The following is a 144,179-nucleotide window of genomic DNA, read 5'->3' as shown; positions in this document are numbered from 1 at the left end:
TACGGCCTACTTTTAAAGCTTCTTGGTTTAATATAAAGGCGTAGAAGATCTTAAGGGTAAGGTTAATAAGGTTAAATAGCTCCTTATAGATATAGAAATTGAGAACTACTCCCCTAACTAATACTTCACTAAGTATAGTAAGGTAGATAGTATATAAACTATTACTATTCTTAATAACCAATCTACGCTCTATTCTATTACGAAATTAAATATCTTTAATAAGCTAAAAGAGAGTTTTATATTCTCCTTTAATAACAAATACTTAGCGAATGTCTTTTATAGTACATCGGGAAAATATTCGCAGGATGAGATTTAAGTAGACTTTGATTTTCGCGTTTCGCGTAATTGATATACAATTTGACCAACTCGACACGCAATTGACTAACTCGACACGCAATTGACCAACTTGACACGTAATTGACCAATTTGACACATTTAAAAGTTAAATAACACGTAGTTGACCTACTTGACAACTTTAAAAGCTAACTGTATATTTCTTAACACGCAGTTAACCTACTTAACAACTTTAAAAGCTAACTGCATATTTCTTAATATGCAGTTAACCTATTTAATAACTTTAAAAGCTAACTGCATGTTCCTTGACACGCAGTTAACCTACTTAGCAACTTTAAAAGGTAACTGTATATTTCTTAATATGTAATTAAGGTAAAGTTATATGCTATATATTTAACTATTATATATTATCTAATATAATCTTATACAATCTTATATAGTCTTATTACTTAAAGGCTCTATATAAGGCTCTATACAAAGCTTTATATAAGGCTCTACACAAAGCTCTATACGAAGCTCTATATAAAGCTCTATATAAAGCTCTATATAAAGCTCTATACAAAGCTCTACGTACAGAGGCTCTGCATAAAGCTCTATATAAAGCTCTATATATAGAAGCTTTGTATAAAGCTCTGCATAAAGCTCTGCATAAAGCTCTGCATAAAGCTCTATATAAAGCTCTATATAAAGCTTTGTATAAGGCTCTACACAAGGCTCTACACAAAGCCCTACGTATAGAGGCTCTGCATAAAGCTCTATACGAAGCTCTACGTATAGAGGCTCTACACGAAGCTCTATATCGGGTCCCCGCTATATTCCCAATAGCCTCTACACGTGCCTTTACCCTATATAGCTACCTTATCTTTTACCCTTCCTTCCTTCCTTACATCCTCCCTACCTAGGGAGGTACTAGAACGGCAGCCAGCAGAGAACCGTCGCTAGAACTAGACGACCATTACTAGAACCAGACGACGACCGTTTAAATAACCAGCCAGTAAACACCACGAATGATTTAATTAATCGATCGATTGAATTGAACTAGAGCTTTAATATTGGCCTATTACCAAATCAAATTAAGGCCTCCTAGGGAGGCACCCTAGACGACCACCGTTTAAATATAATCAGGGCCTTTAATCGGGCCGACTCCTCCCCTAAATTGAATTATATACTAATATAGGCAGGCAGGTAGGTAGGTAGGCAGGTAGGTAGGTAGGCAGGCAGGTAGGCAAGTAGGTAGGTAGGTAGGTAGGTAGGTAGGTAGGTAGGTAGGTAGGTAGGTAGGTAGGTAGGTAGGTAGGTAGGTAGGTAGGTAGGTAGGTAGGTAGGTAGGTAGGTAGGTAGGTAGAAGAGGACCGTCGCTAAAACCAGACCACCGTCGCCAGAACTAGACCACCGTTACCAGAACCAGACTACCGTCGCTAAAGCTAGACCACTGTCGCCAGAGCTAGACAACTGTCGCTAGAACTAGACGACCATTACTAAAACTAGACCACCGTCGCTAGAGCTAGACGATAACAACTAGCCAGCGAATACTATAAACGATTTAATTGATCAATTAAATCAAGTCAGTATAGACAGGTAGGTACAAACAGGGAGATGCTAATAGGTAGGCAGATATAGACAGGTAGGTAGATATAGATAGGTAAGCAGATATAGATAGGCAAGTAGATATAAATAGGTAGGCAGATGCTAACGGGTAGGTAGATATAGATAGGTAGGCAGATGTAAATAGGTAGGCGATGCAGATAGGTAGGCGATGTAGACAGGTAGGCAATGCAGATAGGTAGGCAATGTAGATAGGTAGGCGATATAGGCAGGTAGGTAGATAAGTAGGTAGGTAAGTTAATAGGTAGATAGGTAGAAGAGAACCATCGCTATATTATATTAAATTATCTAAAATAATAATATTTATTTTGCTAGCCTTATAAATAGCNTTAAAGTAGCTTTTATTTATTTAAAATATACTATTAGTATAAAAGAGGTAAATATAATTGTGGTTGCCAAATGCGCAGATTGCTAGCAGGTTGCGCGTAGGCTGCGTGTTAAAAAAACACGACATAGGCTAGTCGGTCGAGTTGCCAAATGCCCTTAACTGCGCGCCAATTGCGTCAACCACTAACTATTGAGGCCATTGGTAGGGTACTATATTTTGCCAATATATTATACCAGACACTAGAGCCGTAGGAGTATCTATAGTAGGAGAACCTTAAGTTTAAGCCCTTTAGCAGCTTAATAGCTCTGTTTAATTTAACTATTTAACAGCAGGCTAATACACGATTTGTTTTAGTAAGGGTACTACAATCTCTTTTAGCACAATTAGGGTTTAAACCCCCTTAGGGTATATTATTTTTTATATTATTCCTATAAACACCCCGTTTCTATTTTATATTAAAGATATAAATTAATTAGGCATTAAGCTTAATAACCTTAAGAATATACTTATTTAAGGAGATAATTAAGTGCCTATTATACGTAAGTAGGGTTACCCCTAGTTACTCCTTTACTAACTAGAAAAGAGTGTTACTTAAAGCCACTTAACTAAGTTAGAGTTACGCTAATTATACTATCATTTTAGTCACCTATCCGTTTATTAATTGCTTAGGGTTCTTTAGCAAGTAGGCTATAAAGTTAAGGTTAAGGCAATTAAGCATTTTATAAAATACTATTATTACTACCAAATAAACTAGAAGTCCCCTAGCCGATTTAAGTTTACCCTTAAAGATAACTATAACTTTAACTTCTATATTATTATTAATGTTATATATCTTAGCGGTAAGCTAGTACTCCAAGTTATTAACTTTTTAATTTCCTTTTAAGCCGCACGTTTTTAAAGGATATATTAGCTAAAAACGTATAGAATATCCTTTAATTATACTAGATTAATGTTTACCTAGGACCCCCTAATTAAATTGTCTATAATATAAGAAAGAACTTCTTATCTATAGAGTTTTAATAATAGATAAAGGCAATAGTAATTAAGGTTAAGGAAGTCCCTATTAAGGTATATAATAGTATTAGAAAAGTAGAATAATATCACGCGCTATTACGCCGCGTATATAAGATTATTTTTTTAAAACTAGAGGGCGCTAGTAAAGAGCTTATTTTATAAATAGCTAAGGCTATTTATAAGGCAATAAAGGAGGTATAACATCTTTACGCTATACGCTAGGTTAATAACGTACTAGGAATAAGAAATGGCCTAAATACCTTAACTACGCTTAATCTATTACTCTAGTTTAAGGTACGCGTATAGCGTAAAAAGGGAGGGTAGTTAGGCCTATATTAACTTATTACAATTAATAGTTAAACTTATACTATTTAGATGCCTTATAAACCTACTTAATTCCGTTTAACTGTTATTAAGCCTTACTATAAAGATAACAGTTTTAAGCCTTTATAAGATACCCTAAAGGAAAACCACAATTAACGTACTTTAAAAGGCGACTATAATTCTAATATAATTATAGTAGAGGTTCCGCAACTATAACGCAGTAAAGGTCGCCTAAAGGGATTACAAAATTACCAATATCTTATTAATTTTAAAGAGTAATTTATTGCCGCTATTAAGAATGGAGTTAAGTTATTAATAGCCTTTATAATAGCTAAGGAGAAGGCTAACTTTAAGCTCGCAAAACAGCTCTAAAAGGAAGGTTATATTATAACCCCTAAAGCTTCTTTCTAAGCATCTAATAAGTAGGAGATTGATAGTCTTATTATAAGAGGAGTTTTTAAATTTAAGAAGTATAACCTTACTAAGTTTAATGGAGTTCGTATCTTTAAGTTAAGAATAGTTAACAAGATTAAGGGTAAAGCTACTAATACCTTATTTAAGAAATTAAGGCTTATTATCTAAGGCTACAATAATAATAGTAAGGAGGTAATTCTTATATAATCTTTTATAATTTAACAAGCTAGTTAGTAAGTTATTATTATACTAGCTTTCTCCTTAATAAAGAACGGAATAGCGGTTTATTTATAAGATATTACTTAGGCCTACACCTAATTAAAGACGTACCTTTAGCGCTTAATACTAGCATACCTTTTAGAGTAAATTCGCTACTAATATCCCAAAAATATAATTATAGTTATACTTAAGCCATTATATGGAATTGCAGAGGTAGAAATTTATTAGTAGGCTACCTATAACAAGCACTATAAAGAGAAGCTTTTAATAACTACTTCTATATTTAATCTATACTTCCTTATTATAACTATACATCGGCAAAATATTATCCCTTGTAAATGACCTCAGCTGCTAAAAGTTGGTGTCGTTGGCGGGCCATTAAGGGCATTAACTAACTTGACAAACCAGTCTATATTGAGTTCATTTGACACGCAGCCTGCGCGCAGCCTATATATAGCCTACGTAACCTACGCAACCTACGTAACCTGCGCAACCTATATAACTTATAATTTTAGATAATAAAGGCTACTTTAAAGCCGTTTATAAAGCTATTAAGATAAATTATATATACTTCTTTATATAATCTATTATATCTATATCTACTACCTATCTACATTATCTACCTATCTATATTACCTACCTATCTATATTACCTACTTATCTACATTACCTACCTATCTACATCGCCTACCTATTTACATTGTCTACTTATCTATATTGTCTACCTATCTATATTACCTACCTATTTACATTACCTACCTATCTGCATTACCTACTTATTTACATTATCTACCTATCTATATTGCCTACCTATCTGCATCGTCTATTGGTCTATATCGTCTACCTATCTATATTACCTACCTGTCTATATTACCTACCTATCTATATCGCCTACCTATCTATATCGCCTACCTATCTATATCGCCTACCTATCTATATTGTCTACCTATCTACATTATTTACCTATTTATATCTGCCTATAGTGTCTAATTTAATTCGGGGGAGAGGTCGGCCCAATTAAAGGCTCTAATTAATTCGAATCGTTCTCTATAGCCGTTTACTGGCTATATATTCGAATAGTGGTTATCTAAGGTGCCTCCCTAGGAGGCCTTAATTCGATTTAATTCGGTAATAGGCTCTAAATTAATTCAATTAATCGATTAAATCGTTTGTGGTGTTCGCTGGCTAGTTATTTAAACGGTTGTCGTCTGGTTCTAGTAATAGTCGTCTACTAGTTCTAGCGATGGTTATCTAGTTTTAGCGACGGTTATCTAGTTCTGGCGACGGTTATCTAGTTCTGGCGACGGTCGTCTAGTTTTAGTAACGGTCGTCTAGTTCTGGCGACAGTTATCTGGTTCTAACGACGGTTATCTAGTTCTGGCGACATTCGTCTAGTTCTAGCGACGGTTATGGTTCTAGCGACAGTCGTCTAGTTCTAGCGACGGTCGTCTAGTTCTGGCGACGGTTGTCTAGTTTTGGCGACGGTTGTCTAGTTCTGGTGACGGTTGTAGTTCTAGCGACAGTTATCTAGTTTTGGCGACGGTTGTCTAGTTCTAGCGACAGTCGTCTAGTTCTAGTAACGGTCCTTTCCTACCTACCTACCTGCCTGCTTATCTACTTGTCTGCCTACCTACTTATTTATTTACCTACCTACCTACCTACCTACCTACCTACCTATCTACCTGCCTACGTTAGTGTCTGGTTTAATTTAGGGGAGGAGTTGGCCTAATTAAAGGCTCTTATTAATTCGAATCGTTCTCTATAGCTGTTTGCTAGCTATATATTTAAACAGTAATCGTTTAGGGTGCCTCCCTAGGAAGTCTTAATTCGATTTAGTAACGGGCCAATATTAAAGCTTTAGTTTAATTCGATCGATTAATTAATTAAATCGTTTGTGGTGTTTGCTAGCTAGTTATTTAAACGGTCGTCGTTTGGTTTTAGCGACAGTTATCTAGTCTTAGTGACGGTTGTCTAGTTCTGGCGACGGTTATCTAGTTTTAGTAACGGTTGTCTAGTTCTGGCAACGGTTATCTAGTTCTAATAATGGTCCTCTACTAGCTGCCGTTCTAGTACCTCTTAAGGTAGGGAGGATATAAGGAAGGGTAAAAAATAAGGTGGCTATAAAGGGGGTAACTTGGTAGAGGTATGTGCGGGGACCCAATATAGAGCTTTATATAGAGCCTTATATAGAGCCTTATATAGAGCTTTATATAGAGCCTTTATCGTAAAGCTTTATATAGAGCTTTATGTAGAGCCTCTTAAATATATAACTTAAAAATAATCTATTATATTACCTTAATTGTATATTACAGAATATATAAGTTAGTTAACTATATATTATTTAACTTTTAAATATATTAAGTTGGTTAATTATAGGTTAATTACAGGTCAATTACGTGTTATTTAACTTTTAAATATGTCAAGTTGGTTAACTGCGTGTTATTTGACTTTTAAATATATTAAGTTGGTTAACTGCATATTAATTACGCGAAACGCGCTTAACAAAGTCGACTTAAAACCCAGCCTACGAATATTTTCCCGATATAGAAACCCTATTCGGAATTATCGGTATATAAACTAATAATATAATTATCTTAGGAGACGCCTAATTCTTAGCTCTTAAAGAAGATAAGCTAGTAAAGGCAAATCTTATAGCAAAGCTAAAGGAAAAGCTTAATTTAATAACACTATTACTTTTTAATGGATGTATCATCTCCCTAAATAAGGATTTTATTACTTTACGCTAGAAGGGCCAAGGTAAGTGTTACGGACGCTTTAAGTACGATATTACGACTACTTAGAGAGGAGTTAGAAGAAGCTAGTTAGTTAATATAAGTACGGTCTAGGATAGAACCCATAGAACCATGTGACGAGGAATCGTAGCTAAGGTCACATAAGGTGCTATATAAGGAACGCGAGGAATAAAGGGAACTTACGTACCTTATATATAACACGTATATTATATATAAGGAGGATTTTATAGGAGTACGGTTATATATTTAAGGACCTTTAGTCCCTACCTAGATAGTTTCTTCCTTATAGTAATTCTCAGAATACAATTAGAGTTAATCTATTAGGCAACTACTCTACTAGTTATTATTACGTTATTAACTTACTTGCAATACCTATATACCTAGCCTATTAACAAGTCTACCGTAGTTTCTACTACAAAGCTCCGTTACACAATTACTACCACAGTTACGGTTTTAATAAGTTAAATAATATACTACCAAAAGCAGCCACTATAACGCCGTTAACGGCAGTAACCACTTTAAGGTTAAGTAGAGATACAAGTATATAAGATACTAACTCGTAACTAGTTACGGTTAGGCAGTTATAGGAAATTATTAATAAGTTAAACGAGAACAACCAAATACTTAAAGAAAGACTTAATAGAATTAGAGTAGTAAAGGTTAAGTTACCTTTAATTAAATAATTCTTAGGAGAGAGATCGAAGCTTAAAGGATTCTTAATGTAAATATATTTTAAAGTCATGCAAGAAGGGGCTAAGTTAGCCATAATAATGGATCAAATAGCCTACGCAGGACTATTCTTATTAGGAAGGGCACTTAAATAATTTAAACCCTACTTAACGGAAATATAGACTAATAAAATAACTACTACTAATTAAGAGGTACGATTTGTATTTTTTAGCTAGGTAGGATTCGCGGAATGATTAATATAGATATTTAGGGACCTAGAAGCAACAACTATAGTAAAGAGAAAGCTTTAGGACCTAACACAGCGAACTTTAGTAATTAAGTACACGATATAGTTTTAAACACTTGCTATATAGGTCGAATGGAATAATAGGGCGCTTATGGCACAGTATAAATAGGGATTTAAGGCTAAAGTCTAGGACGTAATTATTCTAATAGAAAATGCGGATACCCTAAAGGAATTAATAGATTAAGCAATTAAGATTAATAATAGGATCTTCTAAAGGGAACAGGCTAAGAGAGGCTAGGATAGAGTTCTATAGTTATATAAGATATAGAGCACGCAATAACTAAAGCTAAGTTAGAAACTATAGTATAGCGCAGAGCTAATAGACCTAAGTAGTACTAAAGAAACCTATAAGAGATAGAGTAAAAAACTATAGAAACCTAGAGGTTAAGGATTAAGTAATTATAGGACTAAGGAGCATAGGCTAAACTAAGGATTTTAGCAGTAGAAGATGTTTAAGCGGACTCTATAGCAAAAGCAATAGTTTAAAGATAGAGCTTATATAAATTGCGGAAAATAGGGTTATTTCGCTAGAGACTATAGAAGTGGTTAGAGTTATTACGTAGTAAAGGGAATTAGACTAATAGTATATAACACATATATATAGAGGGACAATAGTATACTACAAGGAACAAAGGAATATTTAATTAGAAGTTTTACGTTTTATTATAATAATATATACCAAATTTATAAAGACGCTAAGTATAGTGTAAGCTATTAGCCACAGGAGCTAAAGTTAAGAGGACTTAAAGGAACTAAAGAGTTAGATAAAGAATAAGATTAACTCTATAAGCTAAATTAAGATATTACAGTAACGTGCGGATAATAATTAATAATAATAACAATAGAGTTAGAGTACTTATTAATTAACAGCGATAAGAATAGTAAAGGAATTAACTAGGGGTATCTAAACCTTAATAATGTAATAAAAGCAGAGACTGAGACTGCTATAGAGTAAGGTTTAGTAACGGGTATTATAATACCGTTGGATACGGTATTTATTGCTTTATAAGACGGAAGGAGTAATATCTAGAGACAATTAAGCAAGTAAACGACTGCTAGTGCTAGCTTACTACTTGATAAAGGTAAAAGGCCAAAGGCTTAAGATTCTTAAGACGAGATAAGAGACGACTAAGATTCTTAAGACGAGATAAGGTAAGCTTAAGGACCTATAATAGACGCAAACCAATAGAGTAGAGTAATAGCTTAGTTTAGTAATATATAAATAAGCTTAGGACGAAGTTTCCTAATAGCATAAGATTCTTAAGATAAGATAAGAATACTAGTAAAGCCTAGTTAGACTAAGGCTAAAGCGCAGCTTAAGAAAGAAGCAAGCTTAGGATTAAAGAATTTAAGGGGTTAAGAATTTAGAGTATAAATAAAGACACCTATAAGTAAGAAGTAAGGAGCTTCTTTATAGATTAGAGAATCTATAATATAAACAGCAGTTAGATTAGGAGACAAGTATATAGACCTAGAAGACTTACTAGGCAAATATAGTGTTTAATCTAAAGATTAAAAAGTTAATACAGTGATTAAGAAGTAAGAAAACTTTAAGGATCTAGTTGCAAGACGTAAACTAAAAAAAACTATAGAAGAATTTAGAGCAAGAATTATCGCATAGTAAGAAAAGAAATTAGATATAAGATCTAGCACATTAGGATATATAAAGGACAGAGCACTAGTATAAAGAATTACTAATAGGCTAAGAACGGGTATACTAAGAGCCAAGTAGCTTACTAAATTGGAATACGAAGAGGATCTAGGGATTTCTACCAGATTTGAAGAACGACATATAAAGGGCTGTTATAATGTAGTAATAAGAAGATACTTCCTTATAGATAAGCTGTATACACTCCAGCAGCTGTACTAAAAGTGGTATAAGCAACGACATAATAATAAGTAGGAAGATTTCTATATATAGTTAGACGAAAAAGTTATTTAAAACTACCTAATTATAGAGAAAGTAATAAATTATATTAAGGGAGCCTTAATTATAATATTAAAGGATCTAGAGAAACGATTAGAGGACTAGAGAAGTAAGAGACGTATCTTAGTACCTACGAATAAAATCGTAACGTTTAGATTAGTATAATAAAGGTTTAAACTTAAAGATAAAAATAAGCTAAGAGTTAACCTAAAGCACCTAGTATACTATACGCTATTATAGATCGCATGCGTAGATAATATATATAAGTGTTAGTACCAATTTAATAGTATAAGTGAGTCGTGTCTAGGGGCACGAAATACGTATAGTATCGTATGCTGATTTAGACGGTGGTGACTAACTCTTATATTGAAGCAGACTACGGGGTCTATATACTAATACGCCTCCCCTAATTAGTCAGTGCCTTATAAGCAGATGGTTGGTGCATCAACGCATAAGCAGTTGGTACACCGAACGCGTAAACGCGTACTTGGTGTACCAAGCGCGTAAGCACGTGGCTTATATAACAGGTGCTATAATCAGACACTGGCGATACTTAAAAAATAGAACCACCTATATACAGCCTCCGTAATTGCTTTAATAAAACTATAAAACGCAAAAGAAAATACATAGGAAATCTCCCCCAAGGTACCGTCTAGGCTACTTTCCAAACGGTGCTTTAAGCTGGTCGTAGGTCCACCAAGTTCCACCGTAGCTTTCCACCGTTTTCCACCTATACCGTATAACGAGCCGTACAGCCCTCCAACGGGCCGTAGACATACCATAGGTGCGTCGTTAGTCCCATTCCACCCATTCTGTGACTTCTAGGTTAAGCTTATTCGTATTAATTAGGGTTTTAAGGGCTTAACACGGCTTTGCCTTAGTCATAGCGTCTACTAGGTTATTTCCGCCGCTAATCCATTTAACCTCTATAATCTCACGTCGTTTATAGGCCTAATATAAGCACATTAGGTCGACCATAAGCCTCTTCTCTTATGTCGTACCTAGCTTGACTAAGCAGTCGTAAAGGGACTTTAAATCGGTATATAAGACCAGGGGTAACTGCTCCAGTTATAGGATCTTCTAGACTATTAATTTAATTGCGGCTGCTATATTAAAGCTATAAGCTAGTATATATAGTTCGGAAGCTAGAACGCTACGGGTTACTTATTTATACTTAATTAAAGACTAATACAGTATATTTACGTCCTAGTTACGGTCCGTAAGTACAAGTACAAAACCGATTTATAATAATAGGTCCCTATTATTAGCGAAGGAGGCGTCCATAAATACCAGTAGGCTAAGGGAGTTTAGGTCTAGTGGTACAAAAGTAAGTCCCCTTGTTGCATTTTCAATTTGCCACTAAATGCGCTTATTAAGCTGCTTAACATTTTCCTCTTACGGATTTACTGCCTGGGCCGCAAAGGACAAATCGTAGGCAGATTCAGGTTAACAGACCGTGGCAATATAGGCGCCTCTTGCGCGCTATACAACGTATTAGTCCTTTATATTTACGGTCTTACGGGTCTCTCCACGGAAGCTGGTAAGGTCTATAGGCCTTACTATAATAGGCCTTAAGTTTTAAGCTTGGCGTTCCTAAGTTAGCTTAATTAGGTTGCCCTTTTAGGTAATTAAGCCTCCATTAAACTTAATTAGATTTTGCTTAGTTAGCTACTCTTACGGCTTTACTAAGAACTTTACCTTTTATAGTTTAGTCTCTTCAGCATCCATAAAGGTTTGGTCTGCTAGAAAAAGGGTATTATCTATTTAGAGTCTAACAATACCAAGGCCATTTAATTGGGTGTATAGGAGGCAGGGGTTGTAGGTCGACTGTTCCATTTTAAGTCTACTAACATAGTGCTAGTAGTACGTCTTAAACCAGTAGTTCCCGGCTTCCGGTACTCCATAAAGAGGTTTTATAACCCATAAAATTGTTCCTAGTTGTAGGTTAAGCTCACAGGGTAGTCATATAAAGATGTCTCTGCTTAGGTAGGTACTAGACTACACATAGGCTTATAAAATGTCCCGTAAGTACAAAGCTACAGGTTTAATTTGCTGTAGGCTAGGTATAAGTACAAGTATAATCCGTTGGCTGACTCATTAAATCATAGGCGATTGCATAAGGACTAAGTCCTTTCCTTAGTCGTTATAAGCTTATATAACGAGCCTTAACTTTTTAAAGGCTTTGTCAGTACCAGGGTGCTTAATTTTATTAATAAAGCGTAAGTTAAATATACGGACGCCTTACGGAATATCCTTTTCTACTATAACTATAAAGACGCCTTTCTCAAGTAGTCCGTTAATCTCTTTACGTCATAAGGCCGTGAACGGGGCTTCCTATACTAGAACTAATATATCCGTATACGGAGATTACCTTACAGGTATACCTACGGAGCTTACGGATATGCCTGCGGAGCTTACGGATATGCCTACGGAGGTTATATAGTTCTCCGTTACAGGGTTCTTATTTACGGGGTACTTCTAGAGGCGTCCTTAACCGCGCTTTATAGTCGGCTTAATAGGTTTAGTAAGTTCCTTAGGGACTTCTAGGGTAGACAGGGGTGCTTCTAATTCGTTTGGTTCGGCGGTTGCTTCTAGTTCGTCTAGCTCAACGTTATAGGTATTTTCGGGCCGAAAGTAGGGTTTTACGGACGTGCTTCTAAACCTAGTTAGCCCACTAGGGAGCTATACGCAGCATATCTCGTTTTCCACAGCCAGTAAACAGTAGGGTTCGGTCCACTTACCACTTTTACGCCATATAAGGACTTCAGAGTTAAGCGGGAGGTCGTGTACTAAGGTCGTGTTAAGTCCGTTGCGGTAGTATAGGGCGTTATTAATAGCTTATTTAGCCCGTAGTTTAACTATCTCGGCTATTACCTTCCGTATTGTAGCTGCTTATTCCGTAATAGACGGGGCAGGGGGGTCTAGGTTACTTATCCTTAAGTAGGCTCCGTAGACCAAGAGGGTAGGTACCAGTCCGTTAAGGCTAGTAGTGTTATTAACGGCTTTTACGGCCATCTATAAAGCCAGTTCCTTTTAGATATTCTTATACTCGTTTGTAATAATCTAGTAAGCTCTCCATAAAGCTAAGTAAGCTTACTTAATAAGCCCAATAAACTAGTGCGCCTTAACTAAAACGGCTTTTGTTAATATAGCTATAGCTATAGCATATTACTGGAATTCCTTACTAATAAAGTTCCTACCAGCATCGTGGGTGATATACTTAGGAGGCCTAAGGTATATATTAATCCAGCAGGTCTATAAAATGTCCCAAGTATATTTTGCGGATATATTTTATAACTAACAGGCGGCTTAATAGCGGGTTGCCTCGTCAATTATATATAATACTAGACTGCCGTTAATATACATAATATCCACGTATACTAAGTGGTTAAAATTAAGGTCCTTATAAAGGGTAAACTTAAATCTGCCTAGGGAACGTCCGTATTTCTAGCAGAAAGAGCAGTATTTAGTTAGGTAGTCGATTGCCTTCCTATTAACGTTGTCGTGTCTAAAACGTTTAAGGACTCTATATAGCTTTTCAGCTAACAGGTGGCCGAAGCGGCGGTGCAGGCAGTGGATCTCAGTACTAGTAAGGTAATACGGGTTATAGTTAAAAGACTCTTAAATATACGTCCGTAAGGTCTCTCCCTATATAAGGAACGGGTGTCCAAATCATTGTATAATTAGCAGGGTAACGTATTTACTTCCTAGGGCAGTTGCTAGGCCAATTAGGGTGTCCGTAACGTTATTATAGTACACTTATAACCTATCCATATCTATAAGACAGAGTAGGAAGGGGGTATCCACTTTTACTACGTGGAATTTAACTAGGCTAATTAGAGTCTTAACTACAATTAATCCAATTAATACGGTTAAGCCGATACCAAACTAGACGTTTACGGCCCCAGTCTGCGTAGTGTTAATATCCGCATTATTATTTATAGTGGCCTTATATACAAGGTATTGCCCATAGCCTGCGGTAGACTTCTTAAAGGCACCTATATCAATCATAACGCCGTAGAATTCCTTAGGGGTATAGCGTTCTATAGTGATATATGCAAATAGGTCCTATTTATAGTCCGTAACGTCCATAACGGGGGTACTTACGGAATAGTTTTTAGGCGCAACTAAGTGTATAAAGGAACGGTTGGCTAATATGGTTATAATATTAAAGGCTTGGCTGTCCGTAAAAGGTCCAAAAGTGGTTAGGAATATCTCTAAGGTCTCTCGTTCCTAAGCGTCTAATTCAAAGTTAATTATAAGGGCTTTTATTAACTTATTAGGGGGCTCTTCTGCTTCCTCTCCTTTATATTCCAAAATAAACTAGTTAATACGGTTATTAAGTCTCTTCCTAGACTTATTACGTTCTTCCTAGGTATACCTTATAGACTAATATCCTTCCTTACCGCACATAAAGCACTTCTAGCTGGTTTGTCTGCGGGGGTATGTTTTTATACGGGGGTTACTACGGGGGTTACAGGTAGGACTTGGTCGGTACAGGTGCTGCTAGCGGTAGCGGCGGTCCATAAAGTAGATGTCTAAGTCTGTTTATGGATATTAAATATCCGTAGTAAAGGCTTAAGTATTGCCTAGTGGGTTTAAGACTTTGTATATTATAATAGAGGAGCATAAATCATTAATAAGGCCAGCTAAGGTATCTGCAGGCTTATAATAGGCGTACTTATAGGGCTCTACTTCCTAGTAGGCCGTAATGAGTTTATTATACAGGAAGTCGTCTGTTCGAAGCTTGGCGTTAAGGCCGTGCTGTAGATACCAGAGGTCCTTAATAAGTATTTGCAGACACTCTATAATCGATTTTTCGGTATTCTTGTCAATTACGGTCCGTAGCTTAGTTGCATTCCATTAGGTAAGGATATCACACTTATATTCTAGTCCTTTAAAGTAGTTGTATATAGCTTCGCATAGCTTATTAAAGGGAACACTAAGGGGTTTGCTCTTAAGGTTAGTGTAGTAGTAGTTAAGGGCTAGGCCGCGCAGTATAGTTAAGTAGGCTTAGCTAAGTGCCTATTTAGGAATATCAGCCTTCTAACAGAGGTCCGTAAAGATGGTCAGTTTAAAGTCAAAATTATCATTTTCACCGCTATATTTAGACTCGTCGGTATAGAGCTTAGCTAGGTTAGCTAGCTCCTTACTATAGGTCTTTACTTAGGTGGGTTACGGATCTGTGACTTACGGATTTATAGCTTACGGATATATAGCTTGCGGATTTATAGCCTGCGGATATATAGCTTGCAAATCTATAGCTTGCGGATATGTAGCTTACGGATCTGTAGCTTGCGGATATATAGCTTGCGGATCTGTGGCTTAAATAACAAAAGTAATCTAGTCCGTATTTTGGGTTACGGGGGTATTATAGTCCATAGCTTAGGTATTAGGTGTATTTTAGCCAGTAAGGTTAGTTCTAAAGCCGCTTATATTTATAGGACAAATTTGGTTAAGTGGGTCAGGTATAAGGCCAGCAATTACATTAAGTTTAGGACAAGTAAAGAGTTCCTTAGTAGTGTTGTACTTGTCTAGGAGTTCTTCCTTAGTCCATTCTATTTGGTCCTCCTTATATATTATGTTATATAGGGACTGTATAATAGTGACTCGTTTATTCCTTTTAACCCATACGCCTTAGTCACGTAGGAGGGTCCATAGGTTGCGGATGGTGGTAGGGTTGCATACTTTAAAGATAGCCTCCGTAAAGTCCGCGAAGTCCTCCTAGTATTGCTCCTATAGGTTAACGTTCATAAACTTAAAGTATCCGTACTCAAGGGTTTTGAATTTAATGTAGTTGTTAACATCAGGTATAGACGTAAGGTCGACTCCCTGCCTCTACTTGTCCTAACCTTTATTAACTTGCTTTCTAATATCTACTATACTTATATAGGGTAGTACGTAGCAGGTAGAAGGGTCTTATAGTTATCCGTAAAGGTAGTTAATAGGTCCGTAACGGTTTATAAAAGGGTAAAAGGTCTCCATAAGGGGTCAGAGAGGAGGCCGGGGTATTAAGGTAGGGTATAGTAAGGGTCAGGGTTCAAGGTGGTCGCGTTAACTACTAGTACAGTAGTTAATATATCTGATTAAGGTGGAGCGTAAATGTCTTCCAAAATCAGGGTAGATTCAGGGTAGTTCTAGATAAGGTAGAGCGTCAGACGTCTTCCAAATCTAGAGTACTTTAATTCTCTTTAACTAAAATAGGGGCTTGCAAGGTGAAGCGTAAACATCTTCTAAGCGAGTGCGTATTTCCTAATCTGTGCGCGCTCACTAATCAGTATTAGTACCAATTTAATGGTATAAGTAAGTCGTGTCTAGGGGCACGAAATACGTATAGTATCGTATGCTAATTTAGACGGTGGTAACTAACTCTTATATTGAAGCAGACTACGGGGTCTATATACTAATACGCCTCCCCTAATTAGTCAGTGCCTTATAAGCAGATAGTTGGTGCACCGACGCGTAAGCAGTTAGTACACCGAACGCGTAAACGCGTACTTGGTGTACCAAGCGCGTAAGCACGCGGCTTGTACAACAGGTGCTGTAATTAGACAATAAGATATATAAGAATCCAAAGGAAAAGAATTGGAAATACCCTATAAGGATATACTGGATAATAGATAAATAATAGTATAGAAATGCTAAGTATATATACGGCTGGCATCCAGCAGAAGTCTAAAAGGAAGGAGATTTAATACTTTAACTAGGAAGATTCCTTATAGAAGAATGCTTAGATAGATAATAATAATAGAAATATTTAGAGAATACCTGTCTATAGTATATTAAAGATAAAAAGCAAACTAGGTATTAGCTAAAGAGTAAGCTAAGTATAATAGGATTAAGTAGCTAATAGTTAGGAAAAGTAGAGGCCTATAAAACTAGAGGAAGCTAGTAGTAGAGCCTTAGACCCTTAAAGGAATTTAAGAATAATACCTAAACCTAAAAGTTAAATAGCAAGATTAATAGTTTGAAGTATTAGTAGATAGTAGAGCAATAAAGAACTATATCTTACTAGTAGTAGTTAAAAGGATAGGGCTACCACACAGGTAAAAAGAGTACCCTTATCTATTAGTAACAATTTTAGGAGATCTAATAGCCTATAGAGGAGGCATTATTAACCTTAAAATAGGACTAATTTAGATAACCATTAAAGGGAGACAAGTTAAGATGTCTTTTGATATATTACCATTAGAAAATAATAAGGTAGTATTAGAAATGCCTTAATTACAGGAATATAATTTAAAGATTAATTAGGTTATAGGTTAGGTCGATATTAGAGATATATAATAATATAAAATGCGATAATAAGCCAAGTTAATATAGTATTAAGTTAGAGCGATATATAAGGAGACTAATTAAGGATTAAGTTATATACCAAAAAGATACTATAAGTATAGTAAGAAGCTATGGTCACTAGAAAGTAAAAAGCTATTAGATTATATAGTATAGGACTATAAGATAGAGCTAGAACTAAAAATAAGTCTAAGGTTCTACCTAACCTATAAATTAATAGAAAAAGAGTTATAAGCACTTAAAGAGTTTGTCTAGAAAAATCTTTAAAAGGGATATATTAGACCATTATAGTTATTAGCAGGATATCTAGTACTATTCGTACTAAAGAAGAATAGAAAACTTAGGCTATATATTAACTATAAATAGTTAAACAGCATCACCAGAAAGGATAAGTATCCTTTACCCTTAATTAGCGAAATCTAAGATAGGATCGGTAACGCGTAAATCTTTATAAAAATAGATCTAAGATAGGCGTACTATTAGATTAGGATTAAGGAAGGCGACAAATAGAAGGCAGCCTTTAGGTTAAAGGAAGGACTATATAAACCACTAGTTATACAATTCGGGCTTATAAATATACTAGCAACGTTTTAAAAGCGTATTAATAATATATTAAGAGAATACTTAAATGAATTTATTATGGCATATCTTAATTATATTATTATCTACTTAATAAGCGAGAAAGAATATGGAGAATACGTTGAATGGGTTTTAAAGAGACTATAAGAAGAATAAATGCTAGTAGCAATTAAGAAATGCGAATTCTTCACTAAAAAGACAGATTTTATTAGATTTATTATTAAACTAGGCCAACTTAGTATAGATCTAAAGAAGATTAAGGCTATAGTGAATTAGTAAGAACTAGAAAATGTAACGTAGTTAAGGTTATTTTTAGGGTTCTGCAATTACTATAAAAGGTTTATAGCTTAATAGTTAAAGGATATTAAGCCACTTATAAGATTAATAAAGAAAGAAGAACTATAGGCGTAGGGAGAGGAATAAAAGGAACTGTTTAAGAAAATTAAGCAGTTATTTACCTAGGAGCCAGTTCTTAAGATCTATTAACTATAGCTAGAGATAGTAGTTAAAACGGATACATTAGACTATACACTAGGAGCGTACTTTCTATAAAAATATAAAGATAGATAGCACCTAGTAGTATACTATAGTTAAAAGATAACACTACTAGAACTAAACTATAACATCTATAATAAGGAGTTATTAGGTATAGTTACAGCACTAAGGGAATAGAGATTATTTTTATAAGGCATAAAAAAACTATTTATAGTTAAGACGGATTATAAGAACCTAACAGGGTTCCTAATAACAAAAGAATTTAATTGTAGATAGGTTAGATAGGCGGAAATGCTTGCAGAATACTATTTTAAGATTTAGTATACTAAGGGTATAAAGAATACACGAGTAGACGCTCTAAGTAGAAAGGCTAAACTATAAAATAATAAAAAGCCATTAGGGGCTTTGTTGCGAAAGGATATAGATAGATTAATTAGGTATAATTATCTAAAGATCGCAGTAATATAAGAAGAAAAGATCTACGAATTACTAGAAAGTAATTAGATATAAAAGATCCTAGACGTATAAATAGAGGATCCAGACTTAGAGTAGTATAAAAATTAAGAAGCGATATATATACTAAGAGCTATTGTAAAGGAGTTTATTAAGTTATTTTATAAGGGATTAACTTAAGGACATAACGGAGCTATAGGCTTAGTGTTAAGACTTTAAGAGGAGTATATTATTAATAGAATCTAGGGACTAGCTAGGCAAGTTATAAAAGAATATCTAGATTATTAAAGAAATAAACTAACAAGGTATTAGCTATATAGAGAGCTATAACCTATTAAAATACTAGAGAGACTATAGGAGGTTATATTATAGGACTTTATTATTAAGTTGCTAAAATTAAGAGATCCTATTACCGGGCAAGATTATAACGTAATCTTAGTAATAGTAGACAAGCTTATAAAGTGGGGATACTTTATAGCATGTTTAAAAGAAATATTAGCGGAAGATATCGCTAGAATCTACGTTAAAGAAGTATTTATAAGATATAGAGCACTAAGCAAAATTATATTAGATAGAGATCTAAGATTTATAGTAGTATTTTAGGAAGTATTCTTAGCAAAGCAAGGAGTTTAAGTAGTAACTTCTACCGTATATTATCTACAGACAGACGGTTAAATAGAAAGATTAAATTAGACACTAAAATAATATCTAAGGTATTATATTAATTATGCATAGAATAATTAGGTATTACTATTACTAGTTACATAGTTTGTATATAATATAATACTATAAGAAGGAATAGGTATATTACTATTTAAGGCGAATTACGGATATAAGCTAAGGACCTTATTATTGCTACGTTAAGTAAAGAAGATAAGTAGTATAGCTAAGTAAAGAATAAAGAGTTTAATAAATCTTTATGTAGACCTTACGGAAACAGCTAAGGTGGTACAGCAAAGGATGAAAAAGTACTACGATGCTAAGAGATCTGAGGGACTAGATCTTAAGGAGGGAGATAAAGTATAGCTACTACACAAAATTTTTAAGAGTTAACGACTAAGTAAAAAGTTAAACTATATTAGACTAGGACCTTTTAAAATTACGCAGAAAATTTTATTAGTTATATTTAAGTTAAACCTACTAGCCAAAATAAAGATCTACCTTATATAGTATATTATAATATTAGAGCTAGTATACGGAAATATTAAGCTATTGGTCTATAAAGTAGATATATATAAAGGGCAAGAAGAAGACAAATAGTAAGTTTTAAAGATTATTAGTTATAAGGATATAGATAATAAAATATGGTATAAAGTAAAGTGGATAGGCTATAACGAGACTACCTAGGAGCTACTAGAGAACCTAAAGAATGCTATAGGAAAGGTATAGGAGTATTGGAAGAAAAAAGGTTAGGTAATATTAATAAAGAGGAATTACTAAAGAATAAGTTACCTAAAGGGGACCTAGGAAGAGCAACTGCCGAACTACTTAGAGTTATTTCCTTCTCTATTAGAAGAGAATCCATTTTTTTATTACTAAGTTTCTATAAACCTTATTCTATAAGTTTCTACTTCTTAAAACAAACCTTTTTACGCACTTTCTTAAGATAAAATAGACGGGTAGATGCCATAATGCGAGTATCTAGGGCCTTCTATTCTGTATCCTAAGAATACTTAAGCTTTATAAGGGCCTACGCTAGGTTACTATTAAGCTTTATAGCAGCAGATTAAATATAAGACCCTATAATAAATTACTTAGGGAACTTAGAGACTATTAAGAGTTATAGGACGCGTATATTTAGCGTTAGAAGTAGAGTAAATATTATAAGACGATTAAATATTTGCTTTAGTGCACTCTAAATAAAAAGAGGGTTATTAAGATAAAGGACTTGCTAATATAATATAAACTAACCCCTCTTTTAAGTAACAAGAATATAGAGACGGTATTATCTCACTAAGAGATAATATCGCGGTAACGGTACGAGCATAACGTTACGTGTGTAAAGAAGAAGAGGCTTTAGGCATTATAAGTAATAATATTAACTAAATTAATTAGATGGATATTACACCTCTAGTAAACAACTTAAAGATGCTAGGTATCTTTAAGGACAAAGATAAAGAGGAGGGAGATAGTATTACGGACGCTTTAAGTATAATATTATAACTACTTAGAGAGAAGTTAGAAGAAGCTAGTTAGTTAATATAAGTATGGTCTAGGATGGAACCCGTAGAACTATATAATAAGGAATAGTAGCTAAGGTTATATAAGGTGCTATATAAGGAATATAAGGAATAAAGGGAACTTACGTACCTTATATATAATACGTATATTACATATAAGGAGGATTTTATAGGAGTACGGTTGTGTATTTAAGGACCTTTAGTCCCTACCTAGATAGTTCCTTTCTTATAGTAATTCTTAGAATATAATTAGAGTTAATCTGTTAGGCAACTACTCCACTAGTTATTATTACGTTGTTGACTTACTTATAATACCTATATACCTAGCCTATTAACGAGTCCACTGTAGTTTCTACTACAAGGCTCCGTTACAGTAAGAAGATTAATATTATTAATACTAATTCTCTAAAGTAAGGATATATGGAGTAATGCGCTTACGAAGCGTATATTACTTCTATCTATTAACCTAAGGCTTTATTTAATCTCTTTATTACCACCTAATACTAAGAACCAATTAAGGATAACGTTCTTGCCCTAAATAAACGTCTTTTCTAGTAAATAAACCATCTTAATTAGGGACTACTCTATATACCTATTAATTTTCCCACCGCTAAGCTCTTTATATTTATTAATAGATTATTTATAAATAATAAAGATTTTAGCTCCTAGCTAGGATATAAGATTATTATTATAAATAAATCTACTAGAGAGAATAACTTTATAATTTATAATAATCTTATCTACTAGAGCTTAACTAAAAGTAAGCGCGTTACTTAAAGCATTTTAGCGTTAGAGATATATAGAATGGTTAGTAGAGTTAATATAGTAATTATAATTGGAACTACCCTAAAGATAATTATAGATTAACTTAAACTTCCTATTATCTATATAATTATATACACTAATTTATATTCCCTTTATAAGTGCTTAGTTAAGCTTAGTACTATAAAGGAGAAGCGCCTTATAATTGATATTATAGCACTTTAGCAATTTTATAAACGGCAAGAACTTTTTAAGATTTAATAGATTAACGGCTAAGACAACCTAGCAGATATAATAATAAAGGTAAATCTAAGCAAAGCTTTAAAAATATTTATTAATATAAATACTCTATATATATAATAATAATTCATTACTTAACGTCCGATTTGGATCCCTATTGGGCCTATATAGACTACTCCTTATTTATATATAGGGAGAAAACTCTATTTAAGAAAAATAAGAAAACCCCATAATCTATCTCCCCGCCTTTTGGGACTCGCCTACTTAGCGCCTATAAGTCGCCTATAGTACTCTACTACCTTACTATTTGACCTCCTTAGGAACTACTGCTGCCGTAATAAGCCTANNGACGCGCTAGTATTACAAANTNTTACTCTACTACTATAGAGTTACTAGGGGGCACCTACTGCTCGCCCCCTTGCCTTTTATTACTATTTCCCTTATAACCCAGAACTAATTTAGCACATTTTAATTAATAAGCCACTGGGTGACCGCCTTAAGGCCTTTTTATATTAAGAGTAGTGTATTATAGTTCTCTATGCTAGCTACTAAGAGTATTATTTCTTAATTAGTGCGTAAGGGGCATAGCAGTATTATATATTTTGGTATCTATCTTAGCCAGCTATATTTATATCTTAGGCTACCTACTAGGACACCTACCCAGTAAAGCTAATCTTTTAGTCCTATTATTCCTATTCTTAAAAGTATTACTATTGTGTTTTTTGCCTTTATTAGGCCTTCTCGGAGCCCTTAGGTATTTACCCCCTATAGCGTTAACTATACTATAGCTTAGGTTTATCTTACCTAAGTCAGCCTCTATATCTTTAACTCCTATTCGCCTCTCTAGCGTTAGTCCAACTAGTATTATATTATAGTAGATGGTTTCCTAGCATTCTTATATGTTTTACTTTAGCTCCTTTCTCTATCTTACTATTGTCTTTACTAACCTCTTATATGTCTCCCTTCCTTCTCTATATAGGCCTGGGTCCTAAAGCAGCACTATTCTTCTTCTACTTTCTTTACCTGTTTCTCTAATATCTCTTCCCTACTTTAGGGTTATTAGTTTATTCTCCTATAAGGCACCCTAGGGTTCCTCTATAGTTTACTTAGGTATATCTTAATGTACTTTATAATATTAGAGTTATATTTATTTTATATCCTTTATATTGCAGCGGCTTTAATATATAACTATAGGGGGGGAATATTGGATTCTGTGACGGCCAAACCACCAGCCAAAAGGATAGTGCACGAAGAAGATCAAGATCGACTTCGTAGCTTGTGGTTCAACATATATGTACCTGAATGGGCGTCCAAGGTCACGTGACGTCACAACCGTCACATCACCCCCGCCTCAAGACAGGCTTACGTCCTCGTAAGCTACCCCGCCTAGGGCCCTCACGACCGACGTGCAGCACAGCCCCCTATCCACTAAGGGCTCACCTTAGTCTGCCATATATGCCGATCCTCCGACGCGCAGGGCCACCCCACGTGTGCATTCGTGTGGTAGTTGATACACTGCTCGGTCCTAGGACCATGAGGTGGGGTATTGTAAGCGCCCCGGGAATCGAACCCAAAGCTACCCCCACAACCAACGTGGTACACGATTGATCTTGATCTTATGTGACGGGCCAAACCACCAGCTAAAAGGATAGTGCACGAAGAAGATCAAGATCGACTTCGTAGCTTGTGGTTTAACATATATGTACCTGAATGGGCGTCCAAGGTCACGTGACGTCACAACCGTTACAGATTCCTTCTTAAGCAGTACTATGGCCGTTCGCTTATACCTACCTGTGATACTCTAAAGGTAGGCTGTTTAGACCTTTTAAAGTAGTTTAAGGAGTGATTTAGGGAGGCCCTTCTTAGTTTCTCTAATGGCCTAAATACTAGATCTATATATTATGGTTAGCTAGACGACTGCTATATATAATAGGCGTGACCTTTAGAAGCATAGACCCTATATATAATTAACAATCCTAAATAAAGCGATAAACTATACTTAGCCTTTACAGGCCGCTTATGCCGTATATACGCTCTACTAAAGCTTGCTGTCTACCTATACTCTTAATACCCTTAGGCCCTAAACTAGTTAACCCTTAAAGCCTTAAATATAAATTATATACTAAAGATCTGCAGATTAATTGCGTTTTCTTATAAAATGGATTAGCTGGTATTTCTCTGGTGAGAATTAAACTCTATAACGTTTTGCCTATTCTATATAAGTATTATAGGCTTTCTCTAGTATTCTGCAATTCTCTATAGCTATTAGCCCGTATATAATTAGGTTTATATCATTAACGAAGCCTATCCCCTAGGTCGCCCCTTTCTTAAAAGAGTTAAGTAGGTTGCTTATAAAGAAAAGGAAGAGTATAGGTAAGAGGGGTAATTCTTATAGTATTCCTGTTACAACTATAATAGGGGGGCTTTAGTATCTGCTAAAGACTAGTAATATTTCTTTCTGGCCTATAAACCCTTAAATAAATTATATAATCTATTTTAGGAAGCCCTTTACCCTAAGGATATATAGGAGACGCTCGTAGGGTATATTATTGTAGGCACTATTAATGTCTAGGCTAAGTATTAATACTATAAAGTCCTTTTGTATCGCCTATATAGATTTAATAGTGGCAGCGAGTAGCGTAAGTGCTAATAGTATTAAGCGGTTCTTTTTTGCCCCTATTTGGCTTTATAGTAGTAGGGCGTATTCCTCTACCGTATCTGCTATGCGTTCCGCTATTACCCTTTCTAAGATCTTGCTAAGGGTGTTTTTTAAGGCAATAGGGCGGTAGCTTCCTAGAATTAAGTAATCTACTTTGCTTTCTTTTTATAGGATAACCGTTGTTATAGATCTTCTAAGTTGCGGGTAGTAGCCTATAGTAAAGCATGCTTTAGCTACATCTGTAAGCTAAGGTGCTATAAGTAGCCTATAGGTTTTTAGGGCCTTATTTGGAATCCTATCTAGTCCTAGTGCTATATTGTTTAAAAGGCGGCTAATAGTTCTAGCTATTTCCTCTGTTATTATATCGCTGTTAACCCGTAGGCGAGTTACTAGTATTTCGCCTATAATATTACTAAGGTCTACTAGAGCCGGTTAGGGGAAGAACCTTTCTATAAGGATCTTTACCTTCTTATTATTGTCATTTATAGCCTATAATTCTCCTACTCTTTATAGGGGTAATAGGTATAGGTCTTCTACTAGGCGCCCTGCCTTTTTCTTTACCTATTTTACTATAGCCTAAAGGCCCTTATTATAGAGGAGGCTTGGGTTAAAAGTATACTTATTTATAAACCGTCTCTAGTTATTCCTTACTTCTTTTTTTAGGGTATTCTTTAGCTGGTTTCTTATGTCTTTATATTATCTCTTATCTTTAGGGTTGTAGCTACTTATATATTTCCTTCTTGCTTATTATTAGCTGGTAACTAGAACTGCGCATTATATAGACTATGCGTATCGTATATAGGGGCCCGGTTTTGAGATCGGGTAGTGCTCTTTTAGCCTATTTTTAACCGCTGCCTAAATCCTTTCTAGTCTTTAATTGATTTCCTCGGGGGTGGCTAATAAGCCTTACTTGTTTAGTATTAGGTGGATTTCTTCTAGGTCTTAGAGTTGTTGTTTAACTATATTAAGGAAACTATTTATCTTAAGCTTTCTTATTGCGTATCTTTTTCTATTTAGTTACGCTTTAGTATCTAGGTCTAGCTATATCTAGATAGGGATATAGTCTAGGGTAAGTGCCTATTCTTCTTTAGGGTTATACCTTTTAAATCTCTGGTATAGGCCTTTGTCTATAAATATGAGGTTAATTATACTTCTAGCAGTGCCTCGTTACTATATAATTGCTTTTAAGGGGGTGGCTAGCTTAAGGCCCTAGATATTTATAGCTCTTAGTAGGCACTCTAACTATTAATCTATAGCAATATAGATGCCCCTCTACCGTAGGTAGTAGAGGTTTATGTCTCCTAGTAGGATAAACTCTATACCTTTAGTTTCTAGTAAGCTTATTATTAATATAATATTCTCTATTTATAGGACCCCTTTAACCCTAGGGTTATATATATTAATAATTTATACCGGTCCCCTATATATTTAGATTGTTATAACTATAATATCTAGGTTAACTGCCTGCTATAACTATAAGGATAGGCTAATAGCCTTACTAATTATAAAGCACACGTATATAGCTGCTTTTAGTTTATATAGGAGCTGGAATCCTTAGGGACAGTATGTTAATTATATAAAGGTATTATAATACGGTTCTTATATAGCAAGGATATAATATTTCTCTAGGTCTAGACTATCTAGTAGGGGCCTTATAAGGCGGTGGTTTATATTGCCGCAGTTATATTATATAATAGATAGGTGGCGGACCCCCGGCGAGGGTTCTTTAACTCTCCTTTATTTCTTACTTCTTTTATTTCTACTTTCTCTAAAATATTCGGAGCTTCTATCTCTTATATCTACACCCTAGTTACTACTTATTTTATATAAAGCTTTCTATTTCTATATCTTATATTCCTATTAGCGCTTCTATATCTAAATCTGTTATTATTACTAGTTTTTCCTATATTCTTACTAGTTAGCTATATACCCTTTATAGGTTGGCTGCGAATGTTATATTTGCTGTATTAAGTCTAATTCTTAATTGTCCTAGTCTTAAGCCTACTATTGCTGTCTATAGGGGTCTTTCTACGGGGCGTCCTCTCCCTTATATCCTCTATAACCTTTATATCCCTAATTAGTCTAGTAATATCACGCGGCGTCGCTTCTGGCCCGTTAAGGCTTGGGATGGCTGGCCTAGCCCTCTAGTATTAAAGGTAGGAAACGCTAGAAAGGCGCCTATATCCCCCTAGCTTATCGCCTATTATTTCTATTTATATAACCTAGCGTATAGTTATTCCCGCAGCTATTAAGCCCTTACCTTTCGTCTCTTGTATTTAATACAGTCTTCTCTTTCCCACGCCTTATATATGCTTTAGTAGCAGTTTGCGCATTTTATTTGGTCTTAATTTAAGCAATATCTTGTATCATAAGGGCCTATACAGTGGCCGTAGTATACCTATGCTGCGTATATAGATTAGGTGTGTCCCTATTATATATAGTAATAGTATTATTTTAGGCGTAGTCTATAGTTATAGAGCCTTATGTTATATATAAGGCCATTTATAATTATTTCTTTTTAGATAAGGAGTTTTTGTATTCCTAGTGTATATATGCTGACGATAAGGGAGCTATATATTTGTCCGGCGTCTCCCTAGCAAGTCTCTAGCAACCCTTATATCCTCTTATTATTCTTATTATATACTTGGTTTATATTTTCCTATTAAAGCTATTAGATTTAGGTGATTTCAAGTCCTAGTATAAGGCGTTCCGTTTATCTTACTATCTTCTATATAATTGCTATATTGTCTACCTAGCGTTCCTTTTTTACCCTAAGGCTTATAGGAACCGCTAGGACTTCGACTAGGTAATCCTCGCGGAGTACTTTTATGCTAATACGTTCTCCTAGCCTATCCTCTACCCTTATGGCTCGTTCCTTTGCCTATTAGTCCTTTAGGGTAACTTAGAATATATATACATTATAGAACTACTATATATAGTAAGTTTACCTAAACTGCTTGCCTAGTTCCTTGTCATGGTTAACGTAGCAGCTAGTAGACAAAGCTAGCTCCTATCTATGTGCACCTAATTTGCTCTATAAGCCTATCTTTACAGCCTACCCTTGCCTAAATAGACCAATACGCATATCCGTCCTTTTGGGCTATATAAACAGTGTCGTTAATAAGGTATTAATCCTTCCTCTAAGATAGGTCCACTAGGAGTTAGAGCCTAGTAAAGGGGTAAGGTTCCTAAAGTCGTCCGTCACTGCTATTGTATACTACGCCCCATAGCTATTAGCTACTTCGCGTTACCTATGACACTCTTACAAAAATAGGCCGACCGTGTCTTGCAGGCGTGGGCCTATAATAACTCAACGCCGCGTAGCTACTGTCCCTTAGCCGCCTACTAACTAAACTTGTTGTCCTCTTATCTTAACTAATACCTGTATCTAAGTCCGTTCTAGCCTACCTATATAGGTTCGTCCTAACTCTTTCTTAGTCCGTTTTGGATTAATGTCGCCGCCTAGAGAAGGGTGCCCCTAGCTCTTTCTTGGTCCGTTTTAGATTAACGTCGCCGCCTAGAGAAAGGTTAACACCGCTGCGTAGAAAGGGAGGATTAACGTCGCTAAATATGGTTAACGGTGTTAAGATTCTTCCTATGCCCTCGCTGTAGGTATAGTCTTAGAGCGGAACAAGTACAGAGGTGCCCTATTGTCTCCTTAGATTCCTATCGCTTCTACTAGCAAATGCAAGCGCTGGCTTGTGGCCCTAGGTCGGCGCCTAGGTAAAGAGACGTTGGGTAGTTTTTAAGACCATTCCTCTGTTCTTAATAAGTTGCCTTATGTTGTTAACGAGCGCCAAGACCCGCGAAAACTCTGCTATTCTAACGGCGTTAAGGATAACGCATTTGAAAGCGCCCTCTAGCCACAACGTAACGCCGCTACATTAGTAACAGACGAGATCCTTACTCTTAGCTTAACTATATAGATAAGATAAGACGGAAAGGAACCCCCATAGGACAGTATAGGTCGGATCTCGCTTTTAGTGTTCCTTACTCTATATATATAAGTTAAAGGTTAGGTTAAAAGGGAGTAGGAGAAAGAGACTTTGTAATAGTGCGGGGGTATACTACCTACGGCGTCCTATAAACCCTAATTCTAACTAGCTAATTAGGATTTTCTATCCCCGGGATAGAAAATTGCTATTAGCTCGCTTATAACTAGTGTGGCGAAGAGCCTTAAGCTCCTCGCCCTTTCTTAAGGAAGAAATAGAACAATTATTATACTACCTACAACTTTTAGATACGTGATATCACCTTATATTACCAACACTTACTATAAAGGCAGTCCTTTAGCTTTTTTCCTTTAAAGCCTACTAAGAAGGCTCTTTAGCTTAATTGCGAAGATACGCTCTAGTAGTTACGATATTGTCGTACGATCTCGTAGAGGTTAATTTGGCTATTGCTGTTAATAAGTTTATTTTGCTAATGGCTTAAGAAGCCGGGCTTAATTATATTTACTACTTATAAGAAGTTATAAACCGCTCGTTCTCCTTAGGTATTTAGTAGACGTAGCTTTCTATACTTCTTATACGTTTGCTGCCACTTGTAAAGCCACTTATCTGCATTCTATATTATTAGTAGAGCTTAAAGCTTTTAGTATTAGCGTATAAGCTCTTACTAGCGGGTTTCGTTAGGGAGTACTTGGTTGCAATCTAGAGCTTTTTTAGTCTGACGTTGATCCGTGCTTCCACCGGCATTAGTTAGTAGATAATTAGTGGCGCTTAATCTGGTAGTCGTACTTAATCTAAAATAAAGCCGACTATTTGGTAAACCGTTCTAAAAAGGCCTTAGATAAGGCTTAAAATTAGCAATATCTTCTACCTATATTAATTAATCCTCTACTAAAACGTACCTACTATTAATCCTTTATTACCATCGTATAGAGCCTGCAGTTATAGCAGTAATATCGTCGTTGGTAAGGGCGATGGCGGTAGGGGTATGGTGGGTAATCGGACGGGTGTATGAGCAGAGCTCCAGATTAATCTAACGCTAAGAGCTTAAGTTTAACTACTATATACGGTAAAGCGTGCGAATTTGATGTGGTTGCCGATCTGGAGGAGCTTCAGATTAGAAAGTCGCCAGATTGACCGAACAGACACCTCTAAATCAGATTAACGCTCCAGATCAACTTAGTTCTGCAGCCCCTAGATTTAATCTAGAGCTGCAACCAAACGCTCCCTTAATCAGGCTTGCAAATCATTTAACGAGGCTTCGATATTGAATTGAATGCTAAGACTTAATTAATTCAATTAATTGAGAGCTCGCGGGCTTGCCAATGCATTCAATCTAGAGGTCCTAATTGAATTGAGTTGATTGAAAAATGTTAAAGCCTTTAATATTACATAGAAATATACTAAAGTTTATATATAGTAATACCCTAAACCTTATTCTTATTAGTGTTCCTTACTAAATAAAGTTTATTCGAGTATTACCCGTTATTTATACTATATTGGCGGCGGCTTTGCCTAGATGACCTCAGGGTGACTTCGGCGTATTTTGAGAAGCACCAGTAATATTACCACATCACGATGAGTTCAGTTTCAGAAAGCGAAATTCTTTACGTGCTGGACAAGACCTCTACGGGCGAATCCCTGAGGTGTCGCTCTCAGCGTTTGAAAGCTTTCTTTTTTGAAATCTTTTTAGCCTTGCTCTGTATAATCTTTTTGTCGTTTTGGGAGCCAATTGATTGGTGTCGATTTTTACTTTATTTCACCTCCAGGTACCTTAATATAGATGCGTGCATGTCCATCAATGTCTACGCGGCGCAGGCCGACTTCTCTTTTCTTAGAGTACGATTAGACCAGAATCTCCATAGTATATGTAAAAGGAGTTGATTCGACCTATGAGTAACATGGCGTGAAGTGTAGCTGATTGAGAATCTTTAAATCTTTCCTTTCAAACTTCAAAAACGCCTCCAATACCTGCTCTAATATCCACAATATCAATTCTCCAATTCTCCCACGATTTCAGTCCCCTCTTAACCTCCCTCACCCTCTCAACCCTCTTTCTCGCTTCTTCCTCTTGCGCAGCACGGAACGTCTCCTCATCAAATTCAAAATCGTCATCATCGTTCAACAGGCCCAGACTTTGCTTCCTAGGCGCACTGCGTGCTCCGACAGACCCACGATGCGGCTGGCCTGTAAAGGCGCTGATACCACTGCTAATGACGTCCTGGAAGCTGCTTCCGCGCGCAGTGCCGCGGCGAGGCGACTGGCCGCCGGACAGGTCGACCTCGTCGAAACCGGAATTGCTAGGTCCAGCCAAGGCCTCCTCGATGGCAGGTTGAATCTCGCGCCTCCGATCACGCCAGACGCCGCGCCGCAGCTCGAACACCTCCTCTTCCAGCTCCCGGACGCGGGAGGCCAGCCTCTCGCGCTCCTCGTCCACAAGCTCCTGCACGCCGCCGTCATCGATGCCCTGCGCCTCCGCCTTCCGCCTCCGCTGCTCCGCCTCCCTGAGTCGCGCGTTCTCGTTGCCCAGGCCCGTCACGCGTGTCCGCAGCTCCGCGACCTCGCGCTCCGTCTTCTGCGTCTCCCGCTGCCGCGTGTGCGACCGCGCGTCCGACTCGCGGTGCAGCGTCGTCAGCGTCTCGACCTTCTTCTCCAGCAGCTCCGCCCGCTGCGCCGCGTCGTCCGCCTTGCGCACTGCGGCCGCGAGCTCGGCGTCCAGCTGCGCGATGCGCGTTTCCGCCGAGCTGCGCGAGCTGCCTTCCTTCACTGCGCGCTCGCTTGCGCGCTCGAGGTTCTTTTTCAGGTCGGAGAGCTCGCGCGCGGATGCTGCGGCGGATTGTTCGGCTTTTGCGAGGGCGGATTCGAGCGCGCTGGTTTGGGTGAGCTGGGTGGAGTTTACGGTTGCGGATTGCGTAAGTTGGGCGTGGAGGTTGGAGATTTCGAGTTCGAGGGACTCGATGGTGGCGGATTTCGAGGCGAGTTGTACGGCGAGGTCTTCTGGTGTGGGGTGGGAGGGGGAGGAAGCCGAGATGCGGCGTGATTTTGTGGTTTGGGTCTGGAGGTGCGCGTTCTGGCGTTGGAGGGATTGGACTTCGGATTTCTAGATACAAACGTCAAGTTAGCATTTCATAGTGATAGAGTGCAATCCTAGACAGGTGTGGGAAAGGACGATAGAAAAGCAAGGAACCATACCAACTTTTCCACTTCCTCTCCCTTCGTAGCAACTTGATCAGCCTTCGACTTCAGCTCTGCGACCTCCCCACTAGCTTCCCTAAGCTCTTCCAACTCCTCTTCAGTTTTCTTCCATCGTGCCTCTGCTTCGGAGGACTCCGTGTGTAGCCGCTTGTTCTCCTTTTCCAGCTCCTCAATCCGCAGCGCCTGCTTCCTGTAAATATCACCCACAGCATCACCACCCGGACTCAGAGGAGGAAGCGTCGGAGATTTCAGTGTAGGAGATAGTGGTGACCGGAGCCTGGATTCAAGGGTGATAGAGGGCTGGCGAGCATGCGGTGGTTTCGTGGCTTCGGGAGCCTCCTCTACCTCTTTTTCCTCACCAGGAGCTTCAGCGTCTTCACCCGCTTCCTCGGCTTTATCGGTGGATGCTGAGGCTTCAGCTTCAGCTTCGGCCTTGTCGTCTTTCTTCTTTGCTGCGCCGCCAGCCTTTTTAGCCTTTTGCTTCTTCAATTGCTCGTACTAAATAATGTTCCTATATTAGCCATATCGATTCTATGTAAGTGACCGCATTTTTACATCTAAATCGACTAAAAGGTCCATGGGCATCCATAAACCAAGCGGAGAGCGCGAGAGAGTTGCAGCGTTGAGCTGCGCCAGGGGAGATATATGTCCAGTATGGGGCTCACGTACACGTTTCTTGGCTGCAGCAACCTTTTCAGCCTTCTCTTTGTCTTCTGCTTCCGTCATATTGGTAGTTGAAGATGGTGCTTACCTCGAGGAATGGAGCTTCGAGACGGACCAATGATGCCAAGTGTTCGAGTATTGGGACATCACGTGAAGGGAATGTAGCTTTTGGATGTTAAGCCTCAGGCGACACAGATTTGTCTTGCCAATAGTCCTGCACTTATTTCTGTGCTCTGATATTATTTTAAATCTATTATAAGTACGATTTAGGGTATATTACAGATCATAGCGAAGCACATGTTCATTTCAGGTCGGAGAAGCACAAATATCAAAGAGTGTTATATATTGCATTGCTGCCAACCATCTCCCAAACCTACTTAGTGTGTTCCTCTAGATGCAAAGATGCTAGAAGATGAGTTCCTCCAACTAAATCGCTCAGGAAACAAAGCCGCCAACGTGCGAAGACAATCAAAAAGTAGTTATTGAATCAAGATCGCCGCCATATCGAGCAAAAAAGTAAAGTTTTCATACGATAGCAATCGCTGAGTGTGCGCTGAAGAAGCGCGAAGGCTTTCTGCCTTCCCAGGAAATGACAGACGCCGTGAGAATGTGTGGAAAAAGGAAAAGGTTAATGTAGTCTGCCATGTGTTTCAAATGTTCCCATACTCCCCTCCATATCCCAAATACCCTACCAGAACCTCCAAAGCCAAAGGGCTAGGTAAGTATCTAGATACAGAAAGAAGTTTGTTTGAGAGAAAGAATCTCGTACTCTGATGCGTATCACGCCGTTTGTGACATGGAAGGTAAACCGTGCGCCATTACAAAATTCGTAGTCTCGCTGAGTGTTCCACGTCGTACGAGTAAAACCAAAGAAAATATCCGTCATATCATGCCATCAACATAGGTTAGCGAAGAAGCCAACCTCGAATCCTGGTAGACTAAAGTTTCGCGTAGGTGTAGAACCAATCAGAGAGTGGTTATTCGGAGAGTAGAGTAATCACATCAACTACGAGATGATGAATCTTTCGACTTCCAGAACTGCATCATCCTGCTTAGTCGCTTGTGCTTCTTCGTCTTGGGGTCCTTGACCGGCTCAAGATGCTCCGAATGAGGCCTCTGCTCAATCGAAAGCTTACTCTTTTCACCAAACGAGGAGCCATTGATAAGCCTCGAAAGACTGGCAATACTTGAGCGTTTCCTGCGACGCTGATCGGAGATGTCACTAGGAACAGAGCATAGCGAGGAGGACCTCTCCCCTGGATTACGTGGGCTTATCATTGGGAAGGTGTTGTGCAGAGCACTAGTCATGGTCGATCTACTGCTCGTCAAAGATGGCACATCATCGACAGAGACCCGAAGCTCAGGTCCTGGCTCGCCGAAATGGACAGAATTGATAGTGCGATAATCGGTGACAGAAGATGCAGCAGTACCAAGGCGCGGATTATCGAAAGAGGTTTGACTGGATCGGAAGTCCGGCGACGAAAATGACGAGTTCGTGAAGGTGTCAGGAGTCATGAGATTATGTTGCGGAAGAGGAAGCGTCAGGTTCATTACATGCTGTGGCTCTTTCGTGTCGTCTCCAGATACTGTTGGCGTAATAGTCGAATCAGAAGATCGGGTAAGGGAAGAAGTACGTGGTTCTTCAAAATCCTCTACAACCTCTACTGGACTAATGTCCATAGATTGCCTAGACATCCTACGGTCTGATGACACAGGAGTTGCCTCTCGTACCTTGGGAACTTCCAGAGGGACAGGCTCTTCAATAGAAGCGCGCTTCTGTACTTTTTCACCCTGCCTGATTCCAAGTCCGTCGTCAAAATTCCAGTTAATTGCTGATCCATTGTGTACATCATCTGCATCAACAACCTGGATCCCAATACTGGGCTCCTCTACCTCCTCTTCAGTTTCAGTCACAGTATCCGTGGGCACTGCGGCCTTCTCCTCAGTCATCGCAGAATCTTCCTCTTCCTCTTCCTCCTCTTCAAATACATCAGCCATTGTTATAGTATTGGCAATAGTTGCAGCTCTCAACTCGAATGGCACGAGTTCAGGCGCACTCTCTGTTCGGCGGTGATTCTGAATTATGCCTCCCGCGCTGTGCATCGTCCGCCTAGCTACTGAGTATCCGCGACCATGTCCTCGCGCATTGGGACCGAGAGGAGTATTGAAAGGGCCAAGAGCTGCATCCAAGTCAATTACAGGACTCATGGCATCTGAATCGTGACGCGTAAATTCTCTCGGTTTCCATGAGGCGATGTCGGTCCCGAGTCTGGGTCTCTGATTTTCATCGGCTGGCGGGGAGACGATCGTGACAGTGTTATCAACATCGAAGTCAGCTTCAAATTCAAGGTCTTCAGAGTCTTCCTCTGCGGCAGGCGAAACTTGAGGAGGCGGTGTTGCAGTTCGGCTTTTCACCTTATGGCTCTGACGGCGCCCTTTCCGAGAGATAATTGAATTAGCCCAGGATTTGACTTTACGTGGTTTTCTAGGCGCCTTTCGCTGAGTTGACTTCGGCTTCTCTGTGGCAGTTTCCGACGCCTCTACTTCGTCTGGGACTTTAGCTGGAGACGCAGGTGGAGTCTCGCCTGTAGATAACAGGGAAGGTTCGGAGGCGCTGGATTGAAGGGGAGATGGTAGGGGGATTGAAGGGTCGGCGCGACGTTGGTCTAAACGGAAGAAGCTCCGCCGCTTTGCTGGGATGCGTGGTGTGACGGGGCTGCCAGCCGATACCGGTGAGTTCGGTGCCACGGCTGACATTGGCCGCTTACGACTGAATAATTCCCCGCCAAACCCGCCGCTTCTGTCTTTCATATCCAGTACCGCGCCAGCTGTGCTCGGCCTACTTTCGTCCTCAAAAGTGGTGTTGAGTGATGGGCGAGCCATTCGCGCTGAAGGGGGACTTGCCGCCCCCGAGCTGATTACCGAAGAGAGACTACCAGAAACCGAATGACCGCGAATGGTGGAAAGTGAACTCTCGGTTTCAGATGAGATTGTGGAAAGCGGGCGAATATATTCCACTCTATCAGAGAACCCAACTCGTGTTCTTGATGGTGGTCTTCTGGGTGACGAATCGTCTTGAAATAGTCCACTGTCTTTCATGGATGCTGAATGTAAGGATGGCTGAGACACCGATTTATTCATAGAATGCGCAAAGAAGGGTTTAATGTCATTCTCCATGGGAGTAGCTGGAGCACTGCCAGACCGAGTTGAAGCATTCCCATCAGTTGGTTGAAGGATTGAGGACAGATCGTGAGAGGAAATGGCACCGGAACGACGATGGGCATGGCCACGCCTGCCAGCTGGAGGACCGGACCGGAGTCCAGCACTGGGCGGAGGTAGAACGCTTTCGCCTTTTGTTGGACTCGAGCTCAAAAGACCAATGCCACCTGACCTGGCATCGCCACCGATGAGCTCGCTTCCACCTCGTCGATGACCAATGTTTCTCGAAGGCGTAGTAGGTGTGGTAGCTATGGGTGAATGCGGAGGCGTTGTTGCTGTTGCTGTTACTGTCAAAGGTCTGCCAGTTCCTGAAGGATTAAAACTGAAATCTGGTAAAGCACTGATGGATTTCTGTTGCCGCATTCCTCCGGAAGAGCCACGTTTCGAAGTTGGCAGTGCCTGGAGAGACATTGGGCGCCTGCTTGAATTGGTGTTGGAGTCCGAGGAGTTTGGTGTTGGCTGAGGAAAGACGAAATCGGGATTTGGGATGAGCTCGACCGGGCCGGACGTGGAAGGGTTTCTTCGCTGGTAGAGAGGTGTGCCCATGCCCACAGCCTCCGGCGCCTGAGTAACCTGTTGTCGTGGCAGAGCTATTTCGGCCATGATGAAGCAAATTGCTGGTCAACTGATACTGCTGCGACGCGGTCGGGAAGCCGTGTCGAGATTGCGGATTGTACAGCCAGACGTCGCAGCGATCTGCTGGCCCCGGATGGTGAGATTTGTGCCGACGATCCAGGTACCGTCAATTAGGATATAATGGATATTGCGTGGTTGGACGGGACGGGAGGGTGCAGCGGTGGTACGAAGGTGAGCGCAGAGGGCTCCCCGGAAAAGACGAAACAAGCGCTAAACGAGTACAAAGTGCTGATGCGATTACTTTGTGTACGAGAAGATAGTTAGCATGTATGGCGGGAGGCAGGGCCGACCTGGCGGTGGGGCGAAGTATCTGGGAGTCTCTTACAATATGGTGAAGTAGTAGTGGAAGCAAGTAACTCGTCTTCTGGGAACGAGGGCTCACAAGAAGGAATGACAGGGGGGGAAATGAGCGGACGGCTTCACACGATCGACGGACAGCAGGAGGAAGCCAGGCTGTCCAGCGCGATCAATGGGCCTTGGAGGGGTGAGAGCAGAAGATGAGGAGGAAGAGGAGGGCGGAGCTGGGCGCGCTTTGAGAGGGTTGCTAGAGTGAAGAGTAGCGACAGCAGTAGCGACAGTATCGAGTCAAATTCACTAGCGACCGGGGCACTTGGGGCGGTCACGCGGCAGGGATCATGCCACTCATCTACGCTCAAAGAAGCATAACGCCCTGCATGCACTTCTCTTGCAGCAAAATCCGCCGAAGACCACTCATCTCTGGGGAAGACGCCTCCTAACAAAACTGCCTCTTGCCAGCTCCGTCACAGGGTGCGGTGGGTGCCTGGTGCTCTGGGTGTGCTTTGGGGGAATGTGCTCGGGAGGGCACACTCAGGCAGATCCCATGTGCAGGTCAAGATAATCTCTCTTCTCCAGCCACTGCACCCAATTTCTGGTGTGCAAGTCGTCTCTCGCTCACTTCGGAGATCTCGGCCGTCATTTCGCCTTGCACCTACGCTCGAGCCAGCGTTGCAATTCATCATTTTGTGGGCGAGCCTCCAGCCACCAATCAATCCAGGCTCTCTGCCAGCACTGCCTGCAGACTCTTAAATTTCGAGTCGTGGATGATGCCATGCCATCTTTACGGCCACCTAGGTAATTCTCTGCTGCTAGTGCTGGTGATTCTGCTGCTGCTTCTGCTGCTGCACATTCCAGGATGGCGAGGATAAGGCCGTCTTTCGCATTGTCGCATTGTCGCATTGTCGCATTGTCCACTTGCCTCCTTCTCGACTTCGGCCAGTCCGCCAGTGGGCTAAGTTACTACCAAGACTGCGAACACGATAATCTTCGCATCCTCACAAACACAGCAAGCGAGATGCCGAACAGGCTAGCGGCACTCTCTTTTGCATCTCAGATCTGTGCCAACAGCTTGGCATGCATGCTGGAAGCCGTCAAACCCCTTGACCATCTTGCCTACATGACCCCCATACCAGGGCAACATAACAGGGTCCGGGGCGTCAGGAGTGCAGACTTGGAAATATTCTCGATGCCTCCCCGGTCACCCTCTCACTTCCCAAAACGTTGCAGATGAAAGACAGGTCTCAAGCCAAGGGCTCCCGTCAGCTTCACCCGCTTCGCCTGTGCTTCCAGGGCCATGATAAGTCGTGTGTAAAGTCTAGGGCAACCCACCAGTGCTCCCTGATCAGCGACTCTCAATTTGCTCTGATTGTGACCTCGCTATCTATTGGCGCAAAGAGCGGGTGTTGGCAAAGTGCTAAGATCATCGCAACCCCCTGCATATGCCTTGCCCATTTGACGTCTAAAGGGTTCGCCAAACGCCATGTTCAGCCTCCAGATGACGGCGGGCACCGTTTCAAACTGCTTGCCGGGAGCCCTTCGCGATCCTTTCATCAGGCCCTTCCCCGAGCATCCACGAGTAAAAATATCAGATCGATGCTCGAATATACGTTCTGGCCAGATCGTATCTCCATCTATGTTTGTTTACACGGTTCATTCGGCATTTCGTGTGTCTACCCCCACACCATCCCAATGCTCGCGATGTCGCCTAATGCCCCACCCACAAAGCGCCGCGCACAAAAAATTTCGACAACACCCAAGCCCTATCTGCGTGCCCGCACCCGCCCATCGAAAGACACACATGCACGACACCGCACCAGCACAACCTGCTAACGCTCTAGTTGCGCGACCTGCTTCACCAAATCTTCCGCGTTAAGCTTTCAGGTCAAGATGAAGCCACCACGCTGCACCGCATGACCACTTGCAGCGCGTTTGTCATGCATTGCGGCCGTCAGCATCTACACTGTCTCGAGCTCCACGCAGGGAAGCTTCCAGCAGTCACATGCATGCAATTGAGATCCAGAGCCCTCAACGTATGTGAGATGGCCTGCGTTGGCATGATCTAGAGGATGACCCACTAAAGGGACCCTCTTCCAGGGGCTCCCCATCGACCATGATTGGTATTGGGGTTGGCCACGATCCTCACCAGCATATCTTACTTAACACCACGTTTTGCCCCTTCACTTCCTGCGACGACGAATGCCTTTTGCGGGGTTTCTTTTCCGCTAGGAAAACAGGTCAAAAAGCAAAATCGTACAGCGCGTGAACGCCACAAATCATATGAGATATCCGGACCGCTAGAGCGGTCTGTGGAGAAAACGAGGCACGGGAGTCGATCCTCATTGCGCTTGTTGTTCCTTTTGGCGGGTGGTTCATGTCAGAGTACCTAATGAAAACCAACGGCAAATTGCGCTCGTTCCCTCTTTTAGCTGCCACACAGATGCCGACATGTATCTCCCCCACCACACTCAAACTGTGCTTTCCCAATCGCTGCATTATTTCGGCGGCCCGTCACTCCACTCCCGTCGTCTGGATACGGTCTTCCTGTCACTTCAAGCCTTGCGGATTTTGTCGTGACTCCCTATCTGACTTACTCTATTGATCACCTCCCTGACGCCTGTGGCTGGCTTACTCACGTCCGTTAATTGTCAACCAGCCCGCTCATCACCTGCCAGCCCGTGACATGCCCTCCCCTAAATTAAGCCTTGTGTCGATCTCTGGGATTTGCTGTTCCTAAAGAATTTGCCTTTGGTGCCAACCTATGGCTTGTATTTCCGATTAATTGCCAATTTGACACCAAACAGACTATTACAACTTTTGAGACGAGAAAGAACGGCTTGTATACTGTGGCTGATCCCCATATATTGGTGCTCGTTCCTGGTACCTGAACTCCTTCCAATAGAATTCAGAGTTGTTTTCTTGGGTGCGCCGAGGTACCGATGCCCACTATTTCGCAACAACATTCTCTTTCCAGAAGCACTCAGCCAGCCCTGTGACGACCTTTTATTTTGGCCTGCTCGTCCACTCATCCCAGGGCAGCCAAAGATGACCGAGAAGCTGGCTGCTAGTACTCGGCCTTGAAACGCGTCAGCAGCGGCCGCGTCTTTCCGCCCGGCGCTCCCGCTGGGTGTTCTCACGGAAGCTGAAACGTCCTTCCGCAAGAACAACACACCACCACGGGGAAAAAGTTCCACAGCTAAATGCTACGTTAGAAAAGCCATAAGCGCTATTTCTCTTAGCTTCTAGGTGGAACGCAAGGAAAAAACAATGCCATCAATCCGATTACGATTATCGCTGGAGCAACTTACAAAAGTAGGCATAGCAGGCATTGTTATGTGTAAGCAAAGCGAGGGTTTTGTCGGAGGTTGGACCTACAATGGCAATAGGCAATTAGGTACAGCTTGTACGGCTTCCAATGCCCCCCCTCTGTGTGTGCGCGCGCAACACAGCGTTCTTGATTCGCCATTTTCCCCCAGGGTAGGACTCTACGTGTACTGTAGCGTTCTTCGTAACCCTCGGAATGAAAGCTAGAGATTCTATGTGCTGCGAAACTAGAGATAATGAGACGTCATTGTCCACAGCTGATGTGGCAGCGTTGAAATCGGGAAGCGTTGGGTAAGCTCTAAGCCAGATGAGCCTATTCCGGTGAACACAGCGGAGCGATCTCTCTATTTGAATTAGAATATGGTGCGATGCACGCACTGGGACTAGGAGTTTCGCTGGCTTATGGAAGGACACGGGCTCCTGAACTGCGACCTTGCAGAAGTGGCTGTGCAATACTGTCGGACTGAAAGTTCAGGTCAGGAAGACTCGTGTAAAGATTGATCTATGAAGAAAAGGGACTATATATACATGAGGTATGAGTCACAGGTAGGGGGGGGACCCCCCTCCCCGTATGACTCATAACTAAGCCACACTTGGCGTCTGACAAATACAACGTCTACCGGAGATTGTATTCTCTGCACCGAGGAAACTTTCAACTATAAATTTTTTTTAACAGAGTCTACATTAGTGATTAATAATCAAGCAACGAAGCTCAGATGGTGTAGTTGGTACGTCAGTCGTGAGTGGATCCTCATTTCAATATTGAAAAATTTCAACATTACTAACCAATCTCGCAGTAACACACTGAAGATCCTGAGTTTCTCGGTCTGAGTACTTAATTTTTGGCCTTTTAGGGCCTTGATTCCTTTTTTTTTTTGGACCTATCAATGGGTGGTAAAATGGTGTTGGAGCTGCTAGTTCTTCACCGCTCAAGATCGCACGAGCAATGCCTCTTGAGTCGCACTCTTTTCTGGTATCTGATTCCTACCAAGTTAGGTTGCCATATTAGCTACTCTTCTTCTTTAATTTTTCCGCCCATTATCACTTGCTCTTGCTGTTATGAATTAGCCACCGTCTGTGCGGTAATACTACTCTTTGGGTGTTCAAGTTAGAATCGGCGCGTAGAATTGGTTTTCAAGTATCTCTTCAGAAAAATCTCTCCATTTTATGGGGAAATCGGAAGAGAAGCTAATTATTACAACTTACGGTCTTGTCTTGAGGCGGGCATACTCGAAATCCCTACCCAATAGTGCCAAGCTCATGCGGGGAAGCCATACATGCAGCAGGATTCTAGGCATCTATCAACAATCATTCCGTCGTAAGACCTCTGGATAACCACATCAGCTGTGCACAAAGCGGTACGTAAGCCCAATAAGAGAGTTGAATTATCTGGTCGTACGATACCTTAATATTACTTGCTCGGCCAGATCATTTTTGGTGTTTTTCTTTAGAACACTATCTCCGACTCATATGGATACTGCAATAACTAAGTCAAAACGGAACGGCGGACTTTCCACAAGGCTTTGCAGGATAGAGGGAAAAAGAGAAAACAAAGACAAATGGATGGTTATAAAGAAAATAGCTCATTGTTGAAATGTAATTGTTGACTTAATTCGTCTATCTAGGGAAGCTAGTATAATATTAAGGGGGTTGGCTTGCCAGCCTCCTTACGCCACCAGGGGATCGATTCTTAACGCTCCTACTCGAACTAATAGTGTAGGTCGATAGCTCCCACTTAAACTAACGATGTAAGAAAACTAGCGTTAGGTAAAACCTAAGTTATATAGCCGCAAGGTATGGGCGACCCAGGGGTAACCTAAGAGTAACTCGCCTGTAAGGCACGTGCGCTACATGTACCTAGTAAGCAGACTTGTCAAGGATAAATTATCCTATCTAGTTAGGCGGATAATAATCCTATCCGAGGATAGCCCGGATATCGGATAATATCCAAATAAGGCTTAGCATCCGCAGAATTTTAACTACAAAACTAAATCTTTTATTTCTATTATATAACGCTATAAATATAGCTAATACTAGTAAAACTTACTCTAAAAACTTTAATAATAATAATTCCTCTAAAGTTGGTATACTTTCCACCCCTTTAAGCGGCGTTAAGACTAAAGCTAATACCGGTTTAATCCCAACTACTTATATAACACAGACCTTAAGATAAATCTCCTTAATTTATAAACATACTTATACGGCAATAAAGGAAGAAAAAGCTTATACGAAGAAACGCTATTTTTATAAATACTATCCTCCTTAAGACCCAAAAGGACACCATTCCTTAACCGTTAGATTATAAGGCTATCTTAGAAAATATAATATTAAATAGAATCTAGTAGAGAATTAGGAGCGTATAACAGCAAAAGATTAGGGGGAGAGATCTCTTTTAGAACTATATTAGAAGCTTCTAGCAAAAGGAGAAGTTTAAGGTCTTAAGGGCGAGGTTTTGAAGCGTACGGTATATTAAAATACCGTAGAGCAAGTACTTCTAGATCTGATTATCGTATAACGGCTTCCCTTCTTATATATAGAATGGCTAGAATTTTATACTTTTATAAAAGCATTAAATTAAGAAGCACCCTTAATTATCCCTATATCCCACGCAACGATTATAGGCTAGATTCTTAAATACTTTATTAAAAGTTAAGATGTTGTATAAAAAGTACTTTAATCTATAAAGATAAATATTTACCTTGCCGTGGACATCTGGACCTCTCTAAGTTATACCCTTCTTCTTAGAATCTGTGCTAGCTTTATTAATATCTAAGATAAATACCGGAACCCCTTAATTACCCTTTATATAGTATTTAGTTAAAGTAATACAGATTAATAGGAGGCGCTTTATCCGGTTCTTATTAAGTATAGCATTAAAATAAAGATTAGAGCTCTTATTGGCGATAATGCCGGATTAAACAATGTTCTTTATTATACAATTGGCTAATAGCTTAGCCTTAAGTATAAAATTAACTAGATCGCAATATATTAAAGAATTCGCTATTAGGGGCACGTTATTAATCTTATTATTTAGGCCTTTTTATTTAGTTTAAAGAAGGATAAAAAGCTTATAAACTTATTGTCGGTATCACCCGGGGGGGTACTGCAATTGCAATATAAGGTAACAGGTTCTTTGATTCATTCGTGTCTTTCGCAGAGGATCGTAAGGATCGCGGTGCCTAAATAGGGGGCTGATGAGTCACCGTAAGGATGACTAATCAGAGACATAACCACGTAACCTCTACTCGTATAGACACTGGCGACATTTACAAAAAGGAAAGAAGGTAAGAAAGTATAAAGGAGAAGTATATAGCAGTACGGTGCCAGCTTAGACGGACTGTAGGCGTAACGGTACAATTGTTTAGTCGGTAGAACTCTATCTATATATTCCAACACTGGCAGTTCTTTCTTTGTGCGTAAAACCACCAATATATAAGACTTTATTAACGTAGTATTCGTAGCTTGCAAAGGCCGTAGGGGGGGGAGGAGCACGCTGGCATTTAGGGCGCCGCTATTAACGTAATTTTCGACGTGGCAGATCTGCAGGGGAGGCAGCAGACAGTGACGTTCGTAGGTAAGGGGAGCTCGGCCGTAGGAAGGTCATTTGAGACAGCTGGAGCTGAGTTGCGCTGTTGCCGGGCAGGTTGCGGAGGTTCGTACGAGCTTGGCTGCCGTAGGTCCTTGGCTTTAGTTAAGGGGGAAGAGTGAAGCTAGCGGAGCTTGCGCGGGCGGAGCTTGTGCGGACGGAGCTTGCGCAGGCGGACGCTTCTGTAGACGGAGCTTGCGTAGGCGGAGCTTGCGCGGACGGGAACTTGTGCGGACCGAGGCTTTGTGTAGGCGGAGCTTGCGCGGACGGACAGTTGTGTAGGCGGAGCTTGTGTAGACGGAGCTTGCGTGGACGGGGCTTTGTGCAGATGGGGCTTGCGTGGGCGGAGCTTGCCGCAGAACGGAGATTGCGGCGGACGAAGCTTGTGTGGGACGGAGCTTGCTGGGGTATAGACGCCAGCAGGTGTTGAGGTGTCCTAGGGGTGGTGGCAAGTGGCGTAATTTGAGACGATAGTTGATAGCATACGAATTGAAGGGTCCTTCGCTGTTGATATATAGCTGAATTTCTGCATCTGACCATTCCGTACGGTCGTCCTCGTGAAGCGACGTCGTACAGTGCTGTTGTGGTACTGACTTGCTCTTTTTGTTAAAAGACCCATACTCCATTACGTTGGAGTAGTTGTTTAAGTCTTTTAATTGCAGACCTATTAGCGTCCTTAAATGTTGTACCTCAAAATTATCCGAAGTCCTCTTGGTATGAATCCCATAGGGTTTTATCCTTAAAGTTGTAGGCTAGTATACTCATTGATTTTGAAGTAAATGTAATTGGTGAATATCCTCTGCAGTAGTCTCGTTGGTTAAGGGTGATTCCATTGGCCCAGTTTGGACGTTTGGGTTCGTGTATCGGACATAATTGACTGGCGGAGTAGTTGTGGTTTAGGTCGTAGTGTAGGTAGGGGTGTAGGAGGGGTGCTGCTGACGCTGCTGGGTGTACTGGCGCTCAGTAAAGAGGTCGTACTGGGTATTGATTTGCGTGGTGGACGCGAACCGAACGAGCCCTTGGTAGGAGTCGGTTCTTCTTAGCAAACGCGACGTAATCGACCGGGCCTTGGTAGGAGCGATTCGCGTGTTGTCTCTCGTGGTAGATTTTGCGTGATGGACGCGAACCGAACGAAGCCTTGAGGAGTCGGTTCTTTGAGTTCCCAGGGCCTATACAGGAAGGGTTCTCCTTAGCAAACACAACGTGGTCGACGGGCCTTGGTAGAGCGATCGCGTGGTGCCTCTCTTCGTAATAACACCTGGCTGATCTGTGATATTTAACTGATTAGTGTCGGTATCACCCGGGGGGGTACTGTAATTGCAATATAAGGTAATAGGTTCTTTGATTCATTCGTGTCTTTCGCAGAGGATCGTAAGGATCGCGGTGCCTAAATAGGGGGCTGATGAGTCACCGTAAGGATGACTAATCAGAGACATAACTACGTAACCTCTACTCGTATAGACACTTATATAATAAAGAGGATAAAGAATAGGATAAAGAAGAAGAAGAGGAAGGAGAAGAAGTTGTATAATAAGTACTACCGCTAGTTAAAAGGAAAGATAAGAGGAAAAAAAAGGATAAAGAATTAGAAACAGTATTAGACAAAAAGTGTAAAAGATATTTAAATATTTAAAATATTATAGGGCTAATAGAAAAGCTTTATAACTATATTATTTATATCTATAGATTAGCTAACCATATAATATAGTTTATTAAACATACTAATAAAATTATTCCTTTTAATGATTATACGAGATGGAATAGCTAGTTTTTTATATTATATATAGCTTTAGAGAATAAGGTAAAGGCTAGGCTTTAACTCTATATAAAGTACTATAAGAACAATTTCCTAAAAGATAACATCCTCTTAATAAGCAAATAGATACACCTTCGTACGATTTATAATTTCTTTTAGTCTTTTTATAAAGCAACTCTATTTCTTTAAGAAGATTATATAATACTAAAGAGGGTTCTAGAATTAGTTAATATTCTTAAGAATATAATATAAACCGCATTAGTATATTATATAATACTTTTAATATTTCTTTAGCTAATTCTTTCCTTCTAGGTAATAGCTACTAAGGCTAAGGATAAGTTTATAGCTGCTTAACTCTAACGTGCTAAGGAAAAGCTTATAAAATACGTTAAAAAGCTAGATAATTCTCCCTACTATTTAGCGGCATAAGTTCTTAACCTAGAGTGTTATACGGCTTTCTTAAAAGATTAGAACGATTATATTACCATTAAAGGAGAAAAAAAGCTCTTTAGCGTATAAAAGCTCTAGGAGAGGTTCTATAAGAAAGTAATACTTTTAGGTTTAACTATATTATACGCAACTAAGAAAACTTAAAAGTCGCCTTTAAAGTTTAAAGAAAACCTCTCTACCTTCTAAAAGGCTCGTCTTTAGCATTATTTAACATCGGGAAAATATGGTACCCTTTCAATGGCCTTAATGGCTGGTGGTTGACGCAATTGGCGCGCAGTTAAGGTCATTTAGTAACTCGACCGACTAGCCTATATCGTGTTTTTTTGACACGCAGCCTGCGCGCAGCCTGCGCGCAACCTACGCGCAACCTGCTAGCAATCTACGCATTTGGTAACTATAATTATATTTACCTCTTTTATACTAATAGTATATTTTAAATAAATAAAAGCTACTTTAAAGCTATTTATAAGGCTAGCAAAATAAATATTATTATTTTAGATAATTTAATATAATATAGCGATGGTTCTCTTCTATCTATCTACTTATTAACTTACCTACCTGCCTATATTACCTACCTGTCTATATTACCTACCTATCTATATCGCCTACCTATCTGCATCTACTTGCCTATCTATATCTACTTACCTATATATATTTACTTACCTATTTATATCTACCTACCTATCTATATTACCTACCTATCTATATCGCCTACCTATCTGCATCTACTTGCCTATCTATATCTACTTACCTATTTATATCTACCTACTATCTATATCTACTTACCTATCTATATCTACTACCTATCTATTATATCTACCTACCTATCTACATTTACTTGCCTATCTACATCTACTTACTTATCTATATCTACCTACCTACCTACCTATCTGCATCTACCTACCCGTTAGTATCTCCCTATTTATGCCTACCTGTCTATACTACCTTAATTTAATCAATCGATAAATTATTTATAGTATTCGCTGCTAGTTATTATCGTCTAGCTCTGGCAATAGTCGTCTAGTTCTGGCGATGGTTGTCTAACCTGGAGACAGTTGTTTAGTTCTAGCGACGGTTGTCTAGTCTAGCGACGGTTGTCTGGCTCTGGCGACAGTCCGTCTAGTTTTAGTAACAGTTGTCTAACTCTTAAGACGGTCGTCTAGTTCTAGCGCGGTTATCTAGTCTGGTAACGGTTGTTTAGTTCTAGCGACGGTCGTCTAGTTCTAGGCGACAGTTATCTGGCTCTAGCCGGATAGTCCCGTCTAGGTTCTGCGCGGACAGCGTCATTTCTGCGTTTCTGGCCGACGGTCGTCTAGTTCTGGCGACGGTTGGTCTAGTTCTGGCGACGGTCGTCCTATGGTTCTAGCCGACGCCAGTTATCTAGCTCTTGGCGATAGTCGTCTAGCTCTAACGATGGTTGTTCTAGCTTCTGGCGATAGGTTCGTAACCCTAGCTCTGGCGACGGTCCGTGTGGTTCTTAGTAAACGATTGTCTAGTTCTGGTAACAGTCATCTAGTTCTGGGCGACGGGTCGTCTAGTTTTCTAAGCGATAGTTATCTAGTTCTAGCCAACTAGTCCTCTGCCTTAGCTGTGCCGTTTCTAGTACCTTCCCTAAGCTAGGGAGGGATATTAGAGGAAAGGAAGAAAGGGTAAAAAAGTAAGGCGGCTACATAGGCAGAGAACGTGTTAGACGCTATTAGGAATTAGGCGGGACCCAATGCAGAGCTTCGTTTAGTAGACCCTCCATACGCAGAGCTTTACGCAAAGCTTCGCGCAGAGCTTGGTGTAGAGCCTCTATACGTAGAGCTTCGGTATAGAGCTTTATATAGAGCTTTGTATAGAGCCTCCGTATACAGAGCTTTCGCGTAGAGCCCTTCGTGCAGAGCTTTCATATAGAGGCCTCCGTACGCAGAGCTTCGCGCAAAGCCTTCGTACAGAGCTTCGTGCAGAGCTTCGTGCAGAGCCTCCCGTATGTGAGCCTTGCACAGAGCCTCGTGCAGAGCCTCTAACATAGAGCTTCGTGCAAAAGCTTCGTGCAGAGCTTCGTGCAGAGCTTCATGCAGAGCCTCTATACGTAGAGCTTCTGCAGAGCCTTCTATACGCAGAGCTTCGTGCAGAGCCTCTATGCGCCAGAGCTTCGTGCAGAGCCTCTATGCGCAGAGCTTCGTGCAGAGCCTCTTATGCGCAGAGCTTCGTGCAGAGCCTTTATGCGCAGAGCTTCGTGTAAGAGCCTCTATGCGCAGAGCTTCGTGGCAACGCCTCTATACGCAGAGCTTCGTGCAGAGCCTCTATGCGCAGAGCTTCGTGCAGAGCCTCTATATCGCAGAGCTTCGTGTAAAGCTTCGTGTAGAGCCTCGGTGCAGAGCCTTATACAGAGCCTCTAAGTAATAAGACATATATAAGATTGTATAAGTTATATTAGATAATATATAAATAGTTAAATATATGTATTATAAACTTACCTTAATTACATATTAAGAAATATACAGTTACCTTTTAAGTTGCTAAGTTAGGTTAACTGCGTATTATTTAACTTTTAAATATATTAAGTTAGTTAATTACGTATTAATTACGTATTAAGTTAGTTAAATTGCGTGTTAAGTTAGTTAATTACGTATTAAGTTGGTCAAATTGCGTGTTTAAGTTAGTTAATTGCGTATTAAGTTAGTTAAATTGCGTATTAAGTTAGTTAATGCGTATTTAAGTTAGTTTAAATACGTGTCAAGTTGGTTAATTGCGTATCAAGGTTAGTTAAATTGCATGTTAATTTACGCGAACGCGAAAATCAAAGTCTACTTAAACTTCATCCTGCGAATATTTTCCCGATAAAAGTATACTCGTCCACAGAGTCTAATAAGTTTAATAACTATATTAACGAGGAATCCAATTCCGTTAATAGCCGTACAATAGGCTTATTTAATAGTTTAAAATCAGCCTCTTTAGCATACGAGATTTCTATAACTCTTATAGTTTAATTAAAGTTCTCTTAATACCTAGAATAAGGCGATAAGCTAGAAAGAGTATTTTTTTAGGTTCTTAAGTCGTTTTCTATAGGATTGTACAAGAACTACTTTACAAATAACCTTAAGGTATCGGAGTGCGTTAAAGAATAGGCAAGCTTATAAGATTCTAAGTTATTCTCTTATAGGTCGTATAATGGGAAGTATATAAGGGTATGTTATACAATACTAAAGAGGGTATATAAATAAAATAATTTTAGGTAAAAGGTAACTACTAAGGCGTGTAGGTGGGGGCGTAGGTAAATTATATAAATTAAAAATTAATAAGTTTAATTCCTACCAATTGTCTTTCTTTTATTAAAAGGAAGTTGGGAAATATAATATCTTAGTATGACTTCTCGTCCTACCATATTAAGAGATTCTCCATTAAATCTATTACTATACTTATAAGATAAACTCTCCTCTCTATATAATATACCTTATAAACTAACTAACTCTTTAGGATAAGTAGGAGAGGGTAGAAGCTTTACCAGCAATTAATATTAGAGCTTAGGCGGGGGTATTAAAAGGCAGTATAACGGGAAGGCCCTTATATATAAATGCGATTCTAATTTAGAGCTATAGATCTCTAAATATAATTATAAGTAACTATATTTACTTATATTAAGGTAGAGAGCTAATTAAATATTAGTCCTACGAGGCTTATATAGCAACTCCGCGTCGTCTAATAGGCCCTTACCCCTTTACTAAGTATCAGAGTCTCCTAGGGTTCTATAGTAGGTGCTGTGGAAATTATAAGTAACGGGATTATAGGCTTAATATTCATTCGTATAATAAATTCTTAACCTATAGCGGCGGCAGCGGCACTAGAGGGTAAGGATCGGATCGTGGAACTAGAATAATAAGGATTAGATAAAAGTTACTAAATTTAACTACTAGGTCTCCTCTCTTTTTTTTACTACTTTTTTATTTTATTTTATAGTACCTTATATAAGAAGAAGCATAAATAGAGAAGGTAGAAAGGAGATACCTAATTAGTAGGGAAGTTAAGGACGTTAGTAGAATATTCGTACGCCAAGAAATGTGGCTAAGACTATCCGAAGACTATCCGGATAGTCTCCGGATACTATTAGCTAATAGGTCTATTATCCGAGAGGGCTATCCGACCTATCCTTAACAAGTCTGCTAGTAAGAACCCTTCCTTCCTCCTTTCCCTTAAGGATTCGTCTATTATAATATACCCTATTATTCTATTAATTAGACTCCCTATCTATATTCTTACCTTATATTTAAATCCTTACTAATCCCCTTAGGAGGATAGCCTATTTAATTTTTCTACAATGTTTTAAAAAGAAGACCGACGCCTATACCGAACGGTAATACGCTAGCGATACAACCGTAAAACGCCTTAGGATCTAGTGTAGACGAAACCGCTAGAAGTATACTAGTAGAATCTAAGCTATATTAGGAAAACTATAGGATATTAGGGGCTAGCCTAAGTATAACGAAGCCTTATAGTAGATACTACGGTGGACTTATTAATAGGTTAGGTATATAGGTAAATATAATAATAAGATCTAACTATAGAGTAGGTGCCTAATAGATTAACTCTAATTATATTCTAATATTTGCTATAAAGAGAAAACTATCTAGGTAGGAACTATAGTCCTTTAAATATATAACTGTACTCCTAATAAATCCCTTTATATATGTGTCGATCGAGGTAGTAATGACGTAACAGTCGTCACGGCTGACGTTAGTCTTCGCCACCTATTTCATATATATATAGTCTCTTTTCTTCGTAGTTTAATCTATACACGAGTCCTTCTTTTATGACCCACTTTTTGCGGTCGACAATAAGATACGTAAAGTATATAAAATACGTAATAGACCTTATAGTTCTTATAGAGCTTATAGAGCTCGTTATATAACCTCGCTTACCACTCGTTATATAGCTCTACCAGTTCTATTATAGCCCATACTACGTCCTATAGCTCGTCTAGTTTACTAAGAAGTAACGCGGACAGCCCGCAGCGCCAGTAATCGCACTCATTCCAATTAATCTAATTATGTTACATTTCTGGCAAAAAGTACTAATAGGAGCTGTCGTGATTGATATCTTCGTACAAGTATTATGAGTTGAACAAATTGTCAATAAAAACTCCTCGGAAAATATCCTACGACTGTCACTGTTGCAATAACGAAGAGTAGTGCTTGAGACATGCTTTCCTAATCGGACGATTCGATCCAAGTGCCTTCCCATACCCTAGTGCTCGCTCTCTGGTAGAGGAGTGACACCTCTTTGTACTGTTCTCGCTGGTATAGCAATCAAGCAAGGCAGCAGCCGCTTGTCAATGTCGAGAGTGCTCCTTCCCAAGCGCCTTCTCCCTCCCCTGCCAGTGCTCGTCGGTTCATCTTTTTCACCTGCTTCCAGCCAACAAAGACGTTCTTTCGGACTACTCTTTTCTATATTGGAGCTAGGAGCTCCTGGTAGCCATATTTTACACACGTTCTCCTTTAGGCGCGTTAACGTAGGTATGAAGGAAGCTAATCATTCGACTTACTAAGTTTCAGTCTTCTCCCACTCATGACCCGGGTGACTCTTGTCTGCTGTAAGTTTACACATAAAACAATAGTCGAAATCGGGACAAATCACACAGTGAAACCGCGGGCCGTAGATATCCTAGATAGTGAGCATACATTCCTTTACAAAAGTATAGAGTGCTTACATGCTCGCAGCTATCACAAATAACACCTGGCACTTTCTCGGCTACTTTGGTAGACACTTTTTCCGCAAAAATTTGCGTGGCTTCTGATAGTGTATGTTCACACGTGAACAGATCACTTCGCCAATTTCCCAACTCGGACAGAAGCTTTCGATTACCATGGAATATAGCAATGGAGTAAGGTGTCCACAAGGCCTGCGGATATGAAGTTCGGACAACATGTCCTTGGAATCCCTTATCAATTAATAATCGAAGAACTTCAGCATCCCCAATCCTGCACGCCCAATGTAATGGTGACCAACCATCACTCTCCTCAACGCATAGGCTAGGATGTTGTAGAATCCTTTGTACCGTTAAAGCAGAAGCTCCGGACGCCGCATACGATAAGATTTGGTCTCCTCTCATGTCCTTTACATTGATATCCATACCAAGTGCTAGAAGACTGTCCATAGTGCTGATGTGACCGCCCCTTGCAGCAAGGTGAAGAGCACTCCTTCCCTGGTCATCTCTTAAGTCCTGGCCAGCTCTATTTCCCGTTAATAACAGACGTAGTAGCTCTGTTCGCCCATTAAATGCTGCTCCGTTATGAGCGTTGCCGTAGCGTCCCCCTTGCACGTTGGCATCTGCGCCCTTTTGTAGTAGCAGCTCGACGGTCTTGACGCGGCCTTCAGTCGATGCCGCACAGAGCGCGGTGCCGTACCATCCATCTTGCGCGTTGACGTCCGCGCCCTTGCTTAGCAGCAGCTCGACGGTCTTGTTGTGGCCTCCATATGATGCTGCATAGAGCGCGGAGCCGTACCGTTCACCTTGCGCGTTGACGTCCGCGCCCTTGCTTAGCAGCAGCTCGACGGCCTTGTCACGGCCTCCATACGATGCCGCCTGGAGCGCGGTGCCGAACTCTCCATTTTGCGCGTTGGCGTCCGCGCCCTTGCTTAGCAGCAGCTCGACGGTCTTATTGTGGCCTCCATATGATGCCACACAGAGCGCACCTTGCGCGTTGACGTCTGCGCCCTTGCCTAGCAGCAGCTCGACGGTCTTGTCATGGCCTCCATACGATGCCGCCTGGAGCGCGGTGCCGAACTCTCCATCTTGCGCGTTGGCGTCCGCGCCCTTGCTTAGCAGCAGCTCGACAGTCTTGTTGTGGCCTCCATACGATGCCGCACAGATTCGCGGTGCCGTACTGTCCCACCTTGCGCGTTAACATCTGCGCCCCTTGCTTAGCAGCAGCTCGACGGTCTTGTCGCGGCCTCCATACGATGCCGCACAGAGCGCGGTGCCGAACTCTCCATCTTGCGCGTTGGCGTCCGCGCCCTTGCTTAGCAGCAGCTCGACAGTCTTGTTGTGGCCTCCATACGATGCCGCACAGATCGCGGTGCCGTACTGTCCACCTTGCGCGTTTAACATCTGCGCCCTTGCTTAGCAGCAGCTCGACGGTCTTGTCGCGGCCTCCATACGATGCCGCACAGAGCGCGGTGCCGAACTCTCCATCTTGCGCGTTGACGTCCGCCGCCCTTGCTTGAGCAGCAGCTCGACGGTCTTGTCGCGGCCTCCATACGATGCCGCACAGAGCGCGGTGCCGAACTCTCCATCTTGCGCGTTGACGTCCGCGCCCTTGCTTAGCAGTAGCTCGACGGTCTTGTTGTGGCCTCCATATGATGCCGCACAGAGCGCGGAGCCGTACCGTTCACCTTGCGCGTTGACGTCCGCGCCCTTGCTTAGCAGCAGCTCGACAGTCTTGTCGCGGCCTCCATACAATGCCGCCTGGAGCGCGGTGCCGTACTGTCCACCTTGCGCGTTGACATCCACGCCCTTGCTTAGCAGCAGCTCGACGGTCTTGTCGTGACCCTCAAGCGATGCCGCCTGGAGCGCGGTGCCGTACTGTCCACCTTGCGCGTTGACGCCCGCGCCCTTGCTTAGCAGTAGCTCGACGGTCTTGTTGTGGCCTCCATATGATGCCGCCTGGAGCGCGGAGCCGTACGGTCCACCTTGCGCGTTGACGTCCGCGCCCTTGCTTAGCAGCAGCTCGACGGTCTTGTCGCGGCCTCTATACGATGCCGCACAGAGCGCGGTGCCTAACTCTCCACCTTGCGCGTTAACTTCCGCGCCCTTGCTTAGCAGCAGCTCGACGGTGTTGACGTGGCATTCAATCGATGCCGCCTGGAGCGCGGTGCCGTACGGTCCACCTTGCGCATTAACGTCCGCGCCCTTGCTTAGCAGCAGCTCGATGGTCTTGTCGTGGCATCCATATAATACAGCCTGGAGTACGGTACCGTACGGTCCACCTTGCGCGTTAACGTCCGCGCCCTTGCTTAGCAGCAGCTCGACGGTCTTGTCGTGGCATCCATATAATGCAGCCTGGAGCACGGTACCGTACGGTCCACCTTGCGCGTTGACGTCCGCGCCCTTGCTTAGCAGCAGCTCGACGGTCTTGTCGTGGCCTCTATACGATGCCGCCTGGAGCGCGGTGCCGAACTCTCCACCTTGCGCATTGACGTCCGCGCCCTTGCTTAGCAGCAGCTCGACGGTGTTGACGTGGCCCTCAATCGATGCCGCCTGGAGCGCGGTGCCGTACGGTCCACCTTGCGCATTAACGTCCGCGCCCTTGCTTAGCAGTAGCTCGACGGTCTTGTCGTAACCCTCAATCGATGCCGCCTGGAGCGCGGTGCCGTACCGTCCACCTTGCGCGTTGACGTCAGCGCCCGCCTTAACAATCAACAGACTTACAATCTCGGTAAGACCACTCTGCGACGCATAGTATAGCGGAGTCGGAACTTCTGCGAACCTTCTTTGAAAATTAGGCTTCTGCCAAGGCCGATCTAGATCATATATGCGAATCCAATTTAAGTATGCACCTTTTCCAGTAGAAAAAAACTTCATAGCCAGACGATTCAAAGCTTCTGTCTTCTGTGTTGCGGCTTGAGTATGAATGATCCAGAATTGCGCTGAGTACCAAGCTAGCTTAAACTCTTGGATACTTCTATTAGACAGAGAATCCGGTACTTGAAATTGGAGAAGATACCCGAGGCAGCTCTCCGCAAGAAATTCATTACAAATAGTTTCTTGTATACTATACCGTTTTGCTCGGCCTTGACGACAGCGCTCCGAGATAAGATACTCCTTTACAGAGTAATGAGCTAAATGAACAGTTGTTCGTGTCGACTCTGACGTTTCCATGCCAGAATTTTCGGTTGTGGCTAGGGTAACGAGGCTCGAGCATATTGTCAACACATCCGAGGGATTTTCGAGTACTTCCTGGCTATTAAACGCGGGATCACGTTCAACATCAATAGCAACTACTTCAGAGATCTCTTCTACTAGAAGCGGCCTAGAAGAAAATGCCAGCCACCGCAAAATACGGATAGCATACTCGGAGTAATCGTTCTGGATAGAGTAGAGAATTCGCTCGTAGGTGGCATCTAGTGTTGGTGGTAGATCTGCCAAGGCCTTCCGCAACATTACGCGGTTTAGACATCTTCCTAATGCGTCCAGCTGGCACATAACCCATCGAAACCTGTTATTACTATTAGCGTTAGAATTTAACAACGGAGAGGCGAATATACATACATCCCGTGGGCTCCCTCCATTAGCCTAGCCTCGATTTCATGCCTGATATCGGGGTCTTTCTGCCATTTCTTCAAGCCCTTATCATTAGATAATCTTTGGCAAACGTATTTGTTAATATCCCTGTCCACTAATTTGCTTTCGAGACATATTGTACTCTGCTTATCTACGATAGACTCCAATGAGTTTTCGATGTCTTGTTCCCTTCGGCTCGTAACGAGGATATGCAGATTCTCAAGCCGCCATCCGGCCATTCTTTCGAGAAGACCCATTAACACGGCTCGATCAGCACACTCATCTAAAGCGTCGAGGATAATATATGACTGTGGGAACCCTAGGAGCATCTGATACAGCACTTCTAAAAGGGCATCTAACGATGGTTGTCGCTCTCCGTTCCCACAGGAGGAGAAGATCGCCTCGAGAGTCGTAGGTATCTTGACACACTGCTGCGAGAGCTGAGAAATTAATGATCGGATCATTAATTCTGGGAGTTGCTTCTGTGCGTCGTTAAAGTCGAAATAGAAGTACGTAACTACCTTTCTAGGGTTATCGGCACAGTATTGGAGGATACTTTGGAGGATCGTCGAGCTTAGAATAGTTTTGCCGCATCCCGGAATCCCATACAACCAGAGAAATGAGAAAGGATCTATCTTCCACTGAGCATATTCGTCACTTTCGAGAAACCAGAGACCGGTGTCGTCTTGGCGCTGTCTGAGTGCTTTCTGATAATTGAGAGACGGATCTGGCGGAGACAACCATTGATAAATATTCATTAGCCTCGCATCTAGAGCTTAATAATCAGCGACGGCAATATACTGAGGAGATGATTTACGCACAAGACGAGCCTTGTGGCCCTTTAAAGTCTTTCCGGTATTCACCCTTTACAGATTTCTCGATCTCCTCCTGGAGCCGAATGAACGCCTTTTCCTTCCCTTCGCCATAGATGAGCGGTATATGGATGTCGAAGATGCCTAGTAGAGAATACGCCTTATCTTCTTTGCGCGTGGTTTTGCGCTTTGCTGCCCAGGACATTCGCTCGGTGACACTGAAATTAGACAAAGGATTTCCCCGAAGAGCTTGAACGTCAATCCCAGTTATCTCGTAGACTTGTTGCTCCATTGATATTTTGTCACCCAGTCGCTCGCCCTCTAAAGAGAAGAATTCGACCGATTTAGGAGCGATAAGCTCTTGAAGCGTCCAGCCCCGAGCGAACCATCTACTCTTTCGAAAAGCCAACTTCCATGTGGATCGGGATAAGTGATCATATTCGTCACCGTCACTTCTTGAAACATCTGAAAGATATACGTAGCATTTGGTCGCCTCACGGTACCAGCGAAACATAGAGTTGACCGCTTCCGTAAGCTCGGCGCTGCTCGATTTATCGATGCAACAAGTGTCGACCCAGAAGTATTGGAGGCCATCGTTAGCAGCTTGTTTTGCACAAAACTGGATTTTGGCATAGCCAGCCTTGTTCTTGCCGGTATGGTGCATTAGGTCTTTGAAGGTGACCTCATCGTCATCAGCTCCCCAAGTATGCGAAAGAATGGCATATTGAGGAACACTGTCCCCAACAAACTCAGTCAAGCTGAACTCGCCAGAGGCTTCGAGTTTCAAGAGACGCATATTTATGCATAGATTTCGGAGGCAGAAAAGGAGGGATATTTACGAGATGGTCGCGAACACGACATGCCTCGTTAGTGGAAGATACTCACAATGACGGATTCTATGTCGTTGAGGATCGTAGATGCTCGGAGTGGAATGAACAGGTGGATATCGAGCTGTTGGATTGAAGCGGGCAGTGGAGGCAGAGCGATTTGCGGCTGAGCAGTAGGATGTTTTCGCAGGATCAGCCACTATGTTGAATGCGTCGTGGGTACGGCTTAGCAAGCGTGATATTTGCACTATAGCACCTCCAACTCAGTCGCAACAGCCGTGCCATATCAGAGCAATACGATCAAACAGCAGCGTTAGGTTATCTTACACTAGAATTTGTTGAAGAAAGCTCTCTTCCAATGTTATGATGCTTACAGCGAATTGATACTACTTGTACGAATTCTCTAAAAGCCGCGCTAGCAGGGGGGCGGCCGACACGCTGTGGCCACACCCTTGTTTCGTGGCGTTTCCTCGACATTAGCGCGGTCAAAGCTACGATCCACTTTGCGAAGGGGATAGGTCGGCTTTGCAACCGAACAGTCCCTCCCGAGAAATATTTCAAGAAAAGGGTCTCTGCTTGTGTTTTTATCTGCAGCACGTTTTGACTCCAAACTCAAAGCGTTGTTATCCCGTCGATCAAACATGTGTGGATGTATACCGTTTTAAATGCTCAGAGCAGGTAATGATACACTAAAATGGCCGTGCGTGATCAACGGCGCCTTCAATGGGAACTTGGACGTGACAGAATGTTGTATGAGCCATAATCAAGTTTGAATCGCGGGGCGCATGCTCTCACTCAGAAAGAGTCCAGCTGAAGCCGAAATTTCCCTACACCGCACACCCTTTAATGCTCTTTCTGATGAAGCACTCCTGGTCCATTGCGTGTATTATAATACCCCAGTCACTCGATGTTTTCAATCTCCAGTCACAACAAACTCGAGAGAAAAGACAACCCCAAGACCCTGAAACGCCCCTTCTCAACTGGCGGCCTGAATTTGAGAACGTCAGTATCGCTTACTGAAATAGAGGGCGGCAATGATGCTGGAAGCTCCACCTGCCATCCTTGACACATTACCCACCTTTCTTACATGAGCCAGCGTGCCCCACAAAAGCACCATCATTCCGATACCCACACGTGCCGACGTGGGCAGCTTCATCGCCGCGGACCTAGACGTCACACGCCTTAATAAAATAAATAATCTCCTCTGGTTGTGTGGACGCCAAATTCCGCCCGCTCGCTGCGTCGACATCTGGCTTATTCGTTCGCAGTTAGACTTCAAGCTGGCCGAGAGCCTAAACTTACTTCCCGATGGCCTGAAATGGACGCAGTGGTGCATCCTCTCAGAAGAACGCTTGGTGAATATTGGGCGACTCCTGAAGATCGCGTGAGCCTAAGGTATCATTATGGTGAGCTGAGACGTACGTGTATTGATACTATCTATCGATTTACGCCACGCTTCTTCTTGCGATACTCTATCGCTGGGTATTTCTACGAGGAGGACCTCGCGGTCGTGTTTCATAAGCGTCAGGTTGCATGGCTCGTCGTTGCCTTTGTCTTCTTCAGTCTTATTCTTTCCGCTATGCAAGTGGGTCTTGCGGTTACGTCTTTGAATGATAATTATGTCTTTGGTAGGGTCTCATATGGCTTTGTTGTTTTTACAATTATCCTCGTCGCATTTACCATGACCGTTGTGCTTGTTGTCTTCGTCAGCCTGTGGATTTCCGATAAATTAAAAGTTGTCTTTCAAGCGAAGAAGGGGATGGAGAGAAATTTTCAGGACAGGATGGGGGAGAGACGAGAGCTTTGATAACTTGGGTTTGGCTAACAGTAGAGCCTCTAGCGTTGCTCTAGGAGGATATGGGCAGGAATAGAATTACAGTAACACGCTTCCACGCACGCAATGCATATGGCCTAAAGGCCCTGGATCTTATCAATGAGTTTCTCAGACCGGCGAGGTGCAGATTGGAGGATATAAATGCTATCCTTTTGTCTTTAGGTTTGTAGAACTTGACTTCACAGCCCAAAATTAGAAAAGGTATTAATTAAAAGCAAACTAAATGTTAAAATCGCTTTCCTTGGAATTTAGACTTTATTTCAAGATGATCCTAAGACATCATTTTCATCCCAAATCAGACTATGCTCGCCAAATCTCTGTAAATTGAGCTGTTAGTTCGCAAACTTTCCTTTCATGCTTCAAAACCGGTTGTCCCGTCCGTAAAGCCCTGACTAACAGGAGTTGTTCGGCGTAACATCAGATAAAATCTTCGCAGACTTCCTTGTCACCATTGACTTTGGCAAGCTTCGTCTCAGGTAACACTCCCCTCGGACCACCTGCCGGTGGTGGGAGATATACGTACGGCTCCTGCCCTGGAAGTTTCCTCACCATAGCCAGTCCACGCTCAAGCCGCTCATCCCAGAGCAGCAGAGTCCTCTTGCGGAACGCATTGCAGAAACTCCGGAAGGCAGTCGAAAAGGAGCTCGCCAAAGGTACCAATAGCTGCGTCTTGGGTAGCTGAGAAGGTTTTGAGAGACGGATATGGGTGCAGTATGTATGCGGTTGGGTGTGTGACTCGTATAACCGCAGGTGGTAGCGCTCGTTACGGTTGTTGGCGAGGTCGATGCGAGTCAACGTGACATCATATTCAAAGCCTGTACTATCAATGTAGATGTGATAGAGGTCTGTTGGCTCATCAGCCCCCGGAGCGTCAGTGTGAAGGTCTGACGGGGCTTGTTGATGAGAGATTGAGGCAGGCTTTTGGGTAGCAATCGGGACCGTTGGCACATTTGTAGCGGCACGTTTGGCACGGGCAAGCTGGAGGGCATCGAGGGAGGAGGAAAACCATGAAGTGGATGCAGGCTTGGATCTGGTCTTGGACATACCAGAGTGTAGGTCCGACATGGCAGATTTGCAGCCTCTTCCGAATTTAGCTACTAGATTTAGGCTTGGTCAGTAGTGATTTAGGACGTGATGCCGAATAATTCCAGAGTATGCTGCAAATTCGAGGGTGTCTGAGGATGTTTGTAGGAGTGAAGGGTTGGATGTGATGCGGATTTGGCTCACCGTCATGCTTTGCCTGCTTGCGCTCTTTTGCCCTTCTTTCGTTCTTCTCCTTCAGCTTCGCCTTGTCGATTGTTTTCCATAAATAAGGCTTCTCTCGCTTGTGGGTGCTATTCTGCAGTGAATCCTCGAGCCAGTCAAACGTCACAACCTTGATATCCGTGTTCCTTTTGGCGGCCTTGACTGTAGGAGTGTTAGTTTTATTTTGATGTGGGATAGCTGAGGCGGAGAAATAACCTACCGAGCGGCGCTTGCTTCTTCCAGTGCTCCTTGGAGCAGATCAAATGAGTAGTGTGTGCTGTGACGCTGGTAGCCCAGGTACCACCGTTGGATTCGACCCATCTCTTTATATCTCTGTATGAGTGAGAGCCAAAGTCACCAGTAGCGACAATGGTGTACTTGGAGAGCGGGTTCTTCATGTTGATCTTGGGGTAGGCGATAGCTCAAGAAATGCTGCTTGACATGAGTCTAGGTCTACGTGGTGGAGGCGGCAAAGGCGTGATGTTAAGACCACAACGGATTAGTGGAAAGCGGGCTCTGAAGATAAGAAAACAAATTCACCACTACAGGATAGATGAGACGATTGAGATCAGTTGAAAATGGAGTAGTTGTTGAGATGGAATAGAATAGAAGGATGAAGTTAAAGGACCGTGAATGTTAAGTTGGAGACGGAGTGGAATTAGCCGACTGACTGCTGTGAAGGATGGGTAGTAGATATTCATGAGGCAATTTAATGCCTAAGTGGCACTTTTGCTTGACATGCTAGCTTTTAGTGGTCATTAACTCATTTTTATTCAGTTTGCTAACCATCTGCGAACATGTCTACGTAGTGATATCTGCCTGAAGCCCTTGAACCGGCTTTTAGATCTGGAGTAAACAAGTATTTGAATTCAGGTGCTTACATCTCGAGAAGGAAAATATCAGAGTGCCTTCGCTGCTGTAATGAAAGCTTGAATCTTCAGTAGGCTCTGCTCTCCGTTCTCTTCAACGCCACTACTGACATCCACAGCCTTCACCCATTCTCTCAGATCGCCCAGATCTTCGATTATGCTATGGACATTGCTAGGATCTAGCCCGCCGGCCAAGATAGCTTTAAGGCCCTGATCTTGTGATAGAGTTCTCTTCACGTCTGCAAGGTCTAGCTTCTTGCCTGAGCCACCAACACCTGAATCAAGCAATGGAAGCGCATGATAGCCCCTCAACCCAAGGCCGGGCTCATTAGGTTTGAAACTTCTGATTACTGGGACTGGAACCAGCTTAGCCCACTCGACTGGCTCTGAGCCGTGGAATTGGACAATATCAAGGTTAAGAAGCCGTTGCTGAGACAGGACATGATCAAGAGGCTGATTTTGAAAGACGCCTACAAGAAGAGCACGTTCTGGATGTAACAGCTGATAGGTAGAGGTATGATCGAAGTAGTCAGAGGCCACTTTTGGTGAGTTTGATGGCTTTTCGATTCCTCTTCGCGGCTTCTGGGTAGAGTGCACAACTTGGGAGATCTCTAGTGCAGTCTCCTGTGAGACTGTGCGTTTCCGACCTTCTACAAGGATCATTCCAACTAGGTCCGCTCCAGCTTCGACTGCAGCCTTCGCTGCTTCTGCGCTGCGAGTGCCACAGATCTTCACAAGAAGTTCCTTCTTATCTTTGGATTGTACGTCTTTTTCCGCGCTTCCGAGGAGCTCTGAAATAAACTGAGCAGTATCTGAAGCTCGCATCAGTGCCTCACCTACTAGAACAGCACCGACCCCATTCTTTGTATACGGCTCAACATCCTTCGGTCCTGATATACCGCTCAGTGCGCATACCACTGTTTCTGCTGGCACCATGTCCATCAAGCGGCTTGTCGTATCCAGATCCACTTCGAAACTGGTAAGGTTGCGGTTGTTGACGCCAATCACCTTTGAACCTAGCTCTACAGCAATGCGCATTTCGTCCACATTGTTTACTTCTACTAAGGGTTCCATTCCAAGAGACTGAGAGTACGAGTACAGCCTTTTAAGGGTCGCTTCATCGAGCATTTTGACGATTAGCAGAACTGTATCTGCTCCTGCGACTCTCGCTTCCAGGATTTGGTATTCGTCGAAGATGAACTCCTTCCGAAGGACTGCTGGTCGGTTGGGCATGCCTTCAAGGCTTTGTCGAACAGCTCTCAGATCATCAATGCTTCCTTTAAACCACTCTGGTTCGGTGAGCACTGATATGACGCTAGCACCGGCAAGAGCATATGTCCGAGCTTGAGCTGGTGCACACGTTGACAGAGAGATAATTCCCTTTGAAGGAGATGCCCGCTTAATTTCGGCCATCAAGGACAATCTGTATGGTGACTGCTTCAATCTTTCTGGGAATGAGATCTGGGGGGGCGAAAGATTGAGGTCATACGATGCTTGTAGATCGCTGGGCCTTTGAGAGGGGATCTGCTTTTGCTGCGCAACTGCTGCTTTGCGATGGTCGTAGATCTTCTCCAAAATTGACGTTTTCTTGTCCTTCGTTGTGAACCCGTTTGTGGCGTTCGATGAGCCGTTAGAGACATCTCCAACCGCCCCTGTCGCTTTAGCATGAGCCTGCTTAGAAAGCTTCTCATTTTCTGCCCACGTCCCTCCCTGCATCCGCAAAAAGTTCCTTAGCATGACCCTCCCCCCTGCGGTTAATATGCTCTCGGGATGGAACTGGACACCCTCCACCAAATATTCCTTATGGCGGACTCCCATAATAATACCTTTGCCACCATCCGGACCTGAAGCAGTCCAGGAAGTTACTTCGAGACAATCCGGGAGTGTAGGATGAGTGCCGGCTAGCGAGTGGTATCTTGTCACAGGGAGGTCTTGAGGGAGGTCTGCATAGACGCCTTTTGAATCATGTCGGAGTGGGGAGGTCTTCCCGTGCAGAATTTCGCCGGTAACATCAACGCGTCCGCCAAACACAGAAAATATGCATTGTCTTCAGAAGTTAGTCAAGCCACTCTGGAAGTCGCGGAGTATGTATCCAAGACTCACTCTCCCATGCAAACACCAAGCACCGGTATCTTTCCGCTGAAGTGCCGGATGGCATCTTGACTTATCCCCGCGTCAGTATCAGGGTGTCCCGGCCCAGGGCTGACCACAAGCTGTGTGGGATTTTTCGCAATTAGGTCCTCGAGGGTAATTTCATCATTGCGGTAAACCGTGACACTAGCACCCTCGAGTACTAAATATTGATATACATTCCACGTAAATGAATCGTAGTTATCAATGAGGACGAGGTTCGATGCAGTTGATAGTGGGGGGGAAGGTGAGGGGTGATGTGGCGAATGGTCGATGAGATCGAGACTAGGCATTGCACGGACAGAGCCTGAAGCCAGGTGGATATTCACGAGGCGCAATTGAAGGAGTTTTCAAAAGCTGTATTTAAAAGGCCCCCGTAGTTCTGTATATCTGAAACGTTGTGTGGAGGGTGACTCACTCTTCGGTGCGAGCACTCACGGAAGAGATGCGGACAGATCGGAGCGACGGGGACATCCCGAGATCGGGAGCGGAGGACTTGGCACTAAATTTGGCGGAGCGGAATTGTCTTTTTCCAGCCAATTATAGGGTAATCGTCATCAAAAAGTGTTTAGAAGGTCTAGTAGAAAGATGGCTAGTTGCAAATGATGTTAGGAATATGGGAAACGACATGGTTCGGGCCAAACAAATTCCATTAATCACTAGAGAATATTAGGACTATTCATCCAGAGGCTTCTCTGGAATTATCCCTGTATGCGTTTTGAAGCCCGGCCGCCACGTCGTGGTCAGGGAATATCGAAGCATTGATAATTGGTGTCGTTCGTCGGAGAGCGGAGCGGAGGAAATACACGCGAACTCTTTCGTGAAGTGTTGCTCTACGCGCCAAGCCTAAGATCCAACTCGAATTCCTCTATCCCAGACCTTCCACTCCATGGACCTTGGAGAACCCATACTCACAGCGCACTGAAGCGCGGTATGGCTCCAATCAAGGAGAAGGAAGAGGCCTTCTTCCCATCCTTAGACAAATGTTTCAGCGGGGAGCAGCAGCTATTGTATGTTTAAACAGTCCTTGTTCTTGGGTAAAGCTGTTAACTATAGTAGATCTTGGAGAACTGTTTTCTCTGCCCTTTGCGATTCAGATGCCGCCCTCAAAAGCCATATCCTTCGACACTTCCTCTTCGACGATGCTAGCATCAACATACTCAGTCATCCTTTGAAGCCGTTTAGCAACCCAAGCCAGACCACCAAGTCTAAATTCGAGACAATAACCGCAGCTATCAATGTCACACCTACACAAAATGGGCACTACGATATTAATGAGATCAAGGAGGATGCAATCTGGCTCTCTCAAGAGACCAAGATTGATGAGGTTTCGGCTTTGAGGATTGTTACTCTAGAATGGCAGAGAAGGCCAGCGTTACAGCTTCTGAGCGGCTTCACGGAGGAGGAGGCTCTTAGCGTTCAAGACGCTGCTGGCGCTTTTAACCTGGGCGCATCGACATTCTGGGCTAATTCGTCTATTCTCAGCGCACCAGTTGGAGCATCCGCACAATTCTCGACCCTATTCAATGCTCGCGCACAGCGCCAGCTCAGACTCCTTGACATCTACCTTTCTGAGAGAATACACATACTCAGGATCCACGAGGTGTTGGTACGCGGAAAGACCACGGCGGGCCCTCAACAAACCACTTCTGGCAAAGGCAAGGCAAATACAACTGATACGTGGATCCAAGAAGTCGGCGAGGCCATCTTTTCAAAACAACAGTCAGAGTGGCAGAAGCCTGTCCAGGAACATGACTTTCTTATACAATGTATAGATGCTCTCCAGTTACGATTGGCGGGCATAGAAAAAGGCAGTAGGTGGGCTATTCCAGAAAGCATACAGGGCAGTGTCGAGGAAAAGTGGAGTCTATGTCAGTGTATAGAGATAGTGCACATTCTACACCTTATGTTTACGCATGTCGACTCTTTCTACAAGAAACTCCCACCCACATCCGTTGTTCTGGCGTGGTTCCGTTTCATGGGCCAATGGGATTTCTTCAAAACCATCCAGTTTGTAAGTAGTGAACGTACACTCCTTTGAGGCTACCTTTCACTAATTTTGAATACAGCCCTTTGCAAGTCAAGAGTTCGTGGTATCGCTTGTCCAGCTGCTCGTATCGACAACGTCACTGGCAATTTTAAAACTAGAACTGGCCCTAGAGTATTGGGAGACAGAAGCCTTGAACCCTAGAGTAAGCAGAGAGAATATGGACTCAATCTATATTTCGGACACAACCTGCATTCGGGAAATAACTGGTATCCTCTTCGAAGCTGCAAGCTATGGCACGAGCCCTGCAACACCTGCAATATTTTCCTGGAGCATTATAGCCTTCGTTCTGAAGGGCTATACTGATGCTATTGCAGGAGATGGGGAACGTCAGATTGGACAAGACGAATATTCAGCGCAGGATCCACAAGCCAGGCCATGCCCATTGCAAGAAGCAGTAAATGCTTTCGAGGACAAGAGTTTATCTGAAAACCCGATACAGGTTTTGGCGGAGGTGTCCGCAAAAGCTGGAGTGTTTGAACTCATCACTAATATGGCTGAGATGGTTTCATCGACTTTTGGAACTAGTATTGATGAAGTTACTGCAAATCGAAAAAGGATGCTGTTGTTGCAACTTATTCGTGGGAGTTTAGGGACAGGGCTGGTTCGGTACACTCCCGAAGTTATAATCGCCACTATAGCAGTCTTGATGGGAAGACGCCAGTTTTGGAATTGGGTGGACGCCTCTTCTCAGGCTGAGGATGATCCGGTTGTGTATGCCTTCACTAATGACACTGATGTGCTAGTTCCGATACTATTAGAAGAAGCACAATACCGCTATCCCTATGAGACACCGCCTCTGCTAAAGTTTTGCAGCGCCCTGACTCTAGGGGCCAAAGCGGTGCATGGAGGCATGCCGTCGGCTGCACATATTCTGCTCGGAATTTCCAGGTTCACACAAACCTTGCCACCGCATTTCCAAGCTTACGGCTTAGAGAATGAAGAAGAAGGTGCCAATCTTATACGTCTGAGGGAAGATCTAGCCCTCTTTACGGTTGGAAGGACGAAGAGATTATTCTCGCACTTGCGGAAAGAGATTGCTGCCAGCGCTTTCGCTTATCCGGAAGACGAAATGTACATTCCCAGTGAAACTGTTGGATTTGTCGTCGACGACAGCAAGAAACCTCACACCATTACTTGGAACTATCCCCATTCGGCCTTGACATACTTAGTCACCCTTCTCTCTACTTTCATGGTTGGGAGTAATTGCGTAGAGTACGCGACCAAAGCACCGACCAGTTTGGACAATGCAACTGAGATTATCGGAATTCTTGCAGACCTCCTCACTGCTTCTGTCAGATCATCAAAGGCAAGCGGTGATGAAGCGGTGTGTTCTCCAGAGCTGCTTGAGGCGATCAACATTGGAGCCAATCGGAATCATGACACTGTTTCCATAGTCTTTGCAATATTTGAGCAAGAATTGCAGCGACAGTGCGAACAGCCTGGTACGGAGGGGCCATTGGAGCTGCTAGTGAACTGCACCCGCTTCATATATGCTTTGGTGACCGTTTTACCTAGCAGAGTCTGGCCTTGGCTGGCCCGTAGCCGGCTTTTGGAGATTAATGGCAACGGCGGCAGTCTAGCGACCATCCTCGTTGGCACTGAAATAGTGGTCGGTCGATATGAATTCCTTATCGGATGCATACGGATATTTGAGGCACTTGTGGAAGATGCCGTCACACGTTCTGTCATCCGCAAAGGAACCAGCAAAGCTATAACCCGTTTTGGTTCGGCTCCAACAGCGGGTAGTGGCTCATCGGAAAAGAACATGAGCAACACTCTCCTCATATTCGGGAGAACTCTGACAGGGATTTTCGAGAGCTCACTCAGTTGGAGATTTGGACGCATCAATGAGAAACTGGAGATACATACAAGGCTATCTGGAATATTCAACAGCATACTAAAATATGCGTATGGTTTTGATGATACAACAAAGCTATCATTCAAACTTACTGGGCTTCTGGCTCCAATAGCAGAGTACCTAGTGGATCTCTTTCTCTCGACTTCACCGAACGACTTACCAACCAATCCGATCCTTAATGCCTTTGTCTCTGGAACAACCATACCTGATTCAACAATTCTAACCATCACTGTACAACTGTGGTCTCAACAAACCCAGGCAGCCCTTTCTTTCTCAAACACTCTCATCCGAGTTGGAATGTTATTGGATCGACCATGCTCACACTTGGAGCAACAACTCTTCAAAGCGACACCGCTACTAGCTCGGCTGTACGCTATCGATGAATCATACAAGTCTCCAGTGGCATTACTTTTGGAGAGCCTGGTACAAAGTGCCGCAAGAGCAGATGGCGAACCGCCGTCTCTTCTTGGTCACCTTGGTTCGGAAACCGCAAAGAGTTTCCTAAATATTCTTTCTACCCTGGACCGACCCTTGAAGAACGAAGACGTTGAAATTGACATCTGGAACTTTCTGTCAGCTGTTGTCAGCAGCAAGCAACAGTGGTTGGCCATCTATCTTCTAACGGGGACCACGCCAAGGGAATCGCTGAAGAGCAGAGGAGCGAATAGCTCATCCCAGTCGCGAGGCAAAGCTCTCTTCACTTTTGCCTTGGATGAACTCTCAAACATCGACATCATGAAACCCCGACGGACGATTGCGATGCTCCAATTTGTTACGCTAGCTCAAAACCATTGGCCATGGGCAATGAATGATCTTCGCAAACATCCGAAATTCATTTCCGGCCTGACAAAGTTTTTAAAAGCTTTGGAGAAGACAGACCCCAAAACCGAAACCGAAACAATAGAAAAGTGCAACGAGAATAGGATGGCAGCACTGATCTCCGAAATCCTCGCAATGTACCTCCACAGCTCGCGTCAGATGGGCGACTATGCTGCCTCAAAAGAAATCGTCCCGAATCTCACCTACTTAATGGATTATGGCGTATCGGTTCCTTCGTACAACTCCTCTCTCCATGCAAACCTTAAGAAAAACTTTGAGGCAAAATATCAAGGCTGTTCATTGACAAGCTTCAAACGCACGCAGATTTCCCAGGCCGAATTTGGTCGAGATTATTTTTACGACTTGGGTTTTGCGCAAAAAATCCTCGGGTTTGATTCGTCATGGAAGGGCCAGCGGAACCAGGGATTTTGCGAAGAGGTTATTCGAGCCAATCTCAATCTAAGTGTCGTAGAATCCCAAGTAATCCTTTTGAGAAGCTGGAAATTACTCGCTGCGGAACTGAGCAATTTTGTTAGTCGAGATAGTCGCCTCGAGGAGCCTCTCACTAAAGTCACTGCCGACTGCCTTAACGCCAATGCCGAATCCAATTTGCCGCAAGCACTGTTTGGTCGTTTGATGTTATTGCGGGTAGATCTTGGGTTTGCTCTGACCCAAAAGCTAGTGGATGCAAGAGTAAAGACCCTGGAGGCTCGATCATTGTTCAGCGTTGCCTGGAGGACCGTTCGTGCCACGGGGCAAGATTTCGAAGTTGCCTTTACTGGTGAGCAGGCAGATTACTATCGGGCATTACTGAAGATATTATTTCTGTCTCTTCGTTTCCACGTTTCGGACAGCGAACCCACTCTGGAGGATAGTAACAGGAAGCCGTTCGGAGCTTCGGTCACTACAGACAATCGCTTGGCCAAGACAGTTGCTCCAGAACTTCTGGAAATTCTCTCGGAAGTGGTGGCAAAGGGGTTTCGCTCCCTCTCCAACCAAATCCATGAAGATCCCAAGAGTTGCCTGCCTTCAGACTTTGTGCTCCTCACTGGCTTGCTACAGACGATTCTTCGCATCCCTGACATGCGTAACCAGCGATCCCAAGTGGCACTCCAATTCTCAAACAACAGCATCAGTCGCTATGCCACAAGCCTCTTCTGCTGGTCCGATCAGCTGGCCATAGACCGAGATCCCATCTACGGCGAGTTGAGCATCCTCTTCCTGCTCGAGCTCTCCAGCATCCCCGTCATGGCCGAAACTCTTGCTGTCGAGGGCGTGCTCTCGCGGATCAACAACGCTAATCTCATGAACTACTACCGGCGCCCGAACGGCATGGGTCCCTTCGACGAGCCACCACGTCTCTTCGCCATCTGGGCGCGCGGATTACTCCCCCTCTGCCTCAACCTTCTCTACGCCGTCGGGGCGCCTCTGGCCGCCGAAGTCGCCACGTTCCTCAACCAGTTCGCACCACAACTCGCGCGCGCTGCCGCAGGCCTCGACAGTCGCGTCGCCCCGTCCGTCGCGAACCCGAACGCGGGCCATATCACGCTCGGCATGGCGTCGGAGACGCACTCGCTGGCCCTGCTCTCCTTCATCATAGACCAGCTGCGCATTGCGGGTGCGGCGGCGGGCATCGTGGCGACTGAGCTGCCGCCGCTCGGCTGGGACAAGGCGAGCGTCAAAGAGGACATTGAGGGGTGGATGCAAGCGCGGCGCGGGCTGCGCGACCGCATTATGCCGACCAACGAGCGCGAGGCTGAGTGGGCGAGGATGAAACCGGCTGATGATCAGTCGATGGCGGAGAATAGGCTCGAGGAGAGGGTGGTTGGGGAGTTGGCTGCGGCGTTGGAGTGTTTGAATGGTAACACTGTGGCGTAGGGATGGGTATTGGCGGAGCGTGGGCAAGGGAAGAAGGCATTGTATAGCAAAAATCGATGGCGTTGGACAATGAGGGCAGTTTGATTTTTATCTTTGTGATATCATTCCTTTTTATTTTAGTGTATCGTGCTGGTTATTTGGGAGTAGATACATGCTTAATTGCTTGTGTTTTCCTTGGGATAGCACAAGTGCAAAATGTCAGGCCATTGCTTACAAGTGAACGTCCGCAACGTGTGAGCATTGCGGATTCAGGATTTGAAAGGATCTCCAATAAAAATGGGAGGAGATTCCAATGGACTGAGCCCAAGGAAAGGACACTTGAGCTGAACAACTCCAGCATCTCGAACGCCGGCTCCGCCCTAGACTCATCTCTGGCGCCCAATCTCGATGGCAGATAGAGTTCATGGACTGTCGGGCTGTGCGAGACGTCGTGCAGGCGCCTATGGCTGTCAAGCCATGTTGACGGGGCGCTACATCGAGACCGAAGCGTGAGTGGCATGTGCGGTCCAGGTCACAGTTCCCGTCGATCACGGGAGAACGAATGTTTAGGGTTGCGTCACGGGGATGTTTTTCCCGGGGTCCCCATATATGGGGAGCCGTCAGGGCCCACCTGTCATCTGCATGTCAACTGGGCATGTTTCCCCATCGGTTCAGCCTCTCAAACATGTGTTCATCGCGAACGACAGCGGCTTTTGCTTCCACCAGCCGTCCCGATGGTGTTCAAGTGAAAAGAGACCCCCTGTCCGCAAAACTCCGTGCCAAGATGGCAGAGGTGCCTTGGTACCTGGTCTTGCGTGCGCGCCGAGTGTCTGGGCAGTTGCCTTGTTTAATAAAGAATGTCACCTGTTCGCAACGGTAGCGGGAGGGGATCAAAAGTTTGGCTGCGGCGATCTGGGCCATTTCGAGCTCGCGACGCCTCCCAAAGCATCGCTCGCCTATTGTGCCTTGCTGAAGCGAACCCCCAAACTTCCTGCTGGGTCTGGCCTACCAGCGGTGAACCAATTAATGCCCCCGTGCATAGCAATGGCAAAATGCGTAGCCATTTCTTTATATTCATCGTCTTTTTCCACTAGTCTTTCCTCACTATCCATCTCATTATCCATCCCATTATCCATCCTATTATCCATCCCATCATTCATCTCATTATTCATCTCATTTATCTTTAGCCAAGCCAAGGTTGCTTCGCCGCAAAGCCACCACAAGAATATGAACAGATCTCAAAGCAGGAATTCAGGCCCTGAGCCCATACGCAGGGGTTTCTTTCGCAGGTCCCAGTCCATTTACCAGCTCAAGAATCCCCTTTGCTATGTCTGTCGCACTCTCGACTTCCGCTCTGAAGCCCTGTCTTCTCCTTCAAAGAATAACAAGAATATTATACTCGGTACTTACGATGATTTGCTCCAAAGGACATCATGTCAGTTCTGCCAGCTTGTCCTTCATTTGGCGCGCCGGAAAGAAGAGGCCGTGGACCTCTGTATCGTAGATCATGACGGACCATCAAAAAGAACAGAAACAAAATACGAATTACGCAAGTTTGGAGATGCCTTTGAGATATATGACGGCTCCAGCATCCAGGGCTATATTCATCCCGCGACCAAGGATGCTTCTCCAGTACCCCCTGCCACCTCATCAAATCTTTCTGGATCTCTACTTGACATTGGGCGTATCCGCAGCTGGATTTCGGAATGTGAGCTCAAACATGTAAACTGTGGTATCATGGAAGATTCTTTGGTCAATCGCGAGCCCCTGGACATCCTTCTGGTCGACGTGCAAAACAACTGCCTAGTCAAAGCCACCACCAGTCAACAATACGTGGCCCTAAGCTACGTCCGCAGCAACATTCGTATGTTTCATACCACGAAATCCAACTACAAGGCCTTGAGGAAAGATGGTGCATTGGACCCGCAGAAAACCAAGCTGCCCAAGGCCATTTCGGATGCCATGAGGCTAGTCGCGATGCTTGGAGAACGATATCTTTGGGTGGATTGCCTGAGCATAGTGCAGGATGATATCATGCGCAAACACGTCCAATTAAACAACATGAATAAAATCTTCGGCAACGCCTTCTTTACCATTATCTCCGCTTCGGCTACAGACGCAAATACAAGGCTACATGGCGTGGAACCTGGCACAAGACTTCCCTATGTCGTCGCGGAGACTATTCAAGGGACTTACTTTATATCACGCCCTGCAAACCTCCGAGCGCTTCTCGATCAAGGCTCCTATGGAAGCCTTGCCTGGAAATACCAAGAAAGGTTATTATCAAGAAGGTGCTTGGTCTTAACGGCCCATCAGGCATACTTCCTTTGCCTCTCCTCCGTCCACACCGACGCTACTAGCTGCAACCCCGACGCGAGCCACCCAGAGCTGGACGTGCCATCCAATCCTCTTGCAGGGATCCAGCTACGAAGAACTCTGAAGGCGAAAACATCCCCAGACATCTTCAGCAGAGGCGGTTTCCTCCTCTACGACGAGCTCGTCCACGCCTTCACCAAGCGCGCCCTCTCCCATCCGGCAGAGCGCCTCTCTGCCTTCGCCGGCATCGGCGCCGTGCTGAAAGAAAGCTACGGAAGCGCCTTCCTCAGCGGCCTCCCCGAATCCCTCTTCGACCTCGCCCTCCTCTGGGTCTCCTCCGCCACCGACGACAGCCCCACCACCCCCTCACCCCCTCGCTCCCCGCACTTCCCCAGCTGGTCTTGGGCCAACCAACCGGGCCCCATCGCCCACGCCACTGGCCCGCTCGCCAGCGCCCTGCAGCGCGGCTCCCCGGGCCTGCAAGTCGAAACCGGGCCGATCTACCTACACAAGCCACACAGCTTCCGCCCCGTCGAGCGCCGCTACGGCGCGCTGCTCCAGCCGCCGCGCGATAGCAGCAGCAGCAGCGCCGCCGCCGCCTGTCTGCCGTCGCTCTCGCCTCCTCCGCCGCTGCTGGCACGTCGCTCGCCGGCTACGCTCTACTTCTCCGCCTGCACGGCCCGGCTTGAGCAGTTCAGCCTCCGCGCGTACGACTGGGCTGCCGGCGCCGCACGCATGCTTGTGTATGCGATGCCGGGTGGGCGCTGCTGCGGGAAGCTGTGGCCGGATGCGGGGAGCGGGGGGGAGCTGGCTGCGTCTGCGTCTGCGTCTGCGTCTACCCCCGCTCTCGCTTCTGTTCCTGTTCCTGCTTCCGCGCCCGGTTCCGCTCCCGCGGACGGGACGCGCGAGATGGTGCTGCTGAGCCGCGCGCATGTCGAGGGCGTCGCAAGGTACATGGACCTCGGGTACCATTTCGCGGCGGATGCGTTTCCAGATACGGAGTGGGGGCTGTTGAACGTGATGGTGGTGGAGTGGAGGGGTGGGGTTGCGGAGAGGCTTGGGGTTGGGCAGATTCATGTTGCGGCGTGGGAGGCGGTGGAGAAGGAGAGGAAGGTTGTTGTGTTGGGTTAGAGGAGGGGGGGAGTCGGGGCTCGTGTGAGACTCACCGTGCGGTGTTCAGCGTGCGGAACTCATCGTGCCTTTGTCGGGGCCGATGGGTGGACATGGGGTCTGTGGTTCAGGTTTCTTGGGGGAGGCGTTGGACGGAGATGCTTTTGGCACAGCTGGCGGTGGTGGATATACCCTTTTGTGATGAGTTTCTGACGACGGGTTTATGATGGTGTTGCGGCTATATACCCGTCGTTGAGTGCGGTTGCCTATTTGCGCTAATGTTTCTGGCTTGGGTCTGGATCTGTAGAGATACCCTCAACGCGCTTTCGTGTATACTGTCTAGAAGAATTACATAGATCTAAAGTTCTGCATCATTTCTCACATTTTAGTAAGCAAGTTTTATCAAAATGCCAAGACGTTGGTTGTAACCGGCTTTGCTCGTTCTAGTCTCTCGGAGGTCGGCACAGCCTGCTTCCAACGACAGCTGAAACACTCTCTGGGGGCGAAGTAGGTTTTTCCGAAACGCGCTACTTGACGGCGCTAATCTAGAAAGACGGTCAAAAGTCTCTCGAGCCCTTGTAAACAGCCTAGCACTCTAGATAGTATGCCAAGAATTCTCGAACGGTCGAAGAAGTGATCATGTTATGTGAAGAGAGTACCTAGTCGATTGTTGTATGGATATAATCCGATTTAGAATGGCCCAATATCACGCATCCACAGCGGTACACATTCAGCCTATTGTAAATTGGACGTTGAGCACGAGCCATGGAAGCTGATTACACTCAACTGGAGTCTAGAAGAGGCAGATGACGACTCTATTACCAGAAGGATAGTTGATGACATGATCCCGGCGGAAGATAATGCGAGATTGGCGCGTTGAAACAGAAAGGATATTATTGTATTTTCCCGACGCATGTTTCGATACGTTTGTGCTAAATAAGGACTCCGGTGGCTTCACGATAAGACGTTAAGCTTTCCGACGGCTTTCCCAATGACAAAGCGCCTGGGGGAAGGGCCGAATATTCGGACCGACTCAAGGCATGTTTGAAAACACAGCCCTCGAGGCAGCCAAGTTAGAGGATATATGATTGGATATGACTGAAAGGGGCGCGTGCAAGAGTCACCGTGATCAGGAGAATGGGAAAGGGAATGGATCGGCTAGCAGCAGGCCGGCTCGTGATTCGATGCTGATTCAGGGTCCCATAGCTCGAATGGTCTGGGGCGGCGGGTTGCGCGCGGCGAGCTAGCGTCTAGCCCTGCCGTGCCACCAACCCCGACATAACGCTGGAGAAAGGCGTCAAACGTCGGTAACAAAAGGGGACGAGAGACCAGAAGACCAAGGGACTGATAAATCAAACCCTTCCTTCACCCCCGGCACCACCTTCTGCACCACCCTCGCGCAGCATTCTTCTAAAATTCTTCCGATATGCTTCCTTGCTGCCATCTTTGTTCATTCCACTTCCCATAACGGACTCGCCGAGAGCCAGTTGAGCAGGAGGTACATCGCACCCATAGCTTGGAGGGCGATCCTCTTCGTGCAGAGACCTCGTACGTCTTTCACGCTGGCTACCGGCTTTTGTTCAGCTTCGCTCATCACCGAATCGCTTTGAGCCAACTGGGCTTTTGTGTTTCGCCTCCTGCTATTCCAAGCTCATCTCTTTTCCAGGAGAGCTGCAACGTGCAGGGAACCATCTGCATCCTGCAAGCTGGCCGCATCGCACTTTCAGAATCCCGCATCGCTTGGACCACCTACTCACGATTCAGGGCAGAGCCCGTAACATGTCTCCGCTGAGATTGCTATTTACTGCCGTGCCACACTCGCAATGAACTCCTCCACCTCCACCTCCCATTCTGAGATCGACAATCTTCCTGAACAGCTCCACGACATGGTCTCAATCTCCACCTCCTCCAATTCATCCGACGAGACGAACGACAGAATTACTCGCGAGCTGAGAGAAGAGCCAGATGAGCTGCCTCACCTTCACCAGCCGCGTCCTTCAACGCCCAGGAGCCAGACAGATCCGACACCTGACGTCTTTCACACTTCCCTCTACCCGCGATCACGAAACCGCTCTCCATACTCTCGTAGCCACCTTCGCTCGCATTCTAACTCTAGCTCACTGAGTGCCCCTCTCATGACACGAGCACACTCGCTTCCAACGGTCATAAACCCTTCCGTACATGTCTCGCCGTCGCCAGCTGGTCGGTCCTCCAGTCCATTGCGTTCGCCAATCCGCGCTCGCAGTCCTCTAAGAGGTTCGGAAGATACCTATCTACATTCGAGAGCGCCTAGCGTATGCGACATTTCGGAGGACGCTGAACTGGAGCTTACACCAAGGCCTGGGCAAGATCGCGTTATACACAGCTCTCCTGTACTCTCGGTTACACACGGCAACACACTCCCACGCAGCAGACGACGCCCTGCATCTCCACTCTACCAAGTGTCAACCGTGCCGTTTGGCTCGACAAGCACCCCCAATTCCACACATTCTTCGCCACTTCTGTCAGCAACAAAATTCAACGAGCCATTCCCGGTGAATTTGCAATACCCTGGGTCCTTCTTATCATCTTCGGTTCCTTCCACGCCGACCTCGACCCGTTCCCGCAGCCCCAGTATTTCTAGTCTTGAGACGATACCCGATACTCCGGATGCAGAGGAAGCAGCCCTCGAGGCAGACAAGCTTGCAAAACTCAAGGCTGCAGCAGATGCAGAGAAAAGCGGCAGTGACCCACTGAGGAGAAGCAGTCTTGACGTTCCAACTGGTCGCACGCTCGGTTTTGGAAAGAGGGACGCACGTAAGCGATGGAGCGTGTGCGGTGCCGAAAGGCGCGGGGACTTGGATCTGGAGACGATTTGGGAGGACAAATGAAACACATTGTGAGAGCATCAATGGTTTCACCAACGCGTCATCATTTGACTTGGTTCCAACTCGTGCAGTTGGCGAAAACTTTTTTTTCCTAAAGTCGAATCTTTTAATCATCATGATTCCCCTTCTTTGCATGGTAAAGGAATTGTATTGGCATCGACTTGGAGTTAGCGAGTTTTAGTCTTAATTAACTTTGGCGAGTCATTGGCATCGTTCTCTTCAGAACGTCAGGAAGGAGGATTCTAGGCGTTTGACGAATTGGCGACGGCATTTGAACGGCTATCACGATACCCAGTCATGGTGTCTAACTAGGTGCATAAAGCATCTAATAGTATGCGAGATTGCGAGAATGGCCTAAGTTCAAGCTTATTAGCTAGCTAGGCAGATCAACAAATAGAACATATAAGTCACTGTAAGACAGGCTTTCATTAATTCCGCGTTGATTGGGTCTATCCTTGGTGTTGCAGAATTTCTAGTTTGACTTCCAGCCTCGCTGGTGTCACGTGGATGGGAGCTTGAGTAAATGTTCTCCTACTTCTCTGAGAGTAGTTTCAAGCTTCTGAAGCACGATAGCCTTTCCTTATGTGCTCTCTTAGTGAGCCTTTCTTGTAGATCTCTAACTGGCTCCAGAATTTCGCCACCACAGCCTGGACAACTCCATCCTATATGCTCCTTCGAGCTCCTATACTAATGCTAAGTCGATTTGTATATCCAGACTACTTCTCTTCTATAAGGAGTCTTCCAGTTCCTCTTCCTTATCCTGCTTGCGTTCGTCTAGAGACGTCCCGCGTCCACCAAACCCCGTTTACTCAGCTCCGCCATCCCCACCTGTTCACGAAATGTGCAAATTTCATTCACTCCGTTTCACTCGACGCCCACCCAAACCAAAAAAACAGACGCGATAGGACGCCATGTCTTTCTTCTCGCACACAACACACCTCTCCATTTCTGCACCCACGTTCGTTACAGCACGTGCTACTATTACGGTCGCTCCTACCGCTCTACGAATTGCCCTGGCAGGAGAGAATGGAACCAAACGATGTGGAAATGATCATGGAGTCAGTCGAGCTGCAGTCAGTCGAGCCTGAGCCAAAATTGTATCGGCTGGTGGGTGAGGGTTTGGGAGGGACATTTGTCTGGCCGGATGAGTACGTCTAGAACCCCGCTCTCTCACTAACTTAACTTTGGCTGTACTATTTGTAGCTAGGCCGGAGTGTTGATCATCTGTTGTGTATAAGCTGACTACTGCAGGGACGGCAGATGGGTTAAGGGCCCAAGACCGATTGGTACCAAGGGGTGCATTACTTGTGTCGGTGTCTATATGGAGGTTGATGCGAACCGTGAGTTCTCTCTTTACTATCTCTCCTCTCCCGCATTAAATCTCCAATATTCCTGGCTCTACATTCCTAAATTCCTTACCCTATACCCCTAATATTCCTCACTCTATATCCCTAGTATTCCTCACTCTATGTCTGATATTCTCCCTAGCTCCCCCTCTTCTCCCAATCACATCACAACCCATAACCCCAGTCACGTCTATATAACCATCAACTCCTTTTCCAATTAGGCCAGGTTACTAACACCTCCCGGGTTGCTTCCTCGCCCACATCTCCATCCAACCCACCACCCATCTCTCCAACACGCCCCTAGCCCGCCGTGCCCTTACTAACCTTACCATCGCGCGTCTACAACACCATGCCGAAGCCAACAATTGGCCCTGCACGCGCCCACCGCCCTTCGATTCGCCCGCCACGGCCATCGGCAGCGACTTTGGCTCTCCTTCACGCTCTCAAACCTCCGACGAAGCAGCCACCGGAGAAAACGACACCGCTCCAGTAGCCGAAGACGCCACTGCTCCAGCCGGAGAAAGCGGCTCTACCATCGCTAGAGGAAACGCCACCGCGCAATCCCTCGAACTCAGCCAAGAGCCAGGACGAGGAGCAAGCCAGCCCACCACCCCCCTCTCCCCCCACCGACCCACCAAACCCGCCCTGGTCGCCCCCATTCCCACCCCTGACGCTCACCACCCCCGCCTTCCCGCTCCTCAACATCCCCAGTACCACCGACACCAACACCAACACCAACACCAACGTCCTAATGTCGCAACCATCCCCCGCCCTCTCGCACCCCCTTCCCCCGCCCTCCCCCCTCCTCCACCTCGTCCACCCCCGCCAACCCAGCGAGAACGACGCCAAAAGACGGCAAAGCCCGCATGCGCGCCACCCTCCTCCTCACCTGCCCCTTCGCCAGCGGCCGCGCCCTCAACGACTTTGTCGCCGACCCGGCCTGGGCCGCTGCGCGCCGCGCGCGGGGGCTCGGGCCGCAGACGCGCGAGGGGGATGCCGAGGAGGGCGGGCGGGCGGTCATGCGGGGGGTCTGTGAGTGGTTGGGGGTGGATGCTCTGCCGGGGTTTGAGGGGCAGAGGGAGAGGGAGAGGATGGCGGGGGTGGGGAAGTGGTGGGAGGATGGGGCGGTCAGGGGGAGGGTTTTGGCGGGGGAATTGCTTGGGGCTCGGGGGGAGCTGGTGGGGTTGAGGTTGGATGGGATGGGGATGGGAATGGGGCTCGATGGGATAGGGTTCGCGGAAAGCGTCGAAGACCAGCGCATCCTCAGCCCGGCGTTCGAGCATTGGCTGCGGTATTGGAAACCCATGGCGCACGGCTTCGTCGTCCGCGAGCCTGGTGCGGAGCCCGAGTTCTGGTGTATTGATGATGGCGTTCGCGGACATGAGATCGAGGATGCGCATCTGGGCGAGCGGAACGGGTGGGTGGCTGATAGGGAGTGGCTCGCGCATTGGAGCGTTGACTTGGAGAGCTGGGATGGGTTAGTGGATGGAGTGCGGGCGATGGATGGGGGGCGACTGGTTACGGAGGGGGAGACGCTCATTGCGGATGAGGAGTATGAGGAGTATCAGAAGTACTTGGAGATGCTGGAGAGGATGGAGACGGGTGATGACTAGTCGTGATGGGGTGAGAGGGAAGTTGCGAGGTGTTGGGAGTGGGTGTTGGACGGTGGCACGGTGCGTTTGGATAATGCAGAGGTGTTGTGAAGGGTGATAATGACGGACGGCACGATGAAAGAATCTTGTCGATTAGGACTCTGTTATGAGAAAGGAAAATGAGAGAACAGCTCTTTCATTTGACCTTGCCTCCTGTCTGCCACTGTCGTTATTCTTGCTATTGGTTATCTTACTTATTTTGCTTCTTGATATTGCATGACACTATTGGATTCACTTTCTAAGCAAAATCCGCCATTTCTCCAACACGACTCTATCTCTTAGCGAAAGTAGTACGACATAAACGCTTCGGCTCCTACACGGGTTCCGGGTATTCCGAAGTTGGACCGGTGAAGGAAAACTGTGGAAGTGGTTCGAGATAGCTAGCAGAGCGGAAAAGTTAAAGCGGTGCGACCAACCTTAGATGCTGCCATCAGAACTCATCAGTTCACGTTCTGAAAGGCAGCCTAGCCCAGTTCAGATATAGAAAAGCTGAGGCTTTCTGCCCTGCTGGTGATAGGGCTATGCATATGCGGGGGCTGAGCTCCTCGGCAGTTGCGGCGTTCTGAGACCTGGAGGTTCGTAAACGGTAACCCGGCATTGAGACGATCTCAGCATGAAATGACACCCAATCAACCTCTTCCACGTCGAACCATGTCTGGTTAGACAGGGCGTAAAAGTATCCGTCATGGATCTCAAATGCAACTAGAACCGATATCAAATCTGACGAAATTCCTAAACTGCAACGGCCTGGCGTCGGCTAGAATTGCGTGCTTTAAGTCTAACGGTATGACTTGAATTTGCCATTCACGATGGCCATGGTCATACGTTCCAAAAACTAGTAACGCTTCCGAGGTTGGTTTCAGCTGCCTCAGCAAAGACATCGTGCAAGTTCAACTTTTGCTTTCTATTGGCCAGTTCGGGAAAACACGACAGTTTCTTTTCGCAAGATAAAACCACAGAAAATGCCGGATCAAATCTCTACTATCTCCTTTAATGAAGTTAGCGTAGCTGCAGAGGAAACGCAATGCTTATTGATAAGCTCACCATGTAGAGATATGGCCAAATCGAAATCACGCAGTATCTTTCAGAAGAAGTAACTTATTATAATGAGTAGAACTATTGCCGTTGCTACAGGTAAGAGCAGCCTATTCATGACCGGCATGTTATGTAACGGTGGGATTTGACCATCGAGAGATCGAAAGTGTAACTCCTGAGCGTTCCTGCTATCCTGAATAGCTTGCATCAACTGATCCAGCTTCTTTTCGAGTTCAAGGGATATGGGTGCGACGTCATGGCAAAGAGTAGCTGCTGGGACTGTTGCTGCGGTAGTTTTCCGATACTGTCTCTGCGTGGGTCAGCACTTTGCGGCGAGTGGTTTTAGGCTAAAGATTGAACAGCTCACAGGAGTTGTAATAGCAACAAGAATGTAATGCTTTGCAGAGGTTGCCCTATGGATGCTTTAAGTTGCTGCACTTCTTTTGCAACAAGCGTCCAAAGAACAATTCGGGGCGCTCTGAAGATGCTAGACCGAGTAGATTTGACCCCAAGTGAATCTTCATAGGGCTTCACGAAGCATCTGAATTTCTTCCACGGCCGGTCGATACGTCTAATAAGATCGTTGATATCCTCTGAGTAGAGGTCGCCTGGATGCTCCAGGGTGTATTTTCGCAAGTGCTCAAAGGCGATCTTAACACCATCAAGGAAATCTACAGCCTCTTGAAAATCCGAATCAGTACGTTTAGCTTCTTGGAAGGCTGTGCATAGGCTGATGGAGAATTGAATAGCATCTTTTATGTCTCCGGCGGACCAACCAAAAGGAACCATAGTGGACTTTGCGGTAATTTTAAACGATAAAGCGATAGGCTAAAGAGATATAGAGGATGTAATGTAAAATGCAAAGATAAATGAATATAAGAATCTACTGCCATCGAGGCATCAGTAAAGATTTATGCCCAAATGTTGCTTATCCGTCTAGATATTCAGGTGGCGCATTCTGGGCACAGCCTGTCCATCGCACGCGTCTGGCCCCAGTTGGAGGGGCAGAACCACAAGGCGTGTTCGTATTTGACAGTGGCGTTTGAGCTCCAATCATTGTGAATATGAGTGACCCCTAGGATTTCGGAGAGGAGTGAGGGCACCAATCGCTGTGTGCGACGAAATTCCCGTTTAGGAGCTGTTCGGTTGCAACTTCATATTCAATATGAAGGCTCCATATTAAATATGACGTTGCAACCGAACAACTCCTTGGTCTTCTCACATTTGACTAGTTGCAGACGGTTCGCAAAGGCCACTAAATTCTCAGCCTCACCGGAGTTCAGCATCCGCGCGACTTTTGCTTCATTCGTACTTGCTTTTTCGGCTTTTTTTCATCTCAGTTCTTGCTATCAACCTCACTTCGGCATTTAACCGTCGAGTAAGCTGTTCCTAATCTCAGCCAGTTTTTCTTGATTTTTCAAACATACCCTTGCTAATTCTAATTCTATCAGCAACTAAGTAGAACAAAGATTTAATAGGCTACAGCTAAAGCCGCCACATACAGGAATCTATCGAGATCGGATCCCGACGTGAGAGATGAAAGTGAGAATCTCCCGAAATTCGAAGGCTATAATCGCCAAGGTTCCTGGGATTTGTACCGCGCGTTTCTTCCCCTGGCTGCTTTTCTGGGCGTGATTGAGCGGTGAGATGTGGTCGAGCATACGGGGATATCCAATGCATGAGTGTCCTAATGCCTTTGCTTCATACATTTAGCATCCTCTGTGCCGTTCTATCCTCCGGAACTGGTGGCATGGAAAAGGCAGGCGACTCCGAAATGTGTAACTGTGACTATGCATATTAGTGCTGCGTTTGTGACAAGGTGATGTTGGGGATAATGTTCCATTCCCCACAATGAATCGGAGAGCAGGGGTGGTTGTAGATGTTATTGGTCAAGGATACAAACGTACCGGTTTCCTTCTGCATGGGCCTTTTCAAGAAAACATACTTTCCATGACTTTTCTACTTTGCACCTCGACCACCTGAAGCTCTAAAATCGCACTGTACCCCGCCCTGGCCGCATGGTAGGTGACACTGACCATGAGATGCGCGAAGAGCCTACATGTGGAATAAACATGTTGTATTGAAGGCGGAAACATTTGCATCACACTGCTCTCGCGCTCGTTCGTGCAGCCTACTCCATCTTGGATGCCAGATCTGAGCAACCTCAATGTAGATGGGCAGGATCGATTTGACAAAGAAGCTGGTATTTTGAAAGTCTCTTTTCTTGATAGAATATGTAATATCTGAACATCCAAATCCCGAAATGTCACTCACACCATTTCCCCATATTCAATGCATAAACACATGTCCCTCGTTGGAACGCGGAGTAGCCAAATGGAAGGTGAATCCTTTTTGGCCTCGAGGCACTCCCCATCTATATTTCCGCTTTTTTTCCGCTGTTTTAAATGATCTCCATGTTTGTTATTGCTGGCTCAGCATATGCTTAAATTTTTCGATCTACCGGAATAACCTAACAGGGTTGCAAATCAATCAACTCAACTCGATTGAGGCCCTGAATCGGTTGAATTGAAAGCTTTGTAAGCAGAGAGTCCAGTTAATTAAATTAATTGAATCAATATTGAAGTCTTGGTATCTAGTTGCAACTAAATTCAACTAGAGTAGTCAGCAACTATCACGAGTCTTGGTATAGATTTGATGCAGGAGGACCTACCTGGTGACGCCTAAAATCGGTTCTAACTGCCCTTCCTATCACCCGGCTCTCAATATAGGCCTATCGCGAGTCTTAGCATAGTATTAACACACTCTCCTGCTGTATTATACTTTCTCTTTTATCGCTGGTCGCTTTAACTGCCTATAGGCCCACGACGTCTGCCCGCCGTTAGATAAGGAATACGGTAGCCAAGAAGACGCTTCCACTTAATTCCTTTATACTCTTCTTGTTAGGAATTGGTAGTAGACGCGTTAGCATTACCATCTAAGCTATAATCTAAGACGCGCTAAAGGTCGGTAGGTGTAGTAGGATCAGAACAAGCTGTAGAAAGGATTAAGGTGTTTATTTGGCCATCATCTAACGTGTTAGAAGCCATAGTAGTAATAAAATTAATATTGTTAATAGGCAAATCCGGTAGCAAAGCTCTTCTACTAGCGGCGATATAACGGTGTAAACATTAGGTATACTCGGGTAAACTTTTTTTAGTAAGGGAGACAGGAAAGGTAATATTTAGAGCATTATAACTTGTTAATATTTCTATAATATTAAAAGATTCAATATTTGTTAACCGATTTAATTCAATTAGGACTTCCAAATCGATTGAATTGAAAAGCCAGTGAGCCCTTAATCGGTTGAATTGAGTGCCAAGATTCAATCGATTCAATTCAATATTGAAATTTCGTTGATTGACTTGCAACCCTGTAACCTAAGTTAGCAAGGAATGGGTGGCTGGCTGACAGGGAGTGGCTCGCGCATTGGAGCGTTGATTTGGAGAGTTGGGATGGGTTGGTGGATGGCGTGCGGGCTGTGGATGAGGGGCGACTGGTTACGGAGTGGGATGATGGTGTGGAGGGAGGTGGCTCGCCGCTTTCGAAAGGGGAGACGCTCGTTGCGGATGAGTATGAGGAGTATCAGGAGGAGTACTTGGAGATGCTGGAGGGGATGGAGACGGGTGATGACTAGTCGTGATGGGGCGAGAGGGGGGTTGCGAGGTGTTCGGAGTGGTGTTGGACGATGGCGCGGTGCGTTTAGATGATGTAGAGACGCTGTGAACGATAGGAGTGATGGAGTATGAGCCTATGGAGCTAGAGAGTGTCTTGGATGCTAAGATGAAGGTTACTGCGGATTGGGACTCTGTTGGCATACTGAAATGGCCAACGCAGTCCATCTCACGTGCTGCAGTGATCCTAGAAGTAACTGTCAGTCCCTAGCAGCTCCCACCCCAGCCTCATCTGACAGTTGCCTTATTCTGAGTTTCATATATCACGAGGCGCTTGTCTAGAAACATTCAAGCTTTTGCTATCAATACCAACCGCGACAACCGATCGATCCTGCAACCACCGCCCGATTTAAATCCTATTGAGCACATCTAAGTATAACTCAAAGAGACGCTCCACAAACGATTTCCAGAGATCGCATATATGCGCGGCTCTAAAGAGGAGGCAATTAAGAAGCTATCTAAGGCCCTAGTAATTTGCTGGAACGAGATAGCTCCTGCCTTTTTTGAGTCTTTAATTGATAGTATAGAAGAGCGATGCGACGCTGTAAGAGGCCAAGGGGTGGCACACCGGATTTTGAACACCAAAAAAGTATCACGATTACTAGATTATGTATCTGTAAGTAGCTTCAGGTATTTTTTGAAGCTCTGGAATCAATTGTGTGACTTTCGCATAGTATTTTGGCAGGGTGTGTCATTTTGGTGTGGCCTCGGCACGGACACCCTTTGACGAGGTACTGTAGATGCCTCCGATGCCCAGTGCCATCCATGCTAGATCTCTAAAACCGCTCCATGATGGCAGGGGAGTTACCGAATCAGTGTGCCATGTAGAATCGTAGGTGTTTCTGATGAGCTTGAGGAGGCGGCTGCCGATAGTAATTTTTCTTGAGCATTCCTAGGAGTCGTTGGCTGAATAAAGGGAATATTATTTAGTCCCAAATTTTGGAGAGCCCTAAATATGTTTATTGGGCCCGGATATCTTGCTCTCGACGTGTGCAGCGGCGGAGGTCCCGCCGGGGGTAAGAAGGGACCGCCTAGCCAATTGACATTTCCTTCTAATACAGAGCCAGGAACGGATAAAGAACTTATAGAATTTCTTATGGCAACAAAAGCCATTTAAGAGTGTACCTTAAGTATGAGAAACTGTAAACGATAAGGAAAATGTTATATAAACCAACATAGTGATTATGAGGATTAAGAGAGAGGTTAATACGAAGCCAACGTAGTAAGGTAGACATATCACGATTAGCGACACCTGCTATGTTTCAGGCTTTTAGAGAGGCTGTAAGGTTGCATCTGAGTGCACAGGCCGGTGACAATAGGCTATACGAAGCGTAGGATTCTCTTATGGATCCCCGCAGGGCCGGGCGGTCTGTTTAGCTGTGTTAAAAATAGTTGGTCGAATAGACGAAGGTCGTGTATGCCTTGCACAAGCACGGGCCAATACAGCCACAAACGTAGCACCTCTCTAGCTGATAACTAAGGTCACAAGCAAACCAATGAAACGGCGTTCTCTTCCAACTGCCAGCGAATCAGAGTTTATGTCGGCTTCGAAACTTCAGGTCCTTGCTGCTTCAACGGTGTGTTTCTACGTGGCCGCGACGCCACTTACATACTACAGTAGCGCCCTTCTTACCCGCACACTGCGCGACATCCGGCCAATCCTTTAAACTTCGATGCATTTCAACATTGTTTATACGCAAATCGGGGGAAAGCCCAAGAATGGGGGATTCATCTGTCGGTTAAAAGGACATTCTCTTCTTTTATATGGCGTCTTATCTACATGCAACTTCTCAATTCCTTTCAAAAAAAATCCTTTTTCGAATCACATCCGAGGAGTCTCGCCATGGTCCCATTCGGTTGGTCCGCTGGAGATATCAAAGATGCAGTTCAATTTTCAATTAGATTGTGTACCACGTTCCAAGATGCCGGGTGTTCTAATTCGGATTTTCAAGAAGCAATAGATTTCCTCTGCGGCCTTCAGATTGTTCTCGAGCACCTGCGTACATACACTATAGAGAACCCAGACCATCTTTACTCTAAGGACATTAAAGATCTCGTCCAACAAATCGACCGACCATGGAAGAAATTTAGAGACTTTCTAAAGCCTTATGAAGACTCACTTGGGATCAACTCAGTTAGGTCCAGCATCGCGAGAGCACCCCGAGCCGTGCTCTGGACACTTGTAGCGAAAGAAGTGCGGCAACTCAAGGCCTCCGTTGGCCAGCTAGTGCAAAGCCTTACACTCCTGCTGCTATTACAGCTTCTGTAAGTGTTCAGTCGTTGCCTTAAGATCAGTCGTCGCTTCCTGCTGACTAGCGCAGAGACAGGATGGAAACACTACCTCTGCAGCAATCGCAGCAGCTCCTATTTGCCCTACACGTAGCCCCCATACCTGTAGAACTCGAGAACAAGTTGGAAGAGCTGAGGCAGGCCATTCACGATAACCGGGTTTCTCAAGGGTCGCAACAAGGCCGGGTTGTGCATGGATTGCTGTTGTCTATTATGGTGTCAGCAATACTTTTATTTCTCACATCTACGTACTTTATGTGAAAGACACGCTTCATCTCTATGTATCATTGCATCACATGCTGCTATGGTGAGCTCATTTGCACACATCATATTCTCTTGACACCACACCGACCTTGTCGAAAGCCAGGCAGAAATTATCGGGAAGGCGGACCCGCTCCAGCCATTGCCGGTAGTACTTGGAAGAATCCGTATCCTACGATGATCCAACTCGGGTGGCTAAGCAAGACTAACTGGCTTGGCCAATCGACGCGGTTAACTGTACGGCGCGGGCTGCATGCTGACGGCTCGAAAGAGGATGCATTCACCTCGAAGCCCGAGACCCAGAATGTAAGGTAGAGAATCTTGGCCATTACGTATATCCTAGGGTGTTCTAACTTATACACCTGTACGATCCTAGCACTTGGGATACAATAAAGGTGCCTTTCACCAGCTGTCCACATGATTATTGATATGGAAGAGTTTGATTGGACGTCATTTTATCACTGTGTTCGCTTTCGTCTCGAATAACCGTTTAAGGACGCCTTGGAAATCAACGCCTGCATATATCGTCTGCAACCTCCTGGACTAACTTAAGCCCACAGGTGAATGAGCTCATCATCTATCTCGTTATCTTTTTACATTATTTTCTGTCTCCAACCGCCTTGATCTATGTCCCTCACTGGTCCTCGGATTAGGTTCCCCTCTCGGGCACCTGCATATGTTCGGAAACTCTTGGTCTGGATATCTAAAGGCCAGATGCGCGTGCCTCGAACTTCTTCCTCCAAGACCGGGGATCTATGAATGAGAAGCTGTGAGCGCCTCGACGAAACATTCTAAATACATGAAACTCTACATCGTTTGACTCATGCGGTTTAAGATTTTCTACTGTTCAAAATATGCCATTCACCTTGCTGTGTTGTTGCATGGGGCGTTGAAGCGTACACTGGATGAACTGTCGGACGACGCGCTAATTGCGATCGTCGTCCTGTTTCCTTTGAGGGTATAGACCAGGGGTGTCTTGGCCATTTGACTTGACTGTATATATTGAGGCTCAATAGCCTACATTAATTTGACAGAGTTTTCCTTCTTGACTGCACCGTTCAACATGAACTATCCTAATCATCTTAACGGCGCATTGGTGGAGAGCGTTGAGCTGCGGGCCCAATAGTGCAGGTTGACTCGGTACATGCCAACAAATATTTTCGTTTAGAGAACGCCTGGACATTGTGCGGCCAGCAATGGGACTGCAGCTGATGGCTAACTATCCTCGGAATTTTCTTTTCGAGGTTTTGTTGTGGGGGTTCCATTCCTTGCCCCGCTATGCATTGAACTGACAGTTCATTGAATCATAAACCTTCATGAACTTCCTTGCTTGCGGAAACCCTAGGCTTCTTGAAGAAGGTAAATAGATGGCGCTGGCACAGCGACGATAGGCGCAGGGCTGCTTCCTCCTGTGCGCCATTACGATAATCCCCATCGCCATCACGCTGCCAGCATCACCAGCAGCAGCAGCTAACCTGGGGCCATTCTCAAGTACCAGCTGGCCGTAAAAGCCAATCTAGATTTATTGAGTCCTCATTCCTTTTCCCTTTTCCTTTCGCAGGCGCCGTCGCTCTGACCAGCAGCCTCGACGAACTTTGAACGAACCCATGAGTGGGCAAGTAATTAACTAAGCTAGGTCTATCCGAGCTCCCGGACTCACTCCAGTCGATTACCGAATCGAGCAGCCTCTTAAGCCGCGAACGGGCGGTTGCCGGGCTAGTGATTGCTCCGTCGCTCCTAGGCCATAGCGGCCGCGGCAAACATCAGCCTTCGGTAGTTCCGGGCGCGCCAAGAACTTATTTTAATTGGTCGACGCATGGGCTGGGTAGCAGGGCTTGTGCAGCAGGTGGCCTGACCGGTGTCTGCTGTCTATCCCCGGGCATGTTTCGACTACACTAGGGATCCGCTTTCGACTTGTTGCCCCGTTTCTTTTGTGTTCTCATTCCCTCACCGCGTACTAGCCCAGTCTGTGGCAGTCAGAAAGCCAACTTAATGTCTCACCTAGCTTAGCCCATAAAACGCTGGTCCTGACGCACCCGGGTATGTGGCGCCCGCTAGGGTCGGGCGAGACATCGCATTCCGTATGTGGTTTAGTCTTGCAGTGTACCTCTTTCACTTCTGAATGCCCTCTATTCGTAACGCGGTAACGGAGAACACTTCATAATGCTGCATAGCCATGACAGACGGCTCAGCGGCATGGAAGGAAGATCCTTCGGTGTATGTCTCACAAAGAACTGACTGGGTTGCAGTATGATGCTTTTTTATTGGTGCCATAGCCATTGGGGACTTTTCATTGATCCATGACGAGCATTGAAGTCAAGCAGCTCCAGCATTATCTCCAACATTTTTGGCAAACCCCTCGGCTGCAATGCTTCCTTTTTTTCTATTCCGATATGCATAGCGATCAGAATCTATGTTGTATCATTTGCCAATGACGCACCGAATTTTCCGACAGTAGATTCAGAGCCCAGCGCCGAAGCCAAGGCCGAGGGTGGCTACTAGTGATAGAATTCCAAGTTCGACGACCATGTTACGATTTCTTCAAGATCAGAAAGGTAAAGTGAATAGTTAGACCTTATTCGCCATCAAGAGATGACCTAACCTTCCAGGTTTTCAAAGTAGTATGGCCTGAGCTGGCTGGTGACTCGGAAAAGGTTACTACAATGAAGTGGTGTAAAGAAAAGATATATGTAAAAGTAAGATGATTTGTCGTGATACGTGAAGGATATAACTATTGCTCTTGCTTATAAGCCTTAGACATCCTATCTACCATTAAGAGATGACTTGACCTAGGTGTTCAAAGTAGTATGGCCTGAGCTGGCTGGTGACTCGGAGAAGGTTACTACAATGGAGTGGTGTAAAGAAAAGATATATGTAAAAGTAAGATGGTTTGTTATGGTACGTGAAGGATAACTGTTGCTGGTGCTTGTGAGCCTTAAACATCCTATCTGCTATAGAATTTTACAGTAAGACTAACTATCGTAGACATATCTAAATATACGGAGGAAAAGGTGCCTCGAATAAGGTGAAAGGCTATCATACGATTATTTATACTGGGAGTGCAGCACCGCAACCACTAGATACAGAGACGACTGACTATTGGGATTAACTGCTTCGACCGATTCGAGTTACGTCTCACCAGAAATACGAAAGCTCGACCCTGTCTCGTATAAGTTTCTATAAAATTTACAATGTGGAGCACAATGTTAAGGTTTACGACTTTGGGCAGGTCCATAGAGATTCGGAGTTTTGGCTGCAATACCAATTTAAGTCGGCTTGGGGTATTGATCCGAATAGCGCATTAGTGAGGTAGGTGGCTTGCCACTAGACTCAATTAAAGAATCTACAAGTATTTTAGCGAAGTATTTTACTTAGTACTACTCCATAAGTTATTCGAAGTTTGCTTGCGAGAAAATGGTAGAATCTCTCTTTGCCATCATGAATGCATTAACTGGATAACATACCTAATGTCTTCCATTTTAGTCTAATACCCATATAGATACACTAAGACTTCAATATTATGAATTATACAGCCTTCATCGTTCGTACTTCGTCTAAAAGGAAAACCTCATAAGTTAGTTGTTCTGGGGATCCACTACAAAAGGCAATAGAAAGTGGAGAGGCTCGGATAAAGTAATGAAAAAGACGGCAAAAGCGCTTCACATGACCGGGAGTCTGCAGAGTTTCACGTGGGACGGCTAGTGCATATCCTGCAGGAAAAGTCTCGATGAGTGTGTGCTTACTATACATGAAAGCCCGGGGTACGACCGTAATCGACGGCCGTCTCGCGGATGCCTGCGACAACCCTGAATCCCTACCCGCTGCCGCTGCTGCGTTTCGTTGGCAATGCAGCCGTGGAATGCGCGACACCCTTTCAATTGGTGCCGACAAGTTCCAATCAAAGGCTTTAGCTGTCATCTGTTCGTATTCGTGAATGTAGGCCGTTCTGTCCCGGGTGCTTGGTCGAACGGGCAATGACGCAAAGTACAGAAGTCGGCACGAAAGAAAAGCTAGTGGTTTAAAGACCGTTTTTCTTAATAGAATATGTGGTATCAACCCTTGAAACAGAATACCCGAACATCTAAATCCTGAAATATCACTCACACCATTTCCCCTGTCACGGAACCCCACCGCAGGGGCCTCCATAGGAGAGCCCCGTGCTCTCGCGTACACCTCGCGTACAGCTTATGTCAGCTACGCGTAGGTATATCACCTCCTTACGCCCTCGACCCTTACGATCGATCGCGCAACGTCTTGTAGACTCCTCGAATACATACGTCTTGTAGCCACTGCCCCGTCCCGTGACATTACGTTGCGCCTTTTTACTACTAACACCCAGCCTACGACCAATTCTACGTCTCTGCAATACTACAGGCGCTACTAAAAGCAGCGTACCTACGAGTTACCTTACTTTATACTTCCAAGGAACCTACAATAGTAAGACAATATTCCTTACTAGCCACTATATTAAACCCAAAGAATAATCCAATACCTATACTTAACCTACAACGCCAATTAATCCCAGGAGAATTTAATTTATTAGCCCTAGCCTTAACCCCTAAGGAGATGGATACCAATAATGTCTTATCTTTTATTAACTATATAACTACGGATAAGCAAGCGGAAGGGCTACTACCCATTAAAATTAAAATATGAGACGCTGAGACGTTCGCAAAAATGGTAGCACGAGAACCTAATAAATACTACCGCCTTCTATAAAACTACCACCTAAAGCTTATATAAGCCAAGATGCGTACTACCTAAGATCGCGATATCATCCAAGATCTATAAGCTCGCGAGGCGCTTGCTAATAACACGCGTTAAGAAACTAAAGATAACCTCCGCGTATCTAAACGCGACGTCTAATAGTTAAAGAAGGCTAAGATTGCACTTATTACTACGGTTACTAAAAGAGAAGGTATAATTAAATACCTATAATCTTAGCTTAATAAGTATATTCGTAATAACGCCAGACACCTCTCTACTGCATATAACGCTACTTAAGTCTCTACGCCTCTAGCAACTTTACCTACTTAACGCTTAACGGAGAGTTAGCGCTAAGCAGCCTTACCTAATAGGAACCCCTACTAAAGCGATAATAAAAGCTATAATAACTAAACCTAAGCTGCCACCGTAGGGTCTAATATACGTTACCTTAATCCCCTAGTTTTCTAGGGAGACTGCAAAAAATATAGCTACTAGAAGATATAAATCCGCAAGAAACTAACTTAGAGCGCCTGCCTTTTTCCTATAGAAGATACTAAAATTAGCTATATTATCGGGCGAATAAAGGGTATACTATTTAATAGACTCTTCGCTTAATAGGAGACTAATAGCCCCTAAAAGTAGCAATCCTACTAAAAAGTCCTTAACAATCTTAACCTAATATACCGCGACTATAACCTACTAGCCACTAAGCTAAATTACGTGCCCTAAAGATAAGCCCTACTAAATCATTTAATAAGTTCTATATTAAATTCTAGAAATACACCGGAGCCCTTACCTAAGACAATACTAAAGACCAAAAAGATCTCCTTAAAAAAGTTACTTATCGCCTTAGTTATACAGCCACTAGCTACAACTACAATAATATTTATAATATGGTAGCAGCTATACGGAAAATTAAACGACGACTAAATTAGATCGCTACTATAAACCTTTACCTAAAGACCTCCTTATAGAAGCCCTCCGGACCTACTAAACTACTAACGCCTACTACCCTAAGCAACACTACTAGTCCTAATATTAACCTTTCTATACTAACCTTCCCGTAAAAGCTACTAGACGGAGAATATAAGCTACTCTAAAAGCTAAAGCGTTGCTATAGATATTATTAAGAAGGCTATTATAGCTATAGCCTAAACTGCCTAATAGCTAAGTTTAGTAGCTGCCGCCTAATACCTAACCTAGTACCTTAAACACCAAATATATTATTATATACCACTACTATATAAAACAAAAATATAGTAATAGCGGTAGAGTCGGATATAGAAACGGAAAACACTAAGTCCTAGCCCTAAGTTATAGGTTAGGACGCCCTAATAATAAGGGGATCTATATATCGGCCTANTTAATANATAACTTAGTAAANATAAATAGACGGAAATAGATAGTTTTACCTATAATAGGAACTACTGCTAAAAAATAATATAAAAGCCGTTTTATAATTAATTACGGAGCTACTAATAAATTTATAGATACTTAATTCGTGCGCACTTATAACCTACCTACTTTACCCCTTACTAAAGCCCGCGCCTTATAACTTGCTAATAGTAGTTATACCACATAGAAGATTACCTATATAGCATAACTCCACCTAGATATAAATAGGCACTAGGAAGAACTTTAGGCCTATATTATACTACTTACTAACTACCCTATTATCCTTAGAATAAACTAGCTCAAACAATATAACCCCACCATTAACTAGAAAAAGAAAAAAGCAACCTTTAACTCTAAATACTATAGAGAGACCTACCTAGGATATAGCCTAGCCGCCTCTATTTACTCCCTAGAATACTAACCTAAGGAACCCCTTATTACCCTACCTATAACTAACTACTACTATATAAGTGCCGCGGCCTTCTACCGTATAGTATATAGAAAAGGCTAGACTATTACCGCAGCCTTTTAATTATAACTATATAAGCTTAATAAAGAACAGGATTATATCCTTTATAGTAACAGGATAAATATAGTTAACCTTTTAGAAAACAATGCCCCCGCAAAACTCTATAAACTTTTACCTTTAGACTTTAAGAAGTTTATAAAGCTTAAAAAAGGACTTACTAATAAGGAACTCCGTAAGCTCCTCCCTAAGAGGTACTATAACTTTATTAATATATACTTATAAAAGAGCGTAAATATACTCCCCCTATATTAACCTAATAACTATACTATTAATATTAAATAAGAAAAAACGCTACCCTATAAGAGACCCTACCTAATATTAAAAAACAAACTTTTAATTATTAAAAAGTATATCAACAAATACCTTAATAAAGGGTTTATTCGCCCCAGCATATCCCTAGCAGCCGCCCCTATCCTCCTTACTAAGAAGCTAGGAGGAGGTATTTAATTCTATATTAACTATAAAGGACTTAACGCTATTACAATTAAGAACTAATACCCTATACCGCTTATACGTAAAACTCTTAAGCGGCTTAGCTAAGCTAAAATCTATACTAAGCTTAATATTATCGCCGCCTTTAACCGCCTCTAAATATAAGAAGGTAATAAATGGAAAACCGCATTCGCATTGCGCTTTGGCCAATTTAAATATACTATTATGCCCTTTAGCATATATAACGGCCTAGGCAGCTTCTAAAGCTATATTAATAACGCCTTACGGGACTACCTTAACGACTTCTACTCTACGTACCTAGACAATATACTTATTTACAGCAATAACCCTTCTAAGCATACTAAGCACGTTTAAAAGGTCCTACAGCGCCTTAGGGACGTAGGACTTTATATTAATTTAAAGAAGTACGAATTCTTAGTTATAGAAGTAAAATACCTTAAACTAATCGTCACTACTAAGGGTGTCCGTATAGACCCCAAGAAGGTATACACAATTACTAAATAACAAACCCCTAACTGCATTAAAGACATATAAGCTTTCCTTAGTTTCGCCAACTTCTATTAAAAATTTATATACAACTTCTCAGGTGTTATAGCACTACTTATAGCAATAATATAAATAAAGGGCCTTTCTATAAAAGGAAGAAAAATATATTTACGTTTTATTTAGACACCTAAATATAAGAAGGCGTTCTAAGACCTTAAAAATACTTTTACTAAAGCACCTATCCTAGCTTACTTTATACTAGGACAACAACTCTATTTTAAAACTAACTCCTTAAACTACGTTAACGCAAATATCCTTTTCTAGATAGGCAATAACAGTTTCCTCCACCTAGTTGTATTCTATTTATCTAAGCTTATACCATAAGAATATAACTATAAGATCTATAATAAGGAACTTCTCGCAATTATATAAGCGTTTAAGGAATTCTAACCGGAATTCTCCTTAGCAGAACCTAACTAGCTAACTAAAGTCCTTACGGATTATTATAACCTTAAGTACTTTATAACTATAAAANANCTAAANTAANNCNAAGNANNCTNGAANNANTTCCTCTCTANTTTTAACTTTAAAATNNNATATAGGCNNNNAGTATAAGGTACTAAGCCTAATAGCCTAATACGCCGCTTATAAGACCTTCCTTAGTCTAAAAATAACCCCTATAACTAGTTCCAACAATAGACGATCCTAAAAGCACAGAATTTAGCCCTAGGTATACTACCTACAATAAAGCTAATTATACCTTAGCTCTATACTACAGAACTAGAATTACCTCCTAAAATTAATAAGCTTATTACTACGGCATATAACACCTCTATTAACCTATTACTGCATTAACTTATTACCGCAAAGACCGCCAGCGCCCGTACGCTACCAACTAAACTCTAAAGCTTAGGCCAGATTAATATAGCAGCTTTAGAAGTAAAAGAGAACAGGCTCTATTATAGAGGCCGTCTATTTATCCCTAACTTAAAAAATCTACAACGGTAACTAATCTAAATAGCCCACGACCTCTAATTAAGCGGCCACCTAGGCAGAGGAGGAACCTATAAGCTTCTTAGCCGATACTACTTCTGGCCTAAAATAATAGACTTAGTTAAACACTTTATAGGCGCCTACTACAGTTATAAGCGCGCTAAGGCCTTTAATATAAAGTACCAAGGACTACTATACCCTCTACCAGTACCCATACGACAATAGGCAGATATCGCTATAGATTTCGTTATTAACCTACTACCCTATAAGCGACATAGCCGTACCTATAAGAACATCCTTATAATAATATACCGACTTATAAAAGAGCGCCACTACATCCCAACCGAAGGCATAGCCGTTAGCAACGTCACTAACGCCTTCCTTCGCGAAATCTACCAATTATATAGGTTACCTAACTTAATTACGTCCGACTAAGGCATATAGTTTGGCTCTAATATATAGAGACGAATCTACTAACGCCTTAGTATCTCTATTAAGATATCTACATCCTTCTACTATAAAACTGCTGGGCAACCGGAAAACGCTAATGCTAGTATAAAAGTGTACCTATAATAGGTAGTCGCCTATAGTTAAGATAACTGGGTAGATTACCTCCTACTAGGTAAATTCGCAGCAAATAACTATATCTTAACTACTACAGGACTTACCCCGTTCTTCATAAACAAAAAATATCACCCCTAATCCGGCATAGAACCACCAGAACCTATTAATAAAAAACTACCATATGGAAAACGCCTTAAGATACTACTTACTAACCAGTATATAGACTATATAAAAAATCTACTTAACTACTATAAGGGAGAAATAGCCTAGGCTTAAGCAAAGCAGGCCTACTTCGCTAATTATTATAGAACGCCACCACCGGAGATACGTGTTGGCGACTAGGTATAGCTAAATATACGCAATATCTCTATATAGAGGCCTATAAAGTCACTTAATTATAAAAACCTCAGCCCCTACCCAATTAAACGAGTTATTAATAGGGGAGCCGTATATAAGCTAGAGCTCCTACCTACCCTAGCTATCCGCGGGATATAGCCTATATTTTACCTATAGCTACTACACCTTTACTAGCCTAACCCCTTACCGGGGCAGATATAGCTTAAACCCCTACTAGTACTAATCCGAGATAAGAACAAAGACGAGAACTATAAGGAGTGGACCGTTAAACGAATTATTAACTCTAAATACTTTAGCAAAGGCAGAGGACAACGGCTTTACTACAGAGCTATATATACAGGATTCGATATAGACTAGCTAGAATAGCAACTATAGGAAGACTTTAAAAATGCAAAGGATCTAATTAGCGACTTTTACTACGCGAACCTATAGAAACCAGGCCTAAGCAGAGATTTTATACCTAATCCTCTATGGGAGCCCTTATAGAGTTAAACCGTTATACATTGCCATATAGGGGTAAATTACTGTTAAATTACCGTTAAATTACGGTAAAGTGCGATTACATAACTGGAATATTATTAAGATGTCCAGGAACTTTAACCGGCAGTTAAAGTTATCTAATTAGTCGGATTCTTAGATGCCAAGCCTTATTATATAATATTATTTTAAGCCTTTAGCAATACCCCCCTTTTCTTCTTTTTTATACCCTAAGTGTCCCTTCTACATATATATAGTAACCACAGCGTCGCCGGAGCTCCGCCTCTATAGGAGGGGGGGTAGTGTTATAGAACCCTACCGCAGGGGCCTCCATAGGAGAGCCCCGTACTCTCACGTACACCTCGCGTACAGCTTATATTAGCTACGCGTAGGTATATCACCTCCTTACGCCCTTGACCCTTATAATTGATCGCGTAACGTCTTATAAACTCCTCAAATACATACGTCTTATAGCCACTGCCCCGTCCCGTAACATCCCCTATATTTAATGTACATACATATACCTCTAGCTAGAACGCAAAGTAGCCAAACAAAAGGGGAATCTTTTTTTAGCTTTAAAGCACTCGTCTATATTTCCACCGTCTTAAAATGTCCCCATATTTGTTATTGCTAGCTTAGCATATACTTAAATTTTTCAATCTATTAAAATAACCTAAGTTAGTAAATAGTCGTTTTTATAATGCTTTAAATTGCCTAAGGAGCTAAGTTAATAAATTCCCTTACCTTTGTTAATAAATACTTCTCTACTTCTTCGCTCCTAATACCTAACTTTCCCCCTATTTTTTACGCTAGCGGAATTATAGCTACCCGCTCCTTAACTATAACCTCTCTATTAGGCCCCTTAACTGCGCAGACTTTGTCTAGGTTATTTATTAATAGCCAAATCCCTCTCTTACCACCTAATCCCAAATCTATTAGTATTACAGTCGCCAATCTATAACTCCTCGCATTAGCCGGATGTTGTAATAATATATTAGCTTCGTATATATCGTTCCTAAGATCTTATAAGTTATACGCTTTTAGCTTCTCCCCTAGCCTAATCCCTCTCCCTTCTTACTAGAGATAGATAATTGCGCCACTAGAGGATAAAACGTTTAGGAAAGACATTAAACAAGCTGCTTTGTTAAGCTATTTGCCGCAGTTATAGCGCGCAAACTAGACAGTTTCGCTAGTATAGCATTCCAAATAAATACGGACGAGAGGTGGTACGGGTAAAAAGTCCAAAGGCTATACCGCCCCAGCCCTTTTTAGAATAGCACCATTCAGCATAGAATTTGCTAACGAAGTTAAACTCACTCCTAATACTGCTCCTTCTCTTACTTTAGTTAATTTTAATAGCACCGCTTTCCGCGCACTCACACCCTCCTCCTACCGTATCTACTCTACTCGGCTGCTCGTTCGTCCTAGATACAGCCAGCCTATATACACGCCTCTTATCATCCGATCAAATTCGGTCTCACTAGGCCTTTCGGCATCTAGGCTTTAACTCCTTATTTCGCTACCAAACACAATAGTTAGATATTCCTTATTATCCACATTATTCCGGTAGACGTGCAAAAACATCTTATAGCCAGTCATTATGGGGATCCGCGCGCGCACTTCGCATTTAACAATTAGGAGAGAATTTAGAAGCATAAAAGCGGAGCCGGGGTTTTTAAGAAATATATCTATAGGCACAAAGCGGGGGTTCAGGTTCGGGGTTAAGCGGCCCAGCGTCAATAGAGGCGTAAAGGCAGGAGAGATTAGGGACGGCGGGAAGTTTTACGCGTACAATTAGCCAGCCGCATCCGCGCGTGTTTATATAGATGCTTCGTGCATAAGGTTAAGGCCTAAGATTTAGTGAGTTAGGGATTACACTTGCGGCAAGTGAATGGAAGGGAAAGCCGGTAAGGCGTAGGCTAGTAGGTCGGAAATCATAATTTTATAGGGGGTCTAATGCTATTCTAGTAGTAAGGCATTTTAAGGTATTTAGGTTGGGTGTTTTTAGCATAAAGAGTCCACATTGTAGATTTGTAATATTATATAGCACTAAGGCTTTTCTCTAATGCGGCGGGGACAGGGTAAGCCTCCGACGGGAATGAAATCTAGAGCGGAGTTAGCCCACGCCGACCCGCGGGCATTGTCAGCCGCTGCAATGTAACGAGTAAGCAAATCAAATCAGCCTCGCTACTTCGGAAACCGTAAAATCTTCCAAATTCAGCATGCCTTATATATCATTTCTCGCTAAAACGGGGCAATAGAAGGCGAATTGCTTACTCATCCAAATGAATTAAATGTTACATCTATATAGAACTGTTCGAAGGGTCTTGGCGGCTTTTGATTGGTGACTTTCTTTAGCCAAGAAATACTAGTCACCTAATTCCTCACATACTACCCCATTAAAAATTTTCAACCCTTTTTCCACCCCTTATTACCACTCTCTATATTTACTGCCCTAGTGCTCGAAAACCTATACTTTAAGATCCCTTTCCCGTCAACGCCAATTTGTTTTACTTACCCGAAATATTAATAAGATAAAAGCTCTAATTATCCCGTCTTTCCCGTCCCCAAACTTTATTAATAGTTTTTTTGCCTTTTATCTTAGGTATAAACTAAGTAATAAAGATCTAAAAGAATATAGCGAGACCCGTAAATATAAAATATACTTTCCTATAGAGACGCTTACTTGCGAGTAAGAAGAACTAAGTAATAATAAATATTATAGTCCAATTTGCAGCAAGTGCTAAGCTCTAAGTTACGCCTATAGCCTTTAAACCTACTAACTTACTAAAGAGGATAAATGGGACTAGACTAAGACTAAGACTAAAGCTTAAGACAAATAACAGCACGGCAATAGCGGAGAGAATACTGGCGGAGTTTATAATACTAATTACTAAGAGTAGAGAGCTAATGCCCATTCCTATAATTAAATTTAGGAGACAAACCTTATAACTAAGTTTATCCATAAGTAGAGTATACTTAGCTATAACAATAATATTAATTACTAATACGCCAAGATTTAATAAAGCAGAGTTGGATTTTAGGAGGTCTAATAGCAGTAAGACGCTATATATAATAATGCTGTTAATGCCTAAAGTAGAAATTAGTATTAACACCTACTTTTTAGGGAGGGTTATACTTACTATATAACTGCTATATAAGCATAACCATTATTACTACTATTATAGCCTTATTATACTTAGGATGTTAAATAACCTAAAGGATTCCTAATATCTCCTTCTTAGCTATCTTACGCTTTATAGTAGAAGCTGCGCTATAGTAGGACGTAAAATCTTTATTTTAGAAAAAAGTGGCCTCTTTATCTGTTTAGTAGGTTAGTATATAAAGTGGAGATATATAAAGCGAAACATACCGTCTACCTTATTAGAACTTTTAATTCCCCACTCGCTTACTTCTTCCCCTATATTAAACTTATCTCCTCTAATCTTTTAAAGGGTCTTCCTTACTTTAGAAAGGCTTCCTTTATCTACTAACTATTTTAGGCTTTTAACAGCGAAGAATAGGCCAAATATTTAGATAAGTCTAATTAAACCACTAGCAGCTAAGATTATCCTCTAATACTACCCTCTGCTTAGGAAATATCTAAGTAGCTATATAATAAGAATTCTAAAGTTTACTATAACCTAGGTAAAAGATCTAAAAAAGCCCTTTTCTGCGGGTGGTGTAATTTTAGAGACATAGATTGGTACTATAATAACTCCTACACTAGTACTAATGCCTAATATAAATCTTCCAATAGTTATAACACTAATATTTAGTGCAATGGCCTTAAATATAGGCCCAATGGCGAAGAAAATAGTTGTGAATTGCATAGTTCTAAGACGTCTATACTTTACCGCAAATGGCCTAGTAGACAGTACACCAAGCAAACCTTTAAGTGTAAATATTAATTCTACAAAACCCTATTATATTGGGTCTATAGGTATATATTAAGGCAGTTTAACGCCAGCGGTAATAATAGAGGTCTTCTTATAGCGGATAATATCTTTAGGAGCGTTTAATTTAGCCTATATATAATTAGCCTAGGTAGTGCAAGCGTTATTAGAGACTTAATTATACTAAGTAAAATCCAAAAAGAAGGGGACTAATGGTAGTAACGAGGAGTATATATATAAAGTAGGGTATAAGGTTTATAAGCCAAGTTTAGGGATTTATTATATAAGGCGTACGGAAGCTAGGCTTCTTAGGCTCTGCGAAGGTACCCTCTATAAGAGTATTATACTGCAGCTAGTTGTTAGAAGCCATCTTAGCCAATTATATAGATGCACGATATTAAAACAGCTACGCGTATAGGAAAATATAATAAAATTAAATATAGCGAGTAATATATACCTTTACACGCTGTCTTTTAACCACAAGTAATGGCTATTATAGGCATATAATGCTTTTTACGTCGTTATTATTAAGTAGAACCAGCGGCGACTTTGCGGGGACCTCTAGCGCATAGTGTGAGTTGTTGGCGATGTTGTCGGAGTTGGCCGCGAGGGTGGGATTTGGAGGAACTGACGCAATAGACTATGCCACGGTAATTCGGATGCCGAGTTTGCAGCCTAAGGACTAAGGCAGCCGAGAACGGGGCTAGCGTATAGCAACGGTGTTCTCCAAAAAACCACGTATGCAGGAGCGTTTAAGCTAGAGCGTTTAAGCGGGAGAGTGTGTGGAAGATGGTTTAAGCGATTAACAGGTCTGGGTCCCGAAGAGCTTTAACCACTGCTCCAGATTTGGTGTAGCTCTCTACTATACGCTGTCTGCGGCTCTTCCAGACCATGCGGCTAAAGAGGCATCTTCTATAGCATTAGCTAGACTCGTCTTGCAATATATCTACTCTATTTTATATATATACACTCTGTTAGTTCTACAACTCTTAAGCTAGGTATCTTTCTAAGTATCGCATCGCTTGCGTCGCGGCTCCTATATTAAAGTGGGCGCTAATCTTATCCGCCTTCCCCGGGGCCTTAGGCCTTAAGTCTTTAGCTTTATCGCTCCTTAATCTAAGTTTCCTATAAATTTTCTCTACCAATTAGATGTCCCGTAGGCTATAGATACGAGATAAATTATCTATTAACCAATCCTCTATCCTCCGCGGGTAGGCCTCCCTTAGCGGCCTCCGCCTCCTAAGCTGCCTAAACTTAGACGCTTAAAAGTAGTGTTTATACTATATTTAATAGTCGGTATTATTACAGGCTAATGCCTTCCTTATTAACACTCTACCTATTATTTTCCGCTCTTACATACTGCCTTTCCGCGCTTCCTTTTTACTATAAACGGTTATAGTTAAAGCGGAAATACGGACCTGCCCCTCTCTTAACTACCAGCTTTAAAAATCTTAAGATCGCTCCTTAGACTTAAGTTTTTAGCCTTCACGCTTATATAAACTTTTTTCCGCTTTTATTAGATGCCTTTTATTCTATATTCTTTCTAGACCTTATTTACTATTCTTTCGCTAATATAATTTTCCCTCCATTCGTTAGACCTATTAGACTCCTCTTAAGCTATATTATCTAGAGGATACTCTAGCAAAAAACGTGTAAATAAACAATATAAGATTATCGGCTTTATTAGCAGTAGCACGTATAGCCGGGTATATAAGGCCTAGGGCAAAAATAGCTAGGTTGGAGAGTTTGCTATTAAGAAGTAAGTATTTTAACTATTGCCTTGCCACGTTATCTAACTAGCCTTAGGTTTAAGCCAAATAAAAAAGGTAAAATTTAGTATATAGGAATTTCCTAGTCAGCAATCCGTAAAATGGCACTTTATACTAAACTATCCCACCCCAATATAGTTTATACCGTTGAGATAATCCTTAAAGATAAGTATATTTTTATTATTTTTAAATATATAGAGCACAATTTACTTTAAATTATTTATTATTATAATTAGCCTTAATAGCACGCAATTCCCGCACGGACTATTAAATCTATCTTATACTAGCTCCTTTAGGGCTTAGTATACCTATATAAAAACTAGGTTATATATTAAGATCTTAAACCAGCCAATATTATAGTTACGAGCGTAGGGAAAGTAAAAATTAGAGATCTTAGCCTTACTTAATTATTCTATAAACCTTTTTATTCTCTCTTTACTGGCGACAAGGTTATTATAACTATTTAATACCAAGCACTAGAACTACTCCTTAAAAGCAGGTATTATACTCCCACTATTAACCTATAGGCTATTAGATATATTTTTGCAGAGTTATTATTACTTAGGCCGATCTTTAAGGGTAAAGAAGCTAAGATAGACAGCAAAAAAACCGTTCCTTTTTAGCGAAATTAGATATAAAAGATTATAAAGATCCTTAGTATGCTAAGCAAAGAGCGGTAGCCCTTATTATTAGCAATGCCCGAATTTAGTTAACTAGGCTTACTCTCCGCTAGAAATCTACAAATATATCGTCCTATAGGCTTAGAGCAATAGTACTATTAATGCCTTAAGACTAACCAGTATCTAGCCGGCCAATTAGGTACCACTTTGGGTTCTAAAGGTCTCTCGCTACTTAACGGTCTTCTAGAGTATAATCCTTAAAAACGCCTAACTGCTAAGTAAGCTCTTTATTATCCTTACTTCTCTACTTATAGGGAAAGACCCTTAGAAAATTACTTTAAGGGATCTATAATCAAATACCCGTATCGCCAAGTAAGTTAGGAAGATAATAATATCCAGACGTCAAGCTTACTAGGCATAAAGAGAAGTAGATTACCAGATAATTTACTTATAGGTAGACCCGTAAAGAGACTTAAGGAAGGCTAAATATAGTCTATTTAAGCTCTCTATCTAATACTAAAGATCTATATCCTTATCGCGTCTAGCTTAGTTTTAATCTAAAAGCCGAATTTTCCTAACACCCATATTCGCCACCTATTAAGATAGCCTATATAGACAGTTAGCATACCCTATACTAACAAAGCCACTATATTTCTAGCTATTAAGACAGCGATAGATAGAGCCAGCTTTGTGGAAAGATTTAACACTCTATATATTAAATTCAAAATCACAGCAAAAGAAAAGAGAAGAGACTTAAGCAATCCTAGTCACCCCTAATAGCCCAATTGTAACTAGGCTTTAATACTTCCTAGTTAGAAATATACGTATAGTCGGAGGTTCTTAGTTATTCGATCATACTAAATACTCTTATTAGACCCCTCCCCAACTTCCATTAAATAGGCGAAATATTTATTATTAGACCTAGTATCTCCATAAAATACCCCTTAAAGGTATTAATATATACAACAGACTTTATAAAACCATTCCGTATACTAATAACTTTGTTAATTATATTATAGAAGAGCCGAATATTATTAAATCTGGCCTTAGATCAGATATACAGAAAGAGAAAAAGTTTTAATTAAGTACTAGCTTATAAATTACAAAACGGAGTTCTTATATTAGGACATAATTAAACTAAGTATAGTCCCTTTAACTAATTGGTATCTTAGAGAGCTAGATAAAGAGAGGAAATTGTACCTGCTACTGCGTATATCGTATATAAGATTAATGGAGATTAAGGAGAAGGTCAAGACAGTGTTAGAAAATGCACGTACGATATAATTTATTCTTACCCCAACCACAACTATACCAAGTTGCTATTATAAATGGCCTCTCAAATCTCCTCCTATAACTGGCGAAAAATGCCTAATATATTACTTATGCTTTAGGTATCTAGAAAGATTAGGTAAAAGTATAGTTTAGGAAGCCGTTATTTATTCTTATTAGTTAGCATCTTTAGAGAGACACTAGGCATATATCACATCTTAGTTTATACTTTTGTCCCATATTTACTAATATATTGCCTTTTACGGCGCTAACATTACTATAAATTTCTTTATTACCCAAATCCTAATCCTCCTTTACTCCATTTATGGTGGTATTTTAACTTAAATAATTATCCGAGGCGGCCTAGGAAGTAAACAATGCTAAGATATACCTTTTTCCTTTTTGGCATTTCCGTAAAAATATAACAACGACTTGCCACCTAGAGACTTTATAAATAGCTTACAATACAGGCCCCTCAATAGTTAATTATTGCGTTACCTAAATATACCAAGAATCGACTTTAAACGATTTAATTATTGACATCGGCAGGATTCCTCCGGTTTATACATTAATATTACTACAGCCTTACCCTACCACAGCCCATTGATTCGCCATCATTTTAGGCGGTCTTGAAGGTGAATCTAGGCAAAGGCCCCTAATCCGTATATAAAATCCCGCCAACAACTATCCTCTCTCACTATTACACTACGTAGCTCAGTCTAATTTATACCCTATTCAGTTCTTACACTTCTAACCCAGTCACTCTCTTAGCTTATGATATTTGTTTTATAACGTCACTATAAAGCCATCCTTAATCCCAGTCCTCGCGACATTCCTATTAAGCACTATTGGGGCCCCAGCTACTATTGTTGGTGGAGTAGCTGCCAATCCTCCAGATATCTTTAACGCTATATTCTAACTCATTACTCTGAACATGCACAATCTCTTCTGTTCCCGGCATTGTTCTCCACTTATTTAGTGTTCGAACCCATGCTAAGATCAAATTGATGAGGATCTAGGCCATTTATATAGGGGAGGGACCCCCCCTATAGAACCCCTAAACTAGGCCCTATTTAGCTTTCAACACTTAAAGCTAAGGGCACGTTCGGTTGCAAATCGCCTCATGCGGGCCATCGCGAGGCATCGGCAAATGATTTGCACCGATATACACGGACTAAAGAAATCCAAAGGAGTCTCAGAAAGGAGTCTTAGATTACCTTGCATTCTATATCCCCATTAGCCACCCTTACCTTACCCCTTACCCCTCGCCCCCCGGACAAATTACAAAATCCTAGTTATTGCATCTATTTTATTAAATACTAAAATAGGATTAGATAATAACAGACTAATAAAATAAAAAGTAATAAAAGAATGTTAAAATAAATGCGCAGTAACTAAGAAAAGGTCCCATATTTACTAAACGCATAGATTTAAAGATGCATTTTATACTTAAGGGTTACTTTATAAACGTTATATTTAATCTTACTCTACTATAGGAGTTTAAAGAAATATATATTTTAGAAATACTCTATAAAAGCAGTTAGAGTATAAAACCAATATATACACCTACTAATTGGGAGCCTTTTATTCCCAAAATAGATAAAGTATATTTTTAGTCTTTTCTCCTTATATAGGGATAACTTTGCCCTCTTTAGCACCTTAGCTGCTTCTAAAATCTTAGTATCTTCTTTAATTTTAATTTTGCTAAGGGCAATATTTATCCTAAACCATCTTTAGTAATAATTCTGCTAATATACTCTACCTTCCTTAATATTACAGTAATTTGCAACTATATTAATGGCATTATTGCGTTTATATATCTTATTTTTTTAATAATATGCTAAAAAGCATTATAATTACTTTAATAAGGTATTTATATTTAACTAATTTATTATTACTAGATTCTAAAGTTGCTTTAATATCTTTGCTAAATTTAACCTTAGAAAGTTGCCGCTTAATATTAATTATAGCCTATTTATTGTCCTAATTCTTTTTAATATTACCTTTTATTTATAATTTCCTAGCTAAATATTTAGTATTTTTTATTCCTTATGGCTTTGCTCTTAAGTCTGCCTTATAAATTATTTTGAATTTTAATTAAAATATAAATACGCGGGTTCTTATTTACTAATAAGGATTGTTCTATTGTTAAATATTGTAGCTACTATAGATCAATCAATCAATTAATTTATTATGCTACTTTTATTAACTTTTTCTAAGGATTTAGGCCTTAAGTAGTTGTCTATATATTTATATTAACATATTATAGAAAGTAATTCTTTAAGAATATTTAAATATCAATGTGCTGCATTAAGATAAGATATTTAATTACGCTATTGCGGTTCCCGTTAGGGTCTATATAGCGGGTCTATATAGGTATATATATATATATATATATATACGCATATATAAGAGGGAAATTGTAAGGTACATTATTAGGGTGTATAGTAGGGAGTAGGCAAGCCGAGCATAAGTCATAAGGAGAGTTGATGGAAGAGGACGATATGGTAATAAGGGTAGGTAATAGCCCAGGTATAAAGACGAACCGATAGGGGAGGAATATAGCTAGGGCCGGATAAAACCTCTCCTTCTGTTATACGGCCTATATAGCCTCTCTTATAATTAGTAGCTACTAAGCACGAGTAGACGTCTCCTTAAGGCGCTATAGAAAAACCATCTTAATACGTACTCCTGGGTCTGTCCGGTAGGGTATATAGCTAAAGCCTAGGTTCCGTTCCTAGCTGCTTTAGTTATCTAAGTAGGGCGTAGGCTAGCGGCCCGCTAGGCTAGTAGTGTAGAATTTTAGGGGGGGAATAAAAGGGAGTTTTATAGGGGTTTGACGTATATTACGTACACCACCATCTACATCGTTATACGCGGCTCTGTAGCTATAACGGTGCTAGGGCGCGTTACCTACTAGATTCTGCCAAGTTATTACGGAAGTGGGCACGAGCTAGAATACAATGTACTAAACGGGGTAGTAATTAAAGAAGGCTACGTACGCGTAACTATGCGTAGTTAATATAAAGACATTTAGATAAAGAAGAAGAGTTTTCGTATATTAGGTACGGGTATAAATAGGGGTTGTAGGGGTATATGCGTAGGTATCGGAGGTCCGGGTTAAGCTTGGCGTAACCTCGGGTTACGCACGACCCCCTAAGGTCTGCGACATATCGTTTAAATATTACCCCCCCCCTTTGGTGGTGGCCCCTACTTTTTGGACGCGTTTTTAAGGCCTAGGTTAGTACTAGGTTAGTATAAAGGTCCTCGTCGCGCGCTATCGACCTCACCGTTGCCTCGACAAACCTATTTTCCAACCCTTTACTATTTTCGTGCCTGCGCTAGCTCCTGGCTTGCGCGGGGCTTCTGATTTTATATAGAAAGGCCTACTATAATTCTAATTCTATAATATAGAGCCCTCTTCTTTTCCTTCTTTATTAATATTTACGCGTTCGGTAGCTTTATTTACCCATGCCGCGCTTACGCGTCTACCCCCTTACCTCTTGCGGATATAGAGTCTCTTAAGAATCTTCTTACCCTATAGTCTACTACGGAAGCCCCCCTAGCTTCCTCCCCCTATAGCCTCCTCCAGAATAAATTCAAGGCCTAGATAGCACAGCTATAGGATATTTATAAGGCCTAGCGCTTAAAGAATACTATAAGGGCGTATAAGCTAAAGTAGAAAAAGTGGGAAGACTAATGCGCGAGATTGGAAGGTAATATAGATGGCGCCTAGGTAACGGAAGATAAGCTTTGCTTATTTTTAGAGTAGTAAGTTATTAATTAAGAATCGCGGGCCGCTGGCTATTAAAGACGGAAGCTAAAACAGAAAGAGATATAAAAAGATGGTAAGCGGGTAAAGAAGAGGCAGAAGACCACCGTAGGAGGGCTACTAGGGGGAAAGGCAGCCGTAGGGGCAGCTGTAGCCGTAGAGGAGGAAGCTATAAAGGAGGAAGAGATATAGGATAAGGAGGCCCTAGACGCCCTATTTAACAAAACGGTCCAATACTTAGTTATAAATAGCTACGTCTCCGCTATTACTAAGCTCTATATATAGTAGTCAGAAGGTAAGACCTTATAGCCGCTATAGGGGGCGAAGCTCTTAGTGGTACTAGATAGTATCCGCCGTAATAAGGACCAGATTTAACGCGTTAACTTTATTAATTAAGGCCTATTTATAATTACTANNNGCTATAANATTAAAGGGCTTAAAAAGGCAATTACTTAGTATTAGGAGATAGGTTTTAAGAAGCTAGGCTTAATTAAGTTTTACCTTTAAACTGCAGCTAAGTATTTATTAGGTTTGTATATACCCTATTTAGTTTATATAGCTACCATTTTCTAACCCGTTCTTTAGGCTATACTACTATTACCTAGGGTAAAAGTAGACGGGACGTTTAGCTTGCTAATCTTATCCTTATTAAACTAGAGAATAAAGGGCCTAAACTAGACAAGTTAGCGCTATATATAATTATGTTAATAATATAGGGGAAGCAGAATTAGCACGGCAAGGTTAAGTATATAGGCTGTATACGCAATACTAACCCTATCCTCTGCCCTTTCTCTACAATAGCCTTTTACTTCTTTAACCGCTAGGGTAAGAATGGCGCTAAAAGCTTTCTATCCTTTCGGTAGCTAGAGGACTACTATAACCTATACGTCTTTCTTAGCAGTATTAAAGTACCGTAACGGCCGTTAAGCTATTATATGTAGTTTAAATAGAATAAAAAGATGTTCTAAGGGGTAGGGATTTATTTAAAAGAGAAAACCTATAGCGCCCGTAAGCAGAGCGTCCGGTATACTAAGCTTAGCGGCGTTAAGGAGACCCAAATTAGATAGGCTGGACGCTAGAATATAAACGTGATGACGGGAGCCTACCTTAGCTACCTACTCCGTATATTTATGCGGTTAATTACTAGCTTCCTAAAGGAAGGAAAGGGCTACTTTCTTCCCCGCGCACGGGAGGTGCCAGAGAAGGTACTCTATTTAAAGATATGGCCTAAGACTAATATCTAGCTAAAATGTATAGAGACCTACTACTTAGAGAGGGTAAATAATAAGGTCGTACGGCTTAACCTTATAGGCTTAGGATTTCTACGCCTCCTCCGCGCGCTTAGGGTAATCCTATTATAGGACTTAGTAATTTTACGCAAGTAGTTCCCACTCTACCCTCTATAGAAGGACTCCCTCTTTAGCTATAAGGAGTACTAGAGGTTTATTACGTAGGTAAAAAGCTTACTAGCTAGCGTAGTTATACTAGATAAGATAATAATATAGAAATACTGGCCTGCTTATAAGGCTATAGCTAAGTTAAAATATAAGGCCGCGATCTTAGAGATAAAGGGGGTTTAATTACGCGTATAGATAATCTTAGAACGCCTTAGCGAGATAAAAAGGTTATTAGCATTATTTGCACCTATATAGATCTAATAAGGGAAGATAGGTATCTAGATAGGGCCTATAGAGTCCATATAGCCGTCTTTAGACGGCCCCGTACCCGTATTTATACCTACACCCGTATCTATACCTATACCCGCGTTTGTTCCTAAACGCGTTAACGGCTAGATTCCGTCTTTAGATAAACCCTCTTCTATATATCCGACCCCTATAGAGATACTAAGGGGTCCTTAACTATCTACCGCTGTAGAGCCTACTTAGCCGTCTATTATAATATCTACTATAACATCTACTATACCCCTATAGCAGCTGCCGTAAGCTTCTATTATACCCCCGCCACAGCTACCGCAAGCTTCTACTATACCCCCGCTATAGCTGCCGCAAGCTAACGCTTAACCTTTTCTATTTATTCTTAACCTATAGGCGCCGCTAAGGAAATATAAGATACTCTAGGGCGGTAATTTAGTATTCTAGCTTTAGGCTAAGTAGACTTTAGTAGACTTTAGGGCTAGCAAATAGGCCGTTAATTAAAGCTCTTAATTACTGCTAGGGGGCGCGCTAGCGGGTTAATAGCAAGGCTATGTTCTACAGCCGTTGCCGTAGGATAATTAAGGATATAAAACAGCGCGTAGAAGATAGTACGGTGAGAGACGAGAGATAGGCTATTAACCAGCTAGAATAGCTACGAGGTTGGCATTCTTTAGATTGGCTTTATAAGAATATCTAAATAGTTATTTTACTACAGTAACTAAGACGCCTTAATATATAACTGCACTACGGTAACTAACCGAGACACCTCTATATACAAATGCACTACGGTAACTAAGACGTCTTAATATAAAACTATACTAATAACTGAGACGTCTTAATATAGGACTGTACTGCAGTAACCAAGACGCCTTAATGTATAACTGTAGTAACTGAGACGCCTTAATATATAACTGTACTATAGCGACCGAGACGCCTTAATATAGGACTATAGTGACCATAGTGCAGTCCTATATTGAGACGTCTTGGTTACTAGAGTATAGTCCTATATTAAGGCGTCTCGGTTACTGTAGTGTAGGTATTTTAAATTTAGAGCAATATTACGCGACCGCCTAGAAGTACTGATTAAACTTAAATTGTGTACCTTTTCGCCTAAAATCGCGTGCGAGGGTACTTGGGGGCGGTTGCTGCGCGACCGAGTGCGGGGTCGGGCGCGTTATTAGTAGGGGTGGCCCTAACCTCGTATTAACCCGGGTCGTAACCGCGCCAAATGACCCCCCTAGATATGTGATAGGTGTCTTGAGATAAACGTAAGCACGGGTTAAGAACGTTAAAGCGCGCAGGGACATGAGAACGGGTGACAAGTTCTGCCAACTTGCTAAATTCTGTTAAATTCTGCCAACTTGCTAAATTCTGCCAGATTCTGCCAAATTCTACTAACTTGCTAAATTGCTAAGTTCTACCAAATTCTGCTATATCGTTAAGTTCTACTAGTTTCTGCTAGGTTCTGCCATACCTATAATATTCTGCTATATTTAGCAAATTGCCGCTATATATGGTAAATTGCCGCCATATTACTATAGTTTGCTATACTTTACGGTTTTCCTCCTCTTAGAGTACTTTTTGGCCTCCTTTTATTGCCCTAGTTAGCTCTTTAGCTAGTAAGAGGTATAATAAAAGGTTTATCTATATGGACTAGTCTATAACCGCCTTAGTAGCTTTTTAGCTTAGCTAGAAGCTCTCTATATAAGGACGTTTTAGTATAGCAATATATTTCTACCTGGCTAGCAGCGTGCCTAGAGTAGAATACTACTATGTATATTATTAATTATTAGTTATAGCCGCATAGGCAGGCCGGAGTTAGGTGCCTTAATACTTTTCGGTAGTAAAGGTATCTATTAAGCCCTATATACTTAATTCTAAGTAGCGTGTTAATTGTGCTCTCTACCTTAGTAAACCTCGTGTAGCGTTTAAAGACCTTACTCTATGGCTTAGCCTAGGCCGTCGTACTATAGGTAAGTGTGCTTTAGTATTTTCCCCACTCCCTTTTCCACCGCTTTTTAAATGTCTCTTATACCTTGGCCCTTCTGCTCTTCCTATACTAGGCTTTAGATAGATCTGCCGGCCGTATATCTATCCCTAAGATAGCAGCCGCTATCCTCTTAAGCTTATCCCTTCTAGTAGGCCGTATTAATAGCTTTATTCTAGGCCGGAGCTAGTACTAATAGGCTATTGTAGCCCGTATAGTATTGCATTCCCTTTTAATATGCTCTCTTATAGGCCCCTTTTATATCCTCTCCGCGTAGGATATAGCTAGCTCCTCTAAGTATATCTAGAGCGGCGGCAGTATACTATATTATTAAGGTATAAAGGGCATTAGTTATATTACCTAAGTAGTAAAAGCATTAAAAGGGTTTTAGTAGAACTAGCTTTATATAACAAAACTTACTATTTTTATTAAATACTTTGCCTATACTATAATAGAGACTATATAGACATGCAATTTGCTAAAATTTTATAATTACGCCAAGCTTCTTAATTTATAGTAAAAAAAATTAAGTACTATAAAGGTTAGTTAAGCGAGATTTTATGGTTATAGAAAGTTTTAATTAATTGCTAAAATATAGGGATATAATTTAGGTCTAGATAAAGTGGTAGTAATAACTTATTATACCTAAGCTTAATATATAGCTTGCTAAGCTGCTTTATAAACATTAAATTAGGGGCTTTAAAAACTTAGTTAGTAAAGAAAAGGCCTAAAAAAAGATATAAGGGCTAAGAATAAGTAAAAAGTTAAGAATAATTTTAGGAATTAGGAAAGTATTACTAGTTCTTTATAAGCATAAAGTAAAAGGAATAAAGTAAAAAAAAACACACACTTCCTTTATGCCAAAATATTTCTTAATAAATTTAAATATAAACTTAAGTATAATATTATAGGGCCTACCCTTTGGGTCCTAAATAAGTGTAACTATTATATGTTAGTAATATAGGTTTAAAAGAGCTTTAAGTCGGCTTGTAATATAAAGACCTAGTTACATTAAAAAATGCACTTGTATTTTATATTGTCCAACTATATATTGCTTTTTTATTACAACTAAGTTAGTTTTAAAAACTAAAATAAGATTCTCCATATCTATAACAGTTTTTTTTTGCTTTTTTTATAACTTAGACTATATATTTTTACTAGTTTCCAAAGTATTTAATAAAGATATTTTAGCTCCGCCTTACCTTATTAGGTTAAAAAATTAACTAAAAATGCAATTACCTTATATATCTGGCGGTTTAGTTTACAGCAAATTTCCCTCTAGTTGCTCTCTTATATATAAGGCAATAGCACTTCTAATATAAGTTAAGTAAGCTAGAAACCTTTATTCTATACTATATCTTACTTCCTTTCCCCTATTTCTAATTTAGGAACTAGTTAAAAAAGCTATAAAGGAGCTAAAGTAAGAGGACTTAATATATTTTCTTAGGGTCTTTCCCTATATAAGTGTAGTATTTAGAAATTATTAACTTTTTACTAAATTAAGCTTAAAAGGAAGCCACTAAATAAGTTATTACTTACTAATACCAGTATTCTTTAATGCGGTTAATAAAATTTATATTATTAGTATAATCCTATATATTAGGAATATAGGTAAGTTGCCGTCACGCGAGGCAAGTTGCCGTCACGTGTCGCCGCGGCACTAGCGTGGCGAGGAGCCCTAAGCTCTTCGCCCTTCCTTAAGCAAGAGGAATATAGAATAACAATTATTATACTACCTATAACTTATAAATATGTAATATTACCTTATGTTACTAACACTAATTAGTAGTTAACTTTACAGTTATACGATAGAACAGCTAGGTATTCTACTAAGAAGAGACGAGCTACTATACCAGTATTACTTATGCTAGAGGAAGCTGTCTTTTAAGGTTAGAACTGGTTCTAAACCTTAAATAGAACTCTTCTACGAATTTAAGGATTAAAAGGCCAGAACTAGTCCTGAGCCTTTCTTAGATTATAATTCTTGCGTCTATTATACAGAACAATACGCTTTATAAGTCTTTATAATATAAGGCTAAAACTAGTCCTAAGCCCTATAATCGCAGATTCTTATTATAAACGCGTACTAAATAATAATCCCTATACTAACAACACTTCCCTTTCTCTAAAAATATGGCTACTCTAAATAACTAGAAAGACTCCTTACTATTAGGGGTAGCTAAGTACACAAAACTTATTAATAAAGATTAGGACGAATTTACCTTTAATATAATAACTTATACTATAAAACAAGTTAATAGCTTTCTCCTACACTATATTCTATTCTACTAAAGTAGATATTACGCCAATTTATAGCTATAGGAATATTTTAGGGAGGATTTTATAGGATAGACCGCCGACACCTAAGTACTTAGTAATGTTAATATTGTTTGGGATTTTTAAGACTTTCTTTATAGAAATAGGGTATATATTACTAAAAACGGTAACCTAATTACTAGTAATATTTAGGCCGTTATTATTAGTATAGAAGAGCTAGTATAGACGGAAGCTAAGATTATATATTAACTACGAAAACCTAAAACTAACCTATATTCTTTAAAAGGCAACTTTAACTTAGAACGAAACCCCTAGAACGCTAATCTCCTACCTAGAAGTACTCTCTCACCTAGAGGTAATCTCCTATTTAGAGGTGCTCTCCTATCTAGCGGTACTCTTTCTCTACCTCTATTACCTTTAACTCCTCTACTCCAGCTAACCGGTAAGCCTCTATTATAAGAAGTCATAAACCTAATAAAGGTATATTTAGATAAAGAGAAGAAGTTTAGAGGAGAACTATATAATATACTCGGAATAAAACTATAGGTCTTTTATAACTGCTATAGTAAGGTTAAAATCTAATACTATTAGTTTTATTATACTTTCTTAGTTATGTTAAAGGGATAGGCGGCAACATTTTATTACGACTATATTATAGGTAAAAACTATAGCTTTAATATAATGCTTTAGCTTACTAAAGCCCACTTTAAGACTAATAAGAATCGCTAACTTTATATGTCTAAATAGCAGGAGACTATATTCTAAAGAGTTATCGCTTTTAACTCAATAAAGACTCGTTTAGAATACCTTTAACTACTCCTTAATAAACTCTAGAAAATCTAACGTAGCTTTACTAAAACTTACTAAAATAAGAATAGTCTAAGGGACTAGGTTATCTTAACCTATTATAGTATTCCTAAGTATAATCTGGCGCTATATAAACCTATAAATATATTTAAAGAAGTATATACTAAGCTACGCTCCGCTATAGGTACTGTAATATAAATATAAGAATCTTAACAGTTTTATACTAAAAACCCTGCCTAACTAAGTATTCCTAACTAATATAATTATAACTGGACTAACCAAATATATAGTGGCCGTAGTAGGGAATATAGTAAAGGGTATAATTAATGTTAACTATAAGGCAATTATAGAGGTCCTCATAGAGGTTTATTTTAAAGTAATTACTAGAAAAAGTACTATATTTATAAGAAACTAAATTACTAGTTAACTAGGCATTCTCTTAATAAACAAAAGGAGGTATATAATAAGTTTCGCCAGAGTATAAGAAATGTTAGAAATTATAAGGTTACTATAGCCTACTTTTAAAGCTTCCTAGTTTAATATAAAGGTGTAGAAGATCTTAAGGGTAAAGTTAATAAGGCTAAATAGCTCCTTATAGATATAGAAATTAAGGACTACTTACCTAACTAATACTTCACTAAGTATAGTAAGGTAGATGGTATATAAACCATCGCTATTCTTAATAACTAATCTACGCTCCATTCTATTATAAAGTTAAATATCTTTAATAAGCTAAAGGAGAGCTCCGCGTTCTCCTTTAATAACAAATACTTAGCAAATATCTTTTATAGTATTATGCTAGATACTAGAGCCGTAAAAGTATCTATAGCAGGAGAACCTTAAGTTTAAGCTCTTTAGTAGCTTAATAGCTCTGTTTAGATTAACTAATTAACGGTAGGCTAATATATAATTTGTTTTAGTAAAGGTACTATTAGACTTATAAGGGGATATTACGTAGCTACGGTTTGTAGATAGTATAATAATTATTATTCCTATTAATTGATTTTTGAAGAAAGGGGTAAGGAACTTAAGGTTCCTTACCACGCTAGTGCCGCGGCGGCACGTGACGGTAACTTGCCGTATATAACGGTAACTTGCTATATATAGTGGCAATATGCCTTATATAGTAACCACTTACCTTTATTTCTAACACTAGTAACTCTTTTTTTATAGTTACTATCTATATATATATACCGCTTAACTAGTATAATAAATATTAATCCTTTTTACTTACTATTGCCATTATAATATAAGTCTTGCTATTTTAAAATTTGCCTTTTAGCACGTAGTGCTTTCTTACTTAGGAGTTGTAGGTAGATATTATATTTAAAGGGCCACTAAGGCGCTAGTAGTAAGTAAGCTAATAGCGATTTTTTATCCTAAGGATGAAAAATCCTAATTAGCTAGATTAAGCTAGGCTTCCCCTCTAAAAAAGTCTTAATAAGAGAATCTAACTAATTAGATAACTTTAACCGCCGGTTAAAGTTCCTAGATATTTTAAGACCTTATATAACTACGAAATTTCTAAAAACTCCTTTTTAACCTAACCTTTAACTTGTATACGTAGAGTATTTATATTAATAAACGTCTTTAGTGCCTTATTTAGGTTTACCTTCGTTATTATATCTACCGGGTTATCTTAGCTATTAATCTATTAAATTTTAAAGAGTTCTTAACGCTTATAGGATTATTAAAGTGCTATAATATTAATTATAAGGCGCTTCTCTTTTATAGTATTAAGCTTAACTAAATACTTATAAAGGGAATATAAGTTAGTGTATACAATTATAGGGATAACGGGAAGTTTGAGTTAATCTATAATTATCTTTAGGGTAGTTCCAATTGTAATTGCTATATTAACTCCGCTAACTATTCTATATATCTCTAATACTAAAACACTTTAGGTAACGCGCTTACTCTTAGTTAAGCTTTAATAAATAAGATTACTATAGATTATAAAGTTATTCTCTCTAGTAAATTCGCTCGCGATAATAATTTTATATCCTAACTAGGAGCTAAAATCTTTATTATTTATAAATAATCTATTAATAAATATAAAGAGCTTAGCGGTAGGAAGATTAATAGGCATATAGAGTAGTCCCTAATTAAGATGGTTTATTTGCTAGGAAAGACGTTTATTTAGGGTAAGAATGTTATCCTTAGTTAGTTCCTGGTATTAGGTAGTAATAGAGAGATTAAATAAAGCTTTAGGTTAATAAATAGAAGTAATATAAGCTTTATAAGCGCGTTACTCTATATATTCTTACTTTAGGGAATTAACGTTAATAACGTTAATCTTTTTACCTTAACTTTTTTAGTATAAAGCAATAGAATCCTTATTTAGGGAGAGGATATATCTATTAAAGAGTAATAGTGTTATTAAATTAAGCTTTTTTTTTTTAGCTTTACTATAAGATTTGCTTTTACTAGCTTATCTTCTTTAAGAGCTAAAAATTAGTTATCCCCTAAGATAATTATATTATTAGTTTATATACCAATAATTCTAAACGGAGTTCTTATAGTTATAATAAGGAAGTAGGGATTAAATATAAAAGTAGTTATTAAAAGCTTCTCTTTATAGTGCTTACTATAGGTAGCCCACTAGTGAGTTCCTACCTCTATAATTCTATATAATGGCTTAAGCATAACTATAATTATATCTTTAGGATACTAGTGGCGAATTTACTCTGGAAGGTATGCTAATATTAAATACTAAAGGTGCGTCTCTAATTAGGTATAGGCTTAAGTAATATTTTATAAATAAACTACCATTTTATTCTTTATTAAGGAGGGAGCTAGCGTAATAATAACTCGCTAACTAGCTTGTTAAATTATAGAAGATTATATAAAAATTACCTCCTTACTATTATTATTATAACCTTAGATAATAAGCCTTAATTTCTTAAATAGGGCGTTAGTAGCTTTNCNNTTAATCTNNTTAACNATNNTTAACTTAAANATANNAACTTTATTAAACTTANTAGGNTTATACTTCTTAAATTTAAAGACTCCTCTTATAATAAGACCGTTAATCTCCTACTTATTAGATACTTAGAAAGGAGCTCCTAGGGTTATAATATAACCTTTCTTTTAAAGCTATTTTACAAGCTTAAAGTTAGCCTTCTCTTTAGCTATTATAAAGGCTATTAATAACTTAACTCTATTCTTAATAGCGGCAACAAATTATTCTTTAAAATTAATAAGATATTGGCAATTTTGTAATCCCTTTAGGCGACCTCTACCGCGTTATAGTTATGGCGTATTTACTATAATTATATTAGGATTATAGTCGTCTTCTAAAGTATATTAATTATAGTTCTCTTTTAGGGCCTCTTCTAGGGTATCCTATAAAGGCTTAAAATTATTATCTTTATAATAAGGCTTAATAACAGTTAAATGGAATTAAGTAGGTTTATAAGGTATCTAAATAGTATAAGTTTAACTATTAATTATAATAAGTTAATATAGGCCTAACCATCCTCCCTTTTTACGCTATACGCGTACTTTAGACTAAAGTGGCAGATTAAGTATAGTTAAGGTATTTAGGCCGTTTCTTATTCTTAATGCGTTATTAACCTAGCGTATAGCGTAGAGATATTATATCTCCTTTATTACTTTGCGAATAGCCTTAGCTTATTATATAATAGAGGGAAATAGTGAAGAATTATTAGTTATTTAAGGGTAGGCGCTAAAGACTAGTAATATAGGTATAAGTCTATTTAGGCTAGTGGAATTATTAATAGCTTTAATAGCTATTTATAAGGTAAGTTCTTTACTAGCATTTTTTAGTTTTAAAGAGATAATCTTATATATGTGGCGTAATGGCGTATAATATTATTCTACTTTTTAATACTATTATATACCTTAATAGGGACTTCCTTAACCTTAATTGCCATTACCTTTATCTATTATTAAAACTCTATAGATAAAAAGTTCTTTCCTATATTATAGATAATTTAATTAGGGGGTCCTAAATAGATATTAATTTAGTATAACTAAAGGGTCTTCTATATATTTCTGGCTAATATATCTTTTAAGAAACGCGCGGCTTAAAAGGAGGTTAAAAAGTTAATAACTTAGAGTATTAGCTTACCGCTAAAATATATAACGTTAATAATAATATAAAAGTTAAAGTTATAGTTATTCTTAAGGGTAAACTTAAATCGGCTAGGGGACTTTTAGTTTATTTAATAGTAATAGTAATACTTTATAAGATGCTTAATTACCTTAACCTTAACTTTATAGCCTACTTACTAAAGAACCCTAAGTAATTAATAAATAGATAGGTGGCTAAAATAACGGTATAGTTGGCGTAATTCTAACTTAGTTAAGTAGCTTTAAGCAATACTCTTTTCTAGTTAATAAAGAAGTAACTAGGGGTAACCCTATTTACGTATAATAGGCACTTAATTATCTCCCTAAATAAGTATATTCTTAAGGTTATTAAGCCTAATACCTAATTAATTTATATCTTTAATGTAAATGTCGGAACATTAATCACGTGACGTAGTTACGGGACTACGAAGCGAGACTAACTGTCTGACCTTGGAGCAACCCCTTTCTTCTAGACGACAATTAACTACCAACTTTAACACCGCATACGTACCACTACAAGTGATATTCGTGCACGTTAATAAAGCGAGTTATACCAACACTAATTAGTAGACGTACAGATTAGGAAATACGCAATAGCAAAGCTCGAGAACTAGCACTACCTGGTGTTCAATGATTGCAGAGCTACCGCCCTATTTCAGTTAAAGGAGAAAGCTACGTTACCCTTAAAGCTCGAGACTACGTATCAACTTACTAATGCGTAAGATCGCCTAGAGAATCATATCTTTACTTAGAGAGAGCTACGTTACCCCCCTTAAAGCTTAAGACTACGTATTAACTTAACTGTTAACGCGTTAGATCGCCTAGAGGACCCTTAAAGCTCAAGACCACGTATTAACTTAACTATTAATACGTTAGATCGCCTAGAGGACCGTATCTTTACTAAGAATCGTCTTCAGTCTTTAGTCTTTAAAACTGTAGATTTGTTAAGGGGACATATATACACCCTTACACCCCTACCTTTATACACCTTAAACCCCAAACTTAACCTTAAACTTAAACCTCTAGAACCTCTACTTAACCTTAAACCACGGTATACATAAAGACACGATAATATAGAAATTAACTAGAAGGAAAGAATTGCTAAATACGGCAACAGAATCAACTTGGAGACGGCTATAGATAACAATCTAGCGGAGTATATAGAGACTAAGATACACCTATACACACGGTATAACCTTATAAACTTTTTATTATGGACAGCGTTTTAGGAAGACTTTAAAGACTTTATACTAGAGCTCTTTAAATAAGTATAATCTAAAACTAGAATAGGAATCCGTAACTACCTAGTTAAGAGAGGAGTATACGTTATTAAGCAAGATAAGAGACACACCCTTAGCAAGGTGCTAACAGACGTCACTAATAAAGAAGAGCCTTATAAATGGACGGATAAAGAGATTAACCTAGCCCTTATTGAGATCGGGCTAATAATTACTATAGCTTTGCGGAACTAACTTAATTCAACCTTAGATAAGCTCGCTATACCGCCAGCTACTCCAATCGCTGCACTACCGGCCACCCCAGTTGCTGCCCCCGCTACCCCTACTACCCCCCCCGGATCTACTCTAACCGCTACACCGCCAGCCACTCCAATCGCTGCCCCCGCTACCCCTACTACCCCTTCCGGTCCTTAATCCTCTAATTACAACTAAATCTACGCTCTTATCGACTAATTGCTATAGCTAAGAGAGCAGCAATTATAGTAGCTGTAGTAATTATAGCAGCCACAGCAACCGTAGCAACCGCAGCAGCTATATATATATATACCTAAACTAGCTATATCTAGTGTGGAGCAAGGACCTAGGCAAGGACCTAGATATAATAAGGAGGTGGCCATAATTGCAAAGATCTATATAGACGACTAAAAGTACAATAGAGTTAATGACAGCTTTAACTTTAAGTTAACTATCTTCTACAATATCTGCAAGAGATCTGGCTTACCACTAGAAGGCCATGCAGTAGCATTCCCTAGTATGCTAAAAGGGCTTACTTAGGACCACTACTATAACAGTAACCTTAAGTTAAGACCTTTTACTAAAGCCTGCAACTATATATAATAATTCTTTAAAGGGCTAGAATACTACCGTAAGAACCTTACGGAGTGGAACAGTATAACCCTCTAAGGAGTTATGGATGAGAACCCTAACAAGTTAATCTATTAGAACTTCCAACTACTTATAGATAAGCTGCTAAAGCAACGTTATAGACTACACCCAGACTTCCGCACGAACCGCATTCTTATAAATAAGTTGGTTACTGCTTACCAGGGAGTACCAGCATGCCGCATCGCCATCTCTAACCCTTTAGAAGACCTCTTTTAGTTAATTAGTAAGCTATAATCCTCCATTATTACGTGGGAAAAAGAATACCCCCTATAGGCCTTAATAAGATCGTCTTACTAAGCTTTTTTTATAGATTAACGCTACTACCAAAATAACTAGAATTAAGACTAAAACACTAATTGCTACGGCAGTAATCGCCCCTATAGAACCAACGGCAGACTAAAGGCCAAGTACTATATCTGCAAGAAGGAGGACTACTATTTATAGAAACATATAAAGGAGGAGCGTAATCGGTCTAGAGACGACTATAAGAGACGCTTTATTAATATCAAGGGCCGTAATAAGGGTAACTTCAACAACCACTTTAAGCAATACGTCGCTACTTGCGAAAGAGATAAAGATAACGATTTAGACTTTAAAGCCTATATATAAGACGCTAACAACCCTAGAAATAATGCTGGAGAACCTAACAATAGTTCTACCTATATTACTACCTTTAGAATACTCACTACGGAGGAAACAACCTCTATAAGCGTAGAGCTAGCTAATAAGGCTTATACACACCTGCTTACGGCTTTAGAACTTACTACGGAATCTACCACAGAGCCTTATACAGAGACCGACCCATTTACCTATAGCATGGCTACAGCCACAGCGTTACAATATACCTTAACGGTCTTTATAGGAATTATAATCAATATAGGTACTTCGCGCAAGTCTATAGCTAGCTACGGTCAATTCCAAGCTCTATAGGCCGTAGATAAGTCCGTAAGTCTTAATACGTCAACTAAGGGCCAAGTAACTATCCAATTCGGAATCAAAGCCTCTACGTCTATCGGAACTATAAACGTTAACAGCCCCATAGACAAGGTATAATTCCATATCATTAAAGCAAATACTCCCTTTCTACTTTACTTGGCAGATATAGATAGACTCTATATTAAATACAATAACCTAAAGGATATCATCATCACCCGCACTAAAAAGGTGCCAGTAGTTAGACAATTTAGCCACCCATTTCTCCTATAGAGCTTCTCCTTATAGTCTTATTTGGTCAAGTCTTTTAATACAAACCCTTGCTACTTAACTAACGTAGAACTACGACGTCTACACCGTCGATTTGGTTACCCGTTAATTAACAGACTACAAAAGCTTCTTAATAAGGCTGGCCATAGCTATAACACTAATAGATCCGCTATTAAAGAGCTAACTAGACTCTGCCACCATTATTAGAAGTATAGCAGATCTTTAGATAGATTTCGCTTCACCTTATAAGACAACATTAATTTCAATTACAATATCATCGTCAACATTATATATATTAGCGGCTCCCCCCTACTACACGTAGTTAACAAAGTAACTCGATTTTAAGCTGGTAGATAGCTACGAGATATCAGCGCCAAGCACACTTAGGACATTCTACGGATATACTAAATCGACAGCTATTTAGGACCACCAGACTTAATTACTACAGACGCTAAAAAAAACTTTATTAGTAAGAAGTTTAAGCACTACGCTACCACCATAGGAGTAACCATAAAGTCAGTTCCAGTCGAATCACACAATTCCATTAGGATAGTAGAGCGCTATCACGGTCCGCTACAATAAGCCTACTAAATTATTATAACTGAAATCCCTAAAACTAGCAAGGAGATAGCCCTATAAATGGCCTTTAAAGCTATCAATAACACGGCTAGCCCAGAAGGCCTAGTCCCTACACTCCTAGTCTTCGGAGCCTACCCCCAAATAGTTAAATCGGACGCGCTATTACCTTTAGTTACACAACGAGCTGCGGCTATTAAGAAAGCAATAGTAGAAATCCAGAAGCTATAAGCTAAACAACAGATTACTAACACTCTTAATATACAAAACGGACCATAAACTAACGCCATTTACGGCCTCCCACCTAGTTCGCCTGTCTTAGTCTAAAGAGAAGGCAATACTGGCTAGAGTGGTTATTAGGATGGGCCATATACGCTACTTACTATTAACGGTAAGACCTGCACCATAAAGCTACCAAATAGGCCTATGACCTTCTGCTTTACGGTCGTAAAATCTTACCTACTAGACCTATAAGACCCAGTTAAACCAAGAGAGCCTATTAAATTAGCTAAACCAGTACCTTCACTAGCTAAACCTTAATTGTTACCTAAAGCTAAACTATAGCTACCGCTAAAGCAAGGTAGAGGTCGCCCCTATAAATACCTATTGCTTACGGCCGTTGCAGACATAACTATTATAGATGCTACGATAGATATAAACGCTTTTACGGGTAATATTGCAGATATTACGGATATCGCAGATATCGCTATCTACTTACAGGACGATAATACCGTAGATACGGCTAGTACTACTATTTACTTATAGAACGATAGCAATACCTAATTTAGCGCTTTATAATAAAAGGAGGTTACAGGCCTACTTAAGAAAGGCGTCTTTAAGATTATTAAACTACACAATATACCAAAGGGGGTTAGACTCTTTAATTCACGGTTTATTAATAAGATTAAGAATAAGGGAACCAATAAAGCCTTTAAGAAATCACGACTTGTTATATAGGCCTATAATAACTTAAAGAAAAAGCTGGTCCTTACTTAGTCACCAACAATTTAACAAGTTAGCCAGCGGCTAATTCTCTATATCGCTGCTATACTACCATAGACATAACTCTACCTCTAAGACATCTTATAAGCCTACGTTTAGTCTACTACGAACCTAAACCGCAAGTTCTACATACAACCACCACACGAGCTAAATAAACAATTGGGAATTAATACGGACTCCGTTCTAAAGGTTATAAAGCCACTTTATAGAGTACCTAAAGCTAGAAACCACTGGTTTAAGACCTACCATTTATACTACGTTAATCAGCTGTAAATAAACCAGTCTACGTACGACCCTTACTTACTCTACAGTAATAAGCCTTTTAGAATTGTCGGCCTACAGACTAATAATACACTATTCCTCGCAGATAATACCTTTATAGAGGCTAAATAAAGCGAACTATATAAGGCCAAATTTATAGCTAAGGAGCGAAAGTAATTAACCGCTAATACACTAATTAAGTTTAACGGAGAACTTATTTAATTAATACAAGATAGGAGTATTACGCTAACGCAAAAGCGCTAGTGTGAGAACCTTAGTATAGTTAATACTACGCTAGTAGATAGCACTAGCCCTAGAGGAGTTACGCGTGGCCTGTTTACGCTAAAGGACTAATATATCGCTTAACGCGCCAGAGGAGCCTATATTGCCTTAATCTGTTAGCCAGAGGCCTTATTTAACCTATCCTTTACTACCTAGGTAATTAACCCAGTTAAAGACAATGTAAAGAGTCTTAATAAGCGATTAAGCTAGCAGATTAAGAACGCAAATAGAGGCCTAAAGTTCGTTAAGCTAGACGTTAACACCTTACAACTCCTGGTATTTACGGACACTTCCTTCGCTAATAATAAGGACTTATCTTCGCAAATTGGCTACGTACTTATACTAGCAGACGCCTTAAATAAGGCAAATATCGTCTACTGGTCCTTAATTAAGTGCAAAAGAGTCACTAGGAGTGTATTAGCCTTAAAGTTATACGGCATAGCGTATAGTTTCAATATAGGCGCTATAATTAAATCTACGCTAGACAAGGTCTTATAGGTCAACTTACTACTTGTTCTCTATACTAATTTAAAGTCTTTATACAACTATCTTGTCCGACTAGGAACTACGCAAGAAAAACGCTTAATAATTAATATAATATGCCTTCGCCAAGCTTATAAACGAAGACAGATTACTAAAGTCAAGTAGATTAATGGAGATACTAACCCTGCGGACGCTATAACAAAGGGTAAGCCCTATACGGCACTATTATAGCTTATTAACACAAATCAAGTTAAATTACGGGCCGTAGGGTGGGTTAAGCGAACGGATTCAACTTTAGTTTAGCGTCGGCGCTAGTACTAAGCGAGCTAATAGCGATTTTCCATCCCGGGGATAGAAAATCCTAATTAGTTAGCAGAAGTTAGGTTCGGCAGAATTTGGCAGAATTCGGTAACATGGCAGAATTTAGCAGAATTTAGTATTATAGCAGAATTTGGCAGAATTCGGTAACATGGCAGAATTTAGCAGAATTTAGTATTATGGCAGAATTTGGCAGAATTCAGTAACATAGCAGAATTTGGCAGAATTTAGTAATATGGCAGAATTTAGTAGAAAGTCGCTATTGCGTATACGTTACGAGTAGTCTAAAAGACTTAACTTTAGAGTATAGATTAGCCTTTTTTTTAGAGTTGCTCTAGTGTCGGAACATTAATTACGTGACGTAGTTACGGGACTACGAAGCGAGACTAACTGTCTGACCTTAGAGCAACCCCTTTCTTCTAGACGACAATTAACTACTAACTTCAACACCGCATACGTACCACTACAAGTGATATTCGTGCACGTTAATAAAGCGAGTTATACCGACAGTAAAATAGAAATGGAGTATTTATAGGAATAATATAGAAAGTAATATATCCTAAGGGGGTTTAGACCCTAATTGTGCCAAAAGAGATTATAGTACCCTTACTAAAACAAATTATATATTAGCCTGCCGTTAAATAGTTAATCTAAATAGAGTTATTAAACTGCTAAAGGGCTTAAACTTAAGGTTCTCCTACTATAGATACTCCTGCGGCTCTAGTATCTGGCATAATATTATAAAAGATATTTATTAAGTATCTATTGTTAAAGGAGAACGCAAAGCTCTCCTTTAGCTTATTAAAGATATCTAACTTTATAATAGAATGGAGCGTAGATTAGTTATTAAGAATAGTAATAGTTTGTATACCATCTACCTTACTATACTTAGTGAAGTATTAGTTAGAAAAGTAGTTTTTAATTTCTATATCTATAAGGAGCTATTTAGTCTTATTAACCTTACCCTTAAAATCTTTTACGCCTTTATATTAAACTAGGAAGCTTTAAAAGTAGGCTATAGTAACTTTATAATTTCTAATATTTCTTATACTCTAACGGAACTTATTATATACCTCTTTTCGCTTATTAAGGGAGTATCTAGTTAACTAGTAATTTAGCTTCTTATAAATATAGCACTTTCATTAGCAAAATATGGTACCCTTTTAATGGCCTCAATGGTTGGTGGTTGACGCAATTGGCGCGTAGTTGAGGGCATTTAGCAACTCGACCGACTAGCCTATATCGTGTTTTTTTAACACGCAGCCTGCGCGCAACCTGCCAGTAATCTACGTATTTGGCAACCATAATTATATTTACCTCTTTTATACTAATAATATATTTTAAATAAATAAAAGCTATTTTAAAGCTATTTATAAGGCTAGNAAAATAAATATTATTATTTTAGATAATTTAATATAATATAGCGATGGTTCTCTTCTACCTATCTACCTATTAACTTACCTACCTGCCTACATCGCCTACCTATTTACATCACCTACCTATCTATATCTACCTGTCTATATTTGCCTACCTATTTATATTTACCTACCTATCTATATTTACCTACCCGTTAGTATCTATCTACCTATCTACATTTACTTACCTGTCTATATCTACCTACCTATTTATATCTACTTATCTATATCTACCTACCTATCTATATCTACCTACCTGTTAGCATCTACCTACCTATCTATATCTGCTTGCCTATCTATATCTACTTACCTATCTATATCTACTTACCTATTTATATCTACTTACCTATCTACATCTACTTACCTATCTATATCTACCTACCCGTTAGTATTTACCTATTTATACCTACCTATCTATACTACCTTAATTTAATTAATTAATTAAATCGTTTATAGTGTTAGCTAGCTAGTTATTATTATCTAGCTCTAGCGACGGTTGTCTAGTTCTAGTAATAGTTATCTAGTTCTAGCGACGGTTGTCTAGCTCTAGCAATAGTCGTCTAGTTTTAATAACGGTTGTCTAGTTCTAGCGACAGTCGTCTAGTTCTAGTAACAGTCGTCTAGCTAGCGACGGTCGTCTAGTTCTAGTAACGGTTGTCTAGTTCTAGTAACGGTCGTCTAGCTAGCGATAGTTATCTAGTTCTGGCGATAGTTATCTAGTTCTAGTAACGGTTGTCTAGCTAGCGACGGTTATTTAGTTCTAGTAACGGTCGTCTAGCTAGCGACAGTTATCTAATTCTAGTGACGATTGTCTAGCTCTGGCAACGGTCGTCTAGTTCTAGTAATAGTCGTCTAACTAGCGACGGTTGTCTAGTTCTGGCGACGGTCGTCTAATTCTAGTAACAGTCGTCTGGTTCTAGCGACGGTCGTTTAGCTCTAGCAACGGTCGTCTAGTTCTAGTAATAGTTATCTAGCTAGTAACAGTTATCTGGTTCTAGCGACGGTCGTCTAGTTCTAGTAACGGTCGTCTAGCTAGCGACGGTTATCTAATTCTGGCGATAGTTATCTAGTTTTAGTAACGGTTGTCTGGCTAGTAACAGTTATCTAGTTCTGGTAACGGTCGTCTAGCTAGCGACGGTTGTCTGGTTCTAGCAACAATTATCTAGCTCTGGCAACGGTCGTCTAGTTCTAGCAACAATCGTCTAGCTAGTAATAGTCGTCTGGTTCTAGTAACGGTCATCTAGTTCTGGCAACGGTCGTCTAGTTCTAGTAATAGTCCTCTACTAGCTGCCGTTCTGGTACCTCCCTAGGTAGGGAGGATATAAAGAAGGAAGAAAGGGTAAAAAATAAGGTGGCTATATAGGGTAGAGGTACGTGTAGAGGCTATTGGGAATATAGCGGGGACCTAATGCAGAGCTTCGTGTAGAGCCTCTATACGTAGAGCTTCGCGTAAAGCCTTGTGTAGAGCCTCTATACGTAGAGCTTCTCGCAAAGCTTTGTGTAGAGCCTCTATACGCAGAGCTTCGCGTAGACCCTCGCGTAGACCCTCGCGTAGACCCTTATGCAGAGCTTTATGCAAAGCTTCGTACAGAGCCTCTATACGCAGAGCTTTATATAGAGCCTCGTGTAGAGCCTTATGCGAAGCTTCGTACAGAGCTTTATACAGAGCCTTTATGCATAGAGCTTCGTATAAAGCCTTTATATATAGAGCTTTGTATAGAGCTTTGTGTAGAGCCTTATATAGAGCCTCTAAGTAATAAAACTATAAGATTATATAAGATTGTATAAGATTATATAAGATTATATATAATAGTTAAATATATAGTATATAACTTTACCTTAATCGTACGTTAAGAAATATACAGTTAGCTTTTAAAGTTATTAAGTAGGTTAACTGCATATTAAGTTAGTTAAATTATATATTAAGTAGGTTAACTACGTATTAAGTTAGTTAAATTGCATGTTAAGTAGGTCAACTACATATTAAGTTAATTAAATTGCATGTTAAGTAGGTTAACTGCGTATTAAGTTAGTTAAATTGCATATTAAGTAGGTCAACTACGTATTAAGTTAGTTAAATTGCATATTAAGTAGGTTAACTACGTGTCGAGTTAGTTAAATTGTATATTAAGTAGGTTAACTACATATTAAGTTAGTTAATTGCGTGTCAAGTTAGTTAAATTATATATTAATTACGCGAAACGCGAAAACCAAAGTCTACTTAAATCTTATCCTGCGAATATTTTCCTAATGTTTTTTAGTAATTATTTTAAAATAAACCTCTATAAGGACCTTTATAATTACCTTATAATTAACATTAATTATACCCTTTACCGTATTCCCTACCACGGCCGCTATATATTTAATTAGTCTAGTTATAATTATATTGGTTAAGAATATTTAGTTAGGTAGGGCTTTTAGTATAAAGCTGTTAAGATTCTTATATTTGCATTATAGTACCTATAGCAGAGCGTAGCTCGGCATATACTCCTTTAAATGTATTTATAGGTTTATATAGCGCTAAGTTACACTTAGGAACGCTATAGCATGCTAAGATAACCTAGTCCCTTAAGCTATTTTTATTTTAGTAAGTTTTAATAAGTCCGCGTTAGATTTTCTAGAGTTTATTAAAGAGTAGTTAAAGGTACTTTAAATAAGTCTTTATTAGGTTAGAAGTAATAACTCTCTAAAATATAGTCTTTCGCCATTTAGATATATAAAGTTAGCGATTTTTATTAGTCTTAAAGTGGGCTCTAGTAAGCTAAAGTATTATATTAAAGCTATAGTTTTTACCCGTAATATAGTTATAATAAAATATTACTACCTGTCCCTTTAATATAATAGAGAAAGCGTGGTGGTACTAGTGGTATTAAATTTTAACCTTATTATAACAGTTATAGAAGACCTATAGTTTTACTCTAAGTATATTATATAATTCTCCTTTAAACTTTTTCTCTTTATCTAAATATACCTTTATTAATTTGTAACTTCTTATAATAGAGGGTTACTAGTTAGCTAGAGTAGAGGAGCTAAAGGCAGTAAAGGTAGAGGACGAGTACCTCTAGGTGGAAGTGTACCTTTAGGTAAGAGAGTAGCGTTCTAGGGTTTTATTCCAAATTAAAGTTGCCTTTTAAAGAATATAGGTTAGTTCTGGGTTTCCGTAGTTAATATATAATCTTAGCTTCCGTCTATACTAGTTCTTTTATACTAATAATAACGGCCTAAATATTGCTAGTAATTAGGTTACTATTCTTAGTAACGTATACCCTATTCCTATAGAGGAAGTCTTAAAAATCCTAAACAATATTAATATTGCTAAGTGCCTAAGTATTAGCGGTCTATTCTATAAAATCCTCCCTAAAATATTTTTATAGCTGTATATTGGTATAGTGTTTACTTTAGTAGAATATAATACGGTGTAGGAGAAAGCTATTAACTTATTTTATAGTATAAGTTATTATATTAAAGGTAAATTTATTTTAATTTTTATTAATAAGTTTCGCGTATAAAGCTACCCTTAGTAGTAAGAAGTCTTCCTAGTTATTTAAAGTAGGCGTAGCTATATTTTTAGAGGGAGGGAAGTGTTATTAGTATAGGGATTGTTATTTAGTACGCGTTCGTAATATATATTTATCGTTTAGTACGCGTTTATAATGTATATTTATAATTATAGGGCTTAGGACTAGTTTTAGCCTTAAATTATAAAGACTTATAAAGCGTGTTATTCTACGTAATAGACGTAAGAATCTATAATCTTAAAAAGGCTTAGGACTAGTTCTAGCCTTTAGATCCTTAAATTTATAGAAGAGTTCTATTTAAGGTTTAAGACTAGTTTTAACCTTAAAAGATAGCTTCCTTTAGCATAAGTAGCACTGGTATAGTAACTTATCTCTTTTTAGTAATACCTAGCTGTTTTATAATATAACAGTGAAGTTAACTACTAATTAGTGTTGGACTTATAAGGGGATATTACGTAGCTATAGTTTGTAGATAGTATAATAATTATTATTCTTATTAATTAATTCTTAAAGAAAGGGGTAAGGAACTTAAGGTTCCTTACTACGCTAGTGCCGCGGCAGTATATAATGGCAACTTACCGTACATAATAGCAACTTACTACACGTGGTAGTAATATACCTTATATAGTAACTACTTGCCTTTATTCCTAACAGGTACTATAATCTCTTTCGGTATAATTAGGGTCCAACCCCTTTTAGGATATATTACTTTCTATATTATTCCTATAAACACCCCGTTTCTATTCTATATTAAGGATATAAATAAATTAGGCGTTAAGCTTAATAACCTTAAGAATATACTTATATAGGGAGATAATTGGGTACCTGTTATACATAAATAGGGTTACCCTTAGTTACTCCTTTAATAACTAGAAAAGAGTATTACTTAAAGCTATTTAACTAAGTTAGAGTTATACTAACTACACCGCTATTTTAGTTACCTATTAGTTTATTAATTGCTTAGGGTTCTTTAGCAAGTAGGTTATAAAGTTAAAATTAAGGCAATTAAGCATCTTATAAAGTACTACTATTACTACTAAATAAACTAGAAGTCCCCTAGCCGATTTAAGTTTACCCTTAAAAATAACTATAACTTTAACTTCTATATTATTATTAACTCTATTAAAAAAGAAAATGGAGATCTAACTGCCGGTTTTGGAGGGTTCTGTCGCCGTTTTTAGAGGTCACGTCGCTAAAACTCCCTACCGCCCTAAGCCTCTTGCTTACCGGTCTAACGTTAAGCCTCTTACTTACCGCCCTATGCCCCTTGCTTTTTAATAGGCAGACTATAATCCTTTTATACGCCTAGCGCTAAAGCTATATATACTCCATAGCTCCTACCTCTAATCCGTTTAATCTAGGCCCCGTTTCTCTTATTCTCTACCCTCCTATCTCCTTAACCCCACATTGCTCTTTATATCCTTCCCGCCGTTATTACCCTAAGTTCTCTTCTAGCTCCCTAGAATACGGCACGCTCAATTATTAGATTATAGCTCGTTATTTAGCGTTACTAACAATAAGTACATAGATATAGATAGCGATGGTAACAGCTACGGGACAGAACCGACCGTCTTCGACAGTAATACCGATAGTGATGCCGATAGTAACGCCGACTACGACGCCGATAGTGGCATTAACTATAACGCTAATAGCATTGCTAGATCTAACGATGCTTATAAAGCGCCCGCTTAAGTATAGCTTTATAAGGATTAAGACTATCTACTAGAATACTACCTTAAACAGTTAGTGGAGTTTAAGGAATCCGATTTTACGACGCAGGACTATGCCGATGGTAGTACGAATCTCCTTAACCGCATTAAAGAGCACTGGTATTAGTAAGTAATAACCTATTTAGCGGCTTCCTCTTAGGCCTAACTTGGCGGAGAGCTAATAATTTCTAGATACTGCACCTATATAGGGAAAGACCCCGAGAAAACATACCGAGTCCTCTCGCTTTAACTCCTTTATAGCTTCTTTAACTGGTTTCTAAATTAGAAATAAGGGAAAGGGGGTAGGAAATGGCGCGGGACAAAGGCTTCTAGCTCGCTTAGCTTATACTAAAAGTACTATCGCCTTATATATAAGAAAGCGACTAATAAGAAAATTCCTGGCAAACTAAACCGCCAGATATATAAGGTAATTACGTTTTTAGTTAACCCTTTAACCTAGTAAGGTAAGGCGGAGCTAAGATATCTTTCTTAGGTACTTTGGAAACTAGCGAAGAAATATAGCTTAAGCAAGAAAAAGTGAGAAAAGACTGTTATGGACGTGGAGGATCTCGCCCTAGTTTTTAAGACTAACTTAGTTATAATAAGGAAGAGATATATAGTTAGACGACATTAGATGCAAGTCTATTTCTTACTATAGCTAGGCTTTTACACTATAAGCCGACCTAAAGCTTTTCTTAATCTATGCTACCGACATATAATGGTTACACTTATTTATAACCTAGAAGGCGGGCCTTATAAGATCGTGCTTAAGTTTATATTTGAATTTACTAAGGAATATCTTGGCATAAAAGAAGCGTACGTTTTCTTTCTACCCTATTCCTCTTACCTTATGCTTATAGAGAACTAGTAATACTTTCCCAATTCCTGAGATTATCTTCGACCCTTTACTTATTCTTAGCCCTTACGTCTTTCTCCTAGGCCTTCTCTTTGCCGACTAAGCTTTTACACCCCCTAATCTAACGTCTATAAAGCAGCTTAGCAAGCTATATATTAAGCCTAGGCGTAATAAGTTGCCGCTACCACTCCGTTTAGACCTAGATAATATCCCTATATTTTAGCGATTGATTAAAACCCCCTACGGCCACAAGGTCTCACTTGACCAGCCTTTACTATACTTAACTCTTTTGCCCTAGATTAAGGACCTTAGCGTAATTACGGGATTTCGGTAGGTTGTGCGCCCATATAGTCTCCGTTACGGCGTAGGTAAGGCATTTAATAAAAATAATAAGTTCTATTGTATAGAGCTAGTTCTACTAAAACCTTTCTAACGCCTATACTACCTAGGTAATATAAGTAACGCCCTTTGGAACCTAATAATGCAGCACGCCGACGCTCGAACATTCCTAAAGCACTACCTTCTATAGCGTGTTGGCGTAGATATATAGGCAATCGTTCAAGGCTTAGAGCCTTAAGAAAAGTTAATAAAAGCGGTATACTAAATAAGCCGATTAATTAACCCGCGGCGGCCATAGTACCTAATAACAGAATAATCCTTATCGGTAAATAAGAACCCGCGCATTTATACCTTAATCGAAATTCGAAATAAGCTAAAGCTTAGCCTTAAGCGCAAAACTATAGGAAGTATAGAATACTAAAAACTTAGCCGAGAAATCATAAATAAAAGGTAACGTTAGAGAAATGCGCTATTGGAAAATATTAAGAAGAATTAGGACAATAAATAAGCTATAATTAACATTAAACGGCAACTTTCTGGGGATAAATTTAGTGAGGATATTAAAGCAACCTTGGAATCTAGTAATAATAGATTAGTTAAACACAAACGCCTTATCCAAGCAATTATAACGCTTCTTGGCGTGTCACTAGAAGATAAAATATATAGACGTAATAATGCCATTAATACAGTCGTAGATTACTGCAATGTTAAGGAAGGCAGAGTATATCGGCGGAATTATTACTAGAGACAGTCTAGGACAGATATTGCCCTTGGCAAAGTTAAGATTAAAGAAGATACTAAGATTTTAGAAGTGGCTAAAGCGCTAGAGAGGGCAAAGTCATCTTTATATAAGGAGAAAAGACCAAAAATATACTTTATCTGCCTTAGGAATAAAAAGCTCGCAATCAGCAAGCGTATATACAAGTTCTATACTCCGACTGCTCTTATAAAGTATTTCCAACAAGTGCATCTCTCTAAACTCCTATAGTAGGGTGAGATTAAATGCAACGTTTACGAAGTGACCCTTTAGTATAAAATGCATCTTTAAAACTATGCGTTCCTTATATATGGGACCTTTTCCTAGTCATTACGCGCTTATCTTATTATTCTTTGCCACTTTTTATTTTATTTTAGTCTGTTATCATCCAATCCTATTCTAGTATTTAGTAGAGTAGATGCAATGACTAGGATTCTATAATTCGTCTAGGGGGGCGAGAGGTAATAGGTAAGGTGAGGGTAAAGTAAAGGATAAGGTAAAGGATAAGATAAAGGGTTAGGTAAGGGGTAAGGTAAGGGGTAAGGGTAAGGGTTGGTTATATACTTTACCTTAGGTAAACTAGTTTTGGTAAGGAGCTGTTAGAGTTTAAATTCTATATAGATAATATAGCTCCAACCCGTAAGTAAATAAGGGGAAAATTATACCCGTTCTGATTAGCATACAACCACATATAATAGCAAGCTAAGGTAAAACTAGAAAGCTTAATTAGAGATTGCTTTAAAGCGGACTAATCCAAAATGGACTACTTAAGCCTATAAGCGAGAGAGGCATTATAAGCTAAGAAACGACTTAGGAATATAATACTAATTAAACTTTGCCTAATATAGCTTAATAGAGTGTAGAGCCTTAATCTAAGCTATGGGAACGTATCACCCTATTATATAACCACTAATAATAGGCACGACGCCAGGTAGACTATCCTACTATAAGTTTAGGGGGGACACCCTAAGAGGATATTTCTACTCCGGATGGCACTAGAGTGAAATTAGTCTTAGGGTAATACTCCTAGGCTATTGGTCCTAGGCGCCACGACTATATACTTTCTACGGCCGGAATATTTTTTAAGCTGTATATTTTTTATAGGCCGCTATTACTAGTACCTAGCTCCTAGAAGTTCAAGGCTCCTAAAACGCTATTTCTAGGACTTAAAACTTCCTAAAAGTCTAAGGATTTTAGAAGACTAATCCTAGGACCTAGAAGCTTCTAGGGGACTATTTCTAGAACTTAGAGGCTTCTAGGAGACTATTCCCGGAAGCCTACTAGGAGATTATTCCTATAAGGGGGCTACCTAAGCGGGCTAGCCGCCCTCCCTATTAGTTTCAGGGGCATTATAGTTATACCCACACTATTTTCGTAGGATATTACTATATTGCTACTAGAACTGACGTATATATATATATATATTCTATTATAGCTATATACTATCTAGGGTATAGGCCGTTATAGAGCGCTAACTAAATACTTCCTGCTATTAATATACTTGCTCTAGTTTAGAAGCCAACTATAAGAACTATATATCTATTACCTAACACCATACTTAACTAAGGAAAAAATAAAGGAAAGTAATATATTATTATTAAAGAAAGTCAGAGTTTAAAGGCGAGCCTAAATAAGTAGTTTTTGATACCTTATGTCTGTAGGGCTATTCCAGCATTATATGCTTCTTAATTAGCGACGCACTAATAGAGGCACGTATAGAGGAGGCTCGCGGTATATTCGGTTAGATAATTAAAAGAGGAATTCTTAAGAGTCTTCGCTTATTAATATCGGCTTCTATACTCTCTATATTTTATACACTTAAGTATAAATATCCGGTCTCCTTTATAAATTTAATTATAGCTTTAACTACGCTAATATCTGGCTTCTAGCGCTTAATTAGGCCGTTAATATTTCTGCCTCCTTCTTATCTATATAAGTAGCCTCCTAATGCATATAATAGATCCCCAAATCGATCTCTATATTACTCTCTTAGTTTAATTCTCTACTGCGCCCACCTCCTACAAGAGAAGAGGAAGTGCTATATTAACTCTATAAGCCTATAGTTATATAACGCCATCTCTAATGCATTAATTTTATAGAGATATTCCTTTAGAAATAACTTACCAATCCGTAGCTGCGTAAGGATAGCAGCTTCTAAGCTAATTAGCTACTGGTATAATCCTACAGCCTTTCTAAGGTAAAGTGCTATATCAATCTTCCTTATAAACTTGCCCGTATTAGATCTTCCCAATAAAAGCGGTCCTATTATTATCTTAGCTCTTTTTAATGCTTGCGTTACAAGGTACCATAAAAGGCCGTCTCTCTATAGTAGCTCCTCGCTCTTTAGTCTTATTACTACTTTAGCAAGCTTATTAGCCTTCTCATTTCCCATAAATCCTAAATGGCCTAGAATTTAGTATAGCGTAATATTATTTAGCTAAAGCTTCTTTAAGATCTCTATAACTATTTCCTAGCAGGCTTTAGCCCTCTAGCTCTATACTAATAGTAACACTAATTACAAGTTAAAGAATATTCTTATACTAGATACAGGTATTAGAAAACCTACTTAGTTAATAGCCGTGCACGTAGGGTCCTATGGCTAGTTAGCTGCCTCACTAATTACTAAAAGCTTTATAAGGTGGGCGTCGGCCTAATTAGAGCTCGCCACCGTTTTCGAAAGCATTACTTTAAATAGTATAGCATATACACCAACTCCTACCCTACTATTACGCACCAATATATTAATATATATATCAACCTGCCCTAGCTTATAGTCTTTAATAATAGCTTAAGTATAATCTTCGTCCTTATATATTACTACGTTAGGCTTAGCCACCTACGGCGGGCATATATACGGTTTAACCTCCAGCACCCCATTTACCTAGACATCCTTATATATCTCTACTATCCTCTAAAGCGGTAATTGGTGCCATCTATAGAGCCTCTGTCTTTAAATCATCTAATAAGGATATAATTTGCCTAGTTTATAAATTAACGCCTAGAACGCAATAGCCTAGTTATATAGCCTTTACTTAAGAGGGAGTAAGCTAGCTTTTACTTCCGCTATTAGTAGGGCGATAAAGCGGAACCCCCTAATAATAGCTTATACCGTAATCCTCTGCGCCTACTAGAGGAGCTATATTAACTCTTATATCGCAAGCGGGTACTATATTAGCGATATATAGTCTGCTATTAGTAGGACTAAGCTCTTAGCTAGCTACTTAACGCTCTTAAACTACAGTCCCTTTAATCTACATAACGCTAGCGCCACCTTAGTAGCTTTGCCTGCCTTATCCGCTAAGTACGCCTTAAACCGTAGCTCCTTATCAAGGATCACCCTAAGGATTTTAACTTCCTAAGTCGGGGGGATCCCTTTTCCTTTAAATTAGAGCGGCGTAGTGGCATCCCTACCTACTTCTTTATATCTAGTAAGGTAGATAAATAATATTTTCTTCGCTTTAAATTGGGCTCCACTAGTCCTCTCCCATTTCTTAAGCATCGGTATAATCTCGCCCTAGATAATCTGTGTGTTTTCCTCCGCTATAGGGCCTATAATCTATACCAAGTAGTCGTTAATAAAGGCTATAGAGCTACCATTTCTGGGTGCGCTTTATATAAGATCCGCGTTAAAGAATAGAAAAAGTATTAGGGCTAGTACTAATCCCTACAAAAGACCCGCCTATAGGAGCGCCTATACCTCTAATGTATATCCATTAACTAAGATATAGGCTTAACGGTTTGTATAAAAGTCCTATACCTATTATATAATTATCTGAGGTATCTAACGCTGCCGTAATCTCCTAATTTCCGGCTCTATGGCCATATTATTATACGCACCCTTAATATTAAATAATACTAGAGATAGCGTCTTCTTTCCTCTCTACGCTCTAAATATATCCTTATAGAGATACAATAGCGTATATATCGTTAACCTTTGCTTCCTAGCTCCGAAGTATATCTTAGGTAGTAGGCTATGTTCCTCTACTAGGTATACTATCCTCTCTACCACTAGCAATTTAAGTGCTTTTCCTAGCGTTAGGAGGAGGGAGATCGGCCTATAGTTATTTGCTACTATATAGTCCCCCCACTTTAGCTTCTATAGTGGTATAATCTTTACTACCTTCTATTCCTAGGGTACCTTTCCTATCTTAAGTAATTTGGTAAAGAGAGTAGTAATCTCACCACTTAGTACGGGCTATAGCTCTCGCCACACCCTAGCTAGTAGGCCGTCCCTTCTAGAAGCCTTATCTGGGCTAGCCTTAAATATAGCTGCCTTAACCTTATATTTGGCGATAGGCTCCTATAGCAATTAGTTATAGCTAGTTATAACTTCCTCCTCTTATTTACACGGCGGTGGGACCAGAAAAAATACCTAGAGTAGTTCTCTTATAATATTGTAGTTCTCTATAACGACCTCTCCCTATCCTCTATCCTTCTTAATTAGCGGTATTTTAGCGAACGTAGATATAGCCTACGGATTAAGGTATTTCGACGCTTTCTATATATTGTTACTATTACTAAGGAATTCGTTCTAATGGAGCTTCCTATATCGCTGAATAGTCCTATAGAAGAGCTTCTTCGTTCTTACTACAACATTATATAGCTTAGGGTCGTCCCTTCCTTACCTCCGCATTGCGCTATTCCTATTCCTCTAGTATATATATAACTTCCTCAGCGTTATAAGGTCTTCGTTCCACCATCTTTTTATATATAGTAATAATCTAGCCCATTAGCAGTGTGCTTTAAGGGCTTTATTAACCTACCTATTAAGGCAGTTAACTATTTCGTCTATATCTTCTATAGGGAATCCCATCTCTTTCTGTCGCTCTATATCTTCTTATATCTTATCCTAGTTTATATTTTTAATAAGCAGCCTCTCCTAGCTCTCCTATATGTCTATATTAACCCAAAAGCTAGTATAAATAGCTCTATAGTCTAATCCGTACTTATACTCCTAGATAGTACACTTTACTAGTTTACTCGCTAGGCCCAGGGTTACAAGCATAAGGTTAATTATTAATGTTCGCCCCGCGTCGCTTTTAAATATAGGTATTCCTACTAGAAGTAGGCTCTGGAGTAACCGGTCCGCCATAAAGTTAATAATTAGTATGCTTTCTTCCTACGTTAATATAGTACTAATGTAACTTCCTCCCTATAGCGGATTGTGCCGATTAAAGTCACCTATAATTACTACCTTGGTATATAGGTCGCGTAATAGTTTACCCTAAATTAGCCCATTAATTATCTCCAGTCTACTAAAGAGCTCCTCTAGGTTCTCTTCCTTAGTTCTCCTTAAATATCTATCTAGAATGTATACCGACACAATTATAAGTCTCCTTTAGCCAACGTACGCTACTACCGCCGTAATATCTACTAAATCTACCTATAGCTGTGTAGCTATTAGCTTTCTAAATGCCTAGATATATAACCTAACTAGGGGATACCGCTGCTGCCTACCTATTAGGACGAACCTTATCTATTAGGGATTTAAGCTAGCTAGCACTACTTCCCTATCTAAGAGAAAGTAGTAAGGCTCCTGGCCTAAAATAAAGTAGAAGTCCGCTAGCGCTTCGTTATTATATAGCGCATGCTGCGCCTCCCTATACTTCTTTATATTCGCCTAGAGGATCTAAAGTTCTCTATTTATAGCGCTATTGTATAAGAATCCTATCCATCTCTTTCCTATATACTAGGCATTTACGGTATAAGGCTTAGTAAGGACCCTAGCAGTTTACGCAGTATAGATTTACCGTCTTATACCAGAGATAGCCTTCCTGCCTATATATTTTGCATATATTAGGTCGCGTGTAGTCTCTAGCCCTATATTTAAACCTTTTGCATTTATAGCATGCTATAGGGGTACGTCGCTCCTTAAATAGTAATATAATAATCGCGCCTCCCCTAAATAACACGTTGTCTAATATAAGCAGCTTCTCTACATCCTCCTTTGTTACTACTTTAACAATTACCGACGCGTGCTGACCGCGCGGCCTTGGTTGTCCTAGCTATCTTATTATATATACCTCTATACTATTCTCTACCCCAAAGCGCTCTATAGCTAACTTACTTACTTTTCCGCTATTAATATCTATTGCTAAAGGTACTTTAACCTAGTCTGCCTTAACCGTATACCACTTAGGTCCAATAAGCCTCGCCCTAGGGATATATAGTTTAAGCCATTAAGCAGTCGTCTACCTAAACGTAGCTTTTTTGTTTTTTTCTACTAAGAATCTAATAATGCTCGCGCTATCGCTTATTCGCTATATACGGAAGTCCTTAAGTATAGCTCCCGTAAGCCCCTTAACATCCTTTATACCTTACGCAATAGTTTACTTTACTGCTTTAGTAGTAGCTACCCTCTCTATTACCTCCTTACCCGCTCGGCTAATGTCTATCACTAGCTACTAATTGGGTTCCTTAGGGTTCCTAGCGCTTGTCATTTATAGCAAGGTTATCTCTAACCCTGCTATACCTCTACTAGCCGCTACTAATACCTATAATTATATTAGAGCTAAGGGAGTGTTTAGTTGCGCTTATAAGAACTGGATAGCCTTTTAGAGTTCGGCGTTTTGCTTTTTAAGGCTTTACTATTCCGATTTAATATCTATAAGGTCATTTCTAATACTCTTAATAATACTATTCTGGTTTATAATAATGTTGCTCTACTATACTATAGTTTCTTTAAGGCTTTTAATAAGTTAATAAAATTTATTATAATTAATACCTCCTCCTTTACGTTTGGGTAAAATAGAGACTCTTACTATAGGGAATAGAGGCAGTATATGCTGTATAGCTTATAGTCCGGTTTATAGTGCGGTTGTCTACTATTTAAACTATACTAATATTTGGGCTCGTGTCCTCAGCGACTGCTAGGCCTCTTATACCTTCGCGCTCGGTTTCTTTATACGTCTTAGTAGAGCTACTGGCGGGTCTAGAGGTGGTGTTGCTAATACGCGTTTAGGGGTCGAAGCAGCTATTAGGGCTCCGGGGCTTCGTTTAGTAGGCCGCAGGGGCCGCCTTATAGCGGGAACTAGCTAAATAAAAGACTAGGATTTAATTAAAAGAATATCTAAGATAAATATCCTCCTCTTTTAAAAGTTCTGTCTAGCTTTTTCACACCAGAACTGACAGGGAGGGCAGCTAGCACGCTTAGGTAGCCCCCTTATAGGATCTAAAGGCTCCTTAGAGCTTAATCCTAGGAGGCGAATTTTATAGGGCGTCTAAAACGGGCACCTAAAGCCTCTACGGTCGTTAGCGAAACTGGCTTCGCCTATTCCCCTAGGGGAATAATCCCCCAGGGCTTCGTTTCCCTAGGGCTTCGTTCCCCTAGGGCTTCGTTCCCCTAGGGCTTCGTTCCCCCAGGGCTTCTTTCCCTACGCTTCCTCTCCCCTTAGCCTCTAAGCTCGCTTAGATCCGCCCTTATCTTCTTACGTCTCTACAACAGCCCGCTAATTGCTTCTTTAAGGTCTTCTGTTCATCCCTAGCGCTAAAATAGCTCTGATTTTAACATAGTATAATACACATATAGCTCTATCTAGAGGCTATTATCTTCGCCGGCTACGACGCTTAAGATAAGCTTAAAGTTCTTAAGTAAAAGCGTATTAAGGTCAAACCTGTCGTCTATAGCTGTCGGATATAGAATGCAAAGATATGCGAGATAAGCTTGTGAAGCTGTTTAGGACCACTTTTAAATCGCTATAGATATAGAATTATGGCGGGGGCAATGTAATATTTACTGGCCGCGCGGAGCGTTCTAAGCTTTGCTTTTGCAATCAAAAGTTCAGCTCAAAGAGTGTGGCGCAGCGCGGCTGACCCTAGGTGGCTCGACAAAGCTACCTTACCACGTCATAGTTCGAAGACGCGCTGTCTCCCTAACTTAGAAGATTTATAAATACACCGATTGTGTAAACAATCTCCTTATAGACATCTCTCACTTTAGCAATAGTGAATTTATCGTACAATGCCTCGAAGCATCCTACTTTCGCAGTTTTTCCTCCCGCTATTGGCCGTTGGTTTTGGGCGTTTTGTTACTAGCCTAGATGACCCTTATTAAGACTACCACAATCCCATTTATAATGCTAGCCCTAAGGTTATAGAGAAAGTCCAAACTCAGTATAACAGCATTCGTTATTCCTTTAACTATTAAAATGTAGCATTATAGCTTACGACCTTCCTTTCCTCGTTGTTCTTAAAGCGTCTTAAAGCGTTAATCTAGATTATAGCCGATCAAACCAAGATATACTACTTAAATAACGCAGGATAATGGTTTTAATATACTATATAGTCTTAAGAAACCCGTAAGTAGATTAAGAGAACTATCGATAAAGGGGAACGCCCAGCTGTAAGGGGCGCTTAGTTATATAATGCTCTACTATATAATAGTTTTACAAGAGGATCCTCTTGTTTAAACGCGCCTATTTAGACCACGCTGGTTTATCTAGCGATTCGTCTAAGTTAGAAAAATAGTGTTGCTTTATAATACTAACGTCCTCTAATCTTTTCGAAGAATAATAAAAGGCGCTTTATAACCAAAATTAAGGGAACAGCTAACTAAATTACTTAGGTAATAGCAATTATATATCTAGGCTTACGCCTCACTATTATTAAGGTATTACGTTGGTAAAGAGTACTAATTTAAGTTTTAAGTCGGCATAATTTATAGCCTTTAAAACCTTTTATAACGAAGAGTAGTAAGACCCTTAGTATATACTGGCCTTAAGTTATAATAGAGCAGCGCCCGGTAGGCTTTCTAATTAGGCCAACTTGGGATAAGCTATAAAAAGGGCTCTTAATTATTCGTGTAGCACGTAGGTAGTTATAACACATTTTTTACTTTATATCTACTAAATAAGTTTTCGCTGCAGCTATACCTAAAAAACACAATTATATAACCTACGTCTTTATAAACTCTTCTACTACTTTATGTTTCGGCATCGCTTCCTAGAGCTGCTTGATTTATTATCGCAACTTAGTAGTATATAGAAGGTCCATTTATACTGCAGCTATAGCATTCTTAGGATAGCTCTATCTTTTAATTATTTAGCTTATGGAATGTCGTTTACGCTATATATATACATTCCTATTCGCTCTTAATAGGCATAGATCTATACTATAACCCTACTTAACCCCGCTAGCTATTCTCGTGGCTCCTATGCTTACTATCTCTGTATTTAGTATAACTTATTCTTGCGGCAGTTTGGCCTAAATAATGTAATAACTAAAGATAAGAGCGTGCTTTATATATATAGCTTAACGTAGTAAATCTAGCAAGTTATACCCTATCTTAATATATGATAAGCGATAAAATAATAGATTTAATAAAAAATACTTTTAATCTAGCGGACCTAGTAACATCTACTCTTTAGTTAAGTCAATCGCTGTATCTTATAGCTAGAGGCCTTCTAAGTTAAAGCCCTATACCTAAACTTATAGAACTACTTAAAGCCCTTAACACGGTATTAGAAAAGCTTGCCTAGATATTAACTATAATAAATGCCGAATTTATAGCACTAGAGCTCCCTCTATAAAGTTATGGTAAGTATTGCAAAGAGCTTAATAAACAGATTAGTTAGGCGGCTTAATTAGGTGCTTATAACTGGGCCACATTCGAGTATATAGGCTAGGATATCTTTGGCTTTATATATACTTTAAAAATATATATATCTACTATTGTAATAAAGATGATAGACGTTGCGTTATATGTTAAAGGCGTACTTATATGGACTAGAGCTAACACTAGTATAGGTCTATAGGCAATATTATATTTACTAGAGAATACCTTAAGGAATATAAAGAGCTTATTAAAGACACTTAGTCCGCTATCCTTAAAGAACTAGAAAGCAAGGTTTATTAATTAGGCAAAATAAAACAGTAGCTTAGTAAATTAATTTTTCTATTACACTATAGGTTAATGCATAGTCATTTATTAAACTAGTCTAGGCTATCTATTAGTAGCTACTGCTGGTATATATTTTCTTAATATAGCTATAAGGGCCGTTTGCCTGGGGTGGAATACTAGCACTATTAATACCGAAATTTTTTAGTACTATGTTAATTACTATTCTATTCTTAACCTAATCTTATTATCCGCGTATATATACTATACTTAACATTTCTTAAGATAGTCTTTCTCTAAATTTCTTAACATTTGAGTTAAGTAAAGTAATAGAAGAGGCGTTAGTAATAGAGTCTATCTTAAAAGAGTTAACCGTAGATAATTGCGATAACGGGTTAGGTCTAGGGCGGACTCATTAATAGGAGTTTGGAAAGCGACGCATTCGTTTAAGATAAGATTGAGGGGAAATTTAATATGTAGGTTCTTTAAAGTTCTCTAGAGATAATAGGGTAGTATTAACCTAGGCGCGGACGTAGTCTATAATAGTGATGGTGATAATAAGCTTGGCCTTATATAAGAGTTTTAAACAACCATTGCTTAGGAAGCGAGTTAGAAGGGCTTAAATCACATAACCTTAACACTATATTTAATTAAAGTTAAAATCGCATTAAATGCAATAAGATAGCATGCAAAAGTTAAGTGTTAATTTATTTCCTACTGCTGATAAGGTATAAACACCGGTTAGTATACCCTACAGCGATAAGGCAATTACGCCCGTAGGAAGATAAAAAACCGCTAAATATGCGACCTAAGGGATCGCGGACGCTTTATTAATATAATAGACTCCGCAATAAAGACGAATATAAAGGAGGGTGGTATTCGCGTCGCTAGGCTTCGCTTATAGCAGGTCCCTTATTTAAACTGGCCGGTTTATAAAGGGTGCGTTACACATTTAGGGATTACAAAACAATTTTTCTACTTAAAGTTCCCTTATAAAGATCATTATCTGGTCCTAGCTGGCATTTGCCCTACTATTAGAAACTCTTAGCATCTACCCCACTAACCTTCACCTCTATATGCCATTCTGTGGCGAAAAGCGCGTTTAAACACTAACTTCTTTCTTTATTCGCGTTAAAAATTAAACGCCTTTTAAATAAGGGTGTGGCTAGAGCGGGTCGGCACCCTCCCTACTAACGCCGGCATAATATTAAAGTAAATTTATATAGCATCGGAACCCTTAATAGAGGGTAAGATAATTTTTAAGTTACTTATAAAAGGGATTAGTAGATATGTTTTTTAAGCCCTAATTTAAGAAGCTTCTTTAAAGAAAAAGGGTAGTAATTGGAAAACTATTCTAGCAAGTGTAGGCATAAAGTAGGTGCTAAGAAAGTACCAATAGTAAATATATGAAAATGAAAATAACTTCAACACTATAAAGAAGAAGCTGTTTCTGTATAAAGAGCCCTATAAACCTAGCATGCCGGATAAGTTCCTATATAATAGATCCTATAGGCTTAAAAAATTAGAGAAATTCCTACAAAAGAAGCCTAACAAATTTGGCGATAAGTAGAAGTCCTATTATACTTCCTCCTAACTCTTTCCTACTACACTAGTAGAGGTATATAATCCCACTTAGTAGATTATAATAGATGGAATAAGCGCTAAAGAGTATATACTGGATATTATTCTTTAACTC

At 40.9% G+C, this 144,179-nt stretch overlaps 17 protein-coding genes across 17 annotated transcripts; 7 read left to right on the top strand and 10 right to left on the bottom strand.

Moving 5' to 3' along the window:
- Nucleotides 1-29,966: 29,966 nt before the first annotated feature.
- Nucleotides 29,967-30,495, top strand: K441DRAFT_9887 (uncharacterized protein). The gene has a single exon (XM_067654586.1). It carries the CDS (start codon nt 30,044-30,046, stop codon nt 30,347-30,349), a length of 306 nt encoding a protein of 101 aa, XP_067510544.1. The 5' UTR covers nt 29,967-30,043; the 3' UTR covers nt 30,350-30,495.
- On the bottom strand, nt 30,259-32,386 carry K441DRAFT_600154 (uncharacterized protein; the record flags this gene model as incomplete). Its single annotated transcript, XM_067645184.1, has 3 exons — nt 30,259-31,565; nt 31,658-32,158; nt 32,330-32,386. 3 exons carry the CDS (start codon nt 32,384-32,386, stop codon nt 30,411-30,413), a joined length of 1,713 nt encoding a protein of 570 aa, XP_067510543.1. The 3' UTR covers nt 30,259-30,410.
- A 1,414-nt stretch (nt 32,387-33,800) lies between these two features.
- On the bottom strand, nt 33,801-36,584 carry K441DRAFT_9872 (uncharacterized protein). Its single transcript, XM_067654585.1, has 3 exons — nt 36,504-36,584; nt 34,055-36,418; nt 33,801-33,909 (listed from the first exon to the last, which is right to left on the bottom strand). The coding sequence occupies exons 2-3, from the start codon at nt 36,143-36,145 to the stop codon at nt 33,874-33,876; spliced, it is 2,127 nt and encodes a 708-aa protein (XP_067510542.1). The 5' UTR covers nt 36,146-36,418; nt 36,504-36,584; the 3' UTR covers nt 33,801-33,873.
- Nucleotides 36,585-39,231: 2,647 nt separating this feature from the next.
- K441DRAFT_672609 (uncharacterized protein) lies at nt 39,232-39,801 on the bottom strand (the record flags this gene model as incomplete). Its single annotated transcript, XM_067650572.1, has 2 exons — nt 39,232-39,675; nt 39,781-39,801. 2 exons carry the CDS (start codon nt 39,799-39,801, stop codon nt 39,232-39,234), a joined length of 465 nt encoding a protein of 154 aa, XP_067510541.1.
- Nucleotides 39,802-53,029: 13,228 nt separating this feature from the next.
- On the bottom strand, nt 53,030-53,395 carry K441DRAFT_456269 (ankyrin; the record flags this gene model as incomplete). Its single annotated transcript, XM_067641741.1, has 1 exon — nt 53,030-53,395. A coding segment is annotated over one exon (366 nt), but the record flags the coding sequence as incomplete, so codon positions are not given.
- A 276-nt stretch (nt 53,396-53,671) lies between these two features.
- K441DRAFT_496529 (ankyrin) lies at nt 53,672-53,926 on the bottom strand (the record flags this gene model as incomplete). The annotated part of the gene is made up of 1 exon (XM_067642000.1): nt 53,672-53,926. A coding segment is annotated over one exon (255 nt), but the record flags the coding sequence as incomplete, so codon positions are not given.
- An 84-nt stretch (nt 53,927-54,010) lies between these two features.
- On the bottom strand, nt 54,011-56,458 carry K441DRAFT_482941 (HET-domain-containing protein; the record flags this gene model as incomplete). Its single annotated transcript, XM_067641905.1, has 3 exons — nt 54,011-54,785; nt 54,839-55,612; nt 55,677-56,458. Coding segments are annotated over 3 exons (2,331 nt in total), but the record flags the coding sequence as incomplete, so codon positions are not given.
- A 1,209-nt stretch (nt 56,459-57,667) lies between these two features.
- Nucleotides 57,668-58,455, top strand: K441DRAFT_650606 (uncharacterized protein). Its single transcript, XM_067647059.1, has one exon. It carries the CDS (start codon nt 57,808-57,810, stop codon nt 58,294-58,296), a length of 489 nt encoding a protein of 162 aa, XP_067510537.1. The 5' UTR covers nt 57,668-57,807; the 3' UTR covers nt 58,297-58,455.
- Nucleotides 58,456-58,740: 285 nt separating this feature from the next.
- On the bottom strand, nt 58,741-59,966 carry K441DRAFT_532923 (uncharacterized protein; the record flags this gene model as incomplete). The annotated part of the gene is made up of 3 exons (XM_067642255.1): nt 58,741-59,420; nt 59,551-59,730; nt 59,789-59,966. 3 exons carry the CDS (start codon nt 59,964-59,966, stop codon nt 58,741-58,743), a joined length of 1,038 nt encoding a protein of 345 aa, XP_067510536.1.
- Nucleotides 59,967-60,467: 501 nt separating this feature from the next.
- K441DRAFT_533046 (anthranilate synthase component 2) lies at nt 60,468-62,860 on the bottom strand (the record flags this gene model as incomplete). Its single annotated transcript, XM_067642263.1, has 2 exons — nt 60,468-62,484; nt 62,541-62,860. The coding sequence occupies 2 exons, from the start codon at nt 62,858-62,860 to the stop codon at nt 60,468-60,470; spliced, it is 2,337 nt and encodes a 778-aa protein (XP_067510535.1).
- A 565-nt stretch (nt 62,861-63,425) lies between these two features.
- K441DRAFT_625194 (uncharacterized protein) lies at nt 63,426-69,380 on the top strand. The gene is made up of 3 exons (XM_067646100.1): nt 63,426-63,577; nt 63,627-64,581; nt 64,637-69,380. Exons 1-3 carry the CDS (start codon nt 63,501-63,503, stop codon nt 69,170-69,172), a joined length of 5,568 nt encoding a protein of 1,855 aa, XP_067510534.1. The 5' UTR covers nt 63,426-63,500; the 3' UTR covers nt 69,173-69,380.
- Nucleotides 69,381-70,759: 1,379 nt separating this feature from the next.
- On the top strand, nt 70,760-71,872 carry K441DRAFT_451800 (uncharacterized protein; the record flags this gene model as incomplete). Its single annotated transcript, XM_067641702.1, has 1 exon — nt 70,760-71,872. A coding segment is annotated over one exon (1,113 nt), but the record flags the coding sequence as incomplete, so codon positions are not given.
- Nucleotides 71,873-74,400: 2,528 nt separating this feature from the next.
- K441DRAFT_683476 (uncharacterized protein) lies at nt 74,401-75,447 on the top strand (the record flags this gene model as incomplete). Its single annotated transcript, XM_067651694.1, has 2 exons — nt 74,401-74,833; nt 74,864-75,447. The coding sequence occupies 2 exons, from the start codon at nt 74,401-74,403 to the stop codon at nt 75,445-75,447; spliced, it is 1,017 nt and encodes a 338-aa protein (XP_067510532.1).
- A 223-nt stretch (nt 75,448-75,670) lies between these two features.
- On the top strand, nt 75,671-77,051 carry K441DRAFT_9641 (uncharacterized protein). Its single transcript, XM_067654568.1, has 3 exons — nt 75,671-75,856; nt 76,075-76,592; nt 76,696-77,051. The coding sequence occupies exons 2-3, from the start codon at nt 76,111-76,113 to the stop codon at nt 76,874-76,876; spliced, it is 663 nt and encodes a 220-aa protein (XP_067510531.1). The 5' UTR covers nt 75,671-75,856; nt 76,075-76,110; the 3' UTR covers nt 76,877-77,051.
- A 531-nt stretch (nt 77,052-77,582) lies between these two features.
- Nucleotides 77,583-78,732, bottom strand: K441DRAFT_9627 (uncharacterized protein; the record flags this gene model as incomplete). Its single annotated transcript, XM_067654567.1, has 1 exon — nt 77,583-78,732. A coding segment is annotated over exon 1 (748 nt), but the record flags the coding sequence as incomplete, so codon positions are not given.
- Nucleotides 78,733-79,526: 794 nt separating this feature from the next.
- On the bottom strand, nt 79,527-80,266 carry K441DRAFT_691911 (uncharacterized protein; the record flags this gene model as incomplete). Its single annotated transcript, XM_067652520.1, has 2 exons — nt 79,527-79,785; nt 79,845-80,266. 2 exons carry the CDS (start codon nt 80,264-80,266, stop codon nt 79,527-79,529), a joined length of 681 nt encoding a protein of 226 aa, XP_067510529.1.
- A 4,725-nt stretch (nt 80,267-84,991) lies between these two features.
- Nucleotides 84,992-85,698, top strand: K441DRAFT_672599 (uncharacterized protein; the record flags this gene model as incomplete). The annotated part of the gene is made up of 2 exons (XM_067650571.1): nt 84,992-85,413; nt 85,470-85,698. 2 exons carry the CDS (start codon nt 84,992-84,994, stop codon nt 85,696-85,698), a joined length of 651 nt encoding a protein of 216 aa, XP_067510528.1.
- Nucleotides 85,699-144,179: the final 58,481 nt, after the last annotated feature.

This window comes from Cenococcum geophilum (assembly GCF_001692895.1).
Source record: "Cenococcum geophilum 1.58 unplaced genomic scaffold K441scaffold_1, whole genome shotgun sequence".
Classification (NCBI taxonomy): Eukaryota; Fungi; Ascomycota; class Dothideomycetes; order Gloniales; family Gloniaceae; genus Cenococcum; species Cenococcum geophilum.
Note: the sequence above shows the minus strand (reverse complement) of the source record. Positions and strands in the feature narration are given on the sequence as shown.

Excerpts from the sequence above, each read along its gene's own strand:
- K441DRAFT_9872 (XM_067654585.1), bottom strand. The coding sequence starts at position 36,145 with ATGGCCGAAATAGCTCTGCCACGACAACAGGTTACTCAGGCGCCGGAG. Across the intron at positions 33,910-34,054 it reads TCCCTCTGGAAGTTCCCAAG|TATCTGGAGACGACACGAAA; the intron begins GTACGAGAGGCA and ends TTACGCCAACAG.
- K441DRAFT_9641 (XM_067654568.1), top strand. The coding sequence starts at position 76,111 with ATGCTCCTTCGAGCTCCTATACTAATGCTAAGTCGATTTGTATATCCA. Across the intron at positions 76,593-76,695 it reads ACATTTGTCTGGCCGGATGA|GGACGGCAGATGGGTTAAGG; the intron begins GTACGTCTAGAA and ends TGACTACTGCAG.
- K441DRAFT_9887 (XM_067654586.1), top strand. The coding sequence starts at position 30,044 with ATGAGTTCAGTTTCAGAAAGCGAAATTCTTTACGTGCTGGACAAGACC.
- K441DRAFT_650606 (XM_067647059.1), top strand. The coding sequence starts at position 57,808 with ATGGACGCAGTGGTGCATCCTCTCAGAAGAACGCTTGGTGAATATTGG.
- K441DRAFT_625194 (XM_067646100.1), top strand. The coding sequence starts at position 63,501 with ATGGCTCCAATCAAGGAGAAGGAAGAGGCCTTCTTCCCATCCTTAGAC. Across the intron at positions 63,578-63,626 it reads AGCGGGGAGCAGCAGCTATT|ATCTTGGAGAACTGTTTTCT; the intron begins GTATGTTTAAAC and ends TAACTATAGTAG. Across the intron at positions 64,582-64,636 it reads TCTTCAAAACCATCCAGTTT|CCCTTTGCAAGTCAAGAGTT; the intron begins GTAAGTAGTGAA and ends TTTTGAATACAG.